The 144,179-nt window shown below is 47.4% G+C and overlaps 1 protein-coding gene across 3 annotated transcripts; it reads left to right on the forward strand.

The window, feature by feature from the left end:
* Positions 1-9,264: 9,264 nt before the first annotated feature.
* LOC141092353 (serine/threonine-protein kinase VRK3-like) lies at positions 9,265-92,037 on the forward strand. 3 transcript variants are annotated; one of them, XM_073578419.1, is made up of 16 exons: positions 9,270-9,493; positions 12,850-12,992; positions 18,642-18,761; positions 22,078-22,206; positions 22,688-22,816; positions 34,837-34,980; positions 38,697-38,746; positions 39,264-39,330; positions 45,991-46,084; positions 53,551-53,653; positions 60,922-61,011; positions 79,809-79,941; positions 88,108-88,225; positions 88,749-88,807; positions 89,540-89,681; positions 90,907-92,037. In XM_073578419.1, the coding sequence occupies exons 2-15, from the start codon at positions 12,851-12,853 to the stop codon at positions 89,674-89,676; spliced, it is 1,515 nt and encodes a 504-aa protein (XP_073434520.1). In that variant the 5' UTR covers positions 9,270-9,493; position 12,850; the 3' UTR covers positions 89,677-89,681; positions 90,907-92,037. The 3 variants fall into 3 exon arrangements, with proteins under 3 accessions (XP_073434522.1, XP_073434520.1, XP_073434523.1); XM_073578421.1 differs by lacking the exon at positions 22,078-22,206 and having other exon boundaries at positions 9,265-9,493; XM_073578422.1 differs by lacking the exons at positions 9,270-9,493; positions 12,850-12,992; positions 18,642-18,761 and adding an exon at positions 19,931-20,106.
* The last annotated feature ends 52,142 nt before the right edge of the window (positions 92,038-144,179 follow it).

The raw sequence follows: 144,179 nt of genomic DNA on the forward strand, positions 1-144,179 counted from the left end.
CTGTACAGTGAGGCCTCATTATACCCCTGTATAAGGATCTTGTGACGCAGTACAGACTGTTATTCAGCATTGCTGTGTCCTCAGATTGTCAGCTCTTGTGATCAGGCCCCCGCTCCTCGCTCCGCTCTCTCCTGTACAGTGAGGCCTCATTATACTCCTGTATAAGGATCTAGTGACGCAGTGTAGACTGTTATTCAGCATTGCTGTCTCCTCAGATTGTCAGCTCTTGTGATCAGTCCCCTGCTCCTCGCTCCGGTCTCTCCTGTACATTGAGGCCTCATTATACCCCTGTATAAGGATCTTGTGACGCAGTACAGACTGTTATTCAGCATTGCTGTGTCCTCAGATTGTCAGCTCTTGTGATCAGGCCCCTGCTCCTCGCTCCGGTCTCTCCTGTACAGTTAGGCCTCATTATACCCCTGTATAAGGATCTAGTGATGCAGTACAGACTGTTATTCAGCATTGCTGTTTCCTCAGATTGTCAGCTCTTGTGATCAGGCCCCTGCTCCTCGCTCCGGTCTCTCCTGTACAGTGAGGCCTCATTATACCCCTGTATAAGGATCTAGTGACACAGTGTAGACTGTTATTCAGCATTGCTGTGTCCTCAGATTGTCAGCTCTTGTGATCAGGCCTCTGCTCCTCGCTCCGGTCTCTCCTGTACAGTGAGGCCTCATTATACCCCTGTATAAGGATCTAGTGACGCAGTGTAGACTGTTATTCAGCATTGCTGTGTCCTCAGATTGTCAGCTCTTGTGATCAGGCCTCTGCTCCTCGCTCCGGTCTCTCCTGTACAGTGAGGCCTCATTATACCCCTGTATAAGGATCTAGTGACGCAGTGTAGACTGTTATTCAGCATTGCTGTTTCCTCAGATTGTCAGCTCTTGTGCTCAGGCCCTGGCTCCTCGCTCCGGTCTCTCCTGTACAGTGAGGCCTCATTATACCCCTGTATAAGGATCTAGTGACGCAGTGTAGACTGTTATTCAGCATTGCTGTGTCCTCAGATTGTCAGCTCTTGTGATCAGGCCCCTGCTCCTCGCTCCGGTCTCTCCTGTACAGTGAGGCCTCATTATACTCCTGTATAAGGATCTAGTGACACAGTGTAGGCTGTTATTCAGCATTGCTGTTTCCTCAGATTGTCAGCTCTTGTGCTCAGGCCCTGGCTCCTCGCTCCGGTCTCTCCTGTACAGTGAGGCCTCATTATACCCCTGTATAAGGATCTAGTGACGCAGTGTAGACTGTTATTCAGCATTGCTGTTTCCTCAGATTGTCAGCTCTTGTGATCAGGCCCCTGGCTCCTCGCTCCGGTCTCTCCTGTACAGTGAGGCCTCATTATACCCCTGTATAAGGATCTAGTGACGCAGTGTAGACTGTTATTCAGCATTGCTGTGTCCTCAGATTGTCAGCTCTTGTGCTCAGGCCCTGGCTCCTCGCTCCGGTCTCTCCTGTACAGTGAGGCCTCATTATACCCCTGTATAAGGATCTAGTGACGCAGTGTAGACTGTTATTCAGCATTGCTGTTTCCTCAGATTGTCAGCTCTTGTGCTCAGGCCCCCGCTCCTCGCTCCGGTCTCTCCTGTACAGTGAGGCCTCATTATACCCCTGTATAAGGATCTAGTGACACAGTGTAGACTGTTATTCAGAGGATTGGCGCAGCGCAGTAGAAGTCTTGGAGTCGGGAGTGGGAGGTACAGATTAGATAAGATAAGATAATCCTTTAATCGTCCCACCATGGGGAAATTCAGAGCATTACAGCAGCAAGGCAGGAAGAAGTACAGATACAGATGCATAAAGGCATTACATTGACAGTAGGTAGGTACATATACGAAAAAAAAAAAATGTAACCGGACTGTCACAACTTTGGATCTATCAGTTCTCTGTTTGGGTCGTTCTCCGTTTTGGACAGTGCTGGTTATACAGCCTAACTGCAGCAGGAAGGAAGGACTTTCGATAGCGCTCCCTCTCACATTTAGGATGAAGTAGCCGGTCACTGACAGTACTGCACATCTTTGTCACGGTCTCATGCATGGGATGGGAATCATTCTGCACCATGTAGCCACCTTGGCCAGTATCCTCCTGTCACCTACTTCCTGAACTGGGTCAAGGGGGCATCCCAGGACAGAGCTGGCCCTTCTAATCAGTTTGTCCAGCCTATTCCTGTCCCTGGTTGATATGCCACTACCCCAGCACGCCACACCAAAGAAGATGACTGATGCCACAACAGAGTTGAAGAAGGATGCAAGGAGTGCCCTTCTAACTCCGTGCAGAGGTTAGTCGAAAGTAGTTTGCAGGGTGCAGCGGTCGATTAGGCCAATAGACAGAAATGAGGGAGGAGATATAGGGGGCTTTGTGGGTGAGAACAAGTACTTTGAATTGGATCCTATAATAAGAGCAGACGCGTCCGAGTATCGATTAGCCAGATAGATGACCCTGGCTGCTGCATTAAGTATGGACTAGAGAGGGGATAGTCAAGTAACGGGGAGGCCATTTAATAGAGCGTTGCAGTAATCCAGGCGGGAGTGGATCTATGCTACAGTGAGGGTTTTTGTTGTTTCCATGGTGAGAAAAGGGCGGATTCTAGAAATGTTCTTTAGGTGTAAGCGGCAAGAGCGGGCAAGAGATTGTATATGGGACGTGAAGGAGAGATTGGTGTCAAACATAACGCCCAGACAGCGCGCATGGTGCCGGGGTGTTATTATAGTGCCACCCACGGAGAGGGAAATGTCAGATTTAGGGAGGTTAGTAGACGGCGGGAGTAGAAGTTCAGTTTTGGAGAGGCTGAGTTTCAGATACAGAGCAGACATGATGTTGGAGACTGCGGACAGACAGTCACTGGCATTCTGTAGTACAGCGGGGGTAAGGTAGGGGGAATGACGTATATAGTTGTGTCATCAGCATAAAGATGGTACTGAAAGCCAAATCTGCTGATGGTCTGTCCAATTGGGGCCGTGTAGAGAGAGAAGAGAAGGGGGCCAAGGACTGAGCCCTGAGGTACCCTGACAGCGAGAGGAAGAGGAGATAACGTGGAACCAAAGAACAAAACACTGAAGGAGCAGTCATAAAGATAGGAAGAGAACCAGGAGAGAGCAGTGTCCTTAATGCCTAGTGACTGGAGCCTAGAGAGTAGGAGATGGTGGTCAACAGTGTCGGAAGCTGCAGATAGGTCAAGAAGAATGAGCAGAGAGTGGTTACCGTTACGTTTTGCTGTCAGAAGGTCATTGGTAACTTTGATGAGTGCAGTTTCAGTCGAATGTAGGGGGCGGAAGCCGGACTGTGAAGGGTCTAGAAGGGAGTGAGTAGAGAGGTAACGGGTAAGGCAGGAGTAAACTAGGCACTCCAAAAGTTTAGAGATGAAGGGGAGATTGGAGACTGGTCTGTAGTTGTTTATGCACGACGGGTCGAGAGTGGGTTTCTTTAGTAATGGAGTAACGATGGCATGTTTGAAGGAGGATGGGAAAATGCCCGAAGAGAGATAGATTAATTATTGCAGTTAGGTGAGTTGTGACGACTGGAGAGACTGGAGGAGATGTGAGGGAATGGGGTCGGTAGTGCATGTGGTTGGACAAGAGGAAGAGAGGAGTCTGGAGACTTCTTCTGTGATGGGATCAAATGTGGAAAGTGAGCCAGTGGAGATGCAGGAAGGGATGGGAGTCACAGCACTTGGTGGTTGGGAGCAGATTTCCTGACGGATATTATCTATTTTTTCTGTAAAGTGGGAGGCCAGATCATCAGCACAAATGTCTGTGATAGGGACTTGTGCTTTTGGCCTGAGGAGGGAGTGAAAAATGTCAAAAAGTTTCTTGGGGTTGTTGGCTAGTGAGGAGATCAGGGTGATGAAGTAGGTCTGTTTGACGAGGTGAAGGGCAGCGTTATAGGTTCTTAAAATAAATTTGAAGTGGATGAAGTCTTCTGGTGTGCGGGTTTTTCTCCATAGGCGTTCAGCACTCTTAGAGCATCGCTGGAGAAGTTGAGTTTGCAATGTGAGCCAGGGCTGATTTACTCTGTGCTTGGAGGTTCTGAGGGTGAGGGGAGCTACTTGGTCAAGGGTGCTTCTAAGGGTGTCATTGTAGTGATGAACAGCCAGATCAGGACAGGAAAAAGAGGAGATTGGGGACAGTGATGAGTGTAGTGAGTCTGAAAGTGTCTGAGGGTTAATGGCTTGTAGATTTCTGACTGTGTGGTAGGTAGGAGTGAGCTGGGGTGGGCGAGGATTTGTGAGCGTGAAGGAGAGTATGTTGTGGTCAGAGAGTGGAAGCGGTGAGTTATTTAGGTGGGAGATTGAACAGAGCCAAAGACCAGATCAAGGGTGTTACCGTCCTTGTGTGTCTCAGAGGTTGAACGCTGCGAGAGGCCTAGAGAGGTGGATAGTGATAGAAGCTGGGATGCAGATGTGGAAGTAGGGCTGTTAATGGGGATGTTGAAGTCTCCCAGTATAAGAGTAGGTAGTTCTGAGGACATGAAGTGCGGCTGTCATGGTCACATGTGACTGGACACACCGCCTCCAGCAGGGCGAATTTATATGACACGCGTGACCCTGGATACACTGCCTCCAGCAGGGCGAATTTAAATAATAGAACGTGCAGCCGGATACACCGCCTCCAGCAGGCGAATTTCAGTAGTACACGTATGTCTGGATACACCGCCTCCAGCAGGGCGAATTTCAGAATAAAGGGGAAAACCAGGAAAACAATTACAATGGTGGCCCTGCGATAGGGAATGGGGACGTGGAGACCTCCTGCACTCCCCTGAGTCAGTGTCTCTACACTCCTAACGATCCCTAAGCCAGTTCCGCAGCGGGCGCCGATCAGGATACCTGAAATCCCTAGCTCGCCCTGAATCAATCCCTTACTAGTGAAGTGGACGGTGCAGAAACTAATCCCACCACTGCACTAAAACACACATTGAGGAAAGTGACAAACAGGGAAACACCACTTAGCTTTGCTCTGTTGCTAATGCTCCAAGCAACAGAGTCCGACACCTGAGTGCATCTTTTCCTCCAACCTGATCCAACACCTGAGTGCAGCTTTCCAGCAACAGAGTCCCGCATCTGAGTGCAGCTTTCCAGCAACAGAGTCCCGCATCTGAGTGCAGCTTTCCAGCAACAGAGTCCCGCATCTGAGTGCAGCTTTCCAGCAACAGAGTCCAGCATCCGAGTGCAGCTTTCCAGCAACAGAGTCAGCATCTGAGTGCAGCTCTCTTCCAGCAACAGAGTCCAGCATCTGAGTGCAGCTTTCACCATAGCTTCCACTCCACCAAGCTTTGCTAGAACTCCTCACTGACACCATAGCTGCCACTCCACCAAGCTTTGCAAGAACTCCTCGCTGACACCATAGCTGCCACTCCACCATGCTTTACAAGAACTCCTCGCTGACACCATAGCTGCCACTCCGCCAAGCTTTGACAGAATTCCTCCCTGACACCATAGCTGCCACTCCAGGATTCTGACTGAACTGCCAGGAACTCTCTCTAGCTCCTTCCTTCACCAAGGATGGTTGGAAAACACCAATATCACCAATAGTGAGTGAGAACACCTGACACGCCTTTATAGTTAGGAGCCAGAGTCTCACACCTGTTAGAGATTCCCGTGCAATAATGCTCACCGCCACCGGGGGCAAACTAGAACAAAAGACACCACTGTGTAATAACCCTAATGGCCACCGGGGGCAAAACCAACTCTAAGCAACCAGCTCAAAGGAATAAAAAAGGTTACTTACTCAAAACCTGTCATATCCAACCTGGATCATGACAGCGGCAGCCAGGCAGAAAAGTGGTCAAGGAAGTGGGTGGGTGAGCCTGGGGGCCGGTATATGACCGCTACACTGAGCGAGAGGGGACAGAAGAGCCTGATGGTGTGGACCTCAAAAGAAGGGAATGAGAGTGATGGAACTGGGGGGTTGACCTGGAAAGTGGATTGTTGGGACAGGAGTATGCCGACTCCACCACCATGTCTGTTTGTGGGTCTCGGGGAATGAGAGAATTGTAAGCCATCATAGGAAATGGCGGCATGACAGACAGTGTCAGAATCCTGAATCCCAGGTTTCAGTGAGGGCCAACAGATTAAGAAAGTTGTTCAGAAAGTAGTTGTGCTGGAAAGGAAGCGTGTTACAAACAGACCGTGGATTCCAGAAGGCACAATTAAAAGATGGAGACGAGGGAGTGCAAGTAATATTTATAAGATTATTATGGTTTCGATATGAGGTAGGGTAGGGGTTGAGGTTGGGGGATGGTCGACCAGGGTTGGGGGAGATGTCCCTTGAAATCAGTAGGAGTAGGAAGATAAAGAGCAAATGGTTGTTGAAATTGCAAGTAGTTTTTTTCTGCGATGTGTTTGGGCAAGATGGGCTGAGGTTTTTCAGGAAGGTGAGAAGTGCATGGCAGCTGTACATGGGAGAGGGAAGTATAGAGGGGTAGATGTATATGAGCCATGATGGCGGGGGGGATGGGGTGGTGAATGTGGATGACAAGGGAGCACAGGAGGATAGAAATAAAGCACATGGTTAAAAGGGAATGCAAAGTGTCGGTTACCTGATTCCTGCCATGGATAACTGTCGTTTACTTGATGCTTAGCTTCTGTGATGCTTTGCTTATGGGATGCCTGTGGGGTGCATGCAGGCATCCCATAAGCAAAGCATCACAGACAGTGCTTCCCCTTAGGCCCCACTACAGGGTCAGGAGAGAGGGATTGTGGGAGCTGGTTTGGTATAATTTAGCAGCTGGGGCCAGCACACCAGGGGGTGGTTAGATGATCAAAGGCACGAGACCAGGCTGCATCTATATGCTATAGAACCTTCCACCTGATAAGATCTAGAGAGGCCCCAGTCAGGGATATAAAGGTACTATCACACTTAGCGATGCACCAGCGATCCCGACCAGCGAAATGACGCAGTCAGGATCGCTGGTGCATCGCTAAGTGGTTGCTAGTGAGCTGCCACACAGGCAGATCTCACCAGCGACATAGCAGGGGTCGGGGGTCGCTACTTACCTGTCAGACGAGGCAATTCTGACGTCCTTCCGCCCGCGTCCACGCGTCGCTCCAGCAGGAAGCTGACGCCGAGAAACGGTCCAGGCCGCTCTCGCGCGATCAGCGATAACCAGTGGGGAGTCGGTCGGAGGTAAGTATCACACATAGCGATATCGCTGCTGCATCACAAAAAACAGTGACGTTATAGCGATATTGCTAGCGATATTGCTTAGTGTGACAGGGCCTTAAAGCAGTAAGTATTAAATACAGTGCAACAAATTAATTATACCAAAACTTTAGCAGGAACATTAAAATATGTAGCAAAATGGCTAAAGCAGCAGAAGACAGACAGCAAGGAGAAGTATGGACTTGTACCATTTGGATATATTGCAGTAGAAATGACAGCCAGCAGAGGTGGGGAGTTCTGCCATTCAGGCTGCTTGCTAACAGTGAATGGAGTGAATTCAATACTTACCTTACCCTTAGGGCTCATACTCACTTGTGAGAGACTCGCACGATTCTCGTGTGAGTTGCTCGCATGAAAACCTGGCACTGCCGCCGACACTGGGACCGGAGCGTGCGGCTGTATAGAAATACATGTAACTGCACACTACGGTCCCAATGCCGGCGGCAGTGCCAGGTTTTCATGCGAGAGACTCTCACAAGTGAGTATGAGCCCTTAGCAGCAACAACTGACGTCGTCTATCCTCCTCCCTGTAGTGTTGTCCTGAATCGTCCTCACTCCTGACTTAGACTTAGGCTGGCCCTGCGTTCAACCGGATCCATTACATGGTGACACTAACGCTATGTAACGGATGTGTTAACGCACCCATTGGCCGCAATACTAACGCATCCAAATGCATGCCAAATCGGCATGATGCATTACTTCATGACGTACCCTTGAACGCGGTCTGCAGCATTCGGGGGGGCGTCATGAAGTAACGCATCATGCCGATTTGGCATGCGTTTGGATGCGTTAGTATTGCGGCCAATGGGTGCGTTAGTGCCGCTATGTGACGGATCCCGTTGAACGCAGGGCTATTAACGCAATGTGAACCCGGCCTAACACTATGAGAAGATGATATACCAAACAATGTGCGGAGTCTCTCCTCCTGCACACACCATATACTGTATGTATACGCCAGGGAGGAGGGGCCGGTGAAGTATATATTTGGGACTAAAGGTAACGCACAGGCCATTGCAGATGATGATGATGAGCTGCGTCCCTCCTCTTACACACAGTCACATGTCATATACGCCATGGAGGAACTGGCAGGATATTTTCCGGACTGAAGGTAACTCCCCTGCATTTATCCACAGTCCACAATTCCACCTTTCCCTCTCTCCCCCAGATGAGTCACAGTCAGGCTTCACTAAAGGGCCTGTCACACTAAGCGATGTATCGATATCGCTGTCTGATACTTACCTCCGACCGGCTCCCCCGCTGGTTATCGCTGATCGCGCAAGAAGGTCCTGGACCGTTTCTCGTCGGCCGCTTCCTGCTGTGTGGAGACGAGCGACGCGTGGACGTGGCCGGGAGGAAGCAGGATCGCCGCATCTGACAGGTAAGTAGCGACCCCCGACCGCTGCTATGTCACTGGTGAGATCTTCCTGTGTAGCAGCTCACTAGCGACCACTTAGCGATGCACCAGCGACAGCGATCCTGACCGGGTCATATCGAAAGTCAGGATCGCTGGTGCATCGCTAAGTGGTCGCTACTGAGCTGCCACACAGGAAGATCTCACAGCGACGCACCAGCGGTCGTTACTTACCTTTCACACACAGCGATCCTGACGTCCTCCCGCCCGCGTCCAGCATCGCTCGTCTCCACACAGCAGGAAGACAGACAGCGGGGAGCGGTCGGAGGTATCACACACAGAGATATCGCTAGCAATGTCGCTGCTGCGTCACAAAATCGGTGATGTTAGCGATATTGCTAGCGCAATCGCTATGTGTAGAACCCCCTTTAGTGTGACAGTACCTTAAGCTGAAGCAGATAAGCTGCTGCGCTCGTTCTCCCTGCAGAGCCGGCTCATTTCATTCACAGCAGGGAGCCGGCTCTTTGTATCGGATCGTTCACGAACGACACATCACATTATGAACGTGTTCCTGTGGAAGCTGATACACAATCGCTGTAAGGATCCAGTGTGGGTTAGGTGGGAAGAAGTCACATGATCCGGACCAGTGCGCCCTGATCCCACCAAGTGCCCACAAAGGACTCATAATCTCACAGAAGCTGCAGTCATCATGAGTGGGCGTTACCCCGGGAATTGGGGCGTTTCTAGGCCGGAGGGGGTGGAGCTAAAGCGTCTAAATTATCAGTCAGCAGATACAGCATCACGTGACCGCTGTCATAGGGGCGTGCGGCGAGGACGTGCACCACCTGTGCTTCCCGCCGATCACCAGCAGAGGGGGCTACTGCACACAGCTTCCGCGAAGTTTCGCTTTCACTGGCGGCTGGTCACGTGTCAGCGACGACATCCTCATCAAGTGTATTGTCTGTTACCAGTCAGCGGCAGTCGCTGGAGTCACCAGGTGAGTGCTGGGTGTATGTGACTGACTGTCACGTGTGTGATTGACCTGTGTGTGTGACTGACTGTCGTGTGTATGTGACTGACTGTCACGTGCGTGTGTGACTGACTGTCGTCTGTGTGACTGACTGTTGTGTGTGTGTCTGACTGTCGTGTGTGTGGCTGTCGTGCGTGTGTGTCTGACTGTCGTGCGTGTGTGTCTGACTGTCGTGTGTGTGTGTCTGACTGTCGTGTGTGTGTGTGTCTGACTGTCGTGTGTGTGTGTCTGACTGTCGTGTGTGTGTGTCTGACTGTCGTGTGTGTGTGTCTGACTGTCGTGCGTGTGTCTGACTGTCGTGCGTGTGTCTGACTGTCGTGCGTGTGTCTGACTGTCGTGCGTGTGTCTGACTGTCGTGCGTGTGTCTGACTGTCGTGCGTGTGTCTGACTGTCGTGCGTGTGTGACTGACTGTCACGTGTGTGATTGACCTGTGTGTGTGACTGACTGTCGTGTGTATGTGACTGACTGTCACGTGCGTGTGTGACTGACTGTCGTCTGTGTGACTGACTGTTGTGTGTGTGTCTGACTGTCGTGTGTGTGGCTGTCGTGCGTGTGTGTCTGACTGTCGTGCGTGTGTGTCTGACTGTCGTGCGTGTGTGTCTGACTGTCGTGTGTGTGTGTGTCTGACTGTCGTGCGTGTGTCTGACTGTCGTGCGTGTGTCTGACTGTCGTGCGTGTGTCTGACTGTCGTGCGTGTGTCTGACTGTCGTGCGTGTGTCTGACTGTCGTGCGTGTGTCTGACTGTCGTGCGTGTGTCTGACTGTCGTGCGTGTGTCTGACTGTCGTGCGTGTGTGTCTGACTGTCGTGTGTGTGTGTGTCTGACTGTCGTGTGTGTGTGTCTGACTGTCGTGCGTGTGTCTGACTGTCGTGCGTGTGTCTGACTGTCGTGCGTGTGTCTGACTGTCGTGCGTGTGTCTGACTGTCGTGCGTGTGTGACTGACTGTCACGTGTGTGATTGACCTGTGTGTGTGACTGACTGTCGTGTGTATGTGACTGACTGTCACGTGCGTGTGTGACTGACTGTCGTCTGTGTGACTGACTGTTGTGTGTGTGTCTGACTGTCGTGTGTGTGGCTGTCGTGCGTGTGTGTCTGACTGTCGTGCGTGTGTGTCTGACTGTCGTGTGTGTGTGTCTGACTGTCGTGTGTGTGTGTGTCTGACTGTCGTGTGTGTGTGTGTCTGACTGTCGTGTGTGTGTGTCTGACTGTCGTGCGTGTGTCTGACTGTCGTGCGTGTGTCTGACTGTCGTGCGTGTGTCTGACTGTCGTGCGTGTGTCTGACTGTCGTGCGTGTGTCTGACTGTCGTGCGTGTGTCTGACTGTCGTGCGTGTGTGACTGACTGTCACTTGTGTATGTGACTGACTGTTTGTGTGGCTGTCTGTCGTGTGTGTGACTCGTGTGTGTGTGACTGACTGTCGTGCGTGACTGACTGTGTGTGTCTGTCGTGTGTGTGTCTGTCGTGTGTGTGTCTGTCGTGTGTGTGTGCGTCTGACTGTCGTGCGTCTGACTGTCGTGCGTCTGACTGTCGTGCGTCTGACTGTCGTGCGTGTGTCTGACTGTCGTGCGTGTGTCTGACTGTCGTGCGTGTGTCTGACTGTCGTGCGTGTGTCTGACTGTCGTGCGTGTGACTGACTGTCGTGTGACTGACTGTCACGTGCGTGTGTGACTGACTGACTGTCACGTGCGTGTGTGACTGACTGTCACGTGCGTGTGTGACTGACTGTCACGTGCGTGTGTGACTGACTGTTGTGTGTGTGTCTGACTGTCGTGTGTGTGACTCGTGTGTGTGTGACTCGTGTGTGTGTGACTGTCTCGTGTGTGTGACTGTCTCGTGTGTGTGACTGTCTCGTGTGTGTGACTGTCTCGTGTGTGTGACTGTCTCGTGTGTGTGACTGTCTCGTGTGTGTGACTGTCTCGTGTGTGTGACTGTCGCGTGTGTGTGTGTGACTGTCGCGTGTGTGTGTGTGACTGTCGTGTGTGTGTGTGTGTGACTGTCGTGTGTGTGACTGTCGTGTGTGTGACTGTCGTGTGTGTGACTGTCGTGTGTGTGACTGTCGTGTGTGTGACTGTCGTCCGCGTGTGACTGTCGTGTGTGTGACTGTCGTCCGCGTGTGACTGACTGACTGTCGTGCGTGTGACTGACTGACTGTCGTGCGTGTGACTGACTGACTGTCGTGCGTGTGACTGACTGTCGTGCGTGTGTGTGTGACTGACTATCGTGTGTGACTCACTGCGTCCCCCCCTCTCGCGGCGCCCCCTCACTGCGCAATAGCCGCGATGCTCCACTCTGCGGCGCCCCCTCCCTGCACTGTAGCCAGGACATCCCCGCCCTCGCTGGGCCCCCTCGCTGCGCTGTAGCCGGGGCGTTCCCCCCCCCCCCCCCCCCGCTGCGTTGTAGCTGGGACGTACCACCCTGCTGCGTCCCCTCACTGCGCTGTAGCCGGGATGTCCCCACCCCGCGGCGTCCCCTCACTGCGCTGTAGCTGGGACGCTCCACCCCGCGGCGCCTCCTCGCTGCGCTGTAGCTGGGTCATTCCACCCCGCGGTGCCTCCTCGCTGCGCTGTAGCTGGGACGCTCCACCCCGCGGCGCCTCCTCGCTGCGCTGTAGCTGGGTCATTCCACCCCTCGGCGCCTCCTCGCTGCGCTGTAGCCGGGACGCTCCACCCCGTGGCGCCCCCTCGCTGCGCTGTAGCCGGGACGCTCCACCCCGCGGCGCCCCCTTGCTGCGCTGTAGCTGAGACGCTCCACCCTGCGGCGCCCCCTCGCTGCGCTGTAGCCGGGACGCTCCACCCCGCGGCGTCCCCTCGCTGCGCTGTAGCCGGGACGCTCCACCCCGCGGCGTCCCCTCGCTGCGCTGTAGCCGGGACGCTCCACCCCGCGGCGTCCCCTCGCTGCGCTGTAGCCGGGACGCTCCACCCCGCGGCGTCCCCTCGCTGCGCTGTAGCCGGGACGCTCCACCCCGCGGCGTCCCCTCGCTGCGCTGTAGCCGGGACGCTCCACCCCGCGGCGTCCCCTCGCTGCGCTGTAGCCGGGACGCTCCACCCCGCGGCGTCCCCTCGCTGCGCTGTAGCCGGGACGCTCCACCCCGCGGCGTCCCCTCGCTGCGCTGTAGCCGGGACGTTCCACCCCGCGGCGCCCCCTCGCTGCGCTGTAGCCGGGACGTTCCAACCCGCGGGGCCCCCTCGCTGCGCCGTAGCCGGGACGTTCCACCCCGCGTCGCCTCCTCGCTGCGCTGCAGGTTGAACTATACTTTGTCCTGACTTGTGTCTTTACGTTCATCACACTGGTTGTTGGTTTTCATTTTTCTCTTTTCATTTGCAGAATGAAAATAAATTTTTGCCCTCAGTGTGGGAAGAAAGCAGAAGACAAGTTCATCTATTGCCCATTTTGCGGAATAAAATTTCAGAGAGAAGAAACTGCTGAGTCCGAGAGTGATTCAGAGGACGACCATGTCCCCCCACCAGGTACAGACACCTGTGTGCGACCGTCTGGTGTTACTGCGTGGCCTCTTCACAGCTGCTCACCGGGTACAGTCCAGATCTAACTCTTGTCAGGCTGGAAATGTCTTGTTATAAGATTTAGGGCCATGATTTAGCAAAAAATCATTGTCAGTACGGTGTGTAGCAAATGAAAGTGACTCTGATCTGTTATAGTAGATTACAGCTTCTCTTTGCCTTGTACGCCGTATTGCCCCCTCACTGGTGCTATGGCCGGAGCGTACCCCTGTATGCCCCCTCACTGGCGCTACGGCTGGAGTGTACCCCTGTATGCCCCCTCACTTGTGCTACGGCCGGAGCGTACCCCTGTATGCCCCCTCACTGGTGCTACGGCCAGAGCGTACCCCTGTAGGCCCCCTCACTGGTGCTACGGCCGGAGCGTACCCCTGTAGGCCCCCTCACTGATGCTACGGCCGGAGCGTACCCCTGTAGGCCCCCTCACTGATGCTACGGCCGGAGCGTACCCCTGTAGGCCCCCTCACTGATGCTACGGCCGGAGCGTACCCCTGTAGGCCCCCTCACTGATGCTACGGCCGGAGCGTACCCCTGTAGGCCCCCTCACTGATGCTACGGCCGGAGCGTACCCCTGTAGGCCCCCTCACTGATGCTACGGCCGGAGCGTACCCCTGTAGGCCCCCTCACTGATGCTACGGCCGGAGCGTACCCCTGTAGGCCCCCTCACTGATGCTACGGCCGGAGTGTACCCCTGTAGGCCCCCTCACTGATGCTACGGCCGGAGTGTACCCCTGTAGGCCCCCTCACTGATGCTACGGCCGGAGTGTACCCCTGTAGGCCCCCTCACTGATGCTACGGCCGGAGTGTACCCCTGTAGGCCCCCTCTCTGATGCTACGGCCGGAGTGTACCCCTGTAGGCCCCCTCTCTGATGCTACGGCCGGAGTGTACCCCTGTAGGCCCCCTCACTGATGCTACGGCCGGAGTGTACCCCTGTAGGCCCCCTCACTGATGCTACGGCCGGAGTGTACCCCTGTAGGCCCCCTCACTGATGCTACGGCCGGAGTGTACCCCTGTAGGCCCCCTCACTGATGCTACGGCCGGAGCGTACCCCTGTAGGCCCCCTCACTGATGCTACGGCCGGAGCGTACCCCTGTAGGCCCCCTCACTGATGCTACGGCCGGAGCGTACCCCTGTAGGCCCCCTCACTGATGCTACGGCCGGAGCGTACCCCTGTAGGCCCCCTCACTGATGCTACGGCCGGAGCGTACCCCTGTAGGCCCCCTCACTGATGCTACGGCCGGAGCGTACCCCTGTAGGCCCCCTCACTGATGCTACGGCCGGAGCGTACCCCTGTAGGCCCCCTCACTGATGCTACGGCCGGAGCGTACCCCTGTAGGCCCCCTCACTGATGCTACGGCCGGAGCGTACCCCTGTAGGCCCCCTCACTGATGCTACGGCCGGAGCGTACCCCTGTAGGCCCCCTCACTGATGCTACGGCCGGAGCGTACCCCTGTAGGCCCCCTCACTGATGCTACGGCCGGAGCGTACCCCTGTAGGCCCCCTCACTGATGCTACGGCCGGAGCGTACCCCTGTAGGCCCCCTCACTGATGCTACGGCCGGAGCGTACCCCTGTAGGCCCCCTCACTGATGCTACGGCCGGAGCGTACCCCTGTAGGCCCCCTCACTGATGCTACGGCCGGAGTGTACCCCTGAATGACTTTTATTGCGCAGCTAAAACAAAAATGGATTTACCGTAAAATGGAAAAAACATGGGTGGACCTGGGAAACACAGGTCTACACGTTCTGAGCTCACACGCTCTAAGTCCTGACATCGTGTGTGTCCAAGCTGCAGACATTTGTAGAGAGACGGGAGACTGTGAACGCCAATAAGAAGGAAGTGAGGGAAATTATCAAACCATGGAACAGCGAACACTAATGTAAGGACATTTGAATGGGTCTTACAGAAAATCGCATGTTGTATCATACAGATTGCAGATCTGAAGATAACAACCACCAGAAGAATATGTATGTGTGTATATACAAATGGCTGAAGAACAAGTTATTAATATATTAGTGTAAATCAGTTTTATAATGAATCTAGTATTTAGTTTGAGGATCCAATGTGCTTCACGTTTGAGTAAAGTTTTGGTCCGATTTCCACCTCTCCAGGGACGATGGACCCTGGCGTTCCTCCAAAACATCTCTCTATCCCTGACATGGAGCATTTGATCTATAATGAATTGATCTTCGCGTCATGTAAATGTTCCGCTATTCTGATCTTAAACGTTCGTATGACACAACCCTCATATTGAGCAGCACAATTCTGACATTCAGCCAAGTACACAACGTGTGGTGTTGCAGTTAGTGGAGGAATTAATTTGAATATGTCGTGGGAAGAACTATGGTGTGTGATGAAAATTGAAATGTTTTGGACGTGTATTTGCATAAGCTGCATTTTGGAAGACCGCACTTAAAATTCCTTTTGATAGTTAACCAGGATTGTTGTGTTGAACCCCATTCACAAAAAAAATCTAGGAAATAAAATATATCTCCTAGAGATTTTTCTTTCCGGGCAGAGGATAAAGTATTGGCAAGTCTGTGATCTTGATAAAATAGGGAAAGATTTTTATTGAAAATTATTTTACCGTATATACTCGTGTATAAGCCGAGATTTTCAGCCATTTTTTGGGGGCTGAAAGTCCCCCTCTCGGCTTATGCACGAGTCATATACCTGGGGGTCGGCAAGGGGAGCAGGGGTGTCAGAGATCATACTTACCCCCCCCACCGGCGCGGTCTCTGCAGCCCCCCGCTTCTCCCACGGTCTCCCTTCCTGTGTTCAGCGGTCACATGGTACCGCTTATTAAACTCATTAATATGCGCATATTCATGAGTGTAATGAGCGGTATCATGTGACCGCTGAAGGCAGGAAGGGAGACCGTGGATAAGTGGGGCTGCAAAGACCATTCCAGGAGGGGGTAAGTATAGCGATATCCACCTGTCCCGGGTCCATCACTGCTCACCACTGTCTGCTGCCTCCTGTGTCAGTGACGTTTAGCCAGCAGAGGGTGCGGTGATGTGGTTAGTGTGCGCTGCGCCCTCTGCTGGCTGAACAGTCACTGACAACAGGAAGCCCAGACAGCGGTGAGCAGTGATGGACCCCGGACAGGTGAATATCTCAGGTGCCGGGTCCTGAGCAGGAGAGGTGAGTATGGCATTTTTTGCAGCAGCAGCAGCATATGGGGGCACAATATATGGAGCATCTTATGGGGACAGCATATGGGGGCATATTCTATGGGGCAGCATATGGGGGCATATTCTATGGGGCAGCATATGGGGGCATAGTCTATGGAGCATTTTATGGGGCATAATCTGTGGATCATCATATAGGGCATTTTATGGGGGCATAATCTATGAAGCATCTTATGGGACCATAACCTTTATGGAGCATTATATGGGGCATATTCTATGGAGCATCTTAAGGGGGCATTATTAACCTTTGTGCAGCATTATATGGGGCATATTTTGTATGGAACATCTTATGGGGCCCATCATGAACTGTATGGAGCATTATATGGGGCTCCTGATTCAATATGCATATTCAAAAACATTTACCCTTCTGATGTCTCAATTAATTTTACTTTTATTGGTATCTATTTTTATTTTTGAAATTTACCAGTAGCTGCTGTATTTTCCACACTAGGCTTAAACGCGAGTGAATACGTTTTCCCAGTTTTTTTATGGCAAAATTAGGGGGGTCGGCTTATACACGGGTCGGCCTATACACGAGTGTATACGGTAATCGCTTCATAGTCCGTACTGAGGAGGTAACAAAAGTGATTTTATCTGAGAAATTATTGCGTGTTGTTGGTGTAGCATCTAATAATGCAGCTATCTTCTGGGTTCATGTGAGAAGATTTATGATGACTTCTGGCACGAAGTCTATTTTTAATGAGGGTGGATTCTTCACCAAAAGAGAAGTAATCAGAGTAAACCCACAGGGAGACTTTTAATAACTTGGTGGAGGTGGAAGCTAGTGGTGTGGAGAACTGATTTTTTTTTTTTTTTTTTTTTTTTTTTTTTCCCCACTGCGTTTTCTATATAGTTTGGTATGAATAGACTTGTTTCATTGATTACCTGTGAGCAAAACATCAAGAAACGATATGTGTAAACCAAGAGACTCCGCCGTAAAATGTAAATTTGAAATTTTATTGAGAAAGGTAGTAAATTCTAGTGATATTAGTTAAATTATAATGTCCCTGTCTTATGAGTAACAGGATTTTTGGTTGCTTACCGTAAAATCTGTTTCTCTGAGCCTTCATTGGGGTGTGTCCATCGTTCCTGTGTCCCCCAATGAAACGATGGAAAAAGTAGGTCGTCAATATATCTACCATACCATATGATATTGTAACGGAATGGATTGGTAGGCAAATGTAATACCGTTTCCTCCAACCACGCCATGTAAAGGTTAGGCAGAGGTGGTGAGAAATTGGCACCCATCGGACAGCCTAGGATTTGGAGGAAAAATGTATTATTAAAGGAAAAAAAACTGATGGTTAACAAAAACAAGGTAACGTGTAAAATATCCATGAACAATGGTGAATATCCACTATATTTAACCCCTTAGTGACAGAGCCAATTTGGTAATTAATGACCAAGCCCTTAGAAAGAACATGCCATTGATTGGCAGCGATGATCGTAGCAAACGGATTCAAGACAGTACCATTGTCCGTATCAGGAGCACGGTATGGAGTGGATTTTATTGCCGCTTTCTTCGTTGCCTTGTCTCTTGCCTTCTCGGAGTCCAGTTTGTTTTTGAAAAATGTTAGTTGCAATTAAAGTAAAGTTTTAATATACTGTATTCCACTACATGCTGCGATATTCTACTGCCATTCTTCCACCACTCCTTGGTTTGTATGCAAGTATTCTACCACCACTCCTTGTTTGATCTTCCACTACCCTTATACTAGCAACAGATAATTGTATGATGTAAAGGGATTTCCTTTTTTCATTGACGTCCCGTCCATAGAATACAACATCAATCCTTGATTGATGAGAATTGGGTCACTGGGATCACAACACTTTGAGAAATCTTACAGAATTGTATTTGCAGTCATAATTACTTGCAGAGCATTGAGCTGCCATGAGTGGAGGGGTAGGGTTCTATAATGCACCATTATATTGAATACCGGTAATTGGAATTCTAAAAGTTTGGGAACCGTCACTTACACTTTAAAGGGAATCTGTCACCCCTTTTTAGTGATATCATGTAAAGATATCACCCAATTGTGCGTCCCATAAGGATTCTTTTTAGGATTTTTTTATTCCCCCCGACCCCTCACCTTTGATGCAAAAATACCTTTGTTATCTTGAAGAGGTATGCAAACCGCCGCGGTCTGGCCCGATGGGCGTGGCTTAGTCGCCTTCTCACCCCCCCCTCCTCAGCTTACTGAGCGTAATTTTCTTCTGTGAATATCACAGATAACGTTGTTTGCCGCGCTATCGCATTCAAAGAGGCCTCCAGCGCCTGCGCAGTATGCTTCGCCCAACTGTGGGCAAAGCATATAAGCGGTACATGTGACAGATTCCCTTTAAAGGCGGATTTTGTATGACATCGATAATATCTAGTGCTCTTACCGTCTACATTTTTTCTTTCTTATAGGACACTGGACACCAGTAAAATCTTCTCCAGATGGTACGTCTTTCCAGAAGAAATTAAGCTGCGATTGTTCAGATAAAGTAGCACAAGACAGGGAATGGCCCAGTACTTCTCCCAAAGCTGGTAAGACTTCCTTCTTTCCTTTATTTGTTACTCCTTTGTAATGTGAGTTGATGATTGACATAAAAAACTATTTCTTTTTCAGTGTATTAATCATACAGTAGTCATACATCATAAAATGTTGCAACTTTATTTCCTTCTTGACCCACAGAATAAAGTTAACACTTGACATAAATTTAAAATGCCCATGATAGAAGAATTGCGGTTTGGTTTATATTCCTTTCCACATAGTGTAATAAAATATATTTATTTTGATATAGCTAGATAGACATCGGAAAAGTATGGGTGCCAAGCCTCCCTGGCGTCGACCAAACCATCCCAATGCAAAAAGCAATTGGAGGCAGCACACCAACAAAAAAAAAAAATAAATTTTGTTTTATAGCTTATTTTGGCAATGGCTCAGGTTCACACTGTAGACCTGCTCCAAAATTTGACACTGACAAGTACAACTCCTCCCCCAAAAAGTGAGCCCTCATATGACTACATCAACAAAAAAAGGGAAAAAAAAAGTTATGTCTCATGGAACGGATCAAAAAGTTTGGTAAAAAAGTTGTTCAGCATAAATGCCAAAACTGAAGTGGATGGAAAGGGGTTAAAATGCGGAGGGTTTCTAACTATTAACTCTAGAGAAAATTGGAGCCCACGGTATGTATTGTGCATTTCTCTGGAAGAATTCCCACCATATAAACCCAAAATATAGATGTTCCTTTTAGGCCTCAGTTTTTCCAGTATGTGACAATTACACTTTCCTATGCAGTAGGTGTATGTGTGTGTTTTTTTTTTTTCTTTATTATTGTACTTGTAGTATCTAAACAGATTCACAATTTTTTAGTTCAAAGATAGCAATACCTATAAGATCTTAATATTATAAAACTGTTGACTTGTTTTAAAGGGAAGGTGCCGCAATTTTATATAATTTGCAAAAAAATAGTAAGTTACAAAACATGTTGTTTCAGCAAATGTTGTACTAACCAGGATTTATGGTTTGTTTGTAATAATGTTTCAATGTAGCCACTGGGCGCTGACATCTTGATTTGCAGATCTGTGGAGGACTCATACAGTCTGCAAACATGGCCGCCCCTGGACATAGGAGACTGCGACCGCACATTGCAGCCTCAGTAGCAGAGAACTGGGCACGCCCCTGTGGGCTGCACCATTCACTGCTGTAGGTGTGGCTGGGCGCCATTTTACTGTAGCCCAGTGCTGTCTGCTGAGCTCCACTTACCCTCTATCACAGGACCACTTGTTGTGACATAACAGGTCCTGTGTTGTGAGGAGAGGCTGAAGAAAAGGAGAAGGTGGTCAGCAGAGGAGAGAAGCGCTCACTGGAGCCGGAGGATGGAGAGTGGTGAGTGCGGGTGACTTTCATCTATGCTCCTCTGTCCTGCTCCAGGCTCAGCCCTGTGCTTCCTGCTCCAGCGTCCTCCTGCTCTGTCTCCGCCTCCTCACACACAGCCCCAGTGATCTCCAGTAATCTGACACCTTTGCTTTTATGGCTGTCTGAGGAGGACAGTGACATATACAGCCCATAGTCTAGTGTATAATTGGGGGGGCTGGAAGTTTCACCAGTGTGGGCATATCTGTAATACTGACTTGTGTGATACTTCCTGCTGAGCCGTGTATCTAATCACTCCTGTGTGATACTGCCTGCTGAGCCGTGTATCTAATCCTATCCTGTGTGATACTGACTGCTGAGCCGTGTATCTATTCCTATCGTGTGATACTGACTGCTGAGCCGTGTATCTATTCCTATCCTGTGTGATACTGACTGCTGAGATGTGTATCTAATCCTATCCCGTGTGATACTGCCTGCTGAGCCGTGTATCTAATCACTCCTGTGTGATACTGCCTGCTGAGCCGTGTATCTAATCCTATCCTGTGTGATACTGACTGCTGAGCCGTGTATCTAATCCTCTCCTGTGTGATACTGACTGCTGAGCCATGCATCTAATCCTCTTCTGTGTGATACTGCCTGCTGAGCCATGCATCTAATCCTCTTCTGTGTGATACTGCCTGCTGAGCCGTGTATCTAATCCTCTCCTGTGTGATACTTTCTGCTGAGCCGTGTATCTAATCCTCTCCTGTGTGATACTGACTGCTGAGCCGTGTATCTAATCCTCTCCTGTGTGATACTGCCTGCTGAGCTGTGTATCTAATCCTCTCCTGTGTGATACTGACTGCTGAGCCGTGTATCTAATCCTCTCCTGCGTGATACTGACTGCTGAGCCGTGTATCTAATCCTCTCCTGTGTGATACTGCCTGCTGAGCTGTGTATCTAATCCTATTCTGTGTGATACTGCCTGCTGAGCCGTGCATCTAATCCTCTTCTGTGTGATACTGCCTGCTGAGCCGTGCATCTAATCCTCTTCTGTGTGATACTGCCTGCTGAGCCGTGTATCTAATCCTCTCCTGTGTGGTACTTTCTGCTGAGCAGTGTATCTAATCCTCTCCTGTGTGATACTGACTGCTGAGCCGTGTATCTAATCCTCTCCTGTGTGATACTGCCTGCTGAGCTGTGTATCTAATCCTCTCCTGTGTGATACTGACTGCTGAGCCGTGTATCTAATCCTCTCCTGTGTGATACTGACTGCTGAGCTGTGTATCTAATCCTCTCCTGTGTGATACTGCCTGCTGAGCTGTGTATCTAATCCTATTCTGTGTGATACTGACTGCTGAGCCGTGTTTCTAATCCTATCCCGTGTGATACTGCTCTCCTGAAATACTCTGTGCTGCTGTCACCCTGCTCCCAGAATCCTTGCTGCCTGCCATCCTCGGTGACTGAAGACCCCATTCCTCTCCTCAGATCCTGTCCTGGCGATGTGTGAAACCGAGGGGACAGGGGCCTGATGTATGGTGGAAGGAGCAGGGCGACAGCAGCACAGAGTATTTCAGGAGAGCAGTGTGCTGGTCTGTGGGGGGCGCCCTGTTCGGTGCCAGGGATTGTACATAGAGCGCTGTGTTTTATACACATGGATGGACCGTCTGCTTGTCTGCTCCACAGAAATCCAGGAAACTTGTCTGCTGATTGATGGCCTGTTTTGATCCAGACTTTACATGCAAAGACAATCAGTAACTTTGCAAGCCCCATCAAAATGGCTGCTCACTGTGTCTATAGATGTCATAGGTTTTTGTGCCAGATTTCAGTAGCTGCTCCCCCTAGTGTTAACAAGTGGAAATGTCAAACTTTTTAAAATTATTTTTCATATTTTGCAAAATTAAAAATAAACGATAATATTTTTTAAGAAAATGTAAACATTAATTCTTTACATTTTTTCAATTGCTGAAAAAAATTTTTTTGGATGGCACCTTCCCTTTAAAGTCAGAAGTCAAAAATGCAACAAAGGAAATCTGACAAGTTCACCGAGGACTGCGCTGAAGAGAAAAGTGAACTTTACCCCAGAAAAGGAACAGGTGGAAAAAAATGAAGCTTCACCAGCAAAAACAAAGAGTAAGTAATTTTAATTTTTTATTTTATTTTACCCTTACCACAAGCCCATATACTAGGAGGCGCCTGTCTGTATCCTGTTCATTTAGACACTGTTCACATGTTCAGGTTTTTAATACATTAGATAGGGACTGCTCCGTGAAGGGTTACCGTGACGTGGTGGGGCAGCTTGGTATACACTTTTTGAAAAAAAAAAGTATCGACTAAATACCCTGTATTTGTTAGCCAGCACTTGCTGATTACTGTCATTATTTTTTACTGCAGAGTATTTTTGCAAATTTGTCATTTTGTGTTTTCTTGTTGTGTTTCAGCCAATGGGTGGTGTGAGCACTGTCTGACCGACTTGTTCACATTGTGCATGTCACATATGTTTTTAATTTATTATTGTACTTGTAGTATCTAAACAGATTCACAATTTTTTTAGTTCAAATATAGTAATACCTATAAGATCTTAATATTATAAAACTGTTGACTTGTTTTAAAGTCAGAAGTCAAAAATGCAACAAAGGAAATCCGACAAGTTCACCGAGGACTGCGCTGAAGAGAAAAGTGAACTTTACCCCAGAAAAGGAACAGGTGGAAAAAAATGAAGCTTCACCAGCAAAAACAAAGAGTAAGTTATTATGATTTTTTTTTTTTTTTTAACCCTTACTATCAGTGTAAAAAAAAAAAAAAAAAATTTACTGAGAACTGGAAGATCCGAGTAGACACTGTAGACAATCGTCTTTTGAAGCCAGGACTAAGGTTTATTAGAGAAGCGCAACAGAGCAGATACAGAAGACAGGTGAGCTGAAGCGTGCAGACACACAGGTAGGTGTCCAGACAAGAACAACAACGGTGGGCAATCTGGCGATGGTCTGGCCCGGACAACAGTATAAGGGGCTTTTTATACATGGTTAGACAAAGAAAATGACTTACTGCTGCAAAAGATGTACCGTATACAGTTTAGAACAAAGCATGCAATGATACAACATTTGAGTATGGTGACAAACCTCACTATAATGTTATAAATCTCCATGTGTCTTGTAGCTAATGACATTACTCGCATCACCGCTCACACAATTCTTGACACATTTACAGCCCAATGTTCTTGCTTTCTATTTCAATTCAACATATGTACGGTACTATTCACTACCATGTAATACCACATATTAACTGTCACGGGCCCCTGCGGCTGTTCCAGTTGGCCTTTATAGACTCCATCTGTACCTGATAATGACTCTGATGTCATTTGTGTCTCCATTCCTGTGAGAGCTTCAAAACCTGCATCTCATTAGCTGCAAAGTTAGTTGGGTAGAGTTTGTCCAAGATGGCTGCAAGGTCCAACATGACTGTTCAACATACTGGGACTGATGATTCTCTTAAAATTCCCCTTCTCATACTCTTTGCAGAGTACAACTTACAGTGCTGTAATATGCAGAGGTGAATTATGGTAAACTGGATTAGCGGGAGGGCCCATCGTTTCATACACTCGGATTTGGTGTTGGAGGGGCTGCTTGAACTTCGTTCGGTAGTAGCAGGACCAAGTCTCTTAGGATTACGAACCCTGGAGGAAAAGGGTGTCTTATAATGCCTCACGAAAGGGGTATGATTATGAACTCGGATTGAAGACTGTACAACTCCTCAAAAGTAGTTTAGGGTTTTCATTGAACAGCTTCTGTCTATAAGGCTTCTTTTACTCTTCCCGGGTTTTTTGCGGCCCGTTTTTGAATTGCCGTGATTTTTGCGGTCTCCCGTAAAAACGGGCCGCAAAAAAACCCTCTCGGATTGCTGTTTTCCCCTGTTTTAACAAATTGGTGGGAAAAAATACGGCGATCTGCAAATCAGGTGTACCGCAAAAACAAGCTACTGTTGAAATGTATTGTGTCCGTGAGCCGTGAAAAATATCAAGCAAGCTCGATATTTTTTCACGGCCGTATATACGGCATATGGCGCTCTAATGAATTTTGGCGGGACGTTTTTGCGGCCCCATAGAAATCTATTTGGTCCGCTAAAACAGCAAGTGTAAAAGAACCCTAGCACGTACAATAGGCAACCAAACAAAGCCCATTTCATTAATAAAAGCCCATACTAGGGGATATGCAAAGAAATATCCTACTGCTCTGTTAAGGGGCAAACTATCCCCAAAAAACACACAAAAATATACAGTAAAAAGTCATTAAAGTATTAGTCCCTTTAGTAGTTAAGTCTTTTGATCCTTGTCTTATTGTTTGGTTTCCGGATCTTCTCCCCCTTCTCACACTTCACAGTATCAGATTCCCACTGTATAGTGTGAAAAAAATATCTCCCGATCATTCAGTAGGTTCATGGTCACAGGAGTCGAACATGAAAATCTTCGTTTAACCTTGGGAGAAAAAAAAAGGTGGAGTATCAATCCTTACCAGAAATCTCAGTCAGATAATTAAGAATTGTACACTGATCAATATGAACAATTTTAATCTCTTTATCTTTTTTTTTTTTTTTTTAAACTCTGCACACTTTCAAAACTGGGGTCCATGACTTGGGAACAACAAGAGGACCTTTCCAATTGGCTTCCCAGGGACCTATCCTGAAATTTTTTTTTATCATAATCTGGGCTTGTTTCATACACTGTATCCTTCAGTCTAGTCTGTAAAATTACGGTAAGCAAGAAAATCTCACTATATATTTTACATGATTCGGTCCAGTAAGTGTCTCATGAACAGAGTGAAGTCTTTTTCCACGGGGTTTAAGCCGCATACAAAGTGAGAAGTCACTGGAGAAGGACATCATGGTCGGACGAATAGGAGGAAGACCCGCAACCCGATGGCTTGATACAATCAAGATAATGGAGGAGAAGACCCTGGTGGACCTATGTGGTTTGCCCAAGATCAATCTTCCTACAGAATTTCAAACCATCCAGTCACCATGGCTCAAGATCGAGCTGAAGGTCGTTAATAATAAAGCATCCTAGAATATTAACCTGGTGCATTCAACTGGCTGTAAAATTCAGGACTATCTTTGGGTCACTTTGTGAAAGTACAGAGGAGACAGATGTATCACCAATGTAGGCTTGGATGTGAAAAAGGATGGGAAGGGTCAGGATTAACGCAGAAGCTGCCGTAAGGGCGTGCTTCAGACCCTCAAAAGCCTGTAAGGCGTCTCCCTGTACAATGACAGGGGCGTGATCATTATCCACTTCTTTTAACAAGTCATACACTGGTTTAACTAGATGGGAAAAGTCCTCAATAAATTCTCTGAACAAAATGAACAAGACTAAAACACTTTCGAAGCTCAATAATATTGGTTGGTATGGGGACAGCTTGAATAGCTTTTACCCTATCATGCATGGAGTTATTTTTTTTTTTTTTTGTCTTCTTCTGAAAGTGACTCACCCAGAAATTTTACCTCTGACTTCATCAGTTGTACTTTATGCAGGCTTATTTTGAGTCCTGCGTCATGCAGGGTCGGACACACCTTTTCAAGAATTTCTTTGTGTTCATATTCGTCAACAGTTGGAATTAACAGGTCATCGACATTGACTTCCGGCCTCCTCCACACCTGACTAGATTTAGGACACAAGGACGGGAGTCACGTGCTGACCCTACACATCGTGGTTACTATAGGTACCGTTCCAGCAGCTGGATTACAAAGGCAAACCTATACCACTTATACACACACCTCAAAACCAAGGATCTAGTCATATCCCTGATGAAAGCTCGAGATGTAGAGCTGAAACGTTGGATTGTAACACCACCTTTTTTGGATTGTAACACCACCCTTTTTTTTCACAATCAATAAAATCACAACAATTAAAGACTGTCGTTGAGAAGACTTTACTTTCATGTTATTAGTGTGCCGGGGTTACTCCTATACTTTAGTCTTGTTTTTTCCCAGAGCACCTTAGTTGGGGTTTGAGCCTGTCATATCTACTTTATAATCGACATGTTGTAGGACTTTGTCTCCGCATTCAAAGGGTTCTACCTGGCAGCTCCAGGTATTAGGGGTACTGAGGAAAAGCCATTTGCAATTTCCAAACAGGAAAACACTTTAAAATCACTCCTCAACCATTACATAACTTCGGGGACAGATGCAAGAAGGTGAGCATCTGCAGGAGTGTACTTACAAGTCTACAACCATTTGAAATCTGCCATCTTTTTTACAGGTAAAATGAGACTGTTACATGGATAATTAACTTTTACAACACTTTGTTTTTCCAATTCACTGACCACAACCCATACGTAAGGGACTGCGTCCGCAATAGTTCAGTACTGATGCTGGAAAGGAGGCAGCTTTTCACCATTCATTTTGCGTTAACCCACAATCAGTTTTCTTTGAAATCCACAATTCGGGGAACCTTTTTTTTTCCCAATTCATTTTTTTAAAACCTCATTGTCAACATTTACAACACATTCCTCAGTTCATGGACCTAGACTGGTAATGGGTAATTTGTGACTCTTGAGCTCCTCTTCCACAGACACAATTGCGGAACAAATAGTTGTTCTTTTGTCCCGCCACAGAACTTTGTTACACGAATCAACAACAATCCCTGTTGCTTCCAAAACATCAGTACCCAGAATAGTGGAACATAACTGTGGATTTACCCAAAAAATGCTTCAAAGACCCCTTTGCATCGATCCCCTTGTGTCCTGAAATCTCAGGGTCACTGGGCAACTTTTTATTGCTTGAATACAGGAGCTTTCAAACCCTACCAAAGTGGTAGTCTCCGGCAGTCCAGGGGGTGACTGCAATTTGCGTCCTGAAGACATCAGCCTTTCTATTCTCTCTATCGTAAGGTCTTCTCCCATCATGCCCAGGAAAATGAGAGCAAGGGGAACAAAGGGAGCACCCCATCAGATATGGTTTCCTGCCGTGGGAAGCCCAAAAAATCCATCAACTTCATCTGGGAATGGCTTCCATCCCACAGCTCCCACCTCCGCCCCAAAGAGGTCTTCTATAAAAGCCCTGTCCTCGTGCTCTTGCGATTCCTTCATTAAAGGAGTATAGGGACAAGGAGGAACGGCTCTTTCCTGAATAGCATTGATCTCTGGGCTCGGATGGCTGGGAACTGGCTGGAGTACTAGGCTTCTGAGAGACAGGTTTAACCATTTGAAGACCGTTTTACTGCCTAGGATCATTCACAACCGGATAAGGACATCATTGGTTAACAAAGTTTCTGCGTCATCAATAGATTCAGCATTCTGCCAGAATCCTGACTTGAAAGTCCCCTCTAAGGGTATTTACTTTCTTTACAAACTATTCCCTAATTGCATAATCTCTATCCTAAACTGCTCCTCCCATGCTTTCAAGATGTCTTGTCAGCACATTGTGTTTCTCGAAATGTTCTTCCATACATTCTTCTATGCTAAGTCTCCAGTCCTTTATCTTATCCCTGCCAACTTCTTGCTCCTCTGCTCCACTTCCCATCTCATCAATGACTTTTGGCAAAGTCAGGTATTCATACCTTCTCTTTCTGTACTATCTCTGCTTGTTTAAAGGCCCTTTTACATTTAGCGATGCACCAGCGATCCGACCAGCGATCCGACCCGGTCAGGATCGCTGGTGCATCGCTAAATGATCGCTAGTGAGCTTTCATACAGAAAGACCTCACAGCGATTCAGCAGCGACGCAGCGCACGATTCTTACCATTCACACACAGCGATCCTGACGTCCTCCCGCCCGCCTCCACGCGTCGCTCGTCGTCACAGCAGGAAGTCTCAGCAGGAAGCGCCCGACGAGAAATGGAGCCGGACATTCTCGCGTGATCAGCGATGGACAGCGGGGGAGCCGGTCGCTGGTAAGTATCACACATAGCGATATCGCTAGCAATATCGCTATAACGTCACAAAACCAGTGACGTTTTAGCGATATTGCTAGCGATATCGCTTAGTGTAAAACCCCCTTAAGAGTTTCATTCAGCTGTCCTGCTCTCTCTCTCTGAACAATACCGCTCCCTGGATGATCATCACTTAGACATCCTGCAAGACTGCATGTCAACGGACTGATCAAAAGCCGCTGTTCTGCTACAATCTTTGCCTAAAGGCCCTTTTACATTTAGCGATGCACCAGCGATCCGACCCGGTCAGGATCGTTGGTGCATCACTAAATGATCGCTAGTGAGCTTTCATACAGAAAGATCTCACAGCGATGCAGCAGCGACGCAGCGCACAATACTCACCTTTCACACACAGCGATCCTGACGTCCTCCCACCCGCGTCCATGCGTCTCTCGTCTCACACAGCAGGAAGCCCAGCAGGAAGCAGACGACGAGAAATGGAGCCGGACATTCTCGCGCTATCAGCGATGGACAGCGGGGGAGCCGGTCGGGGGTAAGTATCACACATGGCGATATCGCTAGCAATATTACTAAAACGTCACTGGCTTTGTGATGTTGTAGCGATATTGCTAGAACGTCACAAAACCAGTGACGTTTTAGCGATATTGCTAACGATAAAACTGTGTAAAACCCCTTCAACACCCTCTTCTTGTCTACTTTCCTGCTTTCTTCTGTAAACCATGAAATACAATTTAGCCAAGTGGTTTCAATATTAACCCGCTCCAGCTGGGGAGTGGTAGCGTGCTTTTCTGCCTGTTTCTTTAACCACTCCATACCGGAGGACTACAAGGGCGCTTTTTCCTCCTCTGTGGTATCAACAAATGCAATTTAATCAAAGGATAGATACTCACACCTCTCTATATGGCTTGAGTCAACCAAAAGCCTCTCTCGCTGCGCTTGCCAGGCATCTCCCTCCGTCTTTTATAGCTTCTCTGCCACCGGGCACCAAACTCTTCTTTGCACACATACTTGTAGATAACTCACACAGAGGTTTCTTTCTTGGTTAAACATATATTTTTATAATGCTTTTTTTTTTTTTTTTTTTTTGTAGTTTTCTTATAAAAATTCGGTCAGACTAGGAGGCACTTCACGAGAAATTCTCTTTCTGGCTGGTTTCCTTTCAGCGACTTCTACGTGGCGCCATGCTTTTTTTTTTTTTTTTTTTTTTCACCCTCCAGTTTGTGGCTCACCTTCATATTCCTTTTGAGGTTCTTCTGGAGGCAGCCCTCCTGGCTTAGGCTGCGCTACTTGTAAGAAGGTCCTTACTGGGAACTTAAAGATCTTAGAAGACACTGCAGACAATCCTTTGAATCGGGGACTGAGGTCTATTAGAGGAGCGCAACAGAGCAGATACAGATCAGCTGTGAGCTGAAGCACGCAGACACGGCGCAAGTGTCCAGACAAGTACGGCATCAGTGGGCGATCTGGCGATGGTGTCCAATATGGCTGATCATTCTCTTACAATTAGTCTAGGGCCAGACAACCGTATTTTCTCTCATTCTAAAAAAAAAAGAAATGGTTTTATTATGCTAATGACACTCTTCTCAGAGTGTGATCCACTTTTCTCGGATGAGGAGAAGATGGGGAGAAATAATTTCTCCATTCTGTCAACCCGTGAAAATCCACGTCATCTAACTGCAGTCTGATTTTGTTCCACGGACTCGCTGACCTGCATGGCCCAAATGCGATCCCAATATCTGATGCAAATCTTGCAAGCTGCAATTTTTTTTTTTTATCCCCTCTAACCGACTCTGTCCAAGGAAAAAAATCAGACTTGTCCATGGCCACAAAGAAAAACACTAGTCCGATCCGATGTTTTGTCGGATCGCATTTGGATCGAGAATTCCGTTTGTCTTCATGACCGCTTACAGCCATTTTTCATGTTTTTAGCTTCCTATAGTCTTAAACCATTCCACAATTCCACCATTGTTGTTTAAGGCTGTGTGCCCACGTTGCGTTTTTTTAAGTGTTTCCGCAGCGTTTGTGCTGGCTCAGACGCTGCAGAAACGCTTAAAAGAATCTTCACATTAAACTGCATGCGTTTTTCGCTTTTTGTGCCAATGCATGCGTTTTTAAACACTCAGGAATCGCTTAGCGGCTAAAAACGCAGCATGCTCATTAATTTCCGCATTGCTGAGCGTTTTTAGCCTTCTCCAATATTCCCAGAAAACGCGCGGAAAAAAACGCGTCAAACGCGCGTCTTTTGTGCAAAAAAACTCGCAAGAAACGCGCGTTTTCTTGGAAGGGGATCAGTTTCCTGAGCATTTAAAAACGCTAACGTGGGCACATAGCCTAAAGGTTTGTTCTCATGAAGTGAACTGTGCATCAAAGATGACCTGTTAACGAAGAACAGTGTAAATCAATTTGCAGGAATCCTGTCCAGCTGGTACGTCAGTAACTTGCAGCCTGCCTTCGCATGGGAGAGCTGAGAATTTCTTCTTATTTTCCAGCGTCTGCGGCTTTTTCTTTTGATTAGGCAATTTGACATGTAAATTTTTTTTTTTTTTTTCAAATATTGAAATAAATGTTGCATAAAAATCCAAGTCGCTCTCCGTTTCCTGTTATTAAAACTAAAAAACAATCGTTATTGCTGCCATCTGCAATGGTCCATACTAATAAAATATCCTATTTATCCCATAAAGTACTGGATGCACCTCATGGAGATTGTGCCGTTTTATACCTGGTAATATACATAAGGTAAAATTGTCGGCCCCAGAGGGGTCTGTCTGCGATTTTTGTCCCCCTTTTCTTCTGAAATTTACTCAAAATCCGATAATGGAAGAGTGCAATTAGCGCCAGCTCGTGTGTACGGCCAGCACAAAGCATTTCAGCCAAAATTGCCAAAATTAAGAATAGTTTTTAGTTCTGTTTGATATATGGCTGCTGAAATGCCATAACCCATCTTTCCTGATCCCAATCACCCTGTATCTCTCTGCTATTACTGGTAAGTCCACTGGCTGCTGCAATACCATAACCCATCTTTCCTGATCCCAATCACCCGGTATCTCTCTGCTATTACTGGTATGTCCACTGGCTGCTTTTTCACCTTATTTCCTTGAAGCTAACACACAATTGGCCTTATCTGTCCATTTGAATCTATCTCCTTTTGCATTTTCTCTTCTGACATCTAATTAATCGTCTCCTGTGTCTGTCCAGTCTCCCTGCTACTCCTCCCTTCTGATCACACCTGGGCCTTTTCATGTGCTGTAAAATTGCTAAGTTCAGAGCCATAGGTCTGTCTGGACCTGGGTCTGTGTTTGCAAGGATGTATTTTTAAGGATAACATCAGAAATATGCCAGACAAGAGCCAGAAGTGACCAGAAGGTACAACTAACCGCTGTGATAACATGTACTAAATTTCTTTTTCCTTCTAACTTACTCTCACCATGCTGACATACGCTCTAACAGTTTTGGCTCCATTACCCCTCACTCTTCTTCGCTATCCGCAAACCCCAGCACCCACGAACCAAATAATAGTCTCTTGTTCCCTCTTGCCTCCCCACCTGACCTCCTCCGCTGACCTGCTCCTTGATCTCAGATCTCTCCTAATAAAATACAAAACAAGCCACCCACCCTCCTCCCACCTGCTCTCCCTCTCTCTGCTTCTCCTCACTGCTGACAACATATCTCCCAACCCTGGACCCCCACAGCCCATACCTCCCATTATTACCCCCTTCTACCATTCTCAACCCAATATAAACACCAGAAATCTTTCCCACCTCAAATCTGTTCTCTTGACGCCCATCACCCTGCTCCCATTCTGGATCATTCTGGAATGTCCGCTCTGTCTGCAATAAACTCCATGTGATTCACAAACTCTTTACCTATCGTAATTTTTCCTTCCTTGGCCTCACCGAAACATGGCTGACACTCTCCGACACCGCCTCTCCTACTGTGCTATGTTACAACGGCCTCCACTTAACCCACACTGATCGCCCTGGCAACAGACATGGTGGAGGATTGGGCCTTCTCCTTTCTTCCAACTGCACCTTCAACCCAATCCCGCCTCTCACCTCCCTAATCCTCCCCTCTTTTGTAGTCCATTCTGTCCGCAACTACTCTCCCTCCAACCTCCTAGTGGCCATCATATGCCGACCTCCGGGCCCGACCACTGCCTTTTTTGACCAATTCTCCACCTGGCTCCTTCACTTTCTCTCCACTGACATTCCCACCATCATCATGGGTGACTTCAACAGCCCCATTGACAACCACCAGTCAGCAGCCTCCAAACTCCTGTCCCTTACTTCATCTTTTGGACTTACTCAGTGGTCCTCCTCAGCCACCCACACAGACGGACACACATTAGACCTGGTCTTCACCCGTCTCTGCTCCCTATCTAACTTCACAACTTCCCTTCTCCCTCTATCTGACAACCACCTACTCACTTTCTCATCCCTGTTCTCACCTGTCACCCATATCCAGCAACATGCGCACCCCCGCAGAAACCTCGCACACTCTCTGACTCTACTCTACCACTGTCCTCCATATCTTCACTCCATGACACTGCCACTAGTTTCTACAATGCCACTCTTGCATCAGCCATCGACTCGGTCGCCCCTGTCATGCATAACAGAGTGCAACAAATCAATAGACAACCCTGGCACAATAACATCACTAAAAAGCTTCGGCAAGCATCCAGAATTGCAGAACGGCGCTGGAAGAAAACACATTCGCAAGATGATTTCACTGCACTCAAACAAGCAACACTCGCATTGAAATCTGCCCTCACCTCTGCTAAACAGGCCTACTTTACATCCCTTGTATCTTCCATATCCCACAAACCCAAACAGTTGTTCAATACTTTTAACTCCCTCCTCCGCCCACCACTGCCCCCTCCAACATCCCTAATCTCTGCAGAGGACTTTGCCGCACACTTCAAAAACAAGATAGACCAAACACGGCAAGTCTTTTTTGCTCAACCAACACAACCCCTTGGACACCAGATCAGTGCCCAAACTCCATAACCTCCCTATCTTACATCACTGAAGGGGAGCTTGCTCATCTTCTCTCCAAATCACACCTCACCACTTGTGCACTTGACCCTATCCCATCCCACCTCCTCCCCAATATCACCACCACTCTTATCCCATCCCTAACCCAAGTCTTCAACCTATCACTAACTTCTGGTACCTTCCCTTCTGCTTTCAAACATGCCACAATCACACCTATCCTTTAAAAAGCCAACCCTCGACCCAACAGCCACGTCCAGCTATCGCCCAGTATCACTGCTCCCATTCGCTTCTAAACTCCTGGAGCAGCACGTCCACGCTGAACTTTCCTCCCACCTCTCATCTAACTTGCTGTTTGACAATATACAATCTGGTTTCCGTCCCCATCATTACACTGAGACAGCCCTGACCGAAATCACCAATGACCTACTTACAGCCAAAGCTAACAGACCATACTCTATACTCCTCCTTCTAGACCTGTCCTCTGCTTTCGACACAGTTGACCACTGCCTCCTACTACAGATCCTCTCCTCCATTGGCAACAAAGACCTCGCCCTATCCTTGATCTCCTCGTACCTTTCCAACTGCTCATTCAGCGTCTCGCACTCCCACACTACCTCCTCATCCCACCCTCTCTCTGTTGGAGTCCCCCAAGGCTCTTTTCTAGGACCCCTACTCTTCTCAATCTATACACTTGGCCTGGGGCAACTCATAAAGTCCCATGGATACCAGCACCACCTTTATCCCGATGATACTCGGATCTACCTCTCTGCCCCAGACGTCACCTCTCTGCTCTCCAGAATCCCAGAGTGTCTATCAGCCATATCCTTCTTCTTCTCCTCTCGCTTCCTCAAACTCAATGTGGACAAATCTGAACTGATAATCTTTCCCCATCTCTCAGATCTTCCTTACCCGACCTATCTATAACAATTGACGACATCACGCTTTTCCCCGTACTAGAGGTCCGCTGCCTCGGAGTAACCCTTGACTCTGCCCTGTCCTTCAAACTGCACATCCAAGCTCTCTCCACCTCCTGTCGCCTCCAGCTCAAAAATATTTCCAAAATCCGTCCCTTCCTCAATCTACTAAAATGCTTGTGCACGCCCTCATCATCTCCCACCTCGACTACTGCAACATCCTTTTCTGTGACCTCCCTGCTAACACCCTCGCAGCTCTCCAGTCCATCCTTAACTCTGCCGCCCGACTAATTAATCTCTCTCCTCGCTACTCCTCCGCTTCTCCCCTCTGCCAATCTCTTCACTGCCTCCCATTCCCTCAGCATATCCAATTCAAATTACTAATACTGACCTACAAGGTCATCTATAGCCTGTCTCCTCCATATGTCTCTGAACTAATCTCCCGATACCTTCCCTCATGTAATCTCCGGTCCTCTCAAGACCTCCTTCTCTCCACACTTATTCGCTGCTCACCCAACCGCCTCCAAAACTTCTCCCGAATAGCCCCCATCCTCTGGAACGCTTTGCCCCAACACATCCGACTATCAACTACACTCGGATCCTTCAGACACAACCTGAAAACCCATCTCTTCAGGAAAGCCTACAGCCTGCAATGATCCCCACTGCCACCTCACCACTATTGGAGCTACTGCCTCACCACTACTGGAGCTGCTGCAACCCCCCAACCTACTGTCTCCTTCCCCACCATCCTGTAGCATGTAATCCCGAAATAGCAGGGTCCTCTCCCCTCTGTATCAGTCTGTGATTATTAGTTTGTTTACTGTAAGTGATATCTGTAATTTGTATGTAACCCCTTCTCATGTACAGCACCATGGAATCAATGGTGTATAATAATAATAAGAATAATAATAATTAATAATGTATGTGTAATTTTGAACTTTGATGGGTTTTTTTTTTCTTTCCTTTATACAAGATGAAATAAGCCCCAGGAGTAAGAAAGCGAAGAACGTACCAGTGCAGCCACTGCCAGAAAATGACGTGGTGACCGATAATAACAACACAAAGTGGGTGCTGGCCAAGCTCTTGTCACAGGAGAAGACCGGCTTGTATTACGAAGGTGGCTTTTTAGTATAATGTTTTATATCATTTTTGCACATATTTATACAGTGGTATGTATATTGCAGGTATACATGATGTAATACGAACAGGGCCGGGGCTACCAGTGACTTTTGTCAGTGCAGTAACCCATTCTCCATAACTTCATCAGCGCACTTTACTTACATTATGGTTTTTTTTTTGTTTTTTTTTTTGCTGTATTGATAATTTCTGCACTAGATCCCGTTTCACTTTGATTCATGTATTGCAGAAAAATTGTGGGAGAAAACATTAAATTCATCAGTGTGAAAATCCCTTACAAATGAGTCATATTTCTCATAGTTTGTATGACATTTTTAGCATTTTCACACTGGTTCCTAGGCCTTTTACTAGCTCACACTTCCTGTTTTGTACAGATAATTTTTCAGCACTTATCACAGAGACCATTTATAGTAAAATTTAGCACCTCTATGTACAGTAGATAACATAGGCTAGACCATTCACGAAAGGTGATGCCGCAGCTCACCTCCTCCTGTATAATGACTGATAACATCTCTATATACACTAATAACACAGCATCTACCATACACAATAGATGATATCACCGCTCACCTCCTCCTATACAATGACTGATAACACCTCTACAGTATATACATTAGATACCACAGTATCTGACATTCACAATAGGTGATGTCACAGCTCACTTCCTCCCCCTTCATCTAACTGGGAGGGCGGCTGCAAGGAGAAAATGAAGTTATATTCCAATTGCAGCCTCTCTCTTTGAGTCATTGGGGCAGCACCGCCACAGTGAACAGTCAGCGACTATCACAAAGTGAGCACATGACTCAGTGAGCGCAGCTGTAATCTCTCCCCGCTCCTGGAATCACTTCTGGTTATACTGTTGGGAGCGCAAAGCAGGGCATCAGTGAAGGAGGGGGGGAATTATAGCAGCGCTCACTGTAATGAGAGGTGACTGTCCACTGTCCTGGTGGCGCCTCCATGAGGTTCTTAGTTTAACATTGTGATGAGACTGTATGAAGCCCACTGCCACGTCACTGCAAACCTGGTAGTGGGTCCCTACCGCCCTAAGGGAGCAGAGCCGCGCGGCGATGCAGAGGCAGGGCAGACGGCCCGGTGTCTTCAGACCACGCCACCACAGCAAACTACATGGATCAGTTTCTGGTGACACATTCTCCGGGCACAGGTTTCATTCTACAGAGTAACACAAAATGAGTAGATTTAGAGAATATTTTTGTCATCGTGATAACCTCTCTGTAAAATACAGGTATGATATTTGTATGTATGTGTGTGTGTGTGTGTGTGTGTGTGTGTGTGTGTGTATGTACACAATATATATTAGTCCTCAAGATGAAGTCAGCACACCAAAAGAGTTCGTCAAAGTGCTATTTATTAGCCCATCTGGCTGTTTTCACGTGTGTGTGTGTGTATATATATATATATATATATATATATATATATATATATATATATATATATATATATATATATATATATATATACAGTCATATGTTAAAGTTTGGGCACCCCTATTAATTTTAACCTTTTTTCTTCATAACAATTTTGGTTTTTGCAACAGCTGTTTCATATATCAAATAACTGATGGACTCAGTTATATTTCTGGATTCAAATGAGGATTATTGTACTAACAGAAAATGTGCAATCTGCATTTAAACAAAATTTGACCGGTGCAAAAGTATGGGCACCCTTATAATTTTCTTGATTTGAACACTAACTACTTTTTACTGACTTCCTGAAGCACTAAATTGGTTTTGTAACCTCACTGAGCTTTGAACTTCATAGCCAGGTGTATCAAATCATGAGAAAAGGTATTTAAGGTGGCCACTTGCAAGTAGTTCTCCTATTTGATTCTCCTATGAAGAGTGGCATCATGGGCTCTTCAAAACAACTCTCAAATGATCTGAAAACAAAGATTATTCAACATAGCTTTTCAGGGGAAGGATACAAAAAGTTGTCTCAGAGATTTAACCTGTTAGTTTCCACTGTGAGGAACATAGTAAGGAAATGGAAGAACACAGGTACAGTTCTTGTTAAGCCCAGAAGTGGCAGGCCAAGAAAAATATCAGAAAGGCAGAGAAGAAGAATGGTGAGAACAGTCAAGGACAATCCACAGACCACCTCCAAAGACCTGCAGCATCATCTTTCTGCAGATGGTGTCACTGTGCATCGGTCAACAATATAGCGCACTTTGCCCAAGGGGAGAGTGATGCGAAAGAAGCCGTTTCTGCAAGCACGCCACAAACAGAGTCGCCTGAGGTATGCAAAAGCACATTTGGACAAGCCAGTTACATTTTGGAAGAAGGTCCTGTGGACTGATGAAACAAAGATTGAGTTGTTTGGTCATACAAAAAAGCGTTATGCATGGAGGCTAAAAAACACAGCATTCCAAGAAAAACACTTGCTACCCACAGTAAAATTTAGTGGAGGTTCCATCATGCTTTGGGGCTGTGTGGCCAATGCCGGCACCGGGAATCTTGTTAAAGTTGAGGGTCGCATGGATTCAACTCAGTATCAGCAGATTTTTGACAATAATGTGCAAGAATCAGTGTCGAAGTTGAAGTTACGCAGGGGATGGATATTTCAGCAAGACAATGATCCAAAACACCGCTCCAAATCTACTCAGGCATTCATGCAGAGGAACAATTACAATGTTCTGGAATGGCCATCCCAGTCCCCAGACCTGAATATCATTGAACATCTGTGGGATGATTTGAAGCGGGCTGTCCATGCTAGGCGACCATCAAACTTAACTGAACTGGAATTGTTTTGTAAACAGGAATGGTCACAAATACCTTCATCCAGGATCCAGGAACTCATTAATAGCTACAGGAAGCGACTAGAGGCTGTTATTTTTGCAAAAGGAGGATCTACAAAATATTAATGTCACTTTTATGTTGAGGTGCCCATACTTTTGCACCGGTCAAATTTTGTTTAAATGCAGATTGCACATTTTCTGTTAGTACAATAAACCTCATTTGAATCCAGAAATATAACTGAGTCAATCAGTTATTAGATATATGAAACTGAAATAGCTGTTGCAAAAACCAAAATTGTTATAAAGAAAAAAAGTTAACATTAATAGGGGTGCCCAAACTTTAACATATGACTGTGTGTATATATATGTAATATAAAATATATGTACCGGTGTGTGTGTGTGTGTGTGTGTGTATATAGTCTTTATCATCTCTATTATGTTAGTATTTTGACAACTATAAGATGCTTTCCAAAATTTGGGTTGGAAAATGGGGGGGGAAATTAAATAAAATGGTGGTGCGCCTTACAGTCTGTTTTAAAAGTGGCTTACAGGAGGGCGGTGGAGTGGGGTCATAAGAGGCAGGGTGCTGTTTCAGGAAGCCGGTGGTATGAGTGGGAGATGCTGCAGGCCCTCATAAGATGTCTCGGCGACTGTTAGCGGTTTCCCATTTCCCAATGTTCTTCCTCTGGACTTCGGGAAAATGGCTGCCGGAGGCAGCGTCCCCCTCCACTGCTGCCACCCCCATCTTCTCTCTTTCCTCGGTAAGCTACCTTCGGGTTGTAAGATGCACCACCATTTACCTCCCAAATTTGGAGGGGGAAAGAGTGCATTTTATAATCCAAAAAATCGCAGCAGCAGTGTTACATAAAAAATGTTTTCATTTATAATTTATTGTCTAATATATAAATAAGTAATAAAATAATTTTTTTTTATATCTTTACAAGTGCATAGATCCTCTAAAAAAGACGACAAGGAGCGCTATGTCTTAAAGCTGGTAGGTCATTATAATTAAAATGCTGAATGACTGGCAAAGAATAAGTTTTAAAATCAATGTGTGATTACGATGATCCCGATGAAGAGCAAATTAACATTAAGTTTTATGTATAGAAATCCGATATCACTTAAAAGTTAATAGAAATCCCGAGTCTTTCTGTGCTCAGGAGTCCAGTGGGCGGTTTCACTTGATGATTGACAGACTTTCAAGTATACATGTGTGCTTATAAACAGAGCTGATGATCAATGACTTAGACCACCTACTGGACTTCCACTACATCCCACTTTAAGTATGGGTGTAAAGGAGCACGGTCAGGAGGGTGGAGTTCACTCCAAAAATGCAGATCACTTTTTAATTTTAAGTAAAGCTCGATTTACCCTGGGGAAAAAAATCGTATTTTCTGTTGTAGTTTGCTGCTACAGGCTGATGTGTTGGTGTTTCTAGCAGTGATACTTCACGAGACCCATAACTTTAAAAAGCGTTTCAAAACTGTTTTTCTTTATTTTCACCTTTTAAGGATGCCAAAGATGGAAAGATTTACAATGAACGGACATTTTTCCAAAGAGCAGCTAAGAAAGTGACAGGTATGTGCACAGTATACAAAACCACGAAAACTGCCCGCATGAAAGCTGGAAAACCCACTGATATCTGCATTCTTCCCTTACAAAAAGAACAATCTGCGTTTTTGCAGTGTGTGAGTGTCTATATACATATAACTGCACATTTCTGACTATAAAGGCGCTTTCTTTAGCAAGAAAAAAAACTTGTTAAAAATTGTGCACCTCTAAAGGTGCTGTCACACTTAGCGATGCACCAGCGATCCCGACAACGATATGACCCGGTCAGGATCGCTGGTGCATCGCTAAGTGGTCGCTAGTGAGCTGCCACACAGCAGATCTCACCATCGACATAGCAGCGGTCGGGGGTCGTTACTTACCTGTCAGATGAGGCGATCCTGACGTCCTCCCGGCCGCGTCCACGCGTCGCTCGTCTCCACAGCAGGAAGCTGATGACAAGAAACGGCCCAGGCCGTTCTCGCACGATCAGCGATAACCAGCGGGGGAGCCGGTCGGAGGTAAGTGTCACACATAGCGATATCGTTAGCGATATCGCTGCTGCGTCACAAAACCAGTGACATTATAGCGATATTGCTTAGTGTGACGGGCCCTTAAAAAGTCCAGGAGGAAGCTTTTGCTGTCATAAAGAGGAGCATTCGTATAGTGTCCTTCCCAATAACTGAGAAAACTATGCAATGGCACATTTCTCTCTCCTGCACCACACTAATCTATCCGATCAGACGAAAATGGCCAAAAAGATATTTAAAGGGGTTCACTACTCGGACACCCCCTTCTCAATCCCTCTGGCTCCTCCTGGTAAAATCTGCATAAAAATGAGGATATGATCAAAATACTCATTTGCCCAGTAATTGTGCACACAGTGTATGTTCTTAGGTTTGCATCAACCAGATGTGTGTTGGTTTATGTTTTTATGTACCTTATTTTTCGGATTATAAGACGCACTTTTTTTTCCCAAAAAATTTGGGGGGAAAATGGGGGTGCGTCTTACTATGTGGATATACCTTACCGGCCGCGGTGGAGCAGGGTCTCAGGATCGCTGCTGGAGGAGGCAAGAGTGGAGCGTTGCTGCAGACCGCAGGCTAGGATGATGGGGTGTTCCGATGTGCACTGCTGCGGGTGTTCGGTGGTGCGGTGGCTCTGCCGACATTTTGTGAAAGCCCAGAGCCCCCGCACTTACATGGTTTACTACGCTTGGACTCTGGGGAAAAATGGATGCCGGGGAAGGCTCATGAGATCTCAGCACCAAGATCTCCATCTGCACATGTGCCGCTCCCGTCTGCCATTTTCCCGGAGTCCATCGCATAGTAAACCTTGTAAGTGCGGGGGCTCTTGGCTTTTAACAAATGTCGGCAGAGTCCCCGCACCACCGAACTGCAAGGTACATCCAAACACACCATCACGCCAGCCTGCGGCATCACCCCACTCCTGCCTCCTCCAGCAGCGACCCTGGGACCCCGCTTCACCGCAGCCACCACCCCGGTAAGCAGTAAGATGCATGGATTGTAAGAAGCACCACCATTTTATTAAAAAAATATATATATTTTTTTTTCTGCTCAAAATTTGGGGTGCGTCTTTTAATGTGCAAAATGCGGTATATATATTTATATATTTTTTGCCTATAATGAGTGAATTCTATAGTCTGAAAAATTAGGTGATTATACAACATTCAGATATACAGAGAGAGTGGACAGCCGTGTGAGCAGCACCTCTGCTATCTCCAGTATTAGATCAGATTGACAGGATGGACTGCAGTGTGAGCAGCACCTCTGGTATCTCCAGTATTAGATCAGATTGACAGGATAGACTGCAGTGTGAGCAGCCTCTTACCTTAGCAGTCCTGGTGTCTCCATCATTAGAACAGAAAAACAAGGTGGACAGCACTGTGAGCAATCTCTTCTTGCTTCAGCACTCCTGGTGTCTCCATCATTAGAACAGATAATCAGGGTGGACAGCAGTGTGAGCAGCCTCTTCTTAACTCAGCACTCCTGGTATCTCCAGTATTAGATCAGATATATAGGGTGGACAGCATGTAAGTGACCTCTTTTTACCTCAGCACTCCTGGTATCTCCAGTATTAGATCAGATATACAGGGTGGACAGCAGTGTGAGCAGTCTATTCTTACCTCAGCACCCCTGGTATCTCCAAAGTCGGATTCACAGTTGTACTGCTTAATGGTGATGTGTGATGGTCTCCATGTTGCTGCAGTTTGAGAGTGTGCTACAGAGAGATAAGAGTGAGTGATTTTCCTCTTCTCTGTGTGTGCTGTGTATGGGAGAAATCCTAGCAGCTGGTCATCACCCACTAGCTCAGAGACAACAGAAAATTAGAAATGGAGCTTGCAGAGTGTAATATTGGTGATTATATGCAGGATACAAGTCATATAATCATCAGAAATGGTGGTATTCTTATGTTACCCCAGATATATGCAGTGGGTGTCAGCTGGAACAATTATTATTATTATTATTATTATTATTATTATTATTATTATTATTTATTGTTATAGCGCCATTTATTCCATGGCGCTTTACATGTAAGGAGGAGTATACATAAAAACAGGTACAATAATCTTAAACAATACAAGTCATAACTGGTACAGGAGGAGAGAGGACCCTGCCCGGGAGGGCTCACAATCTTCAAGGGATGGGTGATAATACAGTAGGCGAGGGTAGAGCTGGTCGTGCAGCGGTTTGGTCGATCAGTGGTTACTGCAGGTTGTAGGCTTGTCGGAAGAGGTGGGTCTTCAGGCTCTTTTTGAAGGTTTCGATGGTAGGTGAGAGTCTGATATGTTGTGGTAGAGAGTTCCAGAGTAGGGGTGATGCGCGAGAGAAATCTTGTATGCGATTGTGGGAAGAGGAGATAAGAGGGGAGTAGAGAAGGAGATCTTGTGAGGATCGGAGGTTGCGTGCGGGAAAGTACCGGGAGACGAGGTCACAGATGTATGGAGGAGACAGGTTGTGGATGGCTTTGTATGTCATGGTTAGGGTTTTGTAATGGAGTCTCTGGGCAATTGGGAGCCAGTGAAGGGATTGACAGAGGGGAGAAGCTGGGGAATAGCGGGGGGACAGGTGGATTAGTCGGGCAGCAGAGTTTAGAATAGATTGGAGGGGTGCGAGAGTGTTTGAGGGGAGGCCACAGAGCATGAGGTTGCAGTAGTCAAGGCGAGAGATGAGGGCATAGACTAGGGTTTTTGCAGATTCTTGGGTGAGGAATGAACGGATTCGTGAAATATTTTTGAGTTGAAGTCGGCAGGAAGTGGAAAGGGCTTGGATATGTGGTTTGAAGGAGAGATCAGCGTCAAGGATTACTCCGAGGCAGCGAGCTTGTGGGACTGGGGAGAGTGGGCAGTCATTTACTGTAATTGATAGGTTCGTAGGGGGGGTCACGTGAGATGGGGGAAAGATGATGAATTCTTTTTTGTCCATGTTGAGTTTCAGAAGTCTAGCGGAGAAGAAGGATGAAATAGTGGACAGACATTGAGGGATTCTGTTTAGTAGGGAGGTGATATCTGGTCCAGAGATGTAGATCTGTGTGTCATCAGCGTAAAGATGATACTGAAAGCCATGAGATTCTATGAGCTGTCCTAGGCCAAAGGTGTAAATAGAGAACAGCAGGGGCCCAAGAACTGAACCTTGTGGGACTCCGACAGATAGTGGGCGAGGTGAGGAGGTGGTGTGTGAGTGGGAGACGCTGAATGTCCGGTCAGTTAGGTATGATGAGATCCAGGATAGGGCCAAGTCTGTGATGCCGAGGGATGAGAGGGTCTGTAATAATAGGGAATGGTCCACTGTGTCAAAGGCAGCCGACAGGTCCAGGAGGAGGAGGACAGAGTAGTGTCGCTTGCTCTTGGCGGTTAAGAGGTCATTGGTGACCTTAGTAAGGGCAGTTTCAGTGGAGTGGTGTGACCGGAAGCCAGATTGTAAGCGGTCGAAGAGGGAGCAAGAAGAGAGATGGGAGGACAGTTCAAGGTAGACGTGTTGTTCCAGTAGCTTGGAGGCGTAGGGGAGAAGTGATATAGGGCGATAGCTAGATACAGAGGATGGGTCAAGAGAGGGCTTTTTGAGGATAGGTGTGATGAAGGCATGTTTAAAGCTTGAGGGGAAAACACCAGTTGTTAGTGATAGGTTGAAGAGATGGGTTAGGGTTGGGATGAAGACTGTGGTGAGGTTTGGTATGAAGTGGGATGGGATCGGGTCGAGTGCACAGGTGGTGAGATGTGATCTTGAGAGTAGAGTGGAGAGTCGATCTTCTGTAATGGTGGAGAAGTTGGTTTTGAAGGTGGAGGGCTGGGAAGTCGGGAGGAAGGGCTCTGGGGGTTGTTGACCAAAACTGTCCCTGATGTTATCAATTTTCTGCTTGAAAAATGAGGCAAAGTCTTCAGCTGAGATGAGTGGGGAGGGAGGAGGTGCTGGGGGGCGGAGGAGAGAATTGAAGGTGTTGAATAACTGTTTAGGGTTGTGAGACAGGGAGGATATGAGAGATGAGAAGTAGGTTTGTTTAGCTGTGGCGAGTGTGGTCTTGAAAGTAGTGAGGGACTGTTTGAATGCGATGAAGTGCTCGTTGGAGTGGGATCTTTTCCATCTGCGCTCAGCAGCCCTGGAAGCTCGCCTCAGCTCTTTGGTCAGGCTGGTGTGCCAGGGCTGTCTGTTGATTTTGCGAGTTTTGGTATGTGTAAGTGGGGCAGCGGATTCCAAAGCTACAGCTATTGTGGTGTTATATAGAGCAGCAGCGTCATCTGCATTGTGTAAGGAACTTATATCTGTGAGAGGGAGGAGGGATTCAGAGAATGAGTGTAGGTCAAGGTGTTTAAGATTCCTGCGAGGGTGTGAAAGTTTGTGGGGTGGGGATTGTAGACATGGAGTGAAGAGGGAAGAGAATGTGAGCAGGTTGTGGTCAGAGAGAGGAAGAGGTGAGTTAGAGAGGTTAGATAGGGAGCAGAGGCGGGTGAAGATGAGGTCCAGTGTGTGGCCATCTTTATGGGTGGATGTAGAAGACCATTGAGTGAGGCCGAAGGAGGAAGTGAGAGATAGAAGTTTAGTGGCAGCTGAGAGGGAAGTGTCAATGGGGATGTTGAAGTCGCCCATGATGATAGTAGGGATGTCCGCGGAAAGGAAATGAAGTAGCCAGGTGGTGAAGTGGTCAAAGAAGGTGGTGGCTGGCCCTGGGGGGCGGTAGATGACAGCCAGTTGGAGGTTGGAGGGGGAGTAGATGCGCACAGAGTGCACCTCAAAGGAAGGGAGGGTAACAGAGGGTGGCAGTGGGATTGGGGTGAAGGAGCAGGTATCTGACAGGAGAAAACCAACTCCTCCGCCATGTTTGCTGCTGGGGCGGGGGGTGTGAGAAAGGTGGAAGCCGCCATACGAAAGTGCAGCAGGAGAGGCTGTGTCAGAAGGGGTGAGCCAGGTTTCGGTGATGGCGAGGAAGGAAAGTTTGGTAGTAACAAAAAGATCATGGATGTAGGAAAGCTTGTTGCAGACAGAGCGAGCGTTCCACAGAGCTCCTGTTAGTGGGACTGGGGAAGCGGGGGCTGGGTGAATGGGTATAAGGTTGGAGAGGTTACGGAAGGTTGTGATAGAGCGTGGATGGGAGGTAGAAATGACTGTGGGAATGTGGTGAGGAGGACCAGGATTTGGAGAGATATCACCAGCAGTGAGAAGGAGCAGAGAAAGTGTTAGTAGGTGGGAGCAGGAGAGGGCATGAGGGGGCTGTCTGTGTTTGGAGACAGAGGATTGTATGTTAAGGAACAGTTTTGAGGCGGAGGTGAGGTGGATGGGGAGGATTGAAGAAGAGATGAACAGTTCCTTACTAGGAGTAGGGATTAGGGGAATTAGCAGAAAGTGAAGGATTATAGGGGTGAAAGTGAAAACAAACAAACATTGTTTACAGTGACTGTGTACAGTTACCTTCTGGTTCAATTCTGGTTTTAATTCTTAAATTAATCTTCACACTTCTAGAACACACTTATAGAATTCACACTGCAGACTGAAGTCTTTATGCAGACTTGTGCTCGGCAATATATGTACAACTAAGTGCAGTCAGGTGTGAAGCAGAGAGGAGTGGTCTCTGCTCTTCTTGGTCAGACAATTAAGAGTGGACCAGATGCATATGATCAAGCCAGAGTAAACAAGGTCATAAATAACACTGGGGTAAGCTGGGGTTAGCTGAAAGGCATACCATGTGAATACTAGGTGCAGAGGCAAGTCTATGTGCAAAGCTGGGTGATGCACTGTGATGGTGATGCAATTACAACTCTATCAATAATGCCTGTGGCATCTAAGGGATTTGAGAGGGTCTGTGTGCTCTATTGACTCCCCCGAAACATAGTTCCAGGGTGCCCAGTGGGTATTCATAACGACCATAACACTCTTTCAATTTAAATTGATTTATTTAAAAAATACAGAAAAAAGTACACATAATTGCGGTAGTATTGTCAGATCACTATAGGTCATTGTACCTTTTAACCTGTATGATAAGCGTAGTAAAAAAAGAAAAAAAAATTGGCAGAATTCTTGCCATTCTGACCTCTGAAAAAAAAAAGCCATATGTTGAATTGAACAGCTCAAAAAGAAATTATGGAATTTCAGGTTTTTGTTTTGATTTTTTTGGGGACTTTTTTTATTCCACAATTTTCACTATATGCCTAATGTGTTTTTGTTTGTTTTCCCCCAGTTGACAAATGGAAGAAGTCTCACAATTGCCCGGCACTGGGGATTCCTACTTGTATTGGTTTTGGTATGCACTGTTTGGAGAAACCCTGTTACAGGTAACAACTACCATACTGTAGCTTGGATTTTCTGGCTAACAAAACAAAGCACAATAGAAGAAAAAATAAAATTGCTTCTTAAACTGAACTCATTTTAATTAGTGTATGTAATGATAAACGTAATATATCTTGTTAAACAAAAATGCTTCTGTCCTTCTATACCTGGCTATTGCAGTGTCTGTAACTGTTCACAAACTCTGCACTCACTGAAAAAATTTACATCCACGAGGGGACCTGAAAGGTGATGTTGGAGGAGAGAAGGGTCAGACAGTTGCAATTTTAGTGACCCGATTGTTTTGTGGATAGCCACTGCAAGATGCATCTGGTGGCTGTTTCCTCCACTCTCCCCATAGAGAACACAAGTACTCCCGATGGAGCTGGGCATTTGTGTCAGGGAGAGACACTAAGAGAGAGCTGTCAGGCAAACAAGTGATCACCAGACCGCTATCAAAGAGGCATGGCCCACGTTGGGTATAATATCCCAAACACTCTGCTCCTGCTGGTTTTGGATGGGGATACAGACAAGCTGACATCTCCCATGGAGAAGCAGATGCGACCCGATTAAACTGATCTGGGCCCCGTGCCTGCTTGGATGCAGAATTCAGGGGTTGTCCAGGCTTGGGGTGCAAGTACAAAGTCACTCTGTGACTTCAGATTTGTGAATCCTCACAGTGAGCACACTGCACCCTGTCTGGATTCTCCGGGACTGAGAGCGGTGACCGCAAATATGCAATTTCCATACATTCAGTCATGTGCCGACTACACCCATGCAGCTTTCTAGTCGGGACATGTGCTGTCAGAGTGACTGCAGACTTGAACTCCAAGCCTGGAAAACGCTTTTAACTATATATTGCAGTAAATAGAATGAGCAAGTGTAGGTTATAAATATACACAGCTCTGTCAAAAATTAAGAGATTACCACATCAAATCCCTATCATGGGCAGCCCAATCTCCAGACTTGAACCCCATTGAAAACTTCTGGAATGTAATCAAGAGGATGATGGATAGTCACAAGCCATCAAACAAAGAAGAAATGCTTACATTTTTGCACCAGAAGCAGTGTGAAAGACTGGTGGAAAGCAGCCAAGATGCATGAAAGCTGTGATTAACAATCATGGTTATTCCACAAAATATTGATTTCTGAACTTTTCCTTAGTTAAAACTTTAGTGTTGTTGTTTCTAAATGATTATGAACTTGTTTTCTTGCATTATTAAGTTTGGTAATAGCCATAATTATACTGACCTGGAGAATTGTGTTGCCAGGTGTTTTTGGACAAACAAGGGTGGAACTGCATTTTTCTTTTTCTCCTTTCCACCGCACTTAGAACATTTTCACCTGTGTTTCAGCACATTATATGGTAAAGAGAGCTTGTCACTCAAAGCTAAAATTAGTTCCACATGTTCCAATCCCTCGTTCAGTTATGTTTGCGAGATAAGTGTTCTATACTAATCATATTAATTACATAGGCTATTTCTCCTTCGTCTCATTGGGGGACACAGAGACTGTGGGTGTGTGCTTCTGCCGTCTGGAGGCCGACACTAAGTGTACAAAAAAAGAGTTAGCTCCTCCTCCGCCGCATACACCCTCGCCCCTAGGCCGGGCGTAACTCAGTTTTTGCTTAGTGTCTGATGGAGGCACACGCAGTCTGGAGTTCCAGACTAGGTTTTTTTTTTTTTTTTTTCTTTTCTATGAAGATAAGACAGGGGCGACGGATCCTATAGAGAGGATCCGATCTCCCCAAATCACCAACGGGCGACCACGTGTGAGTAACCCTCCACGTGTCCTCTCCCGCACCGAGGGACACATCTGGGACTTTTTTCCAGACATCTATTTTTTAACGAAAGAGGGGCAACGCGTCCTGATTAGAGGACTCGGTTTCCCCACAACTTCATCAGGCGAGCACGCGTGAGCAGAACCAGTGGTCAGCCTCCACGTTGTTCCTCTCCTACAACAGCAGTGTATGGAGGTCCCGTCCACCCCTTGGTTGTGAGTCCAGGGGGCTGAATCGGAGGCGCAGGTGAGAGCGCGCCCAGGAGCGGGGGATCCGGTACAGGGGCGACAGAGCCCCCCCCCCCCTCGCCTGCACGGCGGATGGTCCTGCTCACCTTTTAATATATGGGGGAGCCGCTCCTGGAGCGCACCGCAAGTTGGCGCTGGTGAGTAGCGGTAGCCAGGGCGTTGCACCCGGGCTCCGCACGCCGCGTGTATCGGAGCGCGGCCGGAAGCCCGCCGGCGGCCGCGGCCCCGCTGCAGCAGGAGGCCGCGCGCCGACTTCCGGTGGTAGGCTGACTTCCGGTGGTAGCCGGAAATCCCGCCCGCTGACGCGGCGGTGGGATGCGGAGACGCGCGATATAGGGCAGGAGGTCAGAGAAACGGCGGGCGCACAGATCCCGGAGAGACTTCCGCCCTAACACCTCGCATCCACGCAGGGGTACTGCAGACAGGAGCCGGTGGGTGAGTGAACTCCGTTTGGAGAACCGCGCTGCTTGTCAGGGAAGAGGTTACCCTCCTCCTCCTTCTACTCTGCCTTCAGCCTGTGCAAGTATGTCTGCCAAAGGGAAAGCTCATTCTTTCCTTTACGCGGTTTGCGTGTCCTGTGTGGTCAGGCTGCCAAAGGCACAGGCGGGTAAATTTTGTGAAGCCTGTCAGTCGGAGCGCGCCCAGGAGCCCCCCACTGTTTCTGAACCCAGGGGTCAGGACCCCCCGGAATGGGCGGTGTCCTTATCGCAGTCTATGCTGTCCCTTACAAGGGCAATTGAATCCCTTCAGGGCCCGGGCAGGAACAGGGAGGGGGGTCTGCCGGCGCTCAGGACCCTCCAACCATTAGAGGTCGCTCCAGTACCAGGCAGGCTCATATCAAGAGAGTTCGTTCCCCGTCGGCCGGACCCTCCGGGGCTTCGGCGGCGGGTAGTAGGGCATCCCGTTCCCCGTCACTGAGCGCTGGGAGCGATCATGATGAAGGAGAGGAGGAAGAGGCCTGGAATCTAGAAAGTCTGGGGTTCCAGGATTCGGTGGACAGTCTTATTGAGGCAGTCAACCAGACATTAGAGATCGAGGACGATGTGCCCACAGTCTCAGGTCACAAGGTCTCTTTTAAGAAATCCAGGCGACCACATAGAAGATTTGCCACGCATCCGGAGTTTGAGGAGCTAGTCCAGAAACATAGAGATCATCCGGATAAGCGTTTTGCAATGCAAAAAGCGCTGCAGGCAAAGTATCCGTTTCCTCCTGAGCTCCATAAGGCTTGGGTAGAGTCGCCAGTAGTGGACCCTCCGGTATCACGTTTAGCATCAAGATCGCTATTGTCAATACCCAGTGTTTCCTCTATAAAGGACCCAACTGATCGCCTCATGGACGGGCTTGCCCGCTCGGTATATGAGGCAGCAGGGTCGGCTCTGGCCCCCTCCTTTGCGGCGACTTGGGTGGCTAAGGCCATGGTTTCGTGGGGGGACGCTTTGTATAAGGCCCTCCAGGACAGGGATCTGCCCGCGGAGGTCTTAGAAGTGGCAAATCAGATGTCAGGAGCAAGTGATTATCTTGTCAGCGCCTCACTGGACGCGGCCGAGTGTTCGGCGGTGGCGGCGGCGAATGCGATCGCCATTAGGCGTGCATTATGGCTGAGGCTGTGGAAAGCGGATTCTATCTCTAAAAAATCCTTAACCTCATTGCCGTTTCAGGGCAGTCGACTATTCGGTGAGAAGCTGGATAGGCTTATCTCAGAAGCCACAGGGGGGAAAAGTAGTTTCCTTCCGCAGCAGAGAAGTTGCCCGGCATTCAGGCAAACGCAAAGGCGTTTTCGACCCTTTCGTAGCCCCTGGGGGGGGACTTCGGCCAGGGCATACCCCTCCGCAAACGATGGCCAGAGTAGGGAGAAACAAGTCTCTTACAGGGCCAATCCGCTGGGTAGAGGCCGAGGCCATTTACCCAGAGCGAGGGGGGCCAAGCCCCAAAAACCTCCAGCTAAATGACTCGAGGCACTTCGTACCTACGGACGACAGAGTGGGCGGACGCCTACTAAGGTTCAGCCACGTTTGGGTCGCAGTGACACGCGACACTTGGGTGGCAGAACTTGTATCGTCCGGGTACAAGATAGAGTTTGTCGGACGGCCACCACAGCGATTCTTCCGTTCGCGACTTTCCAAAACAGATTCGCAGGCGGAGAGTTTGTTACAGGCTGTAACGTCGCTACAGCACAAGGGGGTCATCGCCCCAGTGCCGCAGGGCGAAGAGTCGCAGGGGTTTTACTCCAATCTTTTTTCGGTCCCCAAAAAAGACGGGACTGTGAGGCCGGTTCTGGATCTAAAGATCCTAAACAGATTCATCAGGGTCAGGCGATTCCGGATGGAATCTCTCCGCTCGGTCATTGCAGCCATGGATCCAGGGGAATTCCTGGCCTCAATCGATGTGCAGGATGCATATCTGCATATTCCGATATTCCCCCCACACCAGAGGTTCCTGCGATTCGCGATCGGAGGACGTCACTTCCAATTCGTGGCTCTGCCCTTCGGTCTGGCCACTGCCCCCAGAGTCTTTACAAAAATAATGGCGGTGGTCATGGCCATCCTGCATGCACGGGGCATAACGGTGTTACCTTACCTGAACGACCTTTTGGTAAAGGGGCCGTCGTTTCAGGAGTGCCAGGACAATGTCGGTATTACTCTGGATACCCTGGCCCGTCTGGGCTGGCTGATCAATTGGAGCAAGTCGTCCTTGGTTCCAGCCCAAAAGATCGTGTTCCTAGGCATGATTTTCGACACCTCCCGGGGGCTGGTGATCCTCCCTCGGGACAAGGCGCAGAAAATCAAGCAAGGGATACGGAACCTTCTACAGCCGGGCTCCAGATCCATCCGGTATGGCATGAGTGTGTTGGGCAGAATGGTGGCGGCGATAGAAGCAATCCCGTTTGCCCAGTTCCATCTCCGTCCGCTTCAGCATGCGCTCTTGACAGCATGGGACCGGAGGCTGCTGTCTCTCAGTCATCGGTGCAAGTTGTCTCCGCTGGTACGGGGTTCACTCCGGTGGTGGACTCGCGACTCGTCTCTGGTCCAGGGGAAACCCTTTCCCCCGGAACAATGGTTGGTGGTGACGACCGATGCAAGCCTGCAAGGTTGGGGAGCAGTTTTCCAGAGTCACATAGCCCAGGGGCGGTGGTCCGTTCAGGAGATAGTTCTCCCGATCAACATTCTGGAGATACGGGCAATACGATTGGCCTTACAACATTTCCAGTGTTTCCTGAGACACCGGCCGGTGCGCATCCAGACGGACAATGCTACAGCGGTAGCATATGTCAACCATCAAGGGGGCACGCGCAGCCAGGCAGCCATGCGCGAGGTCGGACTGGTACTACGTTGGGCGGAGAAGAACCGCGTGGTAATTTCAGCGGTGCACATTCCAGGAGTCGAAAACTGGGCGGCAGATTTCCTCAGCCGACAGGGGATCGCGGCAGGGGAATGGTCCCTGCACCCCGAGATCTTTCAGCAGATCTGCCAACGGTGGGGGACACCAGACGTGGACCTTATGGCATCCAGAGAGAATGCCAAAGTACTAAGGTTTGTCGCTCGATCCCTCGATCCGCAGGCCATCGCAGCAGACGCGCTGGTGCTCCCGTGGAGCCAGTTTCGTCTCCCGTACTTGTTCCCCCCGCTGCCGCTGCTTCCAAGAGTTATCAGGAAAATAAGGAGAGAAAAGGTTCCAGCAATTCTGCTGGCCCCAGACTGGCCCCGGCGGGCCTGGTACGCAGATCTGGTCCAACTAGTGGTGGACGTACCCTGGCGTCTTCCAGATCGGCCGGACTTACTGTCCCAAGGGCCGATCTACCATCCGAACTTAGGGGCCCTGTGTTTGACGGCGTGGCCATTGAATCTTGGCTGTTAACACAGGCAGGATTCAGGCGCGATGTGGCGGCCACGATGGTGAGTGCCCGAGAGCCTTCCTCGGCGAGGGTGTATCATCGAACTTGGGAAGTTTTTTTCCGTTGGTGTAGGGATCGTGAAGTGGCTCCTCTGGTTTTTTCGATCCCCAACGTACTGGCTTTTCTACAGGCAGGGCTGGACGCAGGGTTGGCCCCGAGTTCCCTCAGAACGCAAATCTCGGCCCTGTCGGTACTTTTCCAACGAAAAGTCGCTTCCGTCTGGCAGGTTAGGACGTTTATGCAGGGGGTCGCACATTTAGTACCCCCCTATAAGGCGCCGACGGAATCATGGGACCTGAACTTGGTGCTCAGAGCCCTTCAGGAGGCCCCTTTCGAGCCATTGCAAGAGGTCCCCTTGCCTTACCTGTCCAGAAAGGTCGTTTTTCTAGTAGCCATAACGTCTATTAGGCGGGTTTCGGAATTGGCGGCCTTATCTTGTAAACCACCGTTCCTAACCTTTTATAAGGATAAGGTAGTTTTAAGGCCAGCTCCCCCCTTCTTGCCGAAGGTTGTGTCTGCATTTCATATCAACGAAGACATCGTCTTACCCTCGTTTTGCCCGGCACCGGTGCACAGGGTAGAGAAGGCTTTGCACACCCTGGATCTGGTAAGAGCCCTTAGGAGGTATGTGACAAGGACGGCGCCATTCCGCCAGACAGACTCTCTATTCGTGGTTCCAGAGGGACGGCGGAAGGGGCTCGCGGCGTCCAGAGCGACTTTGGCCAGATGGGTTCGCCTGACGGTCCAAGAAGCTTATCAAATCAGTGGCACGCCGGTTCCGGCAGGGATCAAGGCTCACTCGGCACGGGCAGTGGGGGCCTCATGGGCACTACGACACCAGGCTTCAGCGGAGCAGGTATGCAAAGCAGCTACCTGGTCCAGTTTACATACGTTTGTCAAACATTATAACGTACATACCCAGGCATCCTCGGATGCAAGCCTGGGAAGAAAGATTCTCCAGGCAGCAGTTGCGCACCTCTAATCAGGGGCGCAAATTAGCATGGATTGGGTGAGCTAAGATCCCGCCCAGAGGACTGCTTTAGGACGTCCCACAGTCTCTGTGTCCCCCAATGAGACGAAGGAGAAACATGGATTTTTGTGAGTACTCACCGTAAAATCCTTTTCTCCGAGACGCTCATTGGGGGACACAGCACCCACCCTATCAGCCAGTTGGCATTTACTTATTTTGAGTTTTACAAATCCTTGTACAAGGTTTAGGGTGGCCCCCTTTTTCAGACATATAGTTTCTTGCCTGAGTTTAAGGCGCGTTCTCCTACTGCTTATGCACTAAACTGAGTTACGCCCGGCCTAGGGGCGAGGGTGTATGCGGCGGAGGAGGAGCTAACTCTTTTTTTGTACACTTAGTGTCGGCCTCCAGACGGCAGAAGCACACACCCACAGTCTCTGTGTCCCCCAATGAGCGTCTCGGAGAAAAGGATTTTACGGTGAGTACTCACAAAAATCCATGTTTTGCAAATAAAAACACAAATGTTTTTACTAATTTTATTTTTTAATTTTTTTATTTTAATCTTTTATATTTTGTGCTCTTTGCAGGTTTTTGGTGTTTTCTGAACTCGGAGACAATCTTCAGACTATCCTCAGTGAGCTCAATGATCGACTGCCTGAGATTGCTGTCTATCAGATTATTTACAGGATAGTAGGTGACCATGATTTTACTTAATGTTCCACGTTAATTATATAAATAAAATCCATTCATATATACAATTCTCCTTCGCCTCATTGGGGGACACAGGACCATGGGTGTTATGCTGCTGCCACTAGGAGGACACTAAGCAAAATACACAAAGTTAATACCTCCTCCGCAGTATACACCCTCTGCTGGCTCTCTCGTGAAACAGTTCTTGCTTAGTGTCTTTAGGAGGCACTAGGGTCTGGCTTCAGATCCCAACTTTATTATTTTATTTTTACTTTTTTTTCTGTTTTTTTTCACAGATTGAAGGGCGACGGGGCCTTTCAAGGTCCCGATCTCCCAAAAAACATCAACAGGCGGGAACGTGGAGTGTCGCCTCCCCGCACCCCCCTCCTGCAACCCCTGTGTCTGTCTGGGCTCATCTTAGGGGCGACGGATCCTTTATTGGGTCCGCTCTCTCCACACCAACAACGTATGGGAACATGGAATGTCGCCCTCACGTTCCCCCTTCCGGAGCCAGACCTGCGGACAGGCTTCCCATGGCACCACCACTGTCAGAAAGTGGCTGGTGCCAGGAAGCAAATGACCCCTCTCCACCTCCCCATCAAAGGGATGGTGGATTGAGGATGAACGGCGTGACCAATACTCCTGAGGAATACCTGGTGTCCTCCCGACTCTGCTACATTGTGAGTACAGGGGAGGGGGGCTCCTTCCCTCCTTCCCCAGGGTCCTTTCTTGATGTCCGGCCCCGTGGGGGATAGGCGCCCGATCCCCGTGCAGGCTGCAGCAGCCTTCTTACTGCCGCAGCCTTCTCATTACCGCTGCGGCCTTCTCTCATACGCCCCTGCCTTTACCGCCGCGGATGTCCCGCAGACGTCACCCCCACCGCGGCCGTCGCTATCGCCGCTGCCGCAACCTCTAATTTAGTCCCCGGCTTCTGGCTGCGGTAGGCCCAACAGCCGCCCACGGTCCCGTCCGGATTCGCCCCTTCCCGAGCGCTTCTGGCCGGGCCTGTACAGAGCAGGCGGGGACTCGCTCTGTTTATTTTTCCTGGCCTCCCCTACCTTTTCTCCACCCACTGTCTCTGGCACTTCTCGCAGTTCACGATAAGCGCCAATTCTCCTATTGGACATCACTTCCTGGCGCGTCCTAGGCAGGAAGATTGTGGGGCACGCCATTACCCTCTTCAGATCCGCGGCAACAAGCACTTCTCTGGGGGTACGCAGGACGTGGGTAAGCACACACCGCTGCAGGCGCACACTGCTTAACCCATACGCTGCAGGCACATCCCTGCAGCTCTTCAGCAGCTTCCTTTGGAAATTTGCATTATGTCTCAATCAAAGGCTAACAAGAAGGTGGATAAGACTCACACAGTGATCTACGCCTCATGTACCTCATGCAATGTTTCCCTACCTCGGAAACATCCTAAACCTCTGTACAGGCCGAAGCCTCAGGCTCTCAGGAGCCCCCCGCTACTGTTGAGCACAGCGGTGCCAGCCTCCCTAAGTGGGCTTGTTCCTTGACACAGTCCATGGCTTCTCTCACAAAGGCCATAGAATCCTTTCGTGATTCCTCCTCAAGCCAGGGCATCTCTTTATGCCCTGTAGAGGGTCCCGCGGCCCCTGTCTGAAGAAAGCTTCTGTGGCTGGACGGTGACGGAGGGTACACATTCCTCTAGGAAACGTACCCATGACACATCCCCATGGAACTTCGATGCCTCTGCATCCGCTAGCTCTGCGTCTCGTTCCCCTTCACCAGGGGCTCGCTGTGAGCACGACTCAGAATACGAGTCAGACGTGGCCCCAGACCCGGACTCCCCTGAGTTCCAGGTGTTAGGCGTCGGATTCCTGCAGCTGCACAGCAGGAATCCAGAGCCATACATCCAGCGGTCTCCCATTCCTTTCCGGCCGCTCAGGGACCTGTACAACAATTTCAGTGATCCAGGCGCCCTGCTCAGACCAGCTCTCTGGGTCTGGATGTTGCTGCCACCTCTGGACCAGCAATGGTAGCGCAACCTGCTTTGCATTGCAGGAAGCCACTCCAGAGGCTAAGTCCTCTCGCCGCGCTACTGGGCATGCCCACGAGACGATCTCCCAGTGGAGATCGGGGGGTCACGTGCTCAGGTCCTTGTCCTGATCTGATTGGCCCATCTCAGAGGTCTGGAAGGTCCCGGAAGCGCATGGCTATAAAAGGCCCGCATGGCCGCTCGGCCATGCGCTAGTATAGACTACACTTGCTAGATGTGTGAATGGTGACGGATGTATGATTCTGGTGACTGACTCATTATGAAACCCCTTCCCTCTGATATTACGCATGTGGATAGGGAGTTAGAGTTATAGTCAGCGCCAGTCAGTGGCAAGCCATACGCCACAGTGCGTACCGCACCGCTACACTAGCGTCTGATAGTGTGATGCCTCACGGCACTGTCATACAGCGGCAGTAGTTACCGCCACGCTGCAGTTAGCACTTACTGGCATCCGCGGTAGCGACGCCGCACGCACGGTAGGTCAAGACAGACACCGACCTCTGCCTTGGGCTGTGTCCTGTGACCATATACCGTGTGTGCACGCCAGCTGGGACCTGTGAAGCTAACAGGCTCGGCGTTTATGCTTTATTTGTACTAAAGCGCCTCTGTGAGTTTAACAGAGTCCGCTCTGCGCACCTCGGGTGACGTTTAACCCGAGCGCAGTATACCGCCATATAGAGAGTCTGCCATTACCCAGCAGCGGTTGTTACACCTACTGCACGGTGGACCCCGGGCAGTGAGCGCACTTATTATTATTATTACTATTATTTATATTTAGTGCGTTCCGCCGTCCCTAACACCAGGAGTCTATAGATTCTCTCATCGAGGCGGTTAATCATACTCTGGAAATAGGCGAAGAACCTGGTACTAATCCGGATCACCTGGTGTCTTTTAAATGAACAAAACTGCCTCACAGGGTTTTGCTAACCACCCTGAGTTTACGGACATTCTCAAGAGGCATAGAAGTCGCCCAGATAAGCGTTTCACATGCCTAAAGCCTCTAGAAGCGCGGTACCCTTTTGCACCTTCTCTGAGACAGGAGTGAACTAAGTCCCCTGCAGTAGATCCACCCATATCGAGACTCACTTCAAAAACTCTTCTGTCTTTGGCTGATGGATCTTCCTTTCAAAATCCCACTGATCGTCAGATTGACAGCCTGGCCAGGTCAGTCTTCGAGGCTACTGGAACAACTCTATTTCCTTCTTTCGCCACAACTTGGGTAGCTAGAGCTATGGTAGCCTGGGCGGAGGCCATAGTGAAAACCAGTAGGGACAATAGCAGGGTCAGGGGTTTGCACCCTTCCTTCAGACCTTCTAACTCCTAGAGAAACAGATCTCCCCGATCCAGACCAAAAAGTGCCCCTTCCCGCAAGTTCCCTTCCAAACGACTTCTTGCCATGTCCGGAGGACACAGGCAGGGTAGGCGGCCATCTGATTTTGTTCTGCCAAGTCTGGTTAATGGTCATTCACGACCAATGGGTCAGAGATCTCGTCTTCCGGATACAAAATCGAATTCACGTCACCCCCTCCAACACGTTTCTTCCAGTTTCATCTTCCAAAGCCCAAGACGCATGCAGTCCCCTTTTACCAGGCCTTAAATGCCCTCCGCAACAGCGCAGTCATCGTTCCGGTTCTTCCCACGGAAAGGTTCAAGGGCTTTTACACGAACCTGTCCGTGGTCCCAAAGAAGGACGGAACCATGTGTCCCATTCTAGACATAAAGTTGTTGAAAAAATTCGTCACAGTGCGCCACTTCAGGATGGATTCCCTCCATTCCATCTTTGCTTCTCTGGAGAAAGGGGAATACTTTGCGTCAGTCGACATCAAAGACACATATCTTCAAATTCCAATCTTCGAAAGTTATCAAAGATTCCTACGCTTTGCGGTCGGAGACGAACATTTTCAATTCACTGCTCTGCCCTTCGGGCTTGCCACCGCCCCCAGAATGTTTACAAAAGTCATGGCAGCTGTCATGTCTATTCTACACTCCCGGGGCTTGGTGATTCTACCCTACCTGGACGATCTTCTCATCAAAGGTCCATCCTATCGGGCTTGCGCAGAGAGCGTCAGTGTCGCCATCGACACTCTGTCTCGCTTAGGTTGGCTAGTGATCTTGGAGAAATCTTCCCCAGTTCCATTTCAGTGAATTCCCCCTTTTTGGGGATGATCTTGGACAATTCCCGAGTGGTGGTAATTCTCCCTCCGGAAAAGATTTCCTCTCTAACCCGAGGAGCCCAATTGCTATCTCTGGCCCACTCTCACTCCCTGCGGTTCGCCATGCAGGTCCTAGAGAGAATGGTGGCATCCATCGAGGCAGTGCCGTTTGCCCAACTTCACCTCTGTCCCCTGTGGTAGGCCTTGATCTCAGGCTGGGACAAGAATCCAGCCTCCTTGGGTTGCCGCTTTCGCCTGGCACCCAGAATCAGGTGGTCTCTCAGATGGTGGACTGCAACGTTGTCACTGGATCAGAGAAGGTCCTTTCTCCCTGTATACTGGCTGCTAGTGACCACCGACGCCAGCCTTCTCGGATGGGGTGCGATCTTTTTTCACCACATGTCTCAGGGATGTTGGTCTACTCAGGAAGCCAACCTTCCGATCAATATCCTCAAGATCCGAGTGATAAGGCTAGCTCTTCATCAATTCCACCACCTTTTTGCAGGACGTCCCGTCCGGATCCAATCGGACAATGCCAGGGCTGTGGCGAACATCAATCGCCAGGGAGGCACGCGAAGCAGAAGAGCGATGATCGAAGTGACACACATTCTGCAATGGGCCGAGACAAATCAATCGCTCATCTCTGCAGTTCATATTCTGGGAGTAGAGAATTGGGTGGCAGACTTTCTCAGCCGCCAGGGCATAGCTCAGGAGAGTGGTCTCTTCACCCGGAAGTCTTTCATCAGCTTTGCCACCGTTGGGGCACTCCAGATGTGGACCTCATGGCCTCCAGGCTGAACGCTAAGGTTCCGGCATTTGTAGACCGATCCTGCGATCCGTTGGCCATCGGCTCGGAAGCTCTAGTACTTCCATGGAGCCAATTTCCCCTCCCTTACATCTTTCCACCACTTCCGCTGATCCCAAGGGTCATTTGGAAAATCAAAGCGAAAGGCATTCCGGTGATCCTCATCGCTCCAGACTGGCCACACCAAGCCTAGTACATCCAGTCGCCGACGTTCCCTGGCGGTTACCGGATCGTCCAGATCTATTCTCCCAGGGACCCATTTTCCACCAGAACTCGAGAGTGCTGAGTTTAACGGCTTGGCCATTGAATCCTGGATCCTAGCCTAGGCCGGGTTCTCGCGTCAAGTGGCATCTACCATGATGAACGCTAGAAAGCCTGTTTCCATGCGTATTTACCATCGCGTTTGGAAAACGGTTTTCTCATGGTGCAAAGATAAGGGTCGGTCCCTGTTGGTGTTTTCCATCCCCTCCATTCTGGAGTTTCTTCAAGTGGGTTTGGATTCAGGCCTAGCGCTGGCCTCTCTCAAGGGTCAAATCTCTGCTATATCCGTCCTTTTCCAGCGACAGCTTCCAAACCACAGGTTGACCTTCATGCATCTTGTCCCCCCATGCAAGATGCCTTTGGAAACTTGGGACCTTAACTTTGTCCTCAGTGCCCTACAAGAGACCCCCTTCGAGCCAATACAGGATGTTCCTTTCTCTCTTCTTTCATGGAAGGTTGCCTTTCTTGTGGCAATAACATCCATCGAACGGGTCTCGGAACTGGCGGCTTTGTCATGCAAACCTCCGTTTCTGATTTTCCACCACGACAAAGTGGTGCTCAGGACGTCCCTGTCCTTCTTGTCTAAAGTCGTCTCGGCTTTTCATCTGAATGAAGACACAGTTCTGTTATAGTTCTGTCCGGCTCCAGTCCATCGTACTGAGAAGGCTCTTCACACTTTGGATCTGGTGTGGGCGCTCAGAAAGTACATTTCCAGAACAGCGTCTTTCCGCAAATCGTATGCCCTTTTTGTGCTAACGGAAGGTCACAGAAAGGGTCTGCCTGCTTCTAAGGCCACAATAGCCAGATGCATCCGTTCAGGGATCCAAGAAGCTTACCGTGTCAAAGGTCAGCCTATCCCGGGAGGAATTAAGGCACACTCCACTCCGTCAGTGGGGGCTTCCTGGACCATTGGGCACCAGGCATCGGCACAGCAAGTGTGCAAGGCTGCGACTTGATCCAGTCTTCACACGTTTGCTAAGCATTACAACATTAACTCTCAAGCTTCTTCAGATGCGGCACTCGCAGACAGATTCTGCAATCGGCAGTTTCGCAGCTGTAGGCTTCATTTAATCTTTTAAGCTTTGGGTGTGTGAGGTTTCACTTGTTGTGATGTTTTCCCCACCCAGGGACTGCTTTGGGACGTCTCATGGTCCTGTGTCCCCCAATGAGGCGAAGGAGAAACAGGGATTTTTGTGTACTCACCGTAAAATCCTTTTCTCCGAGCCAATCATTGGGGGACACAGCACCCACCCAGTTAGCCCGTTGGCTAGTAGTCTGTGTAGTTTTTGACACATTGCAGTTCTGTTTGTGAGCGCCTACTGCTTTGGCACCAAACTGGTTCAGGATAGAGCCAGCAGAGGGTGTATACTGTGGAGGAGGAGTTATCTTTTTTGCGTATTTTGTTTAGTTTCCTCCTAGTGGCAGCAGCATAACACCCATGGTCTTGTGTGCTCCAATGATTGGCTCGGAGAAAAGGATTTTACGGTGAGTACACTCAAAAATCCCTGTTTAAAACTGGTTATTGATGCTGATCCCACATATCAAACAGGAGAAAAAAAAAACATTATATAAAGAAAAATAATCATGTAACTAATAAGGATGACATAAGTACTTGCTTATGAAAGGGTGTACACCGGAGGGTGCAACAAGGAAACTATTGATAGGCCCGGCATCTTTTTGCTCAACTATGTGACAGCTGGACCGGGGCAGTCTTCTGTACTGAACAGCTGACATCCTGGTGCAATGACTAAACTGCCATGGTCTGGCTGCCACAGAGGATGGCGAACCAGAACCATCCAGGAGTTATGGCCATTAGTTGTAAAGACTGCTCATTTCAATGTCATAACAAAAAAAACTGTAAAAAAAAAAAAAACTATTGTAGTGGAATGTAAACGTGTGCTTCATACAGCTAATAGTTTATACCACACACTTCACTCAATATTTTCTGTCTCAACATTATGCTTTGTAAATAATCCATACTTTTTCATTATACGTGAAAAGTAAGTAAATCTGTTTATAATTTTTTCAGATTGACGTACTGGAATTTGTTCATGAAAATGAGTATGTCCATGGTGATATCACAGCTGAGAATATATATGTAAGCTCGGATTATGAGGAGGTAAGAAATCATATTGTAATTATTGCACTTTTTTATGTTCAGATACAAAATATCGGTGGTTTCGCCATGTAGACCAAAACATGGAATACGCCAAAAAAAAAAAAGAGCATGAACGGCACCTCAAAAAATTATACGTTGATCTAATGCCGCTAGACAAAAATTTATATAACTGAACATGAGGTTCTTAGTTTAACATTCTTTGGTGTTGCTGCTGTGTGGTGGCCATCATTGCTGTGGTTTTGTGCTGGTGGGGTGGCGCGGTCTGGAGACACCGGGCCATCTGCCCTGCTGGTGCATTGCCACTGTGGCGGTGGTCGTCGCACGGCTCCACTCTTTTAGGGCGGTAGGACCCACTATGAGGTTTGCTGTGACGTGGCAGTGGGCTTCATACATTCTGATCAGAATGTTAAACGAAGAACCTCATGTTCAGTTATATATATATTTTTGCTTAGTGGCATTAGATCATTTTATGATTTTTAGAGGTGCTGTCCATTTTCTTTTTGTCAGCAAAATATGGAATACCAAAGGTTTGAGTAGCAAAATCAAAGTTATTCCTGCCATTGGAGGTCACAGAGACTTTTGGTTATAGCTGCTGTCATTAGTAGGAGAACATGAAGTAGTTAACCCCCCTCCCCCCAAGGTGGTTTGCACATTAATGACCAGGCCAATTTTTAAATTCCAACCACTGTCCCTTCATGAGGTTATAGCTCTGGAACGCTTCAATGGATCCCACTGATTCTGAGATTGTTTGTTTTTTTTTTTTTCGTGACATATTGTACTTCATGATGGTGGTAGAATGTCTTCGATATGACTTGCGTTTATTTGTGGAAAAAAAAACGAAATCTGGTAAAAATTTGGCAATCGTAATGTAATCGGGAAATAGCAGAAACCCCCATAAGGGACCCCATTTTACCATCTACACCTCACAACGAATTCATCTAGGGTTGCAGTGATCATATTGACACCACAGGTGTGTCACAGAATTTTATACCACTGTGCAGTGAAGAAAAAATAACTACTGTATATCCTCGTGTATATACCATTCTTGACTGGCCCAGCCAGAGCCCTGACCTAAACCCAATTTTGCATCTCTGGAGAGACCTGAAAATGGCTGTCCACCAACGTTCTCCATCCACCCTGACGGAACTGGAGAGGATCTGCAAGGAAGAATGGCAGAGGATCCCCAAATCCAGGGGTGCAAAACTTGTTGCATCATTCCCAAAAAGACTCATGGCTGTACTAGCTCAAAAGGTGCTTCTACTCAATACTGAGGAAAGGGTCTGAAAACTAATGGCCATGTGATATTTCAGGCTTTCTTTTTTTAATAAATTTGCTAAATTTTCTACATTTCTGTGTTTTGTTTTGTTTTTCAGTCAAGGGTGCAGAGTGTACATTAATTAGAAAAAAATGAAGTTTTTTGCATTTACCAAATGGCTGCAATGAAACAAAGAGTGAAAAATTGAAAGGGGTCTGAATACTTTACGAACCCATTGTAAGCTGAGATTTTCAGCACATTTTTGTTGAGAAAGCCGGCGGAGCTGCGGCAGGAGCTGGTGACTGTGGCACAGTGACAGCTGCAGCCGCCGGCTTTCAGAAGACATCATACTCGCCCTCCTCATGCCATTGCTGCATCTCCGTCCCGGCGCCAGCAGCTCTGCCTGTGCTGAGAGGTCACGTGGTACCGCTCATTAAGGTAATGAATGTGCACACGTCTCCAGTCCCATAGGCGTGGAGCGCATATTCGTTATCCTAATGAGCAGTATTACATGACTGCTCAGCACAGGAGAGCTGCTGGCACCGGGACAACGGAGATGCAGCGACAGCGCGAGGAGGGTGAGTAGGACAGGGGAGGGTGAGCCATGCATCCAACGAAAGGACGAGGGGGCCATGCATACAACAGGGGGAGCCTTGCATACCAGGACAGGACGGGGGGGGGGAGCCTCGCATAGCAGGACAGGATGGAAGGGAGGAGCCACATATGTTGGGACAATACATACCTGGTTTATACTTGAGTCAGTAAGCTTACCCAGTTTTCCGTGGCAAAATTCGGTGCCTCGACTCAGAGGCATATCTAGGCTTTCTGGCACCCGGGGCAAGAATTCGGTTTGGCGCCCCCCCCCGCCCAAGTACATATGCGACTTGCACACTTAGTCATGTACCCACGAGCTGCTCTCCCTAATGCTCTCAATGTTCAGTAAAAAACTGAGAGAAGCAGGAAGAGAAGCTCGTTGTCACAGGACCATAACTATGAAAATCGCATATGAGTGAAGTGTCCGTGTGATGAGTACTGGAACCTGCAGAGCTGAGACCTGACATTGCAGCTTCTGAATTCTCACAACGAATGCACTGCACACTTTTAGGATTCTCCCTTGCCTATGTACAATCATGTCAGCACAAGTATGTGATTTGTATACTTCTGGCCACACTCCGACTAGACGTGCCCGGCCTCGCTCTGTTCATTTTCATTGAGTGAGGCCACGCGTGTCTAGTCAGCATGTGACCGCATGTATGTAAATTACAGACACGAGAGAATCCTTACAGCGTTCAGTGAGCACTGCGAGAATTCAGAAGTCTGCAGTCACATAGAATGACTGCAGACTCATCACCAACCTGGACAACCCCTTTAATGTTCCTAACATAAATAAAAACATGAGAATTAGTCAGTGTCACAAATAACATTTACATCCAGGTACCTTATAGATGATGTCGTCTCTGCAGTCGTTCTCCTTTTCTTCTTCTTGTCCAGACCCCATGATGAGTTTTCTCATCACCAGCCGTCTCTGCAGACTTCCATCTGCTCCGGTCTTCTGCAGCAACTCTCCACACGATGCCCTTAAAGATAGAATTGTCATTATAATGCCCCTAAATAAAAATATCTGCAATATACTGTCGCCTTACACTATTCCACTCCCTCCTCATACTGTCTCCTCTAACATCCCCCCTGTTCACCATACTGTCTCCTCATATATTCACCCCCTCACTCTCTATACTGTCTGCTCACACATACCCCCGACACCCCATACTGTGTCTGTACACATCCCATCACCCTCACTCCCCATACTGTGTCCACTTACATTAACCCGTTCCCTCCCCATACTGTCTGCACCCATCATACTGTGTCAGCACCAATCCCCCATACTGTTTCCTCATACATACTCTTCATTTTGTGTCCTCAAATCTCCCCACACATTAAATCCCCCCATCCCCAATCCCCCACACATATTAAGTACCCCCATCCCCACTCCAAATCCCCCCACACACATTAAATAGCCCACCATCCACACTCCAAATCCCTCACACACATTAAATAACCCCCCATCCCCACTCCAAATCCCCCCCCACACACATTTAATAACCCCCATCCACACTCCAAATCCCTCACACATTAAATAACCCCCCATCCCCACTCCAAATCCCCACACACACATTAAATAACCCCCCTTCCACACTCCAAATCCCTCACACACATTAAATACCCCCCCAAGCCCACTCCAAATACCCCCACACATTAACCCCATCCCCACTCATTAACCCCCACACACATTAACTCCCATCCCCATTCATTAACCCTCCACACATTAACCCTTATCCCCACTCATTAACGCCCCCACACATTAACCCCATCCCCATTCATTAACCCCCCCACACATTAACCCCCATCCCCACTCATTAACCCCCCCACTCATTAACGCCCCCACACATTAACCCCATCCCCATTCATTAACCCCCCCACACATTAACCCTTATTCCCACTCATTAACCCCCATCCCCACTCATTAACCCCCATCCCCATTCATTAACGCCCCCACACATTAACCCCCATCCCCATTCATTAACCCCCCCACATTAACCCTTATTCCCACTCATTAACCCCCATCCCCACTCATTAACCCCCCCACACATTAACCCTTATTCCCACTCATTAACGCCCCCACACATTAACCCCCATGACCTCTACAAATCCCCCCACACATTAACCCCATGCCCTCTACAAATCCCCCCCCCCCATCTCCACACATTAACTCCCCCTCATCTCCCATCTTCGGTGGTTCTTCAGCTCCACAGTGGAGCACACTTACCACCAGGGTTCTCTCTGGGCGCCGGGGAGTGACGTCAGCAGCGTGATCACATGACCTGATCACGCTGCTGACGTTGCTCTGACCCGGCGGTCAGAGCTTCAATTGTACTGGCGTCTGTATAGACGCCAGTACAATTGTTCCCTGGGAGCCGGCACGCGCTCCTTCTCTGCGCCGGCTGTCAGCTTGACAGCTGACACAGAGAATCGCCGACTCCCAGGCCGGGGGGGAGGCAGAACGCAGCCGCCAGGGAGGACACTGCGGACCGCTGCATTACGCGGCCCGACTGTGCCCCCTGCCGGCTGCGCCCGGGGCAAATGCCCCGGTTGCCCCCTCCTAGATACGCCGCTTCCTCGACTTATACTCGGGTCGGCTTATACTGGCGAATATAGGTTACATTTTTACCACCAAAATTTTGTTTGTCAAAGATTTTACATTTTCACTCTGGGAAATGGGTTAAAATGGCACTACAATTTCTACTGAATGTGGCAATATCCCATATGTGGCTGTACAGTACTACTTAGCCACATGGAGAGACTCGTAAGGAAGGGAGGGCTATTTGCCTCCTGGAGCGCAGATTTTCCTAGAATAGTTTGTGTACTCCATTTACAGAGCCCCTAATTCCTAGAAGAGCAGAATTCCCCCTCAAGTGACCCCATTTTGGAAATTATATGCCTTTGGGAATTTATCTACAGGTGTAGTGACGATTTTGACTCCCTGGGTATTTTCCAGAAACGAGCAGAAATGAATGTTGCTGAGTGAAAATTGCAAACTGCTGCTGTAGTGACCAGTATGTTGCAGTCACCAGTACATTTTGCCCAGCCCGTGATTCTGGAGACATGCACCCGTAAATTAGGCAAACGCTCATTGCTTCAGAAATACCAAACGTGGGCGCTATATGTGGTTTAAGCACACTGGGCTCAGAAGGGAGAGGGCATTTGGATTGACCAACGGGGGTTCTGTCTGAATCACGTATTTCCGAGATTTACACAGAAACCCTGGTGTGAGCGCTCAGCGCAGGATAAATGTGCGCCAAGCCTTATTGTGAACTTTGGGAGGCAGAATGAACAGATCAACAGCAGGTGAAGAATTGGTTTCATTTATTTAAAAAAAAAAAAAATTTCACTCCTTTCCTAATGCGGTATAAGGCTAGTTTCACATTAGCGTTTACGGCCGCAGCGTCGGGCTGTGCACGGCCGCCGCGAAGCCCCGCCCCCTGCCACACCTCCGCCGGTAGCTCCGTCTACGGATGCAAGACGCTGCATGCGTCCTGTGTCCCCTATCTTTAGCACTGGGGACGCAGTATGCGTTTGGCGGCGCATCTGTCCTTTTGACGCTGCACCGAGCGCACCAAATTGCAACCTGTTGCGTTTGGCGCTAGTCGGCGCAGCATCAAAAGGACGCATGCGCCGCCAAACGCATACTGCGCACGGCCTGCGTCCCCAGTGCTAAAGATAGGGGACGCAGGACGCATGCAGCGTCATGCGTCTGTAGGCGGAGCTACCGGCGGAGGCGGGGCTTAGAGGCGGCCGTAAACGCTAATGTGAAACTAGCCTAAGAGATTAGGCGACTTTATTCTTTGTGTCTGTGCGATTACAGGGATACCAGATTTATATCAGGTTTTTATGTTTGGCTGCTGGCACACTTTAAAAAAAACAAAACTTTTTATTACAAAAAAAACTAGTTTTTGCATCTCCATATTGAGAGCTAGAATTTGTTCATATTTCAGCCAACGGTCATGTGAGGTCTTGTTTTTTACGTAATGAGTTGACGTTTTTATTGGTACCGTTTTCGGGCACATGACTTTTTTCTTTTTCTATCGCTTTCTATTCCGATTTTTGGGAGGCAGAATGAACAAAAAACAGCAATTCAGGAATTTTTTTTTTTCTTTGTCATTATGCGTGTGAAAAAATAGATAATGCAGCTTTATTCTTCAGGTCAGTATGGTTACAACGATGCCACATTTACATCTTTTTTTTATGATCTGGAGATTTTACACATGATATTTTGTAAAGAAAATATATTCATAGGTATTAACCCCTTCCTGACATCAGATGTACTATCCCGTCCATGGGACTCGGGCCCCTATGCCCATGGACGGGATAGTACGTCTACCGCGATCAGCGATGCCCACGTGGTGAGCGCCGCTAATCGCGGCCAGGTGTCAGCTGATTATCACAGCTGACACCCGGCACAATGTGTCAGGGGCGGTCACGGACCGCCCCCGACACGTTAACCCCTTGCACACCGCGATCAAACATGATCGCGGTGTACCGGGTGTCAAAGGAAAGCATCGGCAGGGAGGGGGCTCAATCCGTGCTTCCCTGAGCCCCCCACGGCAGTGCAATGTGCAGCGCTGCTGCTGGGGGCTCCTTTCCTGCAGGCCCCCGAATCCAAGATGGAGACGGGGGCCTTCGGGGGCCTGCAGGAATCTGGCTTCCTCAGTGCCTGCAAAGCGCAGGCATGAGGAAGCCTTCTGCAGTGCCTGTGACAGATCGCTGATCTGTCACAGTGATCTGTGATGTGACAGATCAGCGATCTGTCACAGGACAGTGATGTCCCACCTGGGACTATTTAATAAAGTAAAAAAAAATAAAAAAAAGTGTTAAAATAAATTTAAAAAAGTCGCCAAATAAATTAGAAAAAAAAAAATATTCCCCCAAATAAATCCATTTTTTAGAAATAAAAAAAAAAAAGAAAACAATAAAAGTACACATATTAGGTATTGCCGCGTCCGTAACGACCTGCCCTATAAAACTATCCCATTAGTTAACCCCTTTAGCGAACCCCTTAAAAAATAAAAATAAAAAACGAAGCAAAAAATAATGATTTATTATCATACCGCCAAACAAAAAGTGTAATAACGCGCGATCAAAAAGACGCATATAAATATCCATGGTACCGCTGAAAACGTCATCTTGTCCCGCAAAAAACGAGCTGCCACACAGCATCATCAGCGAAAAAATAAAAAAGTTATAGCTCGCAGAATAAAGCGATGCAAAAATAATTATTTTTTATATAAAATAGTTTTCATTGCATAAAACCGACAAAACATAAAAAAAACCTAAATAAGGCTGGTTTCACATTAGCGCTTTTTAAGCGCACGCACGGCCGGGGGTAGCTCCGCCCCCGAGCCGGCTCTCTGCCCGGCGTGCCCGCCCCTTGCTTGTAGCGCCGCCTCCTAGCGGACAGCGGCGCCTGCGATCGGTGCACCCTATCTTTAGCATAGGGTGCGCAGGCCGTGCGCTAGTTGCGCTTTGACCTGCGCTGCGCACTTTTGACGGTGCGCCATGCGCGCCAAAATCCGAAAAGTTTGATTTTGGCGCGCACGGCGCACCGTCAAAAGTGCGCAGCGCAGGTCAAAGCGCAACTAGCGCACGGCCTGCGCACCCTATGCTAAAGATAGGGTGCGCCGATCGCAGGCGCCGCTGTGCGCTAGGAGGCGGCGCTACAAGCAAGAGGCGGGCACGCCGGGCAGAGAGCCGGCTCGGGGGCGGAGCTACCCCCGGCCGTGCGTGCGCTTAAAAAGCGCTAATGTGAAACCAGCCTAAGGTATCTCTGTAAGCGTACTGACCCGAAGAATAAAAACGCTTTATCAATTTTACCACACGCGGAACGGTGTAAACGCACCCCCCAAAAGAAATTCATGAAACGCTGGTTTTTGTTCATTCTGCGACCCAAAAATCGGAATAAAAAGCGATCAAAAAATGTCACGTGCCCGAAAATGGTACCAATAAAAACGTCAACTCGTCCCGCAAAAAATAAGACCTCACATGACTCGGTGGGTCAAAATACGGAAAAATTATAGCTCTCAATATGTGGTGATGCAAAAACTATTTTTACAATAAAAAGCGTCTTTTAGCGTGTGAAAGCCGCCAAACATAAAAACTGCCATAAATAGTAAATCAAACCCCCCCGTTATCACCCCCTTAGTTAGGGAAAAATAATAAAATTAAAAAAATGTATTTATTTCCATTTTTCCATTAGGGTTAGGGTTAGGGTAGGGTTAGGGCTAGGGTTAGGGCTGAGATTAGGGTTAGGGGTGTGTTGGGGTTCGGGTTGGAGTTAGAATTGGGGGTTTCCACTGTTTGGGCACATCAGGGGCTCTCCAAATGCAACATGGCGTCTGATCTGAATTCCAGCCAATTCTGAGTTGAAAAAGTCATATGGTGCTCCTTCCCTTCCAAGCTCTGACATGCGCCCAAACAGTGTTTTACCCCCACATGTAGGGTATCAGCCTACTCAGGTCAAATTGCAAAACAATTTTTGGGGTCCAATTTCTCCCGTTACCCTTAGGAAAATAAAAAATTGGGGGCAAAAATATCATTTTTGTGGAAAAAAATGATTTTTTTATTTTCACGTCCGAGCGTTATAAACTTCTGTGAAGCACTTGGGGGTTCAAAGTGCTCACCACACATCTAGATAAGTTCCTTAGGGGGTCTCGTTTCCAAAATGGGGTCATTTGTGGGGAGTTTCAATAGTTTAGGTACATCAGGGGCTCTCCAAACGCACATGACATCCGCAGTCCATTCCATCAAAGTCTGCATTCCCAAATGTCACTGCTTCCATTCCGAGCCCCGACGTGTGTCCATACAGTAGTTTTCTCCCACATATGGGGTGTCAGCGTACTCAGGACAAATTGGACAACAACTTTTGGGATCCAATTTCTCTTGTTACCCTTGGGAAAATAAAAAAATTGGGGACTAATTGATCATGTTTTTGGAAAAAATACGATTTTTTTATTTTCATGCCCGGGCATTATAAACTTCAGTGAAGCCTTTGGGGGTTCAAAGTGCTCACCTCACATCTAGATAAGTTCCTTAGGGGGTCTAGTTTTTAAAATGGGGTCATTTGTGGGGGGTTTCCACTGTTTAGGTGCATTAGGGGCTCTCCAAAGGCAACATGACACCCGCAGACCATTCCATCAAAGTCTGCATTCCAAAACGTCACTACTTCCCTTCCGAACCCCGACGTGTGCCCATACAGTAGTTTTCTCCCACATATGGGGTATCAGCATACTCAGGACAAATTGGACAACAACTTTTGGGGTCCAATTTCTCCTGGTACCCTTGGGAAAATAAAAAAAAATGGTGACTAAAAGATCATGTTTGTGGAAAAAATACGAATTTTTTATTTTCACGCCCGGGCGTTATAAACTTCTGTGAAGCACTGGCGGGTTCAAAGTGCTCACCACACATCTAGATAAGTTCCTTAGGGGGTCTAGTTTCCAAAATGGTGTCATTTTGTGGGGGGTTTCCACTGTTTTGGTACATCAGGGGTTTTCCAATCGCGACATGATGTCCGATCTCAATTCCAGCCAAAAACGTCAAATGGCGCTGCTTCCCTTTCGAGCTCTGCCATGCGCCCAAATAGTGGTTTACCCCCACATGTGGGGTATCAGCGTACTCAGGACAAATTGCACAATAACTTTTAGGGTCCTGTTACCCTTGGGAAAATAAAAATTGGGGTGAAAAGATCATTCTTGTGGAAAAAATATGATTTTTTAATTGTACCGTTGTACGTTATAAACTTCTGTAAAGCCCTTGTGGGTTCAAAGTTCTCACCACATATCTAGATAAGTTCCTTGGGGGGTCTAGTTTCCAAAATGGGGTCACTTGTAGGTGGTTTCCACTGTTTAGGTACAACAGGGACTCTCCAAACGTGACATGGCGTCCGATCTGAATTCCAGCCAATTTTGCATTGAAAAAGTCAAACGGCGCTCCTTCCATTCTGAGCTCTGCCATGCGCCGAAACAGTCGTTCCCCCCCACATATCAGGTATCAGCATACTCAGGACAAATTGCACAATAACTTTTGCAGTCCAATTTCTCCTGTTACCCTTGGTAAAATAAAAAAAATTGAACCTGAAGTATTTTTTTTGTGAAAAAAAGTTAGATGTTCATTTTTTTTTTTTTAAATATTCAAAAAAATTCCTGTGACGCACCTAAAGGATTAATTAACTTCTTGAATGTGGTTTTGAGCACCTTAAGGGGTGCAGTTTTTAGAATGGTGTCACTTTTGGGTATTTTCTATCATATAGACCCCTCAAAGTGACCTCAAATGTGATGTGGTCCTAAAAATAAAATGGTGTTGTAAAAATGAGAAATCGCTGGTCAACTTTTAACCCTTATAACTTCCTAACAAAAAAAAATTTTGGTTCCAAAATTGTGCTGATGTAAAGTAAACATGTGGGAAATGTTAGTTATCAAGTTTTTTGTGTGCCGTATCTCTGTGATTTAAGGGCATAAAAATTCAAAGTTGGAAAATTGCAAAATTTTTCAAAATTTTCGCCAAATTTCCGTTTTTCTCACAAATAAACGCAAGTTATTTGAATGAAATTTTACCACTAACATGAAGTACAATATGTCATGAGAAAACAATGTCAGAATCACCGGGATCCATGGAAGCGTTCCAGAGTTATGACCTCATAAAGGTACAGTGGTCAGAATTGTAAAAATTGGCCCGGTCATGAACGTGCAAACCACCCTTGGGGGTGAAGGGGTTAAAGAAAAAAAAATAAAATAAATATATATATATATATATATATATATATATTTTTTTTTATTTATTTATTTTATTTTTATTATATATATATATATATATATATATATATATATATATATATATATATATATATATATATATATATATATATATATATATATATATAAATTTTTTGAAAAAAAACATTTAAGACCTTTTCGACTTTCTTTTTGTTTTGTCCCACTATGGGACTTTTATTTTTTGCAGGCTGGTCGCTTGTATAGCATAGAGATGCAGGAGCATCCCTATACTATGCAAACTGTCACCGCTACACCGACAGGCAAACTTGCTGATCACGCTGAAAGTAAGATCGAGCAACTTTGCTGGCTCTGGTGACCCAAATGTCATCATGAAGACATCGGGTCAACATGGCAGCGCTCGGGACCCTGCGATGATATCGCGGCATCTCTGATCCAAGGGCATAGGGGCTTTCTTCCCTCTGTATGCTTCCAAAATGCTGCAATTGAGTTTTATTGTAGCATTTAGGGGGTTAAAGCGCCGAGACTAGTGCAGGACCGCTCCTGGCACTGAGTGGCGGGGTGTCAGCTGTCAAGAATCAGCTGACACCCGGCGCCAATCGCACGTGCACAGCCTCTGTGCTCGCAAAATTGCCTGGACGTATGGAAGTACCAGACCACAGGGACGTATGGATACGTCTTGACTGGGAAACTGGTTAAAGGGGATCTGTCTACCTCAGAAAATGCTACGTGGGGATAATCTGCAGGTTAATAGCATCACAAAGCTGCTCGGCCGCCATACGGTAAGTGCAGCTACTGGGGGAAAATATGGATTTGTTTCCTTTCAGGACCTGCCAGCTTTCAGTCATAGGTGGGTGTTGTGAGTTCATTCTCTGGTTCCCCTTCTGAACTCCCTCTGCTGGTGGCGGGAGGTGGTGCGGCTGGTTTGATCGGTGGAGATCTGCCACCTGAGGATGATGATTGGATCTCGGGATTCTCAGATTGGATTTAAGACAGCCGACGCCCTATTCAGTTGCTGGTGATTCCTTCTGGCTTGTCAGCTCTTGGTTTTCAGCTCTGTTCCAGTCATCTAAAGCTAAGTTTTTCTGCTAATGTTCACACTTGATTTTGTTGGTCTATTCAGTTTTTTGGTGTGGTCAGCCAGCCCCGGCTTGGGACTGAGCTGAATTTCCACTCTTATTTATCAGTATTTTGCCAATTGGCTTTTTGTCCCTTACTAGTTCGGTCTCTTTTCTTTATCGCCTTATTGGGGGACACAGAATACCATGGGTGTATGCTGCTGCTGCTAGGAGGCTGACACTATGCAAAACAAGAAAATTAGCTCCTCCCCGGCAGTATACACCCACCGACAGGCACTAGGCACCTCAGTTTGTGCTTAGTGTCTGTAGGAGGCGGACCTGGATCTTCCCAGATCCGCAATTAACCTTTTTTTCCTTAGGTGTTCTAGTGGAACTTTTTAATTCTCTTGTCTTTTGTTTTGCAGATTCAAGTCGGGAAACAGGGTGAAAGTTCACTCTGCTTTCCCATATCAGGCGGCTGAGCGAGCAGTGTGGTGATCTCACATCGCAACTCTCAGTGCGCTGGCAGGACTTTGTCCCATATCACCTCCAGGTGCTATGGGATGCGGACAGGTGGCTGGTCCTTGCCAAAATCCCCCTCCTCACCCCTCTCTCGGGACAGGGCTGAGAGGAAGACGGCGATCGCAAGATTCCCCTCGCCATCAAGAGGTTAATGCCGTCTTCTTCAGAAAGCGGGTACAGAGGACAGCGGCCAGCGACTTGCCACTACCCTTGTGAGAGGTCCCTGTGGTCATCCTCTTCAGGGACTTCAGGTAGGTGCCTGAACGATCCCTCCAGCCCGCAGCATCCCCAAGAGGCACATTGGTGGGTAACTGGACATCACCAGGCTATTTGAATTTCCCGCCCCTCTCCCTGCCTGACGGGCGCCGCTCTCACCAGCCGCGCGCCTCTCCACTCATATTAAAGGGCTGAATACAGGGATTTTCTCTCCCTGTTTTCATAGCTGGCCATGGTTTTCCACAGTTCTCCTGCGCGCCAGTACCTCCATTACAGGGACTTTATCTTCTCCTTCCTGGGCGATTTAATCACGGGGCTGCGGTGCTGACTTTCACTTTCAGTTCTGCTCCCGCTCTCAGGGCGCCTCCTCCTTCTGAGCGCGCTTTCCTCGCGCCTTTTTTAGCCCATCACAGGGCTCCTCGTCCCCTTCCTTCATGTCAGCTCCAATTGCGGCTCAGCCGCTAAGCTCCGCCCACCGCTCACCTCATCAGGCATTTCCTGTTTCTTCGGTCCTGCCTTTCTGCGCTGCTTGGGGGACACTTCAGCGTTTCTGCTGCTCGCCGGAACTAGGTAGGCTCTGCTCTATGCAGAGATATTAGCCCTCCTCCGCAGTTCTTTCCCCAATTTCCGCGGCCATTCAGCGCAGTTTTCCTTATGCCCAACCCTGCAGGGGAGCTCTGTTTCAGGCCCACCGCTACTCATTACGCCTGTGCGCGCTGTAAAAGGAAGTGGGCTTCGGGTCAGCCATCTCCTTTCTGCCCGTCCTGCAGTCCTTCAGCTATGTCGGCCTCTCAGGAGCACACAGATTCCCGTGATGGGGGCACTTCTCCTCTCCCAGAATGGGCCGTAGCTATGTCTCAGTCGGTATCCGATCTGACCAAAGTCTCTCAGTCCCTGGTCCAGGTCCTAGAACGTTTGCCTCAGCTATCTTCAGCCACCGCTGCTCCGACCGCCTCTCAGGGTGAGTCGTCCGCTCCTGACCGCGACCTTCAGATGGACAGGCCGAATAGGATGTCCAGGAAGCGTCTGCTATCGGGCTCGTCTTCCAGTTCGCTAGGCCCGTATGCTTCACCCAGGTGTCCGTCTCCTTCAGTGGACGACCTTATGTCAGACGACGATCCACAATCAGGATCTAGTTCAGAAGCAGATGACATGTCTAAAACACGAAGTATGGTCGATAGTCTTCTTTCAGCTATTTTCCAAACCCTGGAGATTAAGCAGGACAAGCCCCTTCCTCAGGAATGTTCTGTTCCATTTAAACGTTCAAAACCTCCATCTAAAACTTTTCCAAACCACCACGAGTTTGATACTACTCTAGCCAAACATTGGGAGCACCCTGAGCAACGCTTTTCGGGCCGCAGGTATTTGGATGTTTCTGTACCCATTTGAGGCTGATTTGCTTTCTAAATGGACCAAAGCCCCTGAAGTGGACCCTCCCGTTTCTCGCATAGCCTCTAAGACAGTTCTGTCCCTTCCAGACGGTGCATCGCTTAAGGATCCGACAGACAGGCAGTTAGAATCTTTGGCGAAGTCTATCTTTGAGGCCTCCGGTGCCTCCCTCTGCCCTATTTTCGCCTCCTCCTGGGTAGCTAAAGTCATTTCGGCTTGGGCAAAAATTCTTCGCAGGGGCATCTTAGCGGCAGCTCCCCAGGACGAGCTGGCAGATCTAGCAGATCAAATTAATCACGCGGGTAAATACCTTTTAGCCGCCTCCTTAGATGCGGCCGGTTGTGTAGCTAGGGCTAACAGCAGTATAGTAGCTGTACGCCGAGTTCTTTGGTTAAAGTCATGGAATGCGGATACCACCTCGAAAAAGTCGCTCACCAATCTGCCCTTCCATGGTTCTAGGCTCTTTGGGTCCAAGCTGGATCAAATAATTTCCGATGCCACTGGGGGTAAAAGTACTTCTCTCCCCCAGTCTCGACCAAGACGCATTTTTAATAGAAGGGGTTTTCGGCCCTTTAGGCCTTTTCGTCCGTTCTCGTCCACAGAGAGATCTGTCCAGCAAGAGTGCCCTTCCGCTTCTAGGGAGCGAGAGCAGAAGAAACCTTCTTACAAGCCCGCTCCCCGCTGGAGATCTAGAGGACAATACTCCAGGTCCTCAGGTGCCCGTTCCGGTAGGTTTGCCTCCAAGTGACGGGGCACCCCCACCTGGAAGTTTTTCCAGGGTGGGAGGCAGACTTTCCTTTTTCGTGGACGCTTGGCTGTCGGTTGTCGACGACGCTTGGGTCAGGGAAATCATCGCATCCGGTTACAAGATCGAATTTTCTTCCCCGCCAGACAGGCGTTTTTTCCTGTCTCGTCCTCCAAGACAACGGTCCCACATTCCAGGATTCTTTCAGGCCGTCTCCTCCCTTCTTTCCGCCGGAGTGATTGTTCCCGTTCCCTCAGACGAACGGTTTTCAGGGTTCTACTCAAATCTCTTCGTAGTCCCGAAGAAAGACGGTTCCCTGCGGCCAATCCTGGACCTCAAATTGCTCAATCGTCACGTGAATATTCTTCACTTCAAAATGGAGTCTCTTCGATCGGTGATAGCCTCAATGGAACCCGGAGAATTCCTCTGCTCTGTGGACATACGGGATGCCTATCTTCACATCCCTGTTTGCTTGCAGCATCAGAAATATCTCAGGTTTGCGATTCAGGACGATCATTACCAGTTCACGGCTCTCCCTTTCGGCCTAGCCTCCGCTCCCCATGTTTTCACGAAAGTGATGGCGACGGTCATGGCCATCCTTCGATCCAGAGGGATTCTCATCATTCCTTATCTGGACGATCTCTTAATCAAGGGCTCGTCCCGTCAAGACTGTCTCCTAAGTCTTCAGATAACCCTGGATACTCTCGACCGTCTCGGATGGTTAGTCAACAAAGAAAAGTCCGTCCTCAGCCCCACTCAGCGTCTGACCTTTTTAGGCATGGAGTTCGACACGAACCTGGCCCGGGTGTTTCTTCCGAGGGAGAAATTTGCGGCTCTGTTCAAAGGGATTCGAGCCCTCAAACGGCCAACGCCCATTCCCCTTGGATTCTGCATGAAGGTTCTGGGGAAGATGGTAGCTTCCTTGAAGCAGTGCCCTTTGCACAGTTTCACCTTCGTCCTCTTCAGCTGTCCCTCCTTTCAGCCTGGGACAAGACGACGAGGTCCTTAGACCGGCCAATTCTTCTCCCCCTCAAAGTGAGGCAATCCCTCACTTGGTGGACGATGTCTACATCAGTCCTCCAAGGGAGGTCCTTCCTCCCGCTTCGGTGGCAAGTCATCACCACCGACGCCAGCCTCCTGGGTTGGGGAGCGGTTTTTCATCAGAGGACGGCTCAAGGACACTGGAAACCTCAGGAAGCTCTTCTTCCTATCAATCTGCTCGAGATCAGAGCAATCTTTCTGGCCCTTCTTCGCTGGCAACCCCTTCTCGTCGGCAAGCCGATCCACATTCAGTCGGACAACGCCACGGCTGTGGCGTACATAAACCATCAGGGCGGCACGCGCAGCCACCAAGTCATGTCAGAAGTGGCCAGGATTCTGCGCTGGGCGGAACGTTACGTCCCAGCAATCTCCGCCGTGCACATTCCAGGGGTGGAAAACTGGGCAGCCAACTTTCTGAGTCGTCAAGGCCTAGCGTCAGGCGAATGGTCTCTCCATCCCTCAGTCTTTGATCAGATATGCGAGCGCTGGGGTTCTCCGGACGTCGACCTCATGGCATCTCGGATGAACCACAAAGTTCCGCGCTTTGTAGCCAGGTCCAGGGACCCTCTAGCCGTCGCTTGCGATGCCCTAGTAATTCCGTGGTCCCAGTTCCAACTCCCTTATCTTTTTCCACCTCTTGCCTTGATCCCAAGAGTGGTCAAGAAGATAAAATCGGAAGGCGTTCCAGTAATTCTTGTGGCTCCAGACTGGCCGAGACGGCCTTGGTATGCGGAACTGGTGAACATGCTCGCGGACGTTCCCTGGAGACTTCCAGTCCGTCCGGATCTTCTCTCGCAAGGCCCCCTTTACCACGAGAATTCTCGGTCTCTGAATTTAACGGCATGGCCGTTGAGGCCGCAATCCTAAGAGAATCAGGTTTTTCCAGCCAGGTGATTCAGACGATGATCAAAGCCAGGAAGCCAGCCTCTTCCCGCATTTACCACAGGTGTTGGAAGGCTTTTTTCTGTTGGTGCGACGATAAAGTTTTTCCAATGGCTTTTTCCATTCCGTCCATACTGGGTTTTCTCCAGTCTGGCTTAGATTCGGGTCTGTCTCTCAGTACCCTGAAGGGCCAGGTTTCTGCCTTGTCTATCCTCTTTCAAAGAGAGCTCGCTTCCTTACCGCAGGTTAAGACGTTCCTTCAAGGAGTCGCTCATGTGGCTCCTCCTCATCATTCACCAATAGAACCGTGGGATCTCAATCTCGTTCTTGGCGCTCTCCAAAAGGTGCCGTTTGAGCCCATCCAGGACATTCCTTTGTCACTTTTGTCATGGAAGGTGACCTTTTTGATCGCCATTACATCCATCAGAAGAGTTTCTGAGTTAGCGGCCTTGTCATGCCGTTCTCCTTATCTGGTGCTCCATCAGGATAAAGTCGTCCTCAGGCCCGTTCCTTCCTTCCTGCCAAAGGTGGTTTCCTCCTTTCACATCAACGAGGATATCGTTCTTCCATCGTTTTGTCCGGCTCCTTCTCACCCTCTTGAGAGGTCACTCCACAAGCTGGATGTTGTTAGAGCCTTGCGTGTCTACCTCGCTAGGACCGCTTCACTTCGTCAATCCGTTTCATTGCTGGTCATCTCTGAAGGTCACAGGAAGGGGCTTCCGGCATCCAAATCCACGATCGCTCGCTGGATTCGTTCTACCATTCAGGAAGCATACCGACTTCAGGAAAAACGGCCCCCTCCGGGAGTGAGAGCTCACTCCACCCGGGCTGTGGCAGCTTCGTGGGCCGTTCGACACCAGGCTTCGGCTCTGCAACTTTGCAGGGCCGCGACCTGGTCGTCCTTGCACACATTTGCGAGGTTCTACAGGGTTCATACCCAGGCCTCGTCTGATGCAGTTGTTGGTAGGAAGGTTCTGCAGGCGGCGGTGGCGCACCGGCCGACCTAAGCCTTTCCTGTTCTTTCGTTCCTTATTGCTGTTCCCGCCCTTGGGACTGCTTTGGAACGTCCCATGGTATTCTGTGTCCCCCAATAAGGCAATAAAGAAAGATGGATTTTTGGTTCTTACCGTAAAATCTCTTTCTTCGAGCCTTCATTGGGGGACACAGCACCCTCCCTTTTAAATTGTACCGTGTTGGGTCTTTGAGTCCCCTGTTGGGTTGGTACATATGTTTAGAGAGTTTCCGTTGCTTCTCCTACAGCTTTCTCACCAACTGAGGTGCCTAGTGCCTGTCGGTGGGTGTATACTGCCGGGGAGGAGCTAATTTTCTTGTTTTGCATAGTGTCAGCCTCCTAGCAGCAGCAGCATACACCCATGGTATTCTGTGTCCCCCAATGAAGGCTCCAAGAAAGAGATTTTACGGTAAGAACCAAAAATCCATCTTTTGTTCTGTCTCAGAATATTTCAGAGTGCTGATATAGTGGAGAAGTCTAGTGACTTCAGGGTTAATTTTGCTATCAGAAGTGTTGGACATTATTTTTGTAGGGTTTTTTGCAGGTTGCAGACAGTATCTTTCCTTTCCTGTCTAGTTAGTTTGGGCCCCATCATTTGCTCAGCCTATTTTCCTGCCTGTGTTTGTACCTTCATCTTGTTTCACCATCAATACATGTGTGGGGGCTATTTATTCCTTTGGGGTCTGCTCTGGGGCAGTTAGTTTTCCCTTTTCTTGCTTTAGGCTTATGTAGTTCTACGGCCGTGGCGAGGCGTTTAGGAACATCGTAGGCACGCTCCACGGCTACTGCTAGTTGTGTGGTAAGATCAGGGTTCTGCAATCTGCATAGTTACCAACCTCTCTGGTTTTCTGGGGCTTAGCTTGTTTTGTTTTTTTTCTCCTCGGCGACCCATTCATAACAGGTGGGGCATGAATCGGCAACAATCACCTCTCGCAGCATTATACTGTGAGCAACGGCTATAAGCACATCCCTACACTTTGATTTACAGTATAGTATGCAGTGCTGTGAGCGATGGCTGACTAATTGCACAATGTACGGCCTCATGACTGAAAGCCGGCAGCTTCTGGGAGGAAGTACCGTAAGTTCTCCCAGTAGCCGCAGTTCCTGTAAGGCAGCCAGGCAGCATTTTAGTGCTATTTACCTGTTGATTAACCATATATCTGCAGATAAAGGGAACCTATCATATTGGAAAACATTTTTTAATTGTTTGCTCATCCCATTGACTATACCCCTCTTGCATGCCATGTATAGCTAGTTTATGGATTGGTGATTGTAAAGGAATCTCCTATGTTGTGCACACAAACACTGGAGCAATAAATGACTTCTATCATCCTAGGTCTACCTCGCTGGATATTATAACGCATTTCGCTACTGTCCTGATGGAAACCATGTGGCACAGAAGGACGGCAGCAGAACGCCCCATGACGGAGCGGCCGAGTTCATCAGCCTGGATGTTCACAAAGGCACCGGTATGTATTTTTTATCTTTTGTATGCCGATGTGGCATTGTATAACAGTAAAATTATTATTTATTATCTCTTAGCACACTTTTACCATTCATATTGATTACCGACTTTGAGTAAAATGGGGTTTTTTAGATTGCAGTATTTTTTCAATTTTTATTAGCAGCCTGGCATATGGTTTAAGCTTGTAAATATTTCAATTAAAGTGCACAATTATTTACTGATGATGTATTGATCGATCTGCATAATGATGGAGCAGCAGCATCTTTCTGTACCTAACCCCATTCAATTAAAGGCTGTAAATAATAAAGTTGCATGAACTTCTAGTCTGCAATGTTCATTCATTTTCTGACCCCCTGATATTCAGTTAGCAGCCTGATCCAAGCTTCAGATTTTTCTCTTGTAGGACTGTCTCTCCCAGTAATACAGGCTAGATTTTGGCTCTCTGTGTATCCTGGGTGCAGCAGTCCTCTCTTGCCTTTATGTATTGGCGCAGCTCCAATACTGCACCTATTTCCTCTCTATGTGCTCACCTCCTCGTAACCAGTTTATTTTTCTCTGCTCTCCATCTTTTTTTTTAATTTGTTTATTAAACTTCAGGGTACAAAGAATGTACAACATACACAATGATTTATGATAACAAGCACTTTACAAAGCATACATGCCTCCATCCATAATAAAATATAATACAAAGAGATTGCCCACTCTTATAGATAAACAAGGTAATGTCTACATTTCTTTCCAAACATATGCAAAAAATGACTGTTTGTGTTTCCCCATATGTACAGTGGGGCAAAAAAGTATTTAGTCAGTCAGCAATAGTGCAAGTTCCACCACTTAAAAAGATGAGAGGCGTCTGTAATTTACATCATAGGTAGACCTCAACTTATTATCAGTGGTCTTGTATGTCTTCCATTTTCTAATTATTGCTCCCACAGTTGATTTCTTCACTCCAAGCTGGTTGGCTATTGCAGATTCAGTCTTCCCAGCCTGGTGCAGGGCTACAATTTTGTTTCTGGTGTCCTTTGACAGCTCTTTGGTTTTCACCATAGTGGAGTTTGGAGTCAGACTGTTTGAGGGTGTGCAGAGGTGTCTTTTTATACTGATAACAAGTTTAAACAGGTGCCATTACTACAGGTAATGAGTGGAGGAAAGAGGAGACTCTTAAAGAAGAAGTTACAGGTCTGTGAGAGCCAGAAATCTTGATTGCTTGTTTCTGGCCAAATACTTATTTTCCACCATAATATGCAAATAAAATGAAAAAAAAACAGACAATGTGATTTTCTGGATTTTTTTTTTCTCAGTTTGTCTCCCATAGTTGAGGTCTACCTATGATGTAAATTACAGACGCCTCTCATCTTTTTAAGTGGTGGAACTTGCACTATTGCTGACTGACTAAATACTTTTTTGCCCCACTGTATATCACTCTAATTTCACATACCTTGTCATGTCATGCATCAGTAAAAACTAACTAAAACTCCTAAACTACAGCTACCACTACATCAACTACTATCCGCTATTTCCGCAGCCTGGTTTCCCATACCATATTATGTCGCATGTGATGTTCAGTCTTGCAAAGTGAGGTGAGAGGAATTCCACCTCTCCCAGATCGTTCCAAATTTACCCGGGCATCCCCTATTTTGGAACAGCGTGTGCTCATATGGAATAATTGAATTCACCAGTTTAATCCAAAATCTAAGCGAAAGATCCAAACCCCCCCCCATCCACCTCAGTGCCAGCACCTTCCATGCCTTAAACAGCGTCTCGCGCAAGAAGATCCCAGTGTAGCGATCCCAGATCTCCTCCTCCCACACCCCAAACAAGCAGACCAATGGCTCTAGAGGGACAGGGGTCTGCACCAGGGACGTCAGTAGTGTAGTCACCTCTCTCCAGTAGTGCAGGATAGTGGGACATTGCCACACCATATGGATAAAATCAGCATCTGGCGAGTGGCATCGTATACACTCCGACGATTGAAGCCGACCCATCCTAAAAAGTCTCAGTGGAGTCCAAATATGATTGATTTATTATATATAACTGTATCATTCTGTTATTAATGGATGGTGACACTCCAATCGGAGACTCCAGAATCTCCTCCCACTCCTCCTCTTGCGTATCAGGAATGAGCTGTTCCCACTTCATCTTAATAGAGCTTATGGCCGATTCTGCCCCTACCGACAGCATATATGTGTACAGAGAGGAGATGAGACCCTGGGGACCCTGCGAATTAAGGATTCCTATCAGAGGTAAAGATGAAATAGTACGGTCCACACCCCCATCCCTCATGTGTGACTGAAGAGCCGATCTCAGCTGCAGATAGCGAAAAAATTGAGATCTCAGAATATCGTGTGTGGCCTGCAATTGTTCAAAAGACTTTAAGGTCCCCTGGTCCTACAAGTCTCCCACTGATGAGACGCCACACTGAGTCCAAAAAACAGCGGATGAGTGATTCAGCAGCTCGGGAAAATAGTTATTACTCCACAAGGGCATTTCAGCTACAACATCTCTAAACCCTATTATCTTCTTGATTTGTCTCCATATTAATCGTGCCAGCCGGAACGGGGCAGCAGACGTGGAGCGCTAATTCTGTCCAACTCAAGGAAACCTAATGGGCAATCTGCTTGTGCAGCGTGGAGCAGGTGGCTTTCAGAATTAGGGAGGCAACTACCCGGCATCCATTTATTTAAAGCTTTCGCCTACCCACCCAAGTAGTATAGGAAAAAATCTGGCAGCGCCGCCCCACCTCCCTTCCTTGGTCTTTGTAGAGTGGACAATTTGAGTTTAGGCCTAGTTTTCCCTCAAATAAAGGACGTGACCAGAGAATTAAGATTAGCAAAAAAGGACTTGGGCACCGCTACCGCACTGTGTTGGAGCGAATAGACAAATTTAGGGAGTAATATTTCAATCAGGTTGATGCGTCCAGCCACAGATAATGGGAGCCTACTCCAAGATGCAAATTTAACCTTAACTAGATCCAGCAGCAGATGGACATTACGTTGTAGATCAAGCGTACTATTATTAGAGATGTGAATGTCCAAATATTTAAAACTAGATACAATAGGCAGCGAGGAGAGAGCCTCCAGCCGGGGAATCGGAGCGTGGGAAAGGGGTAACAAGGCAGATTTTTCCCAATTTATATGTAAACCTGAATATTTACTGAATTTATCTATAAGGGAAATCACCTGCGGCAAAGTTTCTTCCACATCATTCAAGAATATCACCATGTCATCGGCATATAGGCCTGTGGTATCTACCTGACCTGCTATATCTATACCTCGGATATTAGGGAAGGACCTTATGCGTATCGCTAGTGCCTCAATCGCAAGGGCGAAGAAAGCCGGGGAAAGAGGGCAACCTTGACGGGTTCCCCTATGCAACTCGAAAGACTCAGATATGGAATTATTTATTATAATATGGGCCTTAGGTTTCATGTATAATATTTTGATCCATATTATAAACTGATTGCAGAAGCCATACCTTTGCAAACATGCGGAAAGGAAAGGCCATTCAAGAGAGTCAAAAGCCTTGGCAGCGTCTAACGATGCCAATGCCCATCCATTGTCTGGCACCAGGGAGCTATATTGGACTATTGATTGGACTCTTCTGATATTAATAGAGGTACTTTTGCCAGGCATAAAGCCTGTTTGATCTGGATGTATGAGATTCAATATAATGGAATTCAATCTGGTAGCCAGAATTTTGGTGAAAATTTTATAGTCCACGTTCACTAATGAAATGGGACGATAGGCTCCACAGTCTAAAGGGTCCTTCCCCCTCCTTCCGAAGCACTATGATATTAGCCCCGTAAAAGGATTCAGGCATAGAATTCCCCTCCCATATTCCCCGAAACACCTTTACCAGAAGTGGCGTCAATATATATACTTCCTATGTAGTTCAATAGGGAACCCATCAGGATAGCGTTATCTATCTCCTCTACAGTGAACTCAGCGTCCATAAGGGCTCGCTGTTCCGAATCTAATGTGGGGAATGATATATCTGACAGATAAACACCCCAAAGTGTGAAAGTCACTTTTAGATTCATATAGTGACCTATAATAATCCCGAAAACAGCCGAGAATATCCTCGGTTGAAGACACCAGTGTACCGTCCATCTAACGAATTTGCAATATCATATTAGAGGTGTTATGTTGGCGCACCAGGTAGGCCAAAAATGTGCCCGCCTGGTTCCCCACTTCGAAATAGGATTGACGAGTAAAGAATAATTTACGCTTAGATTTAGTGTCCACGTGCTGAGTATATAACCTCTGGGCAGCCAGCCACTCATTCTTGTTCCCACTAGTTTGGTTAGATATATATGCTGCCTCTGCATCTTTCAGTTGTTGCTCCACCTCATCATCCTTCCCTGCGGTTACCTGCTTAATATAAGAGATCGTGGAGGACAAACAGCCCCTCAGGTATGCCTTAAGGGCATCCCAAAATAAATTAATATCCCGGGGTTCCGGGTGGGACGCGATGAAGCAATTCAACTGATCGATCGTTCTGTCCGGAGACCCCATCAGTTTTAACCAGAAAGGATTTAATTTCCAAGCTATCCCACTGTTTACTCGCCCATATTTGAGTTTAAGGACGACCGGACTATGGTCTGAGATTCCCCTACTTCCATGTTCTATATCAGCCACCCACATTGCTAGACCGCCAGAGCCAAATATATAGTCTATGCATGATAGAGAGCGTTTGGTGGATGAGTGACAAGTGTATTCCCGTAACTCGGGGTGACGTACCCTCCACAAATCCAACCACCCGCCACCCCCCATAAATGATGACAACGGGGTTGTAGTCGCTGGGGAGGACCCCCCAGTCGTTCCATCATCCAGCCTCAACTTATCAAGGTGATTATTCATAACCATATTAAAGTCGCCCATACAAATAACATCTGCGTCTGGATAGTCAAGAGCAAAACTCTTTGCCTTCTGCAGAATGGATATTCGAGCCGGAGGGGGGTTATAAATACATAAGACCACATATTTCCTGTTGTTTATCAATGCGTGGACAAAAATAAAACGACCCCCAGGATCCCTCCGAGTTTCCGTCGGCCTCCCATCTGAGGTCCCTATGTACCAACAGGGAGACCCCCCTCGAGTAGCTGGTGTGGAATGTATGGGCAGACCATTGTACCCAGGGTTTCTGTACGCACCGCGCTGTATCCCTAGTCAGGTGCGTCTCCACCAAGGTCACAATGTGAGGGCGATAATGTCTGACCTGTGAAAAGACCTTGATCTTTTTTCAAGGAGTTTTTATTCCCCTCACATTCCGTGTGAAACATATTAACTCCGACCCCATATTTTGCTCTTCTGGACATGATGCAAAGTGTTACCCGGGCAAAGTGTAGAGACATCACATGGAGACTGAAATTGTTGTCGACTGCGATTATAACCAAAAAAATACCAAAATCCTCTGCGGAAAAAAAACAAAGTGAATAAACAACAAACAACGTAGGCGCAAAGTCTTGTACTCCCACCACAAAACAAACAAGGGGATACCATCACTGAGCCCAGTGTCCGGTATTCTTGATATCCTGGACGCCTTCAAGTAAAGCTCCAATCAGCCGATTAATGGAAAAATACCAACTGACAATAGATGCCTTAGGGTTCCTTTTCAGCAGACACTCCATGAGATCGCAGCCACTCCGCCGCCTCCGCCAGATCTGTAAAAAAACGAAGTAGAACCCCCATGGATCTCCCGGAACCGGGCCGGGTAAATCATTGAGTACACAACATTTCTCTCCCGTAGATGTCTTTTGACCTCCGTAAATTGTGCCCGTTGTTTCTGGAGTTCTGCAGAGAAATCCGGGAAAATTGAGATCGTGGCATTGTTGAACTTAATAGGGCTTTTTTGCCGTGCCAGCCGTAGAGCCACGTCTCTATCCCTGCAATTGAGAATACGCGCCAGAAAGGGTCTAGGCGGGGCTCCCGGAGGAAGAGGCCTAGTAGGGACTCGATGAGCTCTTCCCACCGCAAAGATTGAAGAGAATTCGTCGCCTAAAGTGGTTTTAAGCCAATCTTCTAAGAATTTCTCTGGATGCTGTCCCTCCGATCGTTCCGGCAGGCCAATAATTCGGATGTTGTTCCGACGCATTCTATTCTCCAGGTCAAATGCTTTTTGCCTCCACGCATTCATGGAACCTGCCACTTTGGTTAGTTTAGCCTCCATGGGCGTGATGGTGTCCTCCACCTGGGATACCCGCATCTCCACCTCCGTAATGGCTTGCATATCTTGTCGGAAGCGTCCCGCCTCGATATATACATCCTCTATCTTCCCAGACAGAGACGTCCTGGTCAAGGATATGGCTTGCATGAGTTGCTCGGACGCCTGTTTAAGGGTTAATTCCTCCTGCTCACTCTCCCCCTCCTTCAGAGGGGAGGCTCTTATGCTGAGCTTGTGAGGAATTATCTTTAGTAGATCTAGAGCCCTCAGCATGATCCACTCTGGCATATTCTTTTAGCTTTTCAGCCGCTGTTCCAGACCCCTTGGAACGACTCATGTTTGAGGCAGTGGGGCACAGCCAGATAGTAGAAACCGTGCACTCAGGATTCTCCAAATCAAAGTGACAGAGTATGATGATCAAGTGATGACAGCAGGGTCCCATGTACAGCACAGACCCACAGCGCCTCATAAAGAGGCAATGTCCAGCCCCAGGCAGCAAACAAGAGCCCCCACAGCTCAGGGAGCAACCCTCACAGGGACCACGGCCAGGGAGGGATTCAGGTCTTGACAATTATGCCGCTGGCAGGGCAGGCAATATGGTAAAAAGGGGGACGCGGGGCCCAATTTTCCAGGGCACACACCGCTTGTCCCCCACAAATGGTTAACTTTCTGCTCACCGTCCTGCTCCCTCAGCGCTACAGCGATGGGGCCCGGCGCTGCGTCTCTCATCAGCAGAGTGCGCGCCTCCAAGGTGGCCGCCGCCCAGTGCAGGCCCCGCCGGCTGCCCGAGTCTCCAGAGCCGCCGGCACCAAAGAGTCCAGCCCCGCTCTCCCGCGGGGGGTCCAGGAGCGACCCCGGGTCCAGAGGGGTCAGAAGAAAGGCAAGTGTGCCAATAAAACAGGGGTCCGCTGATCGGATGGTGTCACGAGCTTCCACAAAGCACGTCCTACTCCGTCGCTGCCATAGCCACGCCCCCCCCGCTCTCCATCTTTTTAGACACCTTTCCCCCTCTCCATTGCAGATCTTTGTACAGCCCCCCTGCCTTCTGCTATCTCTAACACCGAGAGAAGAGATGGTTAAAAAAAAATATTGTAATGAAGACCATTTAAGAAAGCTGCTTAGCTTTGCATTTAGAAAGCAAATAAGCAATTCTTTGACAAGGTGTACATGGCCTCAATGAGTCCATTCTGCCATTTTCTACAGAGCTGGTAGTCAGGAATTGCTGTACTTGGAAGATCTATGAAGGCGACACTGTGCTAAATTAGGGAAAGCTTTAAAGGGAATCTGTCACCCCTTTTTTCGACTATGAACTGCTGGCACCAACATCAGGGGCTCATCTACAGCATTCTGTAATGCTGTAAATAAGCCCCCGATGTAAACTGAAAGAGAAGAAAAAGGAGTTATATTATACTTACCGGGGGGGCGATCCGGTCTTGGTCAGATGGGTGTTGCGGTCCGGCGCCTCCCATCATCTAACGGTGACGTCCTCTTCTTTGCTGCCTGTCGTGACTCAGGCGCACTGCTCTGCCCTGTTGAGCAGAGCAGAGTAATGCAGTGCGCAGGCGCCGAACCTCTCCCGGCACCTGCGCACTGCAGTATTCTGCTCTGCCCTCAATAGGGCAGATCAGTGCGCCTGCTCCGGAACCACAACAGGCAGCAAAGAAGAGGACGTCACCGTTAGAAGATGGGAGGCGCCGGACTGGACGGCGACAACCATCGGACCGGACCCCCAGGTGAATATAATCTTTTTTTTCTTTTCTTTCAGGTTACATTTGGGGCTTATCTACAGCATTACAGAATGCTGTAGATCAGCCCCTGATGTCGGTGCTGGCAGCTCATAGTCGAAAAAAGGGGTGATAGATTCCCTTTAAGTAAAATCATCTGCTGGTCCCGTTTGGCTGATTGCTTGCCATTTACCCAAGTGATTAGAACTTACTCCATGCCTTTAAAAAGTGGATGACCCCCTTTAATTTTCATTTTTTTTCATCTTTGTTTTATTTTTTTTAAGGACCAACCCGCCGCAATGACATGGAATCCTTGGGGTATTGCATGCTGAAATGGCTGCAAGGCTCCTTACCCTGGAGCGACGAAACAAATCCAGCCTCTATAATGGAGCAAAAACAAAGGTTAGTCTTCAGAATCACACTATCTCCGAACTTTTGCTGTGTATTTATGAATGATTTAACAGTTCGGAGCAAAGCGATGTTTTTCTGTCAATCGGACGAGTGCAGGGTCAGCAGCGCTCTTCTGGCATAGAGATTGCAAATGCTACTCTCCTTGCCTAGGCCACCGGCCATCGCTGTTACTCCGCAGAGGTGAGGGATAGCATAGGTAAGAAGCAGTACACAATAGAAATAAAATGGCTTTGTTTTTTTTGTTTTTTTTTAAACAGGGTTTTTATTAAGAGAGAATTTGTAAACTTGTTTTTTTTTTACAAGCACTTTGTAGTTTTACTCATTCACAATGAGAAAACATCTTGGGTAACAATGATTACTTTTCATGTACGAAAGCCAATATAGGATGACTCGCCATCCCCAGCGACGTTTGTGTCCTGACCTCAAACTTGGTCTTCAAAGGAATGTTAGAGGCTCAATTTCAGCGCTTTTTAGGAGGTAAATTGTTATTTATATGCATTGATTTTATTTCCAGGTTTCATACAGATGTACCCGGACTCTTGAAGCAATGCTACAACAGAAGCAAAATTCCAGGTACGGACAGTTTGCAAACAATTTAGTTGGAGACGCAGCTCTGAAGTCCACAGCTCAATGTCATACGGGATCATGAGTAAGCTGTATGGGCTCACTAGGTAAGCTGTATGGGCTCACTAGGTAATCTGTATGGGTCCCTATATCGCCCTATTATTGCACGCTCCAGAGGAGTTGCACAATCCAGTCCGGTATTTTCCCCAATCGCTGACTGTCATTTTCTTTTTTTAAATTAACAGAACTATGTGCCCAAGATTTTTTTTTATTTATTTTTTTGCTTTTCTGAAAAAAAAAATGGGTGAGCGATTGCCACAGAAGCCTAATGTTTCTTTAACCTCTTTAACCACTTCACAACCTATAACGTGCAGCCTCGAGGACTTGAAAATAGTATGCAAGCACGCCAAAGTCACTCTGTTAGCCTCTGAGCATTCTCCGAAAACACCTTATCCCAGCACGTTCACTCATCGCTGTCTGTTACCCAAGTCCATCCAATAGATGATGAATGGAGCGGGCACACACATGAATCTGCTTTATTACTCCACAGGCCTTTTAGTCCTCCAATAATTGCTTTTTTGTCATCCATTCTATCCATAAGCGGCTCATGTGCGGGTCTAGTTTTGGCAATAACCGTTTTGTTACTTTCTTTGTGTGTTCTTTTATGTGCTAGTTAGAATATTTTATGTAACATATTGGAAAATTGTTTGTAAATGTAAATCTTTTGTATTCTGTGTGTAGACGTGGTGAAATCGTTCTTGGAAAAAGTGATGAACATGAACTACATAGAAAAGCCGAATTACAAAGAGATTCGGGATATCTTCTCATCTGCCCTGCAGAAAGTCAGAGTTGGGCCCTATGATCCTGTACAACTTTAAAGAAGGTAATTTCCACCTATGTGACCGTCTTAGGCATTGCTCCTACTAGCCAGTTTCCTACTCCACACTGATGAGGGGCAATACCCCAAAACAGCTGTCTGTGGATGGATACCATGTTTTGGCATAGGTGGTTTCCTTCATTGGAGACTGCCCTTCCCGTGGTTGTTCCTTCCCGGGGAAAGACCTGGCTGGTCATTGCTGGCGTTGAGAAACATGATGGTGTCTCCGCGGCTTGTGTTTTGCATGTTTTTGCATATTTCCCATAAGGGATGGGGGCATTGCTCTAGAATCACTGCGTTGAAAAACATGTGATGGTGTCTCCGCAGTGTTGGATGTTGATCTCCATGAGTTCATTCATCCTCCTTTTTCCAGACTATGTCACGTCTGTCACATGTGCTCAGTGTGAACCTGCTTTCATATGTGAAGATCACAGGGCGACAGTGGCGAATTTGCCAATCCTGGTGTTCTGCCAAGTGTCCTGTATGGTGTTGGGCTGTGAGCACAACACCCATCTGTGGACGTCGGGGCACTCAGACCATCCTCATGGAGTCGGTTTCTGACCGTTTGTGCAGACACATGCACATTTGTTGCCTGCTGGAGGTCATTTTGCAGGGCTCTGGCAGTGCTCCTCCTGTTCCTTCTTGCACAATGGCGGAAGCAGTGGTCCTGCTGCTGGGTTGTTGCCCTCCTACGGCCCCCTCCACATCTCCTGGTGTACTGGCCTGTCTCCTGGTAGCGCCTCCAGCCTCTGGACACTACGCTGACAGACACAGCAAACCTTCTTGCCACAGCTTGCATTGATGTGTCGTCCTGGATGAGCTGCACTACCTGAGCCACTTGTGTGGGTTGTAGAGTCCTACCATGAGTGTGAAAGCACAACCAACATTCAAAAGTGACCAGCCAGAAAGCATTGGTACTGAGATGTGGTCTGTGGTCCCCACCTGCACAACCACCCCTTTATTGAGGGTGTCTTGATAATTGCCAATAATTTCCATCTGTTGTCTATTCCATTTGCACAGCAGCATGTGAAATTGATTGTCAATCAGTGTTGCTTCCTAAGTGGACAGTTTTCTTTTTAGGAGTGTATTATTAGTGCACTTATAAACTTACCCTGAGCTTCTTTTCCTTTCTGGTTTTGAAAGCGATCATGGTTTTTTTTTTTTTTTTTTTTTAGTTTTGTTCTTGTTCTGTGCAGTTTGGGTTAATTTTGCTTTCTTTTTACATTTGCAGATTTGCAGCAATGTTGAAGATTGTTTGTTTTTATCAAACAGGAATAATCTCACCCATTTATGGTACAATGGATTACAAATATGCTACAGTTCTATGGTGACCTGAATGAATCCAGATTCTTGTTGGCTTGAACTACTGTAAGGCTCTGTTCACACTCAGCGTTTTGCAGTGTTTATTTTTTTTTCACCTATACCGCAAACAGTTTTTTGCCATGTTTTTCAGCAGTTGTTTTGGGCGGGTACGGATTACATGTGTGATTTGCCTACTGTGCATATTTTATAGTTTTTTTTAACTTTCAAAAAAAAAGCAGCAACTTTTTTTTTTACACTTTCTCATTGCTTTCTGCTTGTGAAAAAATGCTGCAAAAACACTGAAAATTGACACGCCGCAGAATTGAAAAATGCTGCAGTTCTGAAATTTGGTCAGGTAAAAAAGCGCATGCAAGATATTTTCGCAATCTCATAGCTTTTGCTGGTACTGTGAAATGCAGCTTCTTTCCTGCAGAAAAAAAAACTGCTGCGTGTGAACATAGCCATCTATCATCATGTATTACCTGTGACAGTGTGCTGTATGCTGTCCTTACTGCTGACGGAGGAGGTGAGGCCGCGCTACTGAATCTCTCTATTTTACTGATTTAATGTATTTAACAATGTTTAGTTATTGTTTCCTGGGTTTGTTGGCTGTTTTTTTTTTACTTGTGATACTAAACTGCTGTTTTTTGACATATAGATTTTAAATACTTAACATGGTGAAACAAATTGTGAGAGAAGACATACAAAGAATCCATCCAACCTATCAAAGTTGGAAAAAGATTCCTTTTAAAATTATTTTTTCGTGGGGGGGTGAGGAAAGGTATGCTGAACACACATTTTACGACATGGACTTTAAAGATCCTCCAAATGGTGTGTGAAATTATAATCTAATCTTTTCCTAATTTGTTCCTTTCTTTTTGTAGCACTGTGATATCTTCAGGATAAAGCTGTGACATTTTTTTTTTTTTAGTTTTTTTTTAATTTAAGGTCATTCTTTAAAATATTTTCATTCGCATCCTAATCACACTCCTTTTAATTTTATTGATTTTATCTTATAAAAACAGTTTTAAATAAAATATTTAAATATACAACTTTGTAATTCACTGTTGTCTTGGTTTTTGGCCTGATTTATATCTGTAGAAATATTAACCCCTTAGGTAAAGATTAGCTAAATTCTTGCAATTTTTTTTTTTTTTTTGTACGGTAATCGTTTTTTAATTCCCTTCAAATTGGTGCAGGTTTTGGTTCTGAGAACCCTATTGATCGCTGAAAAAAACACTGAGAAACGCGTATTTCAGGACTCAGGAGCACATAGCAAAGTATGGATTCAATAGAAAATCAGTCTATTGCGATTTTGCTTTTACAGCCTGAAAGCGCCACTCTGAAGCCAAGTTAAGTCACTCTGCACTTCACCAGTGCTGCAGAGGTAATGTTACCTCTGCAGGTAGCATGGGAGAGTGGATAGTTAGGGACATCGGTTAAGCCATTCTGCCAGCCTGATCTGTCAATCAGGGAAGCAGCGCACCTTGGCAAGGATAAGCGGTGCGCTCCAGGAGATATGTATTTGAGAACATCCCTTACGAGCCCTGAATAACTGCATAGGTAAAGCCAGCCATGGTGATTGATTAGGAGATTATACTTTGCTGACCATCATCCAGTACTGGTACAAATACGATACCACCGATGTCTGCAGTGAATGGTATAACTTTAGGACCACCATTATAAATTTGAGATACATAACATAAAGCTAACCTTTATGATGGGACCGCAGCCTAATTGCTTTTACTGCAGTTCCCGAAATGCACCCTAGCAAAAAATGTACAATTAGTCCATGTTCACATATGGCAGAAATAATCCTAATTGCATATACACCAACTGGTATCTGTTTCTCTTTGGTGTCAGTCTCTGACAGCGGCATTTAAAGAAATGCATGGATTGGTCGCGATCCGGGGATCAATCTATGGGTTACTATTAACCCCTTCCTGACATCCGACGTACTATCCCGTCCACGGTACCCGGGCCCGTATGACCGTGGACGGGATAGTACGTCAACCGCGATCAGCGGCGCCCACGTGGTGAGCGCCGCTGATCGCGGCCGGGTGTCAGCTGATTATCACAGCTGACTCCCGGCACAATGTGTCAGGGGCGGTCACGGACCGCCCCCGACACGTTAACCCCTTGCACACCGCGATCAAACATGATCGCGGTGTACCGGGAGTTAAAGGGAAGCATCGGCAGGGAGGGGGCTCCCTCCGTGCTTCCCTGAGCCCCCCACGGCAGCGCAATGTGCAGCGCTGCTGCGGGGGGCTCCTTTCCTCCAGGCCCCCGAATCCAAGATGGCGACGGGGGCCTTCGGGGGCCTGCAGGAAGCTGGCTTTCTCAGTGCCTGCAAAGCGCAGGCATGAGGAAGCCTTCGGCACTGCCTGTGACAGATCGCTGATCTGTCACAGTGATCTGTGATGTGACAGATCAGCGATCTGTCACAGGACAGTGATGTCCCACCTGGGACTATGTAATAAAGTAAAAAAAAAATTAAAAAAAGTGTAAAAATAAATTTAAAAAAATCGCCAAATAAATTAGTAAAAAAAAAAAAAAAATATTCCCCAATAAATTCATTTTTTGAAAATAATAAAAAAAAAACAATAAAAGTACACATATTGGGTATCGCCGCGTCCGTAACGACCTGCCCTATAAAACTGTCCCATTAGTTAACCCCTTTAGCGAACCCCTTAAAAAATAAAAATAAAAAACGAAGCAAAAAATGATTTATTATCATACCGCCAAACAAAAAGTGTAATAACGCGCGATCAAAAAGACGCATATAAATATCCATGGTACCGCTGAAAACGTCATCTTGTCCCGCAAAAAACGAGCCACCACACAGCATCATCAGCGAAAAAATAAAAAAGTTATAGCTCGCAGAATAAAGCGATGCAAAAATAATTATTTTTTATATAAAATAGTTTTCATTGCATAAAACCGACAAAAACATAAAAAACGACCTAAATGAGGTATCGCTGTAACCGTACTGACCCGAAGAATAAAACCACTTTATCAATTTTACCGCACGCGGAACGGTGTAAACGCACCCCCCCCAAAAGAAATTCATGAAACGCTGGTTTTTGTTCATTCTGCGTCCCAAAAATCGGAATAAAAAGCGATCAAAAAATGTCACGTGCCCGAAAATGGTACCAATAAAAACTTCAACTCGTCCCGCAAAATATAAGACCTCACATGACTCGGTGGGTCAAAATACGGAAAAATTATAGCTCTCAATATGTGGTGATGCAAAAACTATTTTTACAATAAAAAGCGTCTTTTAGCGTGCGACAGCTGCCAAACATAAAAACTGCCATAAATAGTAAATCAAACCCCCCGTTATCACCCCCTTAGTTAGGGAAAAATAATAAAATAAAAAAAAAGTATTTATTTCCATTTTTCCGTTAGGGTTAGGGCTTGGGTTAGGGTTAGGGCTGAGATTAGGGTTAGGTGTGTTTTTGGGGTTCGGGTTGGAGTTAGAATTGGGGGTTTCCACTGTTTGGGCACATCAGGGGCTCTCCAAATGCAACATTGCGTCTGATCTCAATTCCAGCCAATTCTGAGTTGAAAAAGTCATATGGTGCTCCTTCCCTTCCAAGCTCTGCCATGCGCCCAAACAGTGTTTTACCCCCACATGTAGGGTATCAGCCTACTCAGGACAAATTGCAAAACAATTTTTGGGGTCCAATTTCTCCTGTTACCCTTAGGAAAATAAAATATTGGGGGCAAAAATATCATTTTTGTGGAAAAAAATGATTTTTTTATTTTCACGTCCGAGTGTTATAAACTTCTGTGAAGCACTTGGGGGTTCAAAGTGCTCACCACACATCTAGATAAGTTCCGTGGGGGGTCTAGTGTCCAAAATGGGGTCATTTGTGGGGAGTTTCAATAGTTTAGGTACATCAGGGGCTCTCCAAACGCACATGACACCCGCAGACCATTCCATCAAAGTCTGCATTCCAAAACGTCACTGCTTCCCTTCCGAGCCCCGACGTGTGTCCATACAGTAGTTTTCTCCCACATATGGGGTGTCAGCGTACTCAGGACAAATTGGACAACAACTTTTGGGGTTCAATTTCTCCTGTTACCCTTGGGAAAATAAAAAAATTGGGGACTTATTGATCATGTTTGTGGAAAAAATACGATTTTTTTATTTTCATGCCCTGGCATTATAAACTTCTGTGAAGCCCTTGGGGGTTCAAAGTGCTCACCTCACATCTAGATAAGTTCCTTAGGGGGTCTAGTTTTCAAAATGGGGTCATTTGTGGGGGGTTTCCACTGTTTAGGTACATTAGGGGCTCTCCAAAGGCAACATGACACCCGCAGACCATTCCATCAATGTCTGCATTCCAAAACGTCACTACTTCCCTTCCGAGCCCTGACGTGTGTCCATACAGTAGTTTTCTCCCACATATGGGGTGTCAGCGTACTCAGGACAAATTGGACAACAACTTTTGGGGTTCAATTTCTCCTGTTACCCTTGGGAAAATAAAAAAAATGGTGACTAAAAGATCATGTTTGTGGAAAAAATACGAATTTTTTATTTTCACGCCCGGGCGTTATAAACTTCTGTGAAGCACTGGGGGGTTCAAAGTGCTCACCACACATCTAGATAAGTTCCTTGGGGGGTCTAGTTTACAAAATGGTGTCATTTGTGGGGGGTTTCCACTGTTTAGGTACATCAGGGGTTTTCCAATCGCGACATGGTGTCCGATCTCAATTCCAGCCAAAAACGTCAAATGGCGCTGCTTCCCTTCCGAGCTCTGCCATGCGCCCAAATAGTGGTTTACCCCCACATGTGGGGTATCAGCGTACTCAGGACAAATTGCACAATAACTTTTAGTGTGCTGTTACCCTTGGAAAAATAAGAATTGAGGGTGAAAAGATCATTTTTGTGGAAAAAATATGATTTTTTAATTGTACCGCTGTACATTATAAACTTCTGTAAAGCCCTTGTGGGTTCAAAGTTCTCACCACATATCTAGATAAGTTCCTTGGGGGGTCTAGTTTCCAAAATGGGGTCACTTGTAGGGGGTTTCCACTATTTAGGTACATCAGGGACTCTCCAAACGTGACATGGCGTCCGATCTGAATTCCAGCCAATTTTGCATTGAAAAAGTCAAACGGCGCTCCTTCCATTCTGAGCTTTGCCATGCGCCGAAACAGTCGTTCCCCCCCCCCCACAAATCAGGTATCAGCGTACTCAGGACAAATTGCACAATAACTTTTGCAGTCCAATTTCTCCTGTTACCCTTGGTAAAATAAAAAAAATTGAACCTGAAGTATTTTTTTTGTGAAAAAAAGTTAGATGTTCATTTCTTTTTAAATATTAAAAAAAATTCCTGTGACGCACCTAATGGGTTAATAAACTTCTTGAATGTGGTTTTGAGCACCTTAAGGGGTTCAGTTTTTAGAATGGTGTCACTTTTGGGTATTTTCTATCATATAGACCCCTCAAAGTGGCTTCAAATGTGATGTGGTCCTAAAAATAAAATGGTGTTGTAAAAATGAGAAATCGCTGGTCAACTTTTAACCCTTATAACTTCCTAACAAAAAAAAATTTTAGTTCCAAAATTGTGCTGATGTAAAGTAAACATGTGGGAAATGTTAGTTAAAGTTTTTTGTGTGCCGTATCTCTGTGATTTAAGGGCATAAAAATTCAAAGTTGGAAAATTGAGAAATTTTCAAAATTTTTGCCAAATTTCCATTTTTTTCACAAATAAACGCAAGTTATTTGAATGAAATTTTACCACTAACATGAAGTACAATATGTCACGAGAAAACAGTGTCAGAATCACCGGGATCCATGGAAGCTTTCCAGAGTTATGACCTCATACAGGGACAGTGGTCAGAATTGTAAAAATTGGCCCAGTCATGAGCGTGCAAACCACCCTTGGGGGTGAAGGGGTTAAAGCTGGGGGCCTGCTGAAGGCCCCCATCGCTGTCCTCTTGCTATTAATGTGAAGGTCAGCCGTATACTATATGCTACAAAACCTTGTAGTAAATGGCACAAGCGATTATAGATTCAAATCCCCTAAGGGCACTAAAAAAAATAACATTTCAAATTGACCCCCCCCCTTTTCTTCCGTTGAAAATAAGGAAAAAGGGTGGAAATGATAAAATACTCATCTGTAAAAGTTCCAAATATCAAAATATTTTTTTTATACACCTCACCTTCCATATAAAATGTAGAAATAAGCAATCAAAGCATTGTATGTACTCCAGATTTGTGGTAAAAAAAAGTCCACTCACTGTGCAAAAAACTAACTCTTACCCAACCCCATCAACGGAAAAATAATGATGTCATGGGTCTCTGAAAATGGTGGCACAACACTATTTTTTTTTTTTTTATACAATATTCTGAATTTTTTCTTTCTCATCACTTTTATACATAAAAAAATAAAAAAATTGATATGATCCAAAATTTTTTCAGGTCATCTTTACTGCACTATGAACGCCATAAAATTGAAACCCAAAAAACAATGGTGAAACTGTATTTTTTAGTTTTTAATTTTATTTGGGATTTTATTTTTCAGTCCATTGCATAGAAAAACTACAGCTGTTCTCGCAAATAAAAAACCTTTCTAAGTTTATAATGATGAAAAAAATACAAAAGTTACGGGTCTTGGAAGAAGCTGAGGGGGAGGGTAAAAACAAAAGCACAAAAAAATTATTTAGTGCTTAAGAGGCTAAAGCCTGAAGAGGCAAAGTTGTGGCCAAAAATCCAACAGGTTTAAATTTATTTATTTATTTTTTTATGGCAGTTGCATATTTGGTTGCACATTTGGATATATTGTTTCCCATTGACAATTTGATACAATGTTACAAGTGGCATCACAATCTACACATGGCCCTGTTGCACTTCAATAGGAGATGAGTTGTAGTACCGACAGCGGCCACCACACAATTTACGGCGCTGTGATGTAACGGCTCTTTACAACTGGCTGCAGCGGGAGCTGCAAACTGCTGATTGGTGCGTTTCTGGGGTTGAACCCTCACTGATCTGGTATTGATGACATCACCATCAATATCGAAGTTATGCAACACCCCTTTTAATGGCCTGAATAAATGCTTCATTTATTCGGACTCCCATGACAGCACCACGGGAGAGAGGGGATCCGCCCTTTAATAACAGGAAACCTACAGATACAAAAAGGGCGGCACCTCTCCCACACATCAGTTGGTTTCCTGTTCCTGAGGGGACGGGATCCTACAGAACCGGATCCCAGGCCGGCCGGCCGATACAGGTAGCGAGGGGGTCTCCTACCTCGGCCTGGTGCGGAACTCCTGGAGGACGCCACGGTGGCCCAGGATGGGTGGCACGGCGGTGGCGTATGCAGCAGGGAGCGGCGTCCGGAGGAGGTCCGTCTCCAGGGTAAGGCCGCCGCCGGTGAGTATGCCCCCCCGGGGGCTCCCGGCTCCGGCGGCGCATGTGCGGTGGTATCGGGGGCCGGCGCGGCTGCGGGGGGCTGAGGCCGGGGAGCGCTACATTCTGGAGCGCCCGGGCGTCCCGCGTGACTTCCGGTCACGTCGGGGTCGCGGTGACGTCAGGGGGCGGGCAGAGGATGCGCTTCCGGGTCAGCGGCGCCACTGCGCAGGCGCGAGGAAACCAAGATGGCGGCGCCCATCGAAAACGCCGGTAAGCGCCGGCTCTCCGGCCGGGTGCGGCGCCAGCTGGGGAAGGGAGCCCTATTAGGGGGGGAGGGGCGCGGCAGGAATACTGCTGTCCGGAGGAGGGGTATATAGGCAGGACCCTGGCAGGGTGCCTTGCCTTGGCCTCATTATTGAGCAGTAATGGAGAGCGAACAGGAGTAGCAGCAGCAGCAGCAACGTCGGCAGCAGCGACAAGCATCTCTGCCGCCCCTGGATGACCTTCGGAGTCGCCCGCGGTAGCGGCGAGTTTAAGTGACATAGTCAGGGCAGAAATGAAGGAAACCCTAAAGTCTTTGTCCCAGCCGGAAAGTCTAAGGGGTGAGGTCCCGGTGGAGTCCGATTCCTCGGCAGAATGGAGGAGAAGTAGAGACTCCCAGGCTTCATCTCCCTCGTCCTCAGGAGAAGAGGGATCAGGGCGGTTTTGTCTGCCACTTGACCGAGTAGACAAGCTGGTCAAAGCAGTCAGAGGGACAATGGAATTAGAGGAGCCTAAGCCCCAGTTATCCATGCAGGATGTCATGTTCGGGGGCCTGGAACAGAGGAAGCGTAGAGTCTTCCCATTAAATCAGAAAATCCAGGATCTGATCCACAGAGAGTGGAAAAAACCGGAAAAGAGAGGGTCGCTACCACCAGCCCTCAAACGCAGATATCCCTTCGACGATCCGGCAGTGAATACTTGGGACAAGGCCCCCAAATTAGATGCAGCCATTGCGAAGGCATCGAAAAAAATCCTCGCTACCCTTTGAGGACATGGGATCCCTTAAAGATCCCCTAGACAGGAGGGCAGATACCTTCCTTAAGAATACCTGGGAAATGGCTGCAGGGTCCTTAAGACCAGCAGTGGCATCAACATGCACGGCCAGGTCCATGATGGTCTGGTTGGACCAGTTGGAGTCACAATTAAAACGGTACATCGAGGCAAACAATTCTTGGGGCCCTACCAACAATCCAAGAGGGAGCAGCTTTCTTAGCAGATGCCTCAGCGGATGCAGTAAGAATGGCCGCCAGGGCAGCAGGTCTTTCTAATGCGGCTCGTAGAGCCCTGTGGCTGAAGTGCTGGCAAGGGGATATTCAGTCCAGGGCGAAGCTCTGTGCTATTCCGTGTGAGGGGGAATATTTGTTCGGCGCAGCCCTGGACGATCTGCTTGAGAAAGCTGAGGACGACAAGAAAAAATTCCCAAATCTCTGGTCTGCGTCCTACCGACGTCCATTTGGTAGAAGGAGATTCGGTCAGGGGAGAAGGCGCAATTCTTCGCCTATTAGAGACCGTCCCAGATGGGAAGATAGAAGGAGAAAAGGTACGGGCTACATGTTCAGACGCTCGTCGAGAGATCAAAAGAGACAAAATCAATGACTAGTAATTCCCGTGGGGGGTAGACTGTCATCCTTCCTCCCGGCATGGTTACAGATTACAAATAGTGACTGGGTGCGCAAGGTAATATCCTCTGGGCTTAGATTGGAGTTTACCCAGGTCCCGCGGGAAACCTTTAAAGCAACTCCTTTAAGATCTTCACCCCTCGAACAAGCAGCCTTAGAAGCGGAGGTCTTAAGCCTTTGCCAGTAAAACGTCCTGATAGAGGTTCCAGATTCTGAGAGAGGAAGAGGGTTCTACTCTCCCTTATTCCTGATCCAAAAACCTGATAAGACATTTAGGACGATTATTAATCTACGTTTCCTCAATAAGTTTTTGGTTAATCGTATCTTTAAGATGGAGTCCTTCAATACAACAATAAAAATCTTGTTTTAAAGGGTGTTTTATGGCAGTCATAGATTTGAAAGATGCGTACTATCATGTACCTATCCATGCAGATTTCCAGCAGTACCTGAGAGTGGCACTTTCAGTAGACGGCACAGTCCGTCATTATCAGTATAGAGCCCTTCCCTTTGGTCTCTCAGCAGCACCCCGGGTATTTACAAAAATAGTGGCCGAGGTTATGGCTCATTTACGGGAAGTGGACATCTTGGTTGTCCCATATTTAGATGATTTTTTGATTGTGGGGAAATCAGTGGGCCATTGTATATCCCAGATAGAAAGAGCTAAATCAAGGTTAGAAAACCTCGGGTGGATATTAAACTACGAAAAATCCCGACTTCAGCCCTTAAAGATACAGAAGTTTCTAGGCTTACTATTAAATTCAGAAACTCAGCAGTGTCTATTACCATTGGATACATTGCAAAAGATACAGCAGCAGGTTTTTCGGGCGATTGATAATCCTTCTATGACCCTCAGACAGGCCATGTCCCTGTTAGGCTCTCTAACCTCATGCATCCCAGCAGTCAGGTGGGCACAATTCCATACTAGAGCCCTTCAGAAGGACGTCCTGTTTTATAGCAGGGCCTTGAAAGGCTCCTTACAAGGTCGAGTGTTGCTAAGCCCCTCAGCTGTTACGTCGCTTAGACGGTGGCTCGATGACAAGAACCTAGCCTCAGGGGTGCCCTAGGTAACGCAGATAACCCGTATTATAACCACAGACGCTAGTCCCTTCGGTTGGGGGGCCCATATGGGGAACATAGTGGTACAGGGACGTTGGGATTCTGATGCTGAGATCTCATCCAACCAGAGAGAGCTATTGGCGATAGAGCGGGCAGTCAAAAAACTCATTATGTACCTACAGGGCCATCACGTGAGGATACTCTCGGACAACCAGGTAGCGGTAGCATATGTCAACCACCAAGGTGGAACCCGCTCCGACGCCCTGATGCGGATAACAGAACGTCTCCTTCAGATAGCAGAGGAAAGTTTTCTATCTTTAACAGCCCTCCACATCAAAGGAAAAGACAACGTGAAGGCAGACTTTCTAAGGCGCAAGGCTCTAAAGCAAGGAGAATGGGCCTTGAACAGGGATATTTACCACCAGATTGTCAGCAGATGGGGTCAGCCAGAGGTAGACCTCTTTGCCACCAGAGAAAACAGAAAAGAAAAATCGTTCTGCTCTCTGAATCCCAGGGAAAATCCACTGGCAGTGGATGCCCTCCTGATAAGATGGAACTTTTCTCTGGCATACGCCTTCCCACCATTAAATCTTCTACCTCTGGTAGTGAGGAAGATCAGGGAAGATCGGGCAAGAGTCATATTAATTGCCCCCTTTTGGCCCAGGAGGACCTGGTTCGCATGGTTGAGGACCATGTCGTTATGCGATCCCTGGGTACTGCCAAACCTTCCGGATCTCCTCTACCAGGGGCCAGTCAGCCACACGCAAGTAGCGGGACTCCATTTGACGGCGTGGTGTTTGAGAGGACACTATTAAAGGATAGAGGGTTCTCCAAGAATTTAATTGATACCCTCCTAAAAAGCAGAAAACTGACTACCACTAACATTTATGCTAGGACCTGTGTAAGAAAATGTTCTTATCGAGAGAGGTGGAAGAGCCGGATAAAATTGCAGACAATCCTTCTCGAAGCTGAGGTTGAAGGTTTATTCGGAGATACACGGCAAAACAGATACAGAATAACAGAGGAGTTGGAATATGCGGGCAAAAACAGGAATACAGACAGGCAGAGATTCGCTAGGAAGTCTGGCGATGATAAGGCTCTGTGCCCTGGCCATGGTGAGGCACAGTGGCATGATGGCGATGGAATGGCAACAAGCAACAGTAACAGGAGCTTCTTATACATTATGAGAACAAAGAAAGCTGCATTTTGCCGCAGAGGGCGTTAACATTATAATTCTATGGCGTTTTCATGGTAATCTACAGAAACGTGGTTTAGAACAGAGAATATAATGACATAATACGAAGATATTAATTAACATTTCTCCAAGCAACACTAAATCCCATAAGTCATTGGTATCTATGACTACTGTCTTAAAATCTTATCATTGTCTCCAGTCTAGGTCCCTAAATTCTTACATCCTGACATTTTAACTACTCTACACTTCGCTACCACACTATCACGTATAAGCATACTGGCCATATATTTGGTGACCTGTGACCCTATTGATTGATCCAATCTTCCTCTACGCACATCGGCTGAGGTTGCTAGGAGACATGATCTCATTTTCCATCCTCCATTTAGTACATTTTATTAGCTCTTTTGTAAAAGTTGAATCTTCTCTAACTTTCAACAAAATGGCTGCTAGAGACAACATGGCCGCTCAGTATATTATGGTTGACCATTCTCTTACAAGTCCCCCTCTTGTACTCTATCCAGAGTACAACATACAGGACTGTAATATTCATGGGTGAATTACTGAATATAAGAATATTGAGGTAATTCAGCACTTTATGCACGTGTGTGTAAGGCAAAAGTCCCTAAAAATAGCACAAACACATAATAAAAAAAATAATTCAAATAGTCCCAAAAATAATAAGTTGCACAATAATTGTCTATTGGTCTTTTTCTTCTCATTCTTTGTCTTCTGGATTTTCCTGATCTTCTCCCCCCTCACACTATCAGAGTCCCACTGTATAGTGTGAAACATCTTCTCCTGATCATCCAATAGGTTCATAGTCCCAGGAGTCAAATATGAAAATCTTCAGCGGACCTGGAGAAAATAGAAAAAAAAAAGAGTGGAGTATCAGTCCTTACCAGAAATCTCAGTAAAATAATTAAGAAGTCTACACTGATTGATATGAACCATTTTAATCACCTTTTTAGCTTGAAAATTTGAGCAAAGACTTAATCGTTGTTGGGATGTAAGGCGCTAGCCCGTCCCCTTCATTGGGCAGGGACTCAAGGGAATTGAACAGGGATGAGTCACCCTCCTTCTCCTGTGCCTTTATGAGATCTTGCAGAGGAGAAAAGACAAGGGGAAGCTCTTGGGGTTTCTCAGTGACTGCAGCGATGACTTCTTGAGGATATTTGTCATCGCCTGTGAGTGCAGCCTCCTTGGCCGCGTGATCTACATATGCATTGCCAAGGATGTGGGGGTCAGGAATCAACCTCTGGTGTCCTTTGATTTTACAGAAGGACCATAATTTTGGGAATTCTTTACCCCGTTGCTCAATTTGTTTTAGAATGTCTGCATGCTGCAAGGGCTTGTTCTGAGAATCAACCATCCCCCTAAGGGCCCATACATTAAGATATAGAGTGAGTGACGACACGACATATGCGCTATCACTGAAGATATTCATTGGCTCTGGACACACGAGAATGACCTGTAAAGCTGCTTCCAACTCAGCTCTTTGAGCGGAAAAATGACCAGAGAGTTTATACTGCAGCAGCAATGGCTTAGCTGGAAACCACACAGCGAAGCCTGTGACGTAATGCCCCTCATGCCAATAGCAAGCTCCGTCAATATAGGCACAGGGGATTCCCTCTTGAAAGTCTGCTCGGAAGGGAGAGGGAGTAACATTAGCCTGTTCAATTTGACAATCGTGACTTTTTCCTGCATACTGCATCATCTGGGCTAAGTGATATTTCTCACCCACTTCGACTTGTAAGTCTCTAGTCTCAAAATCAATGATCCATTGGGCCATTCTCTGTGAATTAATACCTGAAGCTTTTCCCTTCAGCAAAGTTTTTAAAGTGACATGCGGGGTTTGTAGAATTAAAGGAGCAAATCCCACTATATGCTTCACTTGATTCATAGTCCAGTGCACGCCCAGTAGGTGCTTCATGCACTGAGTGAATCCTTTTTCCACGGGGGTCAGCAACCTGGAGTAATAACCTAGGGCATACAACTGACTAGACACTTCTGGGCTTTCTTTGGGCCATTTTTGTAGGAGCACAGAAAAAATAGAGATATCACCGGTGTGAGTCTGAATGTAGAAAGGCTGGGAAGGGTCAGGGTTAATCAATGCAGCAGCTGCCGTAAGGGCGCGCTTCAATCCCTCAAAAGCCTGTAAGGCTGCTCCTTCTACAGTTACAGGGGTAAAGTCCTCATCAGTAGAGTTGAGCGACTTTTGGTTTTTTAGGGTCGCGTTTCGTTTCGTGAAACCCGACTTTTCCAAAAGTCGGGTCGAGCAAGATCGTCCGATTATAGGGAAAAGTCGGGGTCGTCCCGAAACACGAAAACCAATGTAAGTCAATGGGGAATAAAAGTCGGCAGTGAGAGGAGGACAGGAAACACACCTACAGTGCCCATTTGAATGCCAAAAGCATCAATTCTTCTTTCTTAAGCTTGTCAACCTTAATTAACTTCATAATACAAGTTACGCACTGAAAAATGGGGGTTATTTGGCTACAAACTGTGGGGGGGGGGAGGGCTGGCTCCAGGTTTTCATGTGCCCTGGGCGAAAGAGCGCCCCTTTAACACATACCACAACTCATCATGCTCCGATACGGCAGAGAAATAGCGGTATAGTACAATGAAAAATACCTCACTTTTTACATCTCATGACGAGGCCCATCTATTTCTCCATACAGAATCATTGGTCCCATATAATGTTTGAAACAGTATATGATGAGCTCCACATAATGCTACAGTATATGTTGGTCCCCATGGATGAAGCTCCACTGTCTTATGGGCCCAAATAATGCTCCAAACATAATGGGCCCCATTTCTAATGCTCTAGTGTATAATGGGCCCTGTAAATGCTGCTCCAGTGTCTGATGTCCACCTTTGGAATGTTCCAGTGTATGGTGGGCCCCATCTATCATTCTCCAGAGTATAGTGCTCCCCAAAAATTGCTGTCCCAACATTGAAAACAATCAAATAAGTCTCCTCGCTAGGGAATCCCTGTACTTGTCTGGACAGGTGCTGTAGCTTGCTTAACAGCTCGCCAGCCGTTCTCACGCACAGTATGGATTACACGTGATTGCACAAAGGTGAGAAAGGGTACCGTATCCCCAGATAACATGTATGGATAGCGTACACATTCAAAATATATGTCTCAGGAGGCAGGCTCAGACGGTGTTAGGCCCAGTATGGATTGCACGTGATTGCACAAAGGTTAGAAAGGGTACCGTATCCCCGGATAACATGTATGGATAGCGTACACATTCAAAATATATGTCTATACAGCATGAGGCAGGCTCAGACGGTGTTAGGCCCAGTATGGATTGCACGTGATTGCACAAAGGTTAGAAAGGGTACCGTATCCCCGGATAACATGTATGGATAGCGTACACATTCAAAATATATGTCTATACAGCATGAGGCAGGCTCAGACGGTGTTAGGCCCAGTATGGATTGCACGTGATTGCACAAAGGTTAGAAAGGGTACCGTATCCCCAGATAACATGTATGGATAGCGTACACATTCAAAATATATGTCTCAGGAGGCAGGCTCAGACGGTGTTAGGCCCAGTATGGATTGCACGTGATTGCACAAAGGTTAGAAAGGGTACCGTATCCCCGGATAACATGTATGGATAGCGTACACATTCAAAATATATGTCTATACAGCATGAGGCAGGCTCAGACGGTGTTAGGCCCAGTATGGATTGCACGTGATTGCGCAAAGGTTAGAAAGGGTACCGTATCCCTGGATAACAAGTATGGATAGCGTACACATTCAAAATATATGTCTCAGGAGGCAGGCTCAGACGGTGTTAGGCCCAGTATGGATTGCACGTGATTGCACAAAGGTTAGAAAGGGTACCGTATCCCTGGATAACATGTGTGGATAGCGTACACATTCAAAATATATGTCTCAGGAGGCAGGCTCAGACGGTGTTAGGCCCAGTATGGATTGCACGTGATTGCACAAAGGTTAGAAAGGGTACCGTATCCCCGGATAACATGTATGGATAGCGTACACATTCAAAATATATGTCTATACAGCATGAGGCAGGCTCAGACGGTGTTAGGCCCAGTATGGATTGCACGTGATTGCACAAAGGTTAGAAAGGGTACCGTATCCCTGGATAACATGTATGGATAGCGTACACATTCAAAATATATGTCTCAGGAGGCAGGCTCAGACGGTGTCAGGCACAGTATGGATTTGACGGCCCAGATTACACAGCGGAGGAGCAGGGAGAGGTAAAGATTGCAAATGCTGGGGCCCTGCCCAAGCAAGGGGGGCCCACTCGTGGGCGTCGGTACTGGCACTGGGCCCCTCATAGTACAGCGGTGTGTCTGACGGCGGGTGTGCACCACCACCGTCAGAGACACTTGATTGCACTATGAGGGACCCTGTGCCAGTGCCCGCGCCCAAGAGTCGGCCTACCCACCTGTCCAGGGCAACGGCACTCGCACGGTGTCGTGCGGTAGGTGGTGACCCCGGCCATGGGGGGGGAGGCAGCACAGTTAGGGAGTTTTAGAAAGTGGCATATGTTGATGTTGGACATTCAGCTGATGCAAAAGGCGAAATAGGTGAAGTACCAGGAAGAGGTGGACCAAAGCAAGCCATTTTTCTGTCACCCTATGTGTCATCAGGGGACGGTGGGACAAAATCCTTGGAAACCCATGCGTGGTTCATTTTAATGAAGGTTAGATCATCCACATTTTGGGTTGACAGACGGGTCCTTTGTTCTGTCAGGATTGATCCAGCTGCACTGAAGACTCTTTCCGATAGCACACTTGCAGCTGGGCAAGCGAGCTCCTGTAAGGCATATTGTGCCAATTCAGGCCAGGTGTCCAGTTTAGCGGCCCAATAGTCAAAGGGGAATGACCTGTGTGGGAGAACATCGATATGGGAGGAAAAGTAGTTTGTTACCATAGTTGACAACTGCTGTCTCCTGTCACTTTCCATCGATGCAGTATTACCAGTTGTGTGAGCAGTATTTGAAAAATCAGTCCACAACATTGTCATGAAACCCCTGTCTCCAACGCCACTTCTGCTGTGTGCACCACGAACACCTCTGCCAAGCTGCCCCCGGCCCGTATGGCTCGTGTGAGAACCATCACCGCTGCTGTGTGCTGGGAATGCCTCAAGCAACCGATTTACCAGAGTTGCTTGTTTATTAGCCAATATTAGGTCAAGGTTCTCCTGTGGCATGATGTTTTGTAATTTGCCTTTATAGCGTGGATCCAGGATGCTGGCCAACCAGTAGTCGTCATCGTTCATCATTTTGGCAATGCGGGGGTCCCTTTTTAGGATCTGCAAGGCATAATCTGACATGTGGGCCAATGTTCCCGGTGTCAATGATGCACTGCGAGTGCTGGGTGGAGGAGCACTTTCTGGCAAATCCACATCCCTCCAGTCACGCACAAACCCTGTACCAGACCTTGCCACGCCAACATTTTCACTTGCCCCACGAGATGCATCCTCCTCCCCTAAGTAATCATCCCCATCATCCTCCTCCTCCTCCTCTTCTTCCTCCACCTCATCCAGGAGAGGTCCCTGAGCAGACAATGGCTGAATGTCATCAAGGATTCCCTCCTCCTCTTCCTCCTCATCAACATTGGCTGCAGACGCCTGCTCCTTAAGGTGCGTCAAAGTTTGCATGAGCAGACGCATAAGTGGGATGCTCATGCTTAGGATGGCGTCGTCTGCGCTTACCAGCCGTGTGCATTCCTCAAAACACTGAAGGACTTTACAAAGGTCTTTCAGCTTCGACCACTGCACGCCTGTCAACTCCATGTCTGCTCTCAAAGTGCCTGGCCGTGTATCCTCCCACAAATGCATTATGGCCTGCCTCTGCTCGCACAGCCGCTCCACCATGTGCAGGGTGGAGTTCCACCTTGTTGCAATGTTGATAATGAGGCGGTGGTTGGGAAGGTGGAGCAATCGCTGCAGCTTCTGCATACGAACGGAGTGTACAGGCGACCGGCGGATATGCGCGCACAGTCTTCGCACCTTCTGGAGCAGGGCTGTTAACTCCGGATAATTTTTGAGGAAGCACTGCACCACCAGGTTCAAGGTGTGAGCCAAGCAAGGTATGTGGCTGAGTTTTGAAAGGGCTATGGCTGCCACAAAATTACGGCCGTTATCACTAACTACCTTGCCTGCCTCAAGATGTACACTGCCCAGCCATGACTCAGTTTGTCGCTTCAAGTACTCGGCCAGCACCTCGGCGGTGTGTCTGTCGCCCAAACACATCATCTGCAACACAGCCTGCTGACGCTTTCCACTAGCTGCTCGATAGGGGGACACATCGTGTGCAACAGTGGCAGCTGCAGATGGAGTGCTCGTACGACTGCGCTCTGTGGATGAGCTTTCGCTTCTGGAGGAGGTGGAGGAGGAGGAGGGTCGAACGCCTACAGACAACTGTTTCCTATACCGTGGGCTAGGCAGCACTCACCCACCACCGCTGTCCCCTGTGGACCCTGCATCCACCACATTAACCCAGTGCGCAGTGATGGACACGTAACGGCCCTGGCCATGCCGACTGGACCATGCATCAGTTGTGAGGTGCACCTTTCCGCTCACTGACTGCTTGAGTGCATGGACAATGCGGTCTTTCACATGATGGTGGAGGGCTGGGATGGCTTTGCGAGAGAAGAAGTGGCGACTGGGTAGGTCATAGCGTGGTACTGCATAGGCCATGAGTTCGCGGAAAGCTGTGCTTTCCACCAACCGAAAGGGCATCATCTCAAACGAGATTAGTTTGGCAATGTGGGCGTTCAAACCCAGTGTACGCGGATGAGAGACTGAGTACTTTATTGACCTACTCATAGTGTCTGGGAGGGTGAGCTGGACTTCAGAGCTGCATATGGTGGAAGTAGCGGTGGACAGGGCGGACTGAGAGAGGGTTGATGATGGTGATGGAGTTGGTGTTCTTTCTGATGGCCTAGAATCAGTCTTTCGTTGATATAACAGTGGGATTCCCTGACTGCTGTGGCCTTGCAACGACACCTCAACATTTGCTGCTGTGCTAACCGGTGGGCTTACAGTGGGGGAAACAATGTAGCGTTGCTGACTACCTTCGTTGTGATCAGTTGCACATGTGGCACTTGAGGTTTGGTGTTGTGTCCACGCTTGCAAGTGCATGCTGGTTAAATGTCTAAGCATGCAACTGGTATTCAAATTTTTCAGATTTTTCCCTCGGCTAAAGGTCTTTGCGCACTTCTTACAGATAACCTTGGCCTGATCATGAGGATTTTGTTCAAAAAAGTGCCACACTGCACTCTTCCTACTTTGGCAGACATTTTGTGGCCTAGCACGTTGTGATCTTTTGACCCTCTGGACAAGCTGTCCAGCAACTCTTTTGATGTTTGGAACCTGTCTTTGGAGTGCTCCGGGCCTGCCAGATAACAGCTGTTGCGATGTCGATGTCTGCTGTGGATGCTCCTCATCTGAGCTATTGGAAGCAGCACCCTCTTCCCCCAATGGATGCCAATCTGGGTCAACAACTGGGTCATCCATCACCTCCTCTTCTATGTCATGTGCACCTTCCTCTGTGTCACCGTGTATGGTGGCATAGTGTGCGGGAAGGGGCACCTGAGTCTCATCAGGGTCAGAATCTGGCTCTGTACACTGCGAGGACAATGTAGTGCTCTGAGTGAATGTATCAGCAGAATCATCCATCAGCGGCTGTGCATCAGTGCACTCCATGTCAGATTCATCTTGGCCTGGGTAATTCACCATTTCACTTGATAATCCAGGCATGGTATGTGAAAACAGCTCCATGGAGTAATCAGTAGTATGGGCTGCGTCATCCTTCAATCTTGGTTGGGGTGAAGGACACAAGGAAAGGTGTGGTTCATGAACATGAGCCTCCAATGACGACTCAGTGCTTTTACTTTTTACAACTGAAGAAGAGGAGGCGATAGAGCTGGAGGCTGAGTCAGCAATGTAAGACAAAACTTTTTCCTGATGCTCTGGCTTTAAAAGTGGTTTGCCAACTCCTAGAAAACTAAGCGTTCGAGGCCTTATGTAGCCAGACGATGACGCAGGCTCAACACCTCCTGCATTCGGTCCTATTTTGCTCTTGCCACTACCATCAGATCCACCACCAACACCATCATTACCAGCTGCCAACCCCCGCCCAATTCCATGGCCTCTTCCACCAGCCTTCCTCATTTTTGGTAGAAATGTAGACAAAATCCAACAAACTATATAGTATGTAAAACAAGGTGTCTATAGGACAGGGGAGATTTTGAATTTCTGCACACACTTTTGGACACTGGACACTTTTGGATTGTGTGAGGCCCACTGATATCTGAGCGCTATGTGACAGGCTCGATGGCACAGCTGTGACCTAAGTGACTAGAGAATAAGTGAGATTTTGAATCTCTGCACACACTTTTGGACACTGGACACTTTTGGATTGTGTGAGGCCCAATGAATATCTGAGCGCTATGTGACAAGCTCGATGGAACAGCTGTGACCTAAGTGACTAGAGGATAAGTGAGATTTTGAATCTCTGCACACACTTTTGGACACTGGACACTTTTGGATTGTGTGAGGCCCAATGAATATCTGAGCGCTATGTGACAGGCTCGATGGCACAGCTGTGACCTAAGTGACTAGAGAATAAGTGAGATTTTGAATCTCTGCACACACTTTTGGACACTGGACACTTTTGGATTGTGTGAGGCCCAATGAATATCTGAGCGCTATGTGACAAGCTCGATGGCACAGCTGTGACCTAAGTGACTAGAGGATAAGTGAGAGTTTGAATGTCTGCACACACTTTTGGACACTGGACCCTTTTGGATTGTGTGAGGCCCAATGAATATCTGAGCGCTATGTGACAAGCTCGATGGCACAGCTGTGACCTAAGTGACTAGAGGATAAGGGAGATTGGATTGCTTTTAAAAAAGCAGTTTGCGGAGCAGTGGGTAGACAGCAATGCCAGCCTGTCAGGAAGCCTTAAAAGGCAGCCCAACAACCAACACCACTGATACACCACTATATAGCCTCCCCTTGCACTGCACACAGTGACTGGTGTGTTGTGCAGGCCAAATTGCTATCAGCAGCAGAAGCAGTTTTTTTTTCTTCTCAGCAGGACAAAAAAAAAAAATTGGGATTGCTTTTAAAAAAGCAGTTTGAGGCCCAATGAATATCTGAGCGCTATGTGACAGGCTCGATGGCACAGCTGTGACCAAAGTGACTAGAGGATAAGGGAGATTGGATTGCTTTTAAAAAAGCAGTTTGCGGAGCAGTGGGTAAACAGCAATGCCAGCCTGTCAGGAAGCCTTAGAAGGCAGCCCAACAACCAACACCACTGATACACCACTATATAGCCTCCCCTTGCACTGCACACACAGTGACTGGTGTGTTGTGCAGGCCAAATCGCTAGCAGCAGAAGCAGTTTTTTGGTCTTCTTCCCTGCCTAACGTTCTCCCTACAGAATCAGCAGCAACCTCTCCCTATACTGAGATCGGCAGAAGTAAGATGGCGGTCGGCGTGCACGCCCTTTTATACCCCCTGTGACGCCCACCAAAGCAAGCCAATCACTTGCATGCCCTTCTGAAAGATGGTGGTGACCCGTGCCTATGTCATCACGTTGCCCACAGTGTCCGTGGATCCTGATTGGCTGAAAAAGAGCGCAAAACAATCTTTTGAAACGCGACTTTGGCGCGTAAGTCGCCGACCTCGTGGCCGACCTCATCCTAGGGTCGGGTTTCGTTTCATGAAACCCGACTTTGCCAAAAGTCGGCGACTTTTGAATTTTTTCGACCCGTTTCGCTCAACTCTAATCATCAGCATTTTTCAATAAATCATACAGTGGTTTAGCCAAATTGGCAAAATCTTCAATAAATTCTCTGGAAAAATTAATAAGACCCAAAAATGTTCTGAGTTCAGTAATGTTAGTTGGTATGGGGACAGCCTGAATTGCTTTAACCCTATCATGCATGGGCTTCTTTCCTTCTGCTGAGACAGACACACCCAGAAATTTAACCTCTGATTTCATCAATTGTACTTTATCTAGACTCATTTTGAGTCCTGCCTCTTGTAAAGCCTGACAAACATTTTCAAGGGTTTCTCTGTGTTCACATTCATCGACAGTTTGAATCAATAAATCATCCACATACTGCAAGACTTTGTCTCCGTAGCTGAGGGGTTCTAACATCTGAGCTAATGCCTGATGGAAATACACAGGAGAACTGTGAAATCCCATGGGCAACCGCGTGAACAAGTATTGCACATCTTCAAAAGTGAATGCGAAGCGGAGTGCAGATTCAGGTGTTAGGGGTACTGAGAAAAAGCCATTTGCAATGTCTAAACAAGAAAACACTTTACAATCACTCCTCAGCTGTGACATAACTTCAGGGACAGATGCAACAAGGTGAGCAGCTGAGGGAGTGTACTTATTTACAAGTCTCAGGTCTACCACCATTCAAAAACTGCCATCTTCCTTTTTTACAGGTAGTATCGGACTGTTACATGGGGAATTTCCTTTCACAACAACACCATGCTTTTCCAACTCACTGACTGCAACCCTTATGTAAGGGATTGCGTCCTCAGGAATACGGTACTGACGCTGGAAAGGTGGCAGTTTTTCACCATCAATTTTAACCTGAGTTTGCATTAACGCACACTCAGTTTTATTTGAGATCCACAATTCAGGGAACCTTTGCTTCAATTCATTTTTCAGAGCATCATTGTCAGCATTTTCAACATTTTCACCAGTACATGCTCCGAAGCTAGCAATGGGTAATTTGTGACTCCCCTCATACTCCTCCACAGGTACAATTACAGAACAGATAGTGGCTTCTTTATTCCGCCACAACACTTTGTTACATAAATCAACAACAATTCCCATTGCTCCTAAAACATCAGTTCCCAAAATAGTGGACTGTAACTGTGGGTTTAACCAAAAAGCGCATCGAAGACCCCTTTGCTTCGATCCCCCTGTGTCCTGAAATCTCAGGTTCACTGTACAACTTTTTACTGCTTGAATACTGGAGCCCCCCCAAATCCTACCAAAATTGTAGTCTCAGGCAGTCCAGGGGGTGACTGCAATTTGTGTCGTGTTACTGAAACTGAGGCTCCTGTATCGATGAGGATGTCTTCCCAAGGCAGCCCCTCTGTTCTCCCTCTGACATAAGGTCTACCGTCCCTGCCCAGGGAAAGGGGGGTAAGGGGAACAGGGGGAGCACTCCATCAATCAGTGTTACCTGCCGTGGGAAGCCCAAAAAATCCATCATCCCCATCTGAACACGGCTTCCGTCCAACAGCTGCCACCTCCGCCCCAAAGAGATCCTTAGGGTCCGGTCCTCATGTTCCCGTAGCTCCTTAATCAGCGGAGCACAGGGACGAGGAGGAGTGACCCTCCCTGAATAGCTTGGATCTCCGGGTGCGGATGAGTGAAAGCTATTGGGGAGGGAGCAGGAGCAGAAGGCTCCTGTGAGATTGGGTTAACCATTTGAAGACCGTTGTACTGCTGATACTGTCTAGGGTTATTCACTGCTGGATACGGAGGTCTAACTCCGAAAGGTGGTCTAGAGAACTCCCGGGTCTGTTGGGGGTTAAATGGTGCCCGGGGTTCTCGGGGTACAATCCCTGGCACAAGGTTGGGACAAAAACGTCTAACATGTCCTAGATGTCCACAAAAGTAACACAAGGGAGGACCCCTCATGGGATCCCGTGGGGGCTCTGCCGAACGGGACCTGCCCATTCTCGGCAGCTGCGCATACCCCCCCCGGAACTCCTGGCCTCCCTGAATCAGCAGATACACCCCGAGGTGAACAGTACGCAAAAACATTAGGCTCATCACCCTTCACCTCAGATTGCATCGTCCTAACAAAACACTCACTTTCCTCCCAATTAGGCAACATTTTTTTTAATAAATTTAAGATGGACCAGGAACATTTGGCCTGGGATTTTTTTCTCTCGGGATTAAAGCAGCATCACACCTAACCTAGGGTCTGCATGTGCTGGAGCTGTCGGGACAATATATCTTTCCTCAACTGTGTCTGCATAAGCTGGAGCTGTTGGGACACTATATCTTGTTATGTACTACTTCACTCATTCTCCTAACTCTCTACTCCAGTCTACAACTGTATTTACATCAGCACTGTGTCTCGAAGCTGCAGTGTCCATCTGTGACATAACTGCTCTCAGCTGCTGCTGCTGCTCGCACCCCTCCTCTCTGTGCTTCCGTGCTAGCTCCAGCATCTCACTCAGCTTTTCTAATCTCTCCCTATATGCTGCCCCTCCCCGGGTGATCATGTTAACATATTGTTGTGTAAGCTGCCTATCAAGAGCCTGATCAAAAGTTATGACTGTCTTACACAAAGCCGCTACTTGACTATAAACTTACCCTAGCGAATTTTTTCTATCTAGTTCCCTGTTCTCTGTGGTAAACCATCGCATACAATTTAACCACGTGGTTTCCACATTAACCCCCTCCAGCTGGGGTGTGCCAGCATATTTCTCTGCCTGCTTCCGTAACCACTCCATATTTACAGTGGTCTACAAGGACGAATTTTACTCTGTTCTAGTATCAACAAATGCAATTTAGCAAAGTTAGATACTCACACCTCTCTCGAATGGAAGACCTCCTGCCGGCTGTTTGGGGTCGACCAGATATCAAAAGAGGTGCAGCCGTGATTCCAGCCTCACTCGTTAGCTTGCCAGGCGTCTCCCCACGCCCTTTTAAAGCTTCTTGCTACCGGGCACAAAAAAATTCTCACGTCCTTGTAGATAGCTTCTTCTTAGTTACTCATCTTTTTATAGTCTTTTTCTTTGTCCGTGGTTTTCTTATAAAAAATCGGGCAGGCGGTCTCGGAGCGATCACGAGAGGCTCTCTTTCAGGCTGGCTTCCTTTGATCGGTTTCACGTGTGGCCACACGCGTTTCTTTTATTATTTTCTTCACTCTTCCAACCTCAAACTCTCATCTGCAACTTTTTCCAAAGGTTCTTCTGGAGGCCGCTCTCCGGAGCCGCTCCTCCTGGCTGGCTCGCCACTTGTAAGAAAAAGAGAGTCCTAATTTGGAGAGTTGGAAGAGCCGGACAAAATTGCAGACAATTCCTCTCGAAGCTGAGGTTGTAGTTTATTCAGAGATACACGGCAAAACAGAACAGATAGTCAGAGAAGTTGAAATATGCGGGCAAAAACAGGGATTCAGACGGGCAGAGATTCGCTAGGAAGTCTGGCGATGATAAGGCTCTGTGCCCTGGCCATGGTGAGGCACAGCGGCATGATGTCGATGGAATGGCCCCAAGCAACAGTAACAGGGGCTTTTTATACATTATGCAAACAAGCTGTATACATATTATAGCAAAGGGCGTATATGGTTACATCATATCTTTTTGGACAAAGGAAAAAGTGGCACAACATTACATCAGTAATTAACTTTTTACCAGACCACATTAAGAAACACATAAATCCAATATTATCTCTAACTACTGTCATTAATCTTATTACTGCTTTTAGACTAAACCCATAAATTCATATATTTGACAATTTCAGAAGTCTGTTTTCTACTAACACTATCATGAATACACATATTTCCCATATATTCGTTGGTTTTAGTTTCTCATTGCCCTGAGGCTGATCCAATTTACCTGTATGCACATCTACTAAATTGGTTAATGGGCATGATCTCATTTTACATCCTCCATCTGCTTTTACAGAGTACATCATATTATTTCTATTGTAAAAGTTGAATATATTCTTTCCTAACTTTCCTAAGATGGCTGCCTCGTTGCTCTTGGCAGCTCAGTATACTATAGCTGACCATTCTCTTACATTTTTGAATATGAATATTGATTCAGTAGGGCCATATAATGCTCCATACAGTTCAAGATGTCACCATAACATGCTCCATTCCCAAAACAGCCCATATAATTCAGGACAAAGGTTAAAAATGGCCCTATAACATGGTAAAGATAATATGCCCCATATAATGATCCTTTTTATGGCTCCATAACATGCTCCATAGATTTTTCCCCAATATGCTTGTCCATAGAATATGTCCCCATATGCTGCTCCCAAAATTAGATCACTTGTTTAGAAGCCGAGAAGGGGACTTTAAGGTTCCAAAAATGTCCCTAAAATCTTGTGTCATACCCGAGTATATACGGTATATCTATATTTTTTTTTATTATGTTTTGGTAGTTCTAAACTTTGTTCCTTTTTTTAAAAAAAATTTTTTGTCGTTCTTCCTTATACAGAACGGATGGAAATGTAAGTTCCGGCACGCTAATGGCCCCTGGACAGAACAGCCCGGAACATGGTCTGGCCGAGGAGGTCCAGGACTTTGACATGTCTTCATCTCCAGCTCCTCCGGATGACAGGCCCTCTTCAGCGATCTCCTCAATAGCATCCAAAGCTGCTTCTTCAGCTTCTTTGCTGGATAACAGTCTGTCCTCTGACGTGGAATTGGCGTCTGGCTCAACTTCTGCTGCTCCTGCATCTGTCGCTGCCAGTAGCTCTGCTGGTGGTGTGTCAAGGCGCACTTGGATGCGGGCAGGTTTTGGCCGTTCCGTGGCATCAACAAGGGCGGCACCCAAAAAAGGGACAATGACTGAGACTTCAACTAGTGCAATTGAACAACTCACTAGCCGAGCCCTCAGTCTTATTGATAATACAAGACATCAGGATGAAATCGACACTTTTGGTTTAAACATAGCCGGCCGCCTGAGGTCCATGCCATGGGACCGTCGGAATCTAATAATGTCTGCAGTAAATTTAATTATAATGTCTATTGACATCCCAGGCAATGTTCCACCGTCAAATGAAATAATCACGGGGATTCTGAACCTTTTTAATCCCTGCAGTGTGCCTCCACCACCACCAGCAGCCGCTGCATCGCAGCGTTTGGGCCAGGCGGCATCATTTCGTCATGACCATGCTGATGCACTTGTTTATGGCTGCCAAATTCTTCCTAAAGTAGTGTTCAACAAGGAAGCTCCCAAATGAGTCAGGTTTTGTCCCAAAACCTATATCCGTCATATAACTATGATCCGGAGTACAATGAATTTTGACGTTTTGGTCACCAACAACCAACTTGTCTGTTCAAAACCCCCCCCGTGGGCACCCCACACCTGCCTGTCCTGTTGACAGGGTTCAGTTTATTCCGACAATGTTTGTCGTTCCGTTTTTAGTATGTTTCATACTTTGGTTATATGTGGTTTTACAGTTTTTATACTGTTTATATAAAAAATAATTGTTTCAAGACACAGTGTGTTTTTGTGAATATATTTTGGGATCCCAAGACTACCTCACTGGAATCAACAAAATAACACTTGCATTGAAATCAGTCCTCTCCTCTAGTAAGCAGCACAACTTTACATACCTTGGATCTTCATTATCCCACAACCACAAACCGAGGTGCGATATTTTGTTCTCCCTCATACACCCACCACGGACACCGCAAACTTCCATAATCTCAGCTGTGGCCAGACTCTAAACTCTCTGCTATCCACAATCCAGGATCGTCTATCAACCAAATCCTCATTAGCCTCTCGCTTAATCAAACTGAATGTAGTCAGATATGAACAACTTGTGTTGCCCCCATCTCACACATCTTCGTTACCCGACTTATGTAATTGTCGAAAATACGTTTTCCTTAGTACAAGGTATCCGCCGACTTGGAGTAACCCTTGACTCTAGCCTGTCTTTTTAAACGCACATGCAAGCTTTTGCCCCCTCCTCTTGCATACAGTATTACAATTTTTTCAAAAACTGTACCTTCCTCGAACCTTGTTAAAAAAAGGCTTGTGAAAGCCCTCTTCATCTCTCGCCTACACTATTTCAACAGATTTCCTTGTGGAATCACTGCTAACACACTTTCACCTCTCCACTCCATAATTACTAACTGTGCCGCCACAGTATTCGTCTCTTTCTTCAATACTCATCTGCTTCTCCCCTCTGCAAATGTATTCCCTGGCATACTAAAAATATGGTGAAAATTGAGTCTAGTGGGTAATGGTGGTATGGTAATAATCGATGTTCACACAATAATTGAGACCAGATTGTGTTGATCAACCCAAAATGTTATTAATTTTTTTTTAACTTTAGTCAAAAAAGTTTTTATCCACATGGAAATTGTTGCTTAGGATTACTCATCATTTCTTCTCTGCTGTCCAGGCTGCTCAACACCGGCACAGGAGTATTGCCAGTGCATGGCACCTTCAGGACTCATGAAATAGTCAGTGAAGGTTTCTCTCACGCGCACACCCGAGTTTGAAAGCCTTCCCTGACCCAAGTTTTCAACTGCAACTAATTCTGATAGCTTTGACTCCGCATCTACCTCTGTGCTGTATTCTCTAATGTAGTTGTGGAGTACACAGCACGCCTTAATTATAGTGTCAACAGTGTCCGTCTCTAACTGGATGGCTGTGTGAAAGATCCTCCACTGACTACACAGGATCCCAAAGGTGCATTCCACATATCTTCGTGCATGGCTCAGCCGATAATTAAAAACTCTCTGCCGGTCATCCAATGCCCTTCGTGGGTATGGGCGCAGCAGGTTGGTCTTTAAGGGAAACGCCTCATCCGATACCATCACAAAGGGCACTGGAAGTGTGGAGCCCGGCAAAGGTCTTGGGGCTGGGAGCGTTCCGCCATCTCGAAGAATTTGCAGTCCGATCTGAGATGATCGCAACACCCGAGAATCCCCAGAACTGCCATAAGCACCAACGTCGATGGCAACAAATTTGTAATGTGCATCAGCCACCGCCATCAGGACCACCGAAAAATACTTCTTATAATTAAAGAAGCGGGATCCTGATAGTGGTGGCTTCTGCACTCTTACATGTTTACCATCAACTGCACCAATGCAGTTTGGGAAATTGGCCACAGACTGAAAGCCTGCTGCAACCTGCAGCCAAGTCTCCTCGGTTGGCGATGGCATGACGATGGGCTGCAACTTCTGCCAGATGACAGTACATGTACACCTCACAATTCTAGAGATGGTGGTTTTACCAACCGTAAATTGGAGGTGCAGTGATGTGTAGCTCTCTCCTGTGGCCAAAAACCTGGAAAAAAAAAATAATGTAAGGCTGGTTTCACATTTGCGTTTTTTAGCGCTGGAAAAAAACGCATATGTGCGCATGCCTTTTTTCCCCTATATTTAACATGGGTGCGCATACCTGCGCGCTTGTAAGCGCATGTATGCGATTTTCATGCGCTGCGTTTTTTTGGGGTGTGCGTTTGGATTTTCCAGACGCAGCATGTTGCATTTTTTGGCCCTGCAAAAAAGCGCATGTGCACATATGCGCACGTTTTGCGCTAAAAATGGCCATTATAGCCTATGGATGCGCATATGTGCGCACTGGCATGCTCATGTATGCGTTTTTTTGCATATGCGTTTTTTTTTTTAACCATGGAATTTAGGGGTTTGGGTTAGAGTTAGGGTTAGTTAAGGGGGTTTAGGGTTAGGGTTAGGGTCAGGGTCAGGGTTAGGGTTGGGGTTTGGGTCAGGGTTAGGGTTAAGTATGGTTTGGTTAAGGGTTAGGGTCAGGGTTAGGGTCAGGATTAGGGTTAAGTATGGTTTGGTTAAGGGTTAGGGTCAGGGTTAGGGTTAGGGTCAGGGTTAGGGTTAGGGTTAGGGTCAGGGTTAGGGTTAGGGTCAGGGTTAGGGTTAAGTATGGTTTTGTTAAGGGTTAGGGTCAGGGTTAGGGTCAGGATTAGGGTTAAGTATGGTTTGGTTAAGGGTTAGGGTCAGGGTTAGGGTTAGGGTTAGGGTCAGGGTTAGGGTCAGGGTTAGGGTTAGGGTCAGGGTTAGGGTTAAGTATGGTTTTGTTAAGGGTTAGGGTCAGGGTTAGGGTTAGGGTCAGGGTTAGGGTTAAGTATGGTTTTGTTAAGGGTTAGGGTCAGGGTTAGGGTTAGGGTTAGGGTCAGGGTTAGGGTTAGGGTTAGGGTCAGGGTTAGGGTTAGGGTCAGGGTTAGGGTTAGGGTCAGGGTTAGGGTTAGGGTTAGTTAGGGTTTAGGGTTTGGGTTAGGGTTAAGTATGATTTGGTTAAGGGTTAGGGTCAGGGTTAGGGTTAGGGTTAGGGTCAGGGTTAGGGTTAGGGTCAGGGTTAGGGTTAGTAAAGTCATGGTTTGGGTTAGTGTGAGGGGCCACCTAATGTTGGAAAAAAACGCAAACGCGGTAAAAACGCACTAAAAACGCATACAAACGCATAAAAACGCTGCGTTTTTTTCATGCATGCTCATAAAAATGCTTGGAAAAAACGCAGCAGTTGTATGCTTATGTATGCGTTTTTTCAATGCGTTTTTTTGCGGGAAAAACGCGCTGCAAAAAAAAGCAAGTGTGAAACTAGCCTAAGTTAAGCAAAATAATACAAAATTAATGAATAATATGCATGCAGGACGGTATTGGAATGGCCTTTTCGCAATGTATCTCTTCTACGTGTCCTGTACCCGTCAAGGCGAGATTAATCGAGTAAGCGAGAAACGCCCGCTGTCCCGCACCTCCCTCCCCTAGCATTCCTCTAACGTCCTGCATGTCTACATATGTATTGATGAAATTCAGGTTAAATAAAGACACAGTTTTTACCCTATAGTGTGTAGTGCTGCATCGTTTTTTTTTTTTTCACATAGAAATATTCCTTGGTTTTGATGCAAGCACCTCAATGTTTTTCCAGCAAAAGATACCGCAATACTTCTGATACATAGCCACGTCTCTTTAATGTTGTGTTTTTTTTGGGCCCTACTTTAGGCTGTGTGCACACGCTGCGGATTTTGCTGCGGTTCCGCAGCGGTTTTGGCCACTGCGGACCCGCAGCAGTTTCTGCTGCAGTGTACAGTACCATGATTCCCTATGGGAATCAAAAACCGCAATGCAGATGGTGCGGAATTTTCCGCGCGGATTATCTGCGGTCTTCAATCCGCAGAAAGAATTGACATGTCAATTCTTTCTGCGGATTCCGCTGCGGTTTGCCATCTCCTCCATTGAGGAGATGAAAAACCGCAGGGCAAAACCGCAGAGCAATCCGCAGGTAAAACCGCAGGTCTTTTGACCTGCGGTTTCACCTGCGGATTTTACAAAATCCGCGCGGATGAATCCGCACCTAATCCGCAGCGTGTGCACACAGCCTCACCGTTCATCTGTCTTATGTTTGATGGGATCTTTAGAGGGGTTAAATGTGTAAACAAAAAAAAAAATTAAACTTACCGCAAGGTGATGAGCAGCCTTTCCTCAGCAGAGATGGGTCTTCGCATGACTGTGTGTTGATAATTTAAATCGGGTGAAAGAAGGTCGAGTAGGCGATCAAATGCTGGTATTGTCAGCGGGCAGAACTGGACAAATTTCTCAGGATACCTGTAAACCAAGAACAAAAAAAAAAGTTATTAACACACAGATAAGTCGTCATGATGCCAGTGCAGGTTTTTGAGATGCACGTCAGGGGTTAATGTCTGGAGCTCACTGCAGGTTTTGACCTGCACACCTGGGGTTAATGATTGTGGCCACTTTCTGGTTCTGGGAGAGCTTCTTAAACCCCTGGGAAGCTCCAATCCCTGTCAGTTATACTTTGGCCTTTGGCCAAGTGTGCTGACCTCTGTGTGCCTGCTCGTTGCTATAGCTTGTTTATATGGTTCTGACCCGGTTCTTTTTCCTGTTGTGAGTTTGCCTGTTGATTCTGTACTGCGCTACCCTCCCTGTGTATGAGTCGTTGCCTGTGACCTGACTACTCTCTGCTCGCCCCTCTTGTACCATGCAGCTATCTCTGTGTATGACTCATTGGCTACGTCCTGACTATCCTCCCTGTCTATGCCCCTTGGAAACTTTGTCTCGCAGTTACCCTGCTAGGAGTTCTCTTGCAGCTCCTAGCTCCCTGAAGTTTAGGCCACGCCCCCAGCAGTCACGTGCTTCAGGTCCTGCAGTTCTGAAGTACGCACCTACTCGGCTGCTGCCCACTCCACAGGTATCTTTGAGCACAGTTCGCTTTACTCAGGACACGCGCACTGGCTCAGTGAGCAAGTTCAGTGCGGTGTTTCTGACATAAGTATTGCACATGATTACAACAAACAAAACAAGTTAAAAATACTTTTGGTGCTCACGGAGTAAAAAAAAACACTAGTTTGCCCTACTATATCTTACTTCTTTAAATCCTGGTAAAGAAGATTGAAGTGGCCCTTGTCCACGCGCTCTTGAACAATTGGGTGGACCCACATTCTTTTGGAAGCTGTCCTCCTCTTCCTCCTCCTCGTACGACATCGCTCCTATGGGAGAATTTAATATCAGTCCCAAATACATCAAAAGAATAAACCGATAACAAATATACGGACATTATGTTACGGTACTTTAACATTTGCATTTTTTGGAAAGGCGCATTGTGTGCCAAATAAACCCATGCCCCACAAAAAAAAGATTTTGCATGCGCTTGCATTTTTTATGCCCCGTAGTACTTTAATCTATTGGTCAAATACAGTATCTACAAATCTTTATGCAAAAAACGCATGCGCACTATAACGCAAACAAACGCATGTACATGCGAACGCTGCATTTCCCTAGACCATTGTGCTTTAATTTGTCACATACCATAAAAAAGATTGCGCATTTTTTTTAAAAAGACTTTCGTCAGACACAAAAATGAAACTTTGCGTATTGCAGGCCTAAGGCTAGGTGTGTTACAGCAAACATTTTGTATGCAGTAAAGCAGATGTCATTATTGACGTAGCGATAACGGTTTGCGTAAACAGATGGTAACGCCGAGATACCATGCGCTACCTAGCATTTGCACATACAGTTCTATGCACAGCAAACGGGTGCGTTCACCAATGCACCCAAAAAAAGGCAAGCTACGTTCAAGGGTGCATCATTACTTAACGACTACTCGATAACACATTGCGATTTGGACATGCGTTATGATGCATTATTTTAATTGCGGGCAATGGCGGACTTAACGCATCCATTACATATTGCCACTATGTAATGTATCCGTCAGCAAATTGTCCCCTAACGCAATGTGAACCCTGTCAATGCACACGACTAAGATACGCCTCTGCATCAATCCACATCTAAACACAGGAAAAGCCAAGACAATGTGCACGCCATGCATGCGCAGACACGCGCACAATGCGATGCTACAAAAAACGATAGATGCGGTCCGTGAAAAAAGCTACTGTGAATTACCTGCTCATTAATGTGGTGGTGCAGCAAAATCAGTGTGGTAAGCTGCAAAATAAGCATAATTTCTGGGCTCAAACACAGGCTCTGCACTGGCGGCATCTTTCACTGTAGTGATATTCCCCAAAAACATGGAGAATAGGGTTTGGAACAGGAAATGACCAGATAAAAGTTTTTTTTTTCCATTGAACTTTGTGTGATGTACAAAACACTTACAAACCGCACAAAAAAAATGCATAGAAAAAACGCATGCAGATTCTGGGAGCAGGGGATGCAGATTGTATCAGGAAAAATCTGCTTGCAATCTGCAATGTGTGCACTAAGCCTTCCCCTGCGGTTTGACACCTGTAACGGAGCAGGTGCCAAACCGCTGCGGATTCCGCACAAATAAGTGACATGCTGCGAATTTAAAACTGCAGCAAATCCGCACGGAAAATTCCACAGCATGTGCACTGCGTTTTTATTCAGTCGCCATGACAGCACCACGAGAGAGGGGATCCGCCCTTCGGGGACAGGAAACCTACAGACATAAAAGGGCGGCCCTCTCTCCCGCTTCAGTTGGTTTCCTGTCCCTGACAGGGGATCCCTGCAGACATACCTCAAGCAGTGGAGCGTTCCAGGATCACGGAAGTCCCAGGCCTGGCGGCCGACTCAGGCAGCGGGGGTCCCCTGCCTCGGCCTGACCAGGGCCGTGGAAGCGCCGCACGGCAGGGGAACTGTCGGTGCAGGCGGTGTGACTGTAGGTGGCCTCCAGGGGGAGTGTCCACTACAGGGAGCCAGCGCCGGTACCAGGTAAGTGGGCCCGGTTCCCTCTCTTCTCCTCGCCGGGCCCCGGGGGGGGGGGGCGCTGTCCCCTCCGCTCGGCGGTGTGCGGGCCTGGGTGCGTCCGTGCCGTTGCCGGCGCCCACTTCCGCTTCAGGGGGCTGCCGACGGCGTGCAGGCGCGGACTGATGACGCGGCCGGTTGCACCGCGTGACGCGCCGGTCAGGCGCCTCAGACCGCTGCCTTGGCGTCACAGGTGTGCGCCTCTGGAGGGAGGGGCGGAGGTGGAGCGTGCGGCGTCCGGTGCGCTGGCTGGATGGGGGGGGCATCTCGCTGGCCCCTACCGGGGAGGACGGTCGGGGGGGAGGGGAGGATGCTGGGGCCCACGAGAAGAAAAAAAAAAAAAGGGTACTCGGTGCTGATGGAAGGCACCTGTGAGCCCCAGAGGGGTGGTGTCACGACTGTTCCCATAAAGATCCTGTCATTCAAAACTGCCCTGTTGGTGGCCCTAACGTCAGCCCGGAGGGTCAGTGATTTGCAGGCCCTCTCTAGAATACCTCCATACACCCAGTTCTCAGAAGATAGGGTCACCTTAAAGCCAGACCCCTTATATTTACCCAAAGTCGCCTCAAAATTCACAGGCTTCAAGAAATAGTCCTCCCATCCTTCTACTCGAGCCCCTCTAACCCGACTGAGCAGAAGCTCCATTCCCTTGATGTGAGACGATGCCTCCATAGTTACATTTTAGCCACGGAGCCAATGAAAAGGGACAACGCCTTATTTGTATCTTTCCAGGGGGCTAGGAAAGGACTTAGAGTGCCCAAAAACACCCTAGCTAGGTGGATTAGGGAGGCTCTCTCTTTTGCTTATACAGCAGGTGGACTGGAGATTCCGGAAGGCATAAGAGCGCATTCTACTCGGGCCATGGCAACGTCTTGGGCTGAGAGGTCGGAAGTATCCATCGAGGACATATGTAAGGCGGCCACATGGTCCTCTCCATCAACTTTTTTCAACCACTATAGATTAGATTTAGGCGGGTCCGCTGACCTCACGTTCGGGAGAAAGGTGCTTGAGGCAGCTATCCCTCCCTAGAGCTCTCTTCATCTCTGTAAATCTCTCGTGGTGTTGTCATGGCGACTGAATAAATGCTCAGCTACTTACCGGTAGCAGTGTTTTTCAGGAGCCCATGACAGCACCTTCACATTCCCTCCCTCTGCTTTTACATATTGGGTCAGCACCTTTACTTTATTTAAAAAATTAATCACAGTAGTAGAGACATGTAGTTGACTGTATATATTTAAGTTGCTAATAACCAGGGAGGTCCTCTCATGCTCTGTAATCCAACTGAAGCGGGAGAGAGGGCCGCCCTTTTTATGTCTGTAGGTTTCCTGTCCCCGAAGGGCGGATCCCCTCTCTTGTGGTGCTGTCATGGGCTCCTGAAAAACACCGCTACCGGTAAGTAGCTGAGCATTTCATTTTCCATAGACTTAAATGGTATTGTACAACGCAGCAGAAACTGCTGCGGATCCGCAGCAGAATCCGCAACATGTGCAAACACCCTAAATGTGCACCGGGAGGTAGAAATGCACGCTACTGAATGCGTGGAGACGCAGCACCTGGGAATAATGGCAACAGCTTACTAGAGGCAGAATATGGATCATACAGCAGAGTGGCAAACGGTGGAGAGGCAGAAATGCGCGGAGACGCAGCACCTGTGAACTGCGAGGAGACACTACACCTGTGAAATGCGCGCCCAGCACCTGTGAAATGCGCGGAGACGCAGCAAGTGTGAAATGCGTGGAGATGTTGCACCTGTGAAATGCGCGCCCAGCAACTGTGAAATATGCACCCAGCACCTGTGACACGCGTGACCAGCACCTGTGACACGCGTGACCAGCACCTGTGACACGCTTGACCAGCACCTGTGACACGCGCCCTGCAATTGTGAAATGTGCCCAGCACCTGTGAAATGCACCCAGCACCTGAGAAATGCGCCGCCTTCACTGCCGTGATGAACCAATCAGCGCTTCAGCTCACAAAGACTGCCACCCCCCCTGACACGCCCACAACAATCTTGGCCTGCAAAGCAAAAACTCGCACTTGTGAAATGCGCCCTGCACTTGTGAAGTGGGCCCAGCACCTGTGAAATGCGCGCTGAGAGTCAGAAATGCACGGCCAGCACCTGTGAAATGCGGCCAGCACCTGTGAAATGCGGCCAGCACCTGTGAAATGCGCGCCGAGAGGTAAAAATGCGCGCTCCTGAATGGGTGCCTTCCATGCTGAGGGGTAGAAATGCGCGCTACTGAATGCCCGCCTTCCACCTTCCCAGCCTGCGCCAGGGTCTGAGCGCGCTCCTAAATGCGCCGCCTTCACAGCCGTGATGAACCAATCAGCGCTGCATCTCACAAAGACTGCCACCCCCCCTGACACGCCCACTACAATCTTGGCCTGCAAATCAAAAGCTCGCAACCCGGCCTGTTATGATTGAGTCACCGTAGGAGGCAGACACAAAAATAGAAGCTACGTTCAGAAAACCAGAGAAGTTGGCAACTATCAGATTGCAGACCCCTGAACCTATCAACACAACTAGCAGTAGCCGTGGGGGGTTCCTACGATGCCCTAGACCCCTCGATCACAGCCGGAGCGCTAAATAGCCAAAAGACAGAAAAGGAAATCTAAACTGCCCCAGAGCAGACCCCAAAGTAAAAGGCAGCCCCCAACATATAATGACGGTGAAGCAAGATGAAAAAACACTCACACAGATAGAAAGATAGGCTGAGCAAACGATGGGGCCCAAGCTAGCTAAACAGAACAGGAAAGGAAGGTTGCTGTCTGCAATCTGCCAAAACCCTATCAAAGACATAAGCCAACAAGCTGATATGAAAAAGACCCTGAAGGAGCTAGGCTTCAAAAACTAAATCAGCACTCAGGTATTTTCAGAAGACAGAGCTAAAGAAATTCAGCACACCCCAGCAGGGGATGGCAGAAATCCAGAAAAACAAAGCAAAACAAAGTCTAAGCACAAATGCAAAAAGCCGAGCAGAAAACTTAGCTTTAGAGGAGCAGGAATTCAGACTGGTCTCCAAGGATCCCACAGAGAAATCACCCGCAGGGCAGAAGGGCGTCGGCAGCCTTATATCCAGTCAGTAACTCCACTCAGCCAGTCATCATCATCAGACTCAGGTGTTTGATAATCAGGCTCACTACCTTTCTTTACCAGAAGAGGGAGTTCCTCGGGCCTCAGTAGTGAAGGGGAAAATGAACTCACAACACCGGCCAGTCTTTCAGAGCTGCAGCGCTGATTGGTTTATCACGGCTGTGAAGGCGGCTCATTTAGGAGCACGCTCACAGGCTGGGAAGGTGGAAGGCGCACATTCATGAGCGAGCATTTTTACATCTCGGCGCGCATTTCACAGGTGCAGTGTCTGCACATTTCACAGGTGCTGGATGTGCATTTCACAGGTGTTGGGCATGCATTTCACAGGTGCTGGGGGCGCTTTTCACAGGTGCAGCATCTCCGCGCATTTCACAGTTGCTGGGCGCACATGTCACGGGTGCAGCGTCTGCTCATTTCACAGGCGCTGGGTGCGCATTTCACAGATGCAGCATCTCTGCGCATTTCACAGTTGCTGGGCGCGCATTTCACAGGTGCAGTGTCTGCGCATTTCACAGGTGCTGGGCGCGCATTTCACAGGTGCAGCATCTGCGCATTTCACAGGTGCAGCATCTCCGCACATTTCACAGTTGCTGGGTGCGCATTTCACAGGTGCTGAGTGCGCATTTCACAGGTGCTGAGTGCGCATTTCACAGGTGCAGCGTCTGCGGACTTCACAGGTTCTGGTTGCGCTTTTCACATGAATGTGCGCCTTCTGCTCCTTAGGGTGTGTGAACACGTTGCGGATTCTGCTGCAGATTTTTCCACACAGATTTGGAAAAATCAAATGACCTGCGTTTTACCTGCGGATTTAGTGCGACTTAGCCTGCGGTTTTACACCTGAAATGGAGCAGGTGTCAAACTGCTGCGGATTCCGCACAAAGAAGTGACATGCTGCAAATTTAAAATCGCAGCAAATCCGCATGGAAAAATACGCAACGTGTTTTCTGCGTTTTTCATTTTCCATAGATTTAAATGGTACTGTACAACGCAGCAGAAACTGCTGCGGATCCACAGGGCCAAATCCGCAGCAGAATCCGCAACCTGTGCACACACCCTAAATGTCACCGAGAGGCAGAAATGCGTGATCCTGAATGCGTGGAGACGCAGCACCTGGGAATAATGGCAATAGCTTACTATAGGCAGAATACGTATCATACGGCAGAGTGGCGAACGGTGGAGAGGCAGAAATGGTCAGAGACGCTGCACCTGTGAAATGCGCAGAGACACTGCACCTGAGAAATGCATGCCCAGCAACTGTGAAATGCACGCCTAGCACCTGTGAAATGCGCGGAGACGCTGCACCTGTGAAATGCGCGGAGACGCTGCACCTGTGAAATGCGCGCCCAGCACCTGTGAAATGCACGCCAAGCACCTGTGAAATGCGCAGACGCTGCACCTGTGAAATGCGCGCCCAGCAACTGTGAAATGCATGCCCAGCACCTATGAAATGCACGTCCAGCACCTGTGAAATGCGGAGACACTGCACCTGTGAAAAGCGTGCCCAGCACGTGTGAAATGCGCGCCCAGCACGTGTGAAATGCGCGGAGACGCTGCACCTGTGAAAAGCACGCCCAGCAACTGTGAAATGCGCACCCAACACCTGTGAAATGTGCAGACGCTGCACCTGTGAAAAGTGTGCCGAGCAACTGTGAAATGCGCACCCAACACCTGTGAAATGTGCAGACGCTGCTGCACCTGTGAAAAGCGTGCCAAGCAACTGTGAAATGCGTGGATGCTGCACCTGTGAAATACGCGCCCAGCAACTGTGAAATGCGCAGAGATGCTGCACCTGTGAAAAGTGCGCCTGTTATGATTGGGTCACCGAGGAGGAGAGCAAGACCAAGCTAAGCCACACAAAACCAGATAGGTTGGTAACTAAGCGGATTGCAGACCCCTGATCCTATCCACACAACTAGCAGTAGCCGTGGAGCGTACCTACGATGATCCTAGACGCCTCGACACAGCCGGAGAGCTAAATAAGCCTACAGCAAGAAAGGGGAAATCTAAACTGCCCCAGAGCAGACCCCAAAGGAATAGATAGCCCCAAACATATATTGTCGGTGAGACAAGATGAAAACACAAACGCAGGTAGGAAAATAGACTGAGCAAACGATGGGGCCCACACTAACTAGACAGGAAAGGAAAGACACTGTCTGCAATCACGCAAAAAACCCTGCAAAAAATGTCCAACACGTCTGATAGAAAAATACTGAAGTCGCACGTCTACGCCCACTATATCAGCACTCTGGTATATTCTGAAAGCAAGAGCATAAAAGAGGCCAATCTAATAAGGGACAAAAAACAAACTGGCACAAGCAGTAACATATGGGTGGAGATTCAGCACGGCCCCAGCCGGAGCTGGCTGACCACACAAAACCAGATCAAATGTGAACAATAGCAAGAGAACACTTAGCTGAGCATGCAGGGACTGAGCTGGAAACTAAGACCTTAGGAGGCAGGAAAAAATCACCAGCAGGGATAGAGGGAGTCGGCTGTCTTAAATCCAGTCAGAAACTCCAGATCTCCAATCGTCCTCCTCATTATCAGGTGGCAAGCCTCTGTTAATCAGATCAGTGCCATTACCTCCAGTCACCACCAGAGGGAGCCCAGAAAGAGAACTCGAGACCCCTCTATCAATACAACCAGCTCCACTACCTTCACTAGTAACCAGAGGTAGGCCAGAAAGCAAATTCACAACACACGCCCAGCAACTGTGAAATGCGCACCCAACACCTGTGAAATGCACAGATGCTGCACCTGTGAAATGCGCGCCCAGTAACTGTGAAATGCGCTGAGACGCTGCACCTGTGAAATACGCGCGCAGCAACTGTGAAATGTGCAGAGACGCTGCACCTGTGAAATGCGCGGAGACGCTGCACCTGTGAAATAAGCGCCCAGCAACTGTGAAATGTGTGGAGACGCTGCACCTGTGAAATAAGCGCCCAGCAACTGTGAAATGCGCGGAGACGCTGCACCTGTGAAATAAGCGCCCAGCAACTGTGAAATGCGTGGAGACGCTGCACCTGTGAAAAGCGAGCCCAGCAACTGTGAAATGCGCGGAGATGCTGCACCTGTGAAAAGCGCGCCCAGCACCTGTGAAATGCGCAGACGCTGCACCTGTGAAAAGCGCACCCATCACCTGTGAAATGCGCGCCCAGCAACTGACATGCGCGGAGACGCTGCACCTGTGAAAAGCGCGCCCAGCAACTGTGAAATGCACGCCCAACACCTGTGAAACGCGCGCCCAGCAACTGTGATATGCACGCCCAGCACCTGTGAAATGCACGTCCAGCACCTGTGAAATGCGCAGAGACGCTGCACCTGTGAAATGTGAGCCCAACACCTGTGAAATGCGCAGACGCTGCACCTGTGAAATGCGCGCCCAGCAACTGTGAAATGCACAGACGCTGCACCTGTGAAATGCGCGGAGACGCTGTACCTGTGAAAAACGCGCCCAGCACCTGTAAAATGTGCGCCCAGCAACTGTGAAATGCGCGGAGACGTTGCACCTGTGAAATGCGCGCCCAGCACCTGTGAAACGTGCAGACGCTGCACCTGTGAAAAGCACGCCCAGCAACTGTGAAATGCGCGCCCAGCACCTGTGAAATGCACAGACGCTGCACCTGTGAAATGCGCGGAGATGCTGCACCTGTGAAAAGCATGCCCAGCAACTGTGAAATGCGCACCCAACACCTGTGAAATGCGCACCCAACACCTGTGAAATGCGCAGTTGCTGCACCTGTGAAATGCGCGCCGAGATGTAAAAATGCGCGCTCGTGAATGTGCACCTTTCACCTTCCCAGCCTGTGAGCGCGCTCCTAAATTCGCCGCCTTCACAGCCGTGATGAACCAATCAGCGCTGCAGTCGTGATGAACCAATCAGCGCTGCAGCTCTCAAAGACTGCCACCCCCCCTGACACACCCACTACAAACTTGGCCTGCAAAGCAAAAACTCGCGTCCGGGTCCACCGCCTGCGAGTTTTTGCTTTGCAGGCCAAGTTTGTCGTGGGCGTGTCAGTCTTGGGTGGCAGTCTTTGACTGGGGAATGAATGGAGCAGCCGGCGCATGCTCAGTAACTAGTGGTGAATTCACCGCTCATCACTGAGTCTGCGCTCTGCTCCATTCATTCCCCAGTCAGTTACAGTCGGGAGCGGTTGTATTAGCAGCGCTCCCACTGTAAATGTATTAACCCCTGAGATGGATTTATGCCGTGGGATGTGACTGAGCAACAGACTGATAATGTATAGATTTGTTTTATAATTTTCAACTTTTTTTTCAGAAGATCGAGGGCTTCGCTAAGAAAGACATTACTGAACTTGAAAGGGTTCAAAGGCGGGCTACTAAAATGATAAATGGAGTTGGTTCACTACAATACCCAGAAAGGTTATCAAAATTAGGTCTATTTACTCTAGAAAAGAGAAGACTTAGGGGAGACCTAATATATATGTACAAGTATATCAGAGGGCAATACAGAGATCTCTCCAATGAACTATTTGTACCAAGGACTGTGACAAGAACAAGGGGGCATTCTCTTCGTTTGGAGGAAAGACAATTTCTGCCCCAGCATAGAAGAGGGTTCTTCACGGTAAGAGCAGTGAGGCTCTGGAATTCTCTTCCTGTTGAAGTGGTGATGGCCAACTCACTGAATGAATGTAAGAAAGGAATGGATGCTTTTCTTGTGAGTAACAGTATAGAAGGTTCCGAATAACAGAATATTATAGGTAGATGGTTGACCCAGCTTCGGGGAAGGAATTTTTTTCCCTATGGAGAAAATTGGCTTCTACTCTGTGGGTTTTTTGCCTTCCCCAGGATCAACAATGCAGAACAGCTGCACTAAAAATAGGCTGAACTAGATGGACATAAGGTCTTCCTTCAGCCTTCAAAACTATGAAAATTAAGGAAACCCCACGTAGGGTTTTCATTCATTCTGCTCTCCTGCCGGCAGAGCAGAAGAGCAGAATTACAGCCGCGGTCAGCATCAGTTGACGGGAACAGCGCTTACTGTAGCGCTTCTTCCCGGCGGCGTCCGTGTGGTCCTAATGCGGCACACGGGTACCACGTGTCCACACGGACACGGATTGCTTCGGTACCGGAATTATCTGGACGTGTGAAACCGCCCTTACAATGTATCTGGGTGTTGCCACTTTTTTGAGGCTAAAAATATTGATGCACTCTAAGCTTTTACTACTGTCAAAAGTGACAGAAACAGTGAGGATTCAAATACCATAGAGCCTAGCTTTTACTACATCCTAAAAAAAGCAGTGAAAAATAAAACTCATTTGTAAACTGTGACTGCAGTTAAACCTTGACCGGTAAAAGGATTATTACATGTGTATCTACTCTTTGTATCATTTTTATATGTAGATCTCAAGAGTGGAACGCTATAGCACCAAATCTAGCCTTAAAGGGAATCTGTCAGCAGGTTTTTGATATGTAATCTGAGTACAGCAGAGGTAGAGGTAGAGGTTAAAACGCTATATTCCGCATGTTTCAGTTATTAGACTGCTGTTTACTTACAATGAAGGTTTTATCACCAGGACATTATCACTTTCACAACTATGTCTCATAAACCTGCTAGACCGACCACTCCCCCTCCTATGATAAGCAGCTCACTGTCAATAGACAATATACACAGAAAGTTTTGGTGTGGGAGGGGTTAGCTCTGCTCCATGCTACATCTAAGAACTTTGTGTCACAACTGCTGGATCCAGTAACCTAAGTGATTCATTGCTGGATTCAGGGATTCTTTTCCAACATTATGCTGGTGTCAGATAAAGTAGCAAAAACCTGAAGACAGAATCCCTTTAACCCCTTCACGACATGCGCCGTACTAATACGTCACGTTCCTCCCTTTGATGTGGGCTCTGGTGCTGAGCCCATATCTTTCCCGGCACATGTCAGCTGTTTTGAACAGCTGACATGTGCCCCTAACAGCCGGGGTTGGAATCGCGATCCACATGTGGCTGTTAACCCATTAAATGCCACTGTCAATCGCTGACAGCAGCATTTAATGTGATCATGCCAGAAGCACGTCACTAATCCTGTCCATTGGTGACCCCGTCACATGATAGCGGGTTACTGATGGGTTGGATTGGCAACCAGAGGTCTCCAGCAGACCTCTATAGTTGTTATTGCCGGATTGCTATGAGCGCCCTCCGGTGGTCGGCGCTCATAGCAAGTGTGCATTTCTGCTACACACAGGCCATTTGATCACCGCCTGTGAGTAGCAGAGGAGATCGGGTTATCGCAGCTACTAGTCTCCCATAAAGAATATTGAAGCATGCAAAAAGTAAAAAAAAAAAGTTTTTAAAAATATTAAAATATAAAAGTTCAAACCACCCTCCATTCACCCCATTCAAAATAAAACAAAAAAACTCCACATATTTGGTTTCGCTGAGTTCAGAATCGCCCAATCTATGAAGCTATAAAAAGAATTAATCCGATCGGTAAACGGTGTGGGGAAAAAAAAAAAAAAGTCAAAACGCCGGAATTACGTTTTTAGGTCACCGTAACATTGCATTAGAATGCAACAATGGGCGATCAAAAGATTGTAGCTATATCAAAATAGTATCATTAAAAACGTCAGCTTGGCATGCAAAAAATAATCCCTCTCAGCCCCAGATCACGAAAAATGGAGACACTATGAAACAATTTCTTTTTGTAACAAACTTTGGATTTTTTTCACCATTTAAATAAAAAACAACCTATACATGTTTGGTATCTACGGACTTGTAATGACCTGGAGAATTATAATGTACGGTCAGTTTTAGCATTTGGTGAACATGGTAAAAAAAAAAATCCTAAAAACAGTTGTGGAATTGCACTTTTTTTTTTCACCGCACTTGGAATTTTGTTCTCATTTTCGAGTACACGACATGGTAAAACCATGGTAAAGCCTTCACATGGCCATATTGACAGAAAAATAAAAAAGTTATGGCTCTGGGAAGAAGGGGAGTGAAAAATAGAAACGCAAAAACTAAAAAGGGCTGTGGCGTGAAGGGGTTAAGGATACAAGGTTTCTTTAGTGACAAAATGGAGGCACCTATATGGTCCTACTTATCATAAGATCTTCATATAAGATAAATCTTGCTTTTGCCAAATAGACACAGTGAATTCCAGATGGATAGATCAGTATTTTAGTTTAAACAAAGTATCAATGGATAACCAGTAAAAAAAAATACACTTACTAATAAGAACATAGGTTCAGTACATAAATCACAAACTGTGGCACCTTAAAGATGGAATAGTTGATGCACCCACAGCTCCTCACTAAGCCCCATCCCTATTACCTCTAGGTTTGAATATAAGAATTATTCATAGATGCACTCCATAAACCACCCACCTCCTCCAAGACACCTATCAAGATCTTGATGAACTCATCCTCCTCAGATGACTTAATGAAGATATGAAACTACCGTGTGAAATGCAGATTTCTTCTTAGTTATCATGACAATAAGAAAGCTATGTCTGTTTACCATATAGCTGTCTTCATCACATCACATACAAACATCCTTTTCCACCTTGTATCTAATGGCTTTTTAAGATGTCCCCTTTTTAAATACAAGTTTTATGTTTCTCACAGACAGAACTTGTACCAAACATAATCTATGGTGCGTTTCACACTTGTTTTTTTGCTTCTTTTGTGGACCGAATGGTCTGAACAAAATCGCAGAGACACGTGTGACTGTCAGATCAAAATTGGCAAAGCAAGTCTATGGGTCTACGAAAAAAATCAAGACAGCACTCAGATACAAGAACACAAAGCACAGAGCTAACAAACACCAAACTGAGCAGAGCTACAACTGACAGTGATAAGAGGCAGACAGCCAGCTAAATAGTCTGGGAATCATTCCAAACAGGTGACACCTGTAGGATACCCAGAATGCACCCCCCACCCTCCAGCCCTTATTGGGCGACTGGATTGTTTCCCCCAAAACCTAGAATGGAATGACCTGACCAGGTGATCGGCCCTCAAATTCTGGGTTCCAGCCCGAGATCTCTCCTCTGCTCCGTATGACTTCCAATGAATGAAATTCCTGAGGGAATTACAGACTTTCCAACAATCCACATAATTTTTGTACCTTGTACACTAAACTGTCATTGACAGAAAGCGGAGAACATGGGGAAGAAGGAGACAAAATAGAAGGGACAAACTCGGTTAACAGGGATTTATGGAAGACGTTAGAGATGCAAAGGGATGGAGGATACTTCAACCTAAAAGCCAGTGGATTGACCACTTCCAGAATCTCATACGGATAAACTTTGGACCCAACTTCGCTGACAGTAGTTTAAGTTTAATATTTTTGGATGACAAGCAAAGCTTATCACCTACCTTAAAGAAAAAACCCGCTAAACGTTTTCGATTAGCCTTCCATTTTTGGAAAATCTGAGCAGCCCCCATATTCTTTTGAACCTCCCTGTAGACATCCCTAAGTTTCTGTATGGCGACCTTCATTCCAGGGCATTCAGAACGTATCCTAGAAAACTCATCAAAATAGGGATGAAAACCATAATTACAAAAAAACAGAGGTTCCAGTGGACTGATTGACCCAACTGTAAAAGGCAAACTCAGCAGGAAATAAAAATGAAAACCAGTCTTCCTGCTGAGCTGCAACAAAACACCTTAAAATTTGTCCAAGTCCTTTCTGTGTGACCACTGGTTTCAGGGTGGTATCCAGAGAAAAAAAGACAAGTCAATACCCAGTTTCTCACAAAAAGCTCTCCAGAATTTGAAGACAAATTGTACTGTATCAGACATAATGTTAGGAGGAGAGTGTCTCAGCATTAGGCACCTCTGACAATGGAACAAAATTAGCCTGTTTAGTGAATTGGTCAACCACCAAAGTAGTAACAGTTTTCCCACCAGACAGAGGCAAATCCGTGATAAAATCCATGGACAAGCGAGTCCACAGTCTTTATGGAATTGGCAATGGAACCTATTCTCTGTCCAGTTATGACAGACTTTAGCGCGTGCACAAACTTCACAAGCGGATGCAACATCTTTATTCATTGATAGCCACCAAAAAAGCCTTTCTGTGTAGCTGTGACTACAGGATGACCAATCAAGATGGAATCATGAAACTCCTGCAAACAGACACAATCGTAGGTACACAAGGACAAATAATTTGGACCTTGGAGTGGCAGAAAAGGCCATGACTGGACTTTATGGATCTCAGCCTTCAACTTCAAGGATATCAAAGAAACCACAACTCCCTTAGAGAGAATGGCAGATGGTGTTTCTGGTGGAAAAACTGAACTAAGACTTCATGATAATGCATCAGCCTTCACATTCTTGGACCCCAACCTGAACGTGAGAGAAACTGATCCGAAAGAAAAATAAGGACCACCTCGCCTGTCTTGGAGCTAGCCATTTACCTGATTCAATATATGCTAAATTCTTATGGTCAGTGACCACAGTGACTTGATGAACTGCCCCCTCCAAAAAAATCTCTGTTACTCAAATGCTAATTTAACAGCGAGTAACTCACATTTTCCAACATGATAACTTCTTTCAGCAGACAAAAATTTTCTTGAGAAAATAGCACAAATTGGTCAGTTTAGGAACCCTGAGATAAAATGGCCCCTAACTTAACCTCTGAAGCATCCACTTCTACAACATCAATTTTACAAAAGCCCTAATTGCATCCCGTGGCCAAATCTTGAGTTTCGACCCCCTTAAAGTGAACCTCTCAGCAGGATTGTGCTTAGTAAACTACAGACACTGTCAGGTTGGTGCCGTTTTACTAATTAAAATCATACTTCGGTTGATAAAATCTGTCTTGTGGTTGCTGTTAATCTTTAGTTGCTGTTTTCAGTTAATGATATTCTAGTGCTTTGGGGCGGACCTGGAGGCGGGGCTTTATGTGGTGCCCTGCTTAGATATTCATCTGTATGGGCTTATGACAAGTCACTGATCCTTCAGTGACCTGCCCTCTATTTTACATACTGCATAGAATATTGTTTGAAAAGAAAATTCACATTCATCAGGCAGGCAGCGACACTCATAGCAATCCAGCAGTGACAACCATAGAGGTCTGCTGGAGACCTCTGGTTTCATGCCAACCCATTGGTGACCCACGATCACGTGACAGGGTCACCGATGGGTGGGATTTCTGACGTGCTTGCCGGAAGCGCGAGTTAAATGCCGCTGTCAGATTGACAGCGGCATTTAACAGGTTAACAGCCGCGGGTGGATCGCGATTTCATCCGCGGCTGTTATGGGCACATGTCAGCTGTTTTATGCTATTGTTGTAGCTGTTTTCGTTCTGACCCAAAGTCAGGTATGCCAGATCACCAGTGAGGCCAAATTAGGAGTTTACGCCCTTAATCTACAAGCGCGCTTGGAGACAAAGGAGACTGCACACAGGTCGTGGGCAAATCACTTTATCTGACGCAATGAAACACAAGGAAATATTTTATACCACTTACAACAAATGTAACTCTATGTAGCTCATGTAGCCCCCACCGTTTCCCAGGGTCATTCTTTATTTATGAAAACCACACAACAGAGGAAAAAATCCTCCAATATTTGAGAAAAAAACAAAAACAGGCAGAGATGCTTACCTGTATAGACAGGCCTCAATACAAATGCACTATCATATATTGATATGTTTGATGTTGATATGTTTTTGTGCACTTTTTATATTTTTTCCAGGGTGCAGTTGGGCCCAAATGGTTCTGCTTACTGTGGCCTCTGTTCACACGGGATGCATTCTAGTTAGCACTGGGCAGCCCCCCTATATGGTTTTACTAAGAGGCTATGAACCATATGCTTTGCATTTCCTGTGTGAACATTGCCACATACAGATTATTATTTTGCACTGGTGTGCCACACGGCCAATCCCTGATTGTACGCTGGCTGTTTCATCAGGTATTATTGCACCTGTGCAGCTGCTATTTTACTTGGGTCCGCTGCACCCTGATAGTGCATTTGTATTGAGGCCTGTCTATACAGGTAAGCATCTCTGCCTGTTTTTGTTTTTTTCTCATTCTTTATTTACCATGTACCCAGACAGAGCAGGAGGAGACAGGAGCAGCCAGCAGCGCAGGCACCAGGAGAAGGTGAGTAGAGTTGTTTTTTGTTTTTTTAAATCAGTGTGAGTACTGGACTGTGGGGCCACTCTGGGGGGGCTATATACCATGCTTGGCTGTATTATACCATGCTGGGCTGTATTATACCGTGCTGGGGGGGGCTATGTCACGTCGCCGTCAGACTCGGGGCCTGCTGCTCCGCCCTCAGCCACTAGGAGGCGACGGACTGTCACGCCGCCCTCGGGCTCAGGGCCTGCTGTCCAGGCCTCGGCCACCAGGAGGCGCCGGACTGACATGTCGTCGTCGAACTCGGGGCCTGCTGTTCCGCCCTCAGCCACTAGGAGGCACCGTGGCTCGCGCCCGAGTGATGGCGGCAACAGTGAAAGGGCTTCTGCGCAGGCGTCTACTGGACGCAGACTCCACTCCTCTGTCAGTCATGAAGGGGTTGGTGCATCGTCATCAGGTCTGGTCCTGGGGGCGGTCCTGATGACATCATCAGCCCGGGAGCCTGTGAGGGATGACCTGATCCCTCAAATACCTTGGGACTGGGCTTGCAAGCCGCCGAATATATTCTTGGTTCCCCTGCGTGTTACTGTGTGAATTGCTATAGTTGACTGACTCTGACCTTGGCCTGGACTTCTGACTCTGCTTCTGCCTAACGATTCTGTACCTCTGCTGCCCTCCTGGTTTAGGACTCTGACCTTGGCCTGGACTTCTGACTCTGCTTCTGCCTAACGATTCTGTACCTCTGCTGCCCTCCTGGTTTATGACTCTGACCTTGGCCTGGACCTCTGACTCTGCTTCTGCCTAACGATTCTGTACCTCAGCTGCCCTCCTGGTTTATGACTCTGACCTTGGCCTGAATCTGACTCTGCTACTGTCTACTGTTTTTGTACCTTGCTGCCCGACTGGTTTAGACCCGGATACCACTACGTTTTTGTCCTGTTTTGGAACACCTTTCTGGCGACCGTCCTGCTCTGGCCACTGCTCCTATTCAGACAGCGCCTCCTGGGCTCTGCTATAAATCCAGATCCCTGTATAGGGGTAAAGGGTATCAGTGTTTCTCGGGGTGTTGGCTGGCTGCAGCCCAGACCGCAGACGGACGCCACAGGCTATATATCATGCTCGGCTGTATCATACCATGCTGAGGGGGCTATATACCATGCTGAGCTGTATCATACCATGCTGGAGGGGCTATATACCATGATGGGCTGTATTACACCATTCTGGGGAGCTATATACCATGCTGGGGGGCTATATACCATGCTGGGCTGTATTACACCATTCTGGGGGGCTATATACCATACTGGGGGGCTATATACCATGCTCGGCTGTATCATACCATGCTGGGGGGGGCTATATACCATGCTGGGCTGTATTACACCATTCTGGGGGGCTATATACCATGCTGGGGGGGCTATATACCATGCTGGGCTGTATTACACCATTCTGGGGGGCTATATACCATACTGGGGGGCTATATACCATGCTGGGCTGTATTACACCATTCTGGGGGGGCTATATACCATGCTGGGCTGTATTACACCATTCTGGGGGGGCTATATACCATGCTGGGGGGCTATATACCATGCTGGGCCGTATTATACCATGCTGGGTCGTATTATACCATGCTGGGCCGTATTACACCATTCTGGGTGGGCTATATACCATGCTGGGCTGTATCATACCATTCTGGGGGGGCTATATACCATACTGGGCTGTATTATACCATGCTGGGGGTGCTATATACCATGCTGGGCCGTATTATACCATGCTGGGCTGTATTACACCATTCTGGGGGGGGCTATATATCATGCTGGGCTGTATTATACCATGCTGAGGGGGCTGTATTACACCATGCTGGGGGGGCTATATACCATGCTGGGCCGTATTATACCATGCTGAGGGGGCTGTATTAAACCATGCTGGGGGGGCTATATACCATGCTGGGCCGTATTACACGATTCTGGGGGGGCTATATACCATGCTGGGCTGTATTATACCATGCTGGGCTGTATTATACCATGCTGGGGGGGCTATATACCATACTGAGCTGTATTATTTCATTCTGGGGGGCTATATACCATGCTGGGCTGTATTATACCATTCTGGGGGGCCTATATACCATGCTGGGCTGTATTATACCATGCTGGGGGGGTTATATACCATGCTGGGCTGTATTATAGCATACTGGGCTGTATTATACCATTCTGGGTGGGCTATATTATACCATTCTGGGGGGGCTGTATTATACCATTCTGGGGGGGCTGTATTATACAGCCCACCATAGTATACAGCCTTTATACCATGGTGGGCTGTATTATACCATGGTGGGCTATATACCATGGTGGGCTGGGCTGTATACCATGTGGTGCTGGGGTATATACCATGTGGCTGAGTTATATACCATGGGGGTACATTTTACATTATATTCTATAGGGGAGACTGTGTTACATAATATGCGAGGCTACATTATAGTCTATGGGGAGGTGGGCTGTATTAGATTCTATTTGGGGCTACATTATATTCTATGGGGGGCTGTATTATATTTATTATATTCAATGGGGACTGCATTATACTATATGAGGAGGGCTACATTGTATTCTATGGAGGGGCTACATTATACTATATAAGGGGCTGCATTATATCCTATGAGGGGGTTGCCATATATTCTATGGAGGGGCTGCATTATACTATATGGGGGGGTGGGGCTGCATTATATTCTATGGGGGGGTTACGTTATATTCTGTGGAGTGGCTGCATTATACTCTGGGGTAGCTGCATTATTCTCTAAGAAGGGGCTGCATTATATTCTATGGGGGTTACATTATATTGTATGGCGGGGCTGCATTATACTCTGTGGGGTGGCTGCATTATACTGTATCGAGGACTATGGGGAATACATTATATGAAGAACTATGGGGTGCATTATGCTATGGGAAGTGAATTGTACTACATGGGTGACTATGGCGGTGCATTATACTATATGGAGAACTATGAGGAGTGTATTATACTATATGGAGGACTATGGGGCAGATTATATTATATGGAGGACTATGGGGTGTAAACTGTAGCTGTGCTGCTGATAACATGATACTGTATGGTGATCTGTTAGGGTGTGTGCACATGTTGCGGATTAGTCTGCGGCTTTTTCTGCAAAGAATCCATATCTCTTGGCAGGAACCACAGGGTAAGACACATGCATTTTTCCTGTGGATTCCTAGCATGTGTACAGTGGATTTGATGCAGGTTCTAGTGAGGTTTGGCAGTGCGGATGAGAGAGATTGATTGATTTGTATGTCGCGGAACGTACACTGCAGCTGCTGTTCCGCAAAAAAGAAATAACATGCTGCGGAAAATAAACCGCAGCAAATCTAAACAGAATTTTCCGCAGCATGTGCACGGCGGATTTAGTTTTCCATAGTTTACATGGTACTGTAAACCGCATGGAAACTGCTGTGGATCCGCAGGACCAAATCCGCTGCGGATCCGCAGCAAAAACCGCAACATGTGCACACACCCTTAGTGATCCATTAGTGATCGTTCTGTTCCCATCATTCTTTCTCAGACGGTGGAAAGAGGCCGGGAAACAAGTGTTGAACAACTTCAATATTGTCGATCACACTCATTTAAGCCTGAACTCGGCGCATGTAACTACAACTGAAATGCTTCTGTGTGATGTGCAATATGTTAGCATTTGGGGCCCCATTTTAAACTTTGCCTAGGGCCCCACTTTGCCTAAAACCGGCCCTGCACATATGATAAGAAGTATAGTCTCCTTGAGGAGGAGACTGACAGACTGCTGTGTCATGAGAATAAATTCTAGCAATGAAAGGCAAAAGGCAATTAAAGAATTAAAAGCAGTTAAAGGCAAACAATTAACCCTTCTATATCACTATTATTCTTCAAGGGGTGACATGTTTACATACAATATAAAACTGGGGGTATTTCTTTCTCTATCACATTTTTAAAGTTGAAGAATTTCAAAATATACTCACCCTTTTAGGCTGTGTATTAACTTCTGTAAGGATAAATAAGTAAAGGGTTAATGCTTTGCTGAAAGGGTTTCCAGTTTCACAAATCCTGTTACTTGGCTGCAGTTAAACTGTTGTCACGGGGTCCTTCTCTGGTATCACACAATCAACAGAGCAAGCGAAGAGTGAACAATTCCAAGACCTTTATTCAGGCAAAACTACGAAAAGGTCCATATTCAGTCCACCACACAAAGGATAAGATAGTCCAGAATAAGAATGCAGTCCAGTATCAGGATAATATGTCCAGGGAAACGAGATTCCAAACTCTAGCACCAGAGGATAAAAATGGGTCCTTCTCTCTGAAATGCAGCCTTTTCACCATCTTGTCTCTACCGGAACAGACTTGTCCAGCTGCCGTTCTCCCCCCCCCACCCCCCTCCTTCCCAGGGGTAGTTCAACAAGTTGCCTCCCAGAGGAGAACAAAAGGCCTTAGGGTTTAATGCACTACAGGGGGTCATCAAGAGACAGATACAGTGAGGCTGTAGACTTACAATGTAATAAGAAACACTATGAAAATAACTGGAATTGTTAAAAATAGGAATATACAAAAAATGACATCCACATAACATATCACACCATCACAACCTCTCCCCCCCCCATAATAAGTGAGCACGCCATGAGGTCTACACAGACCTCTGGCCTGCTCACTTTAGTCCACATTGCTCAGTTATTTGCAGTTCCTTGTACAGTGGCAGGGGTAGGTCGGCCTGGGGAGCCTATGGTTCTTCTTGTCGAGACAGTCCATCGGCATTCTGGTGTTGGCTTCCCCGCTTGTATTGGATGGAGAAGCTGTAGGGTTGTAAGGACAAGCTCCACCGCAGCAATCTTCCATTGTCCCCTGACACGCGATTCAGCCATGTGAGGGGGTTGTGGTCTGTAACAATTGTAAAGTCTCTGCCATACAAGTAGGGCTGCAATTTTTTTAGCGCCCATACGATGGCAAGGCACTCCTTTTCAATAGTGGCATAGGCAACTTCCCGATCCAGTAGTTTCCGACTGGCAAAAGCAACAGGATGTTCTTCTCCGGCGGCGTTCACTTGGCTAAGTACTGCCCCAATCCCAAAGGTGGATGCATCTGTCTGCACGAGGAACCTGCGTTTATAATCCGGGGCAGCCAAGACAGGAGCAGTGACGAGGGCAGTCTTTAACGCTGAAAAGGCATCCTCTCATGCCGTCGTCCACGTCACATTCCTAGGCATGTTCTTGCGGGTCAGGTCGGTTAGGGGCTTGGCCAAGGTGCTGAAATTAGAAACAAATTTGCGATAGTAACCAGCAGTTCCTAAAAACGCAAGTACCTGCTTTTTAGTCTGGGGTCTACACCAGTTGCTAATGGCTTCCACCTTGGCAGGCTCAGGCCTTAGTGTCCCACCCCCTACTCTATGCCCGAGGTTCTGCACCTCAGCCATCCCTATTTGGCACTTATCAGGGTGAATGGTCAGTGCTGCAGTAAGGATACAGTCCAGCACTATGCCCAAGTGTTTAAGATGTTCCTCCCAGGTTGTGCTAAAAATGGCGATGTCGTCTAAGTAAGCACAGGCAAAGTCCTGACATTGTTGTAACAGTCGATCCACCAGTCTCTGGAAAGTAGCAGGGGCAGTTTTCATCCCAAAGGGCATTCCCAGGAACTCACAAAGCCCAAATGGAGTAATGAAGGCTGAGCGCTCCCGAGCGTCCTCCGTTAGGGGTATCTGCCAGTACCCCTTGCTCAAGTCTAACGTGGTCACAAATTGGGCACTGGCCAGACGATCCAATAGATCATCAATCCTGGGCATGGGATAAGCATCACTCTTGGTGGCATCATTTAGTCGTCTGTAATCAACGCA

Source organism: Dendrobates tinctorius, unplaced genomic scaffold, assembly GCF_039654945.1.
Source record: "Dendrobates tinctorius isolate UK_male_01 unplaced genomic scaffold, ASM3965494v1 ptg000059l, whole genome shotgun sequence".
NCBI lineage: Eukaryota > Metazoa > Chordata > Amphibia > Anura > Dendrobatidae > Dendrobates > Dendrobates tinctorius.

Bases quoted from the DNA above. Each gene is read 5' to 3' on its own strand.
- LOC141092353 (XM_073578419.1), top strand. From the start codon at position 12,851: ATGAAAATAAATTTTTGCCCTCAGTGTGGGAAGAAAGCAGAAGACAAG. The intron at 34,981-38,696 runs GTGGCTTTTTAG...TATCTTTACAAG, and splicing joins GACCGGCTTGTATTACGAAG to TGCATAGATCCTCTAAAAAA. The intron at 38,747-39,263 runs GTAGGTCATTAT...TCACCTTTTAAG, and splicing joins AGCGCTATGTCTTAAAGCTG to GATGCCAAAGATGGAAAGAT.